The sequence below is a fragment of the Pseudonaja textilis genome, chromosome 1 (genome assembly GCF_049901715.1).
Source record: "Pseudonaja textilis isolate UNSWEBS1 chromosome 1, rPseTex1.2, whole genome shotgun sequence".
Taxonomy (NCBI): Eukaryota; Metazoa; Chordata; class Lepidosauria; order Squamata; family Elapidae; genus Pseudonaja; species Pseudonaja textilis.
The window spans coordinates 225,616,910-225,761,088 of NC_141990.1; the positions used below are offsets into that span (position 1 = coordinate 225,616,910).

The following is a 144,179-nucleotide window of genomic DNA, read 5'->3' on the forward strand; positions in this document are numbered from 1 at the left end:
ACACAAGGCTTTGGTCACTGCATAGCTAAGCCCCGAGGAGGTGGCCTCAGAACCACAGGCAACCACATCTGGCCACATTGATTCATTGTTCTCCAAACCAGTGGTGCATACGGAGGTTCTCCCCTCCACACTGATTTAGTGAAGGAACAGTGCACTCTGCAGGTGCAGGGCCTTGCCTGTCTGCTCATGACAGATGGTTCAATAACATGGGCCTGTCCCTGGCCAATGCCCTGCTAGTGCTTTTGGTGGATGCTCCAGTGGTGCATCATTTTCTTCCTTGGGCACTCCCACCGAACCAGAGGATGTGCTCAAGGCAGAGGACAAACGATTTGAGCAGACCCTCAAGCGCACTTACCAAGCAGCGACTTGGCAATTAGAGCATCAACAGCAGCCTCGTTTTTTACAAGATCTTCACTGCGCTGGCTTCACCAGCTTCAGGAGAGGCTCCCGGCCACCAAATTCAGAGCACACTAAGATCTCAATAAGATAATTACGGCGGCAGAGTTTATAGCAGATGCCATTCTGAACTCGGCCAAGTTCGCTTCCGGGACCATGGCTTCTTCAGTGGCGGCCAGGCGGCTACTTTAGCTGCACAACTGGCAATCCGACTCCCATCATAAATGGAAGTTGGCATCAGCTCTGTGCACGGGCAATAAGCTATTTGGCGACATCCTTGAACCATACTTGACAGAGACCAAGGACAAGAGGAAGATCCTCTCTTCAGCGGGGAAGAGGTCTGAGTATCGCCCCGGGCCATATTTTTGCCCCTCATCTCTCAGACCCAAACCAACTCTCAGTTCTTTAGAGGTCAGAGGTCCTTTCCTGCTTGCCAAGAACAGTGTCCTGAAGCTTCCGGCAGACAGCAACAGGCCCCTGGTAAATGGCCCTTTCGAGGGGGAGGAGGTCATTCATTCAGATGCTTGAAATGAATGCCCCATCTCCCCCCCCCCATCGGAGACCATTTGGCTTTCTTTGCCTCCAGATGGGAGGAGTCTACATCAGACGCCTGGGTTTTTGAGAAAGTGAGGTCAGGCCTCCAACTAGACTTTCTCTCCCCACCTCCACAATGGTTTGTTCGCTGCCCCACTTCCAGGGACCACTCTAAACGGGCCCTTCTGGAATTGGCAATCCAACATCTTGTCAACATACAAGCCATTCAACTGGTTCCTGAGGATCAATGAGGGCAAGGCTTCTATTCTTGCCTCTTTGTGATCCCAAAGGCCTCTGGGTGGTGGCGAGCCATCTTGGACCTTAAATCTTAACCTTGAATGGATTTACAGGCGTTTTAAGATGCAGACCTTGCATTCTATCCTTGAGAGTGTTCGAGAGGGCAACCTCCTCTCCTCCATAGACCTCCTGGAGGCTTACCTCCATATTCCTATCTGGCCTCATCATTGCCAGTTTCTCCGTTTTTGTTATCAGAATGACCCATTTGCAGTACCGGGCACTACCCCTCGGTCCCTTGTCGGCCCCAAGGGTCTTCACAAAAGTCTTGGCAGCTTTGGCAGCTTCGCTTCACACCATTCCAATGAGGGTCCAGTGCTACCTGGACGACATACTCATCTAGTCGCAGTTGATCCACTCAGCTCATCGCAACCTTCACATCACATTGCAGAGCCTACGAGACCACGGGTTCTTGATCAACCTAAGGAAAAGTCACCTTGTCCCGACGACCAGGTTGCTTCACCTCAGGGCGATTATAGATATGTCACTCTTGCAAGATGTTTCTCTCCCTGGATCGAGGGGAGAGTCTTCACAGTTGCACCCTTCAGATTCAGAGTCAGATTACTGTCCCATTGTCTCTACTGTCCCAGATTCTGGGAAAGATGATCTCCTGCATTGGAATCGTCCCGTGGGCCCGTCTTCATGCCTGGGAACTCCAATGGTTCTTGCTCCCCTTTCAATGGGCAGGAACCAGCCATTCTACCGTAAGGGTACAGGTTCCTTCTCAGGTCCTTTGGTCCTTCACATGGTGACAGTCCCAGGCCCTAGAGAGGGGTCTTCCATTCAAGGAGCCAGACAGGATCCAGCTCACCACAGATGCCAGTCTCTATGATTGGGGAGCCCATCTGGAGGGAGAAATAGCCCAGAGGTGTTGGTCACAGGCAGAAAGCACATGCCCCATAAATTGGCTGGAGCTTAGGGCTATTTCTGGAACAGGGTGGCTGGTCATCATGTGTTAGTCATGACATACAATGTAGCTGCAAAGGCCCATGTCAACAGACAAGGGGGGACCAGGTCCAGAGCCTTGATGAGAGAGGCAGAGCACCTAGGAAGGTGGGTGGAGAGACACCTCCTTTCCATCAGGGTGGGCCATATATCGGGGGTTGACAATGTCTAGGCCGACTGGATGAGTCAGTCCACAGTAGACCAGGCAGAGTGGAGTCTCCACCTCTCTGTTTCAGGACTTGTCATGCCGATTCAGTCCTCTGACTGTAGACCTCTTTGCCACCACTCAGAATGCCCAGGTGGGCAGGTTCTTCACCAGGTTTCTGACCCAGGGAGCGGAGGAGACCAATGTGCTTCAGAACACCTAGCCTCCGGGTCTCCTCTACGCCTTTCCTCCTCTTCCCATTATTGCAGCTGTAATTCGGAAGTTGTTGGTGGAAACGGTGGAGCTAATTCTCCTGGCACCCCATTGGCCCAGGAGACCCTGGTTCGCAGATCTTGTGAACCTGTCTGTGGCCCAGCCATGGAAGATCCCGGCTTCCAGGATCTCCCTGAATCAGGGAGCATTACTTCATCTGAAGTAATGGTTCAGCTGAACCAGTGGTTCAGCTTAACTGTTTGGTGCTTGAGTGGCAATCTATGAGAGCTTCCAACTTTCCTGATAGGGTGATTGACACCATACAAGCTTCCTGAAAGCCATCTACCATGCACATCTACGATGCGACTTGGAGGGCCTTCTGCTCCTGGTACATTCCTTTGGCCAGAGACCCTTCTTCTGCTTCTGTGGCAGAGATGGTAATATTCCTACAAGATGGCTTAGACAAGGGACTGGCCCCAACCATGCTTCGCTGCCAGGTAGCAACTCTCTCCTCTGTTCTATCCTGGGAGGGATATGCTTCTCTGTCCCATCACCCTTCGGTGCACAGGTTCCTAAGGGTGTGTGTGTGTATCTAACATTCGACCTCCTGTTGTACATAGGTTTCCCACTTGGGATTTACCTAAAGTTTTACAAGCTCTAATGAGGCCCCCTTTTGAGCCCCTCAGATCTGTATCTCTACAAATGCTGTCCCTCGAGGTATTTTTAGTGGCCATTACCTTGGCTAGGAGAGTGTTCAAATTAGCGGCACTTTTGGTATGACAGGACCTGTGTCTTTTCCATCAGAACAGGGTAGTTCTTAGGTTAGACTCCACGTTATTCCCTAAGATAAACACTTGGTTTCACCGGGCGCAAGATATTGTGTTACCAGACTTTTGCCCCAGACCACAACACGAATTGGAACACAGGTGGCATACACTGGATGTGAGTCAGGCCCACTGAATTTACATCAAACGGACGGCGGCCTTTCGAAAATCTGAAGCCATGTTTGTGTCGTTTCATCACTTTACCCTGGGAAACAAGGTGACTTCATTGACAATTGGTAGATGGATTAGAGCTTGTATATCCAAGGCGTACCAAACTTTGTCCATGCCAGTCCCCAGACACATCATGGCCTACTCCACTAGGAGTGCAGCTACTTCGGCTGCCTGGTCTACTCAAGCGTTGCTGGAGGAGATCTGCAGAGCAGCTACCTGGGCTTCGGCTTTGGCGTTTATACGGCATTATCGCCTGGATTCATTTGCCTCAGCTCAGGCACTCTACATTAAATTTTTCAACCAATGCCTCAAAGTTTAATGTCCATTGCATTTTTAGAGCTCCCAGTAGCATACATTCTTTTGTAGTTGTGTATTTGTACTTCTTCCCTTATGCAAACACTGTCTTTTATTATTTGTGAGAGAAGTAGAGTGGAACTAAAGTAAGATCGCAGTTAGTGACTTACAAATTTTCTAGTATTCTAGCCAAAATGCTAAGTGAAGGGGCAGTGAGTTAGATTACTGAGCCACAACTTTACTGTCTAGAGGGGTCATGTGGATTTTTTTGATGGGTTCTCTAATAGTTTCAAAGTTACCCATGCTACTTATCTAACTGTAATTTCCTAACTTTGATCTTATATTTCATATTTACAACTTATGATTGCCTTAGTCTATCACGGCATGTAATCAATAAAGTTTTGGATTCCTCAAGCTGTTGCATTGTTTCCATTTCTGTTTCTTGCAACTTAATATTCATAAGAAACTTTAAACCAGGAAACCAATGAGACAGTATTGTGCGTATTGTAATTTGCTGCAAATTCCAGCTGGTGGCAACAGGATCTATCAAAACATAGTTTGGGCAAGCATTTGGGTTTAGAAAAATCAGAGACAAGACAAATTAATACCATTGAATGCAATTATTCCTATATAAAATTAGAACAGCGAGTAATATAAATCTTGAATTAATGATGCAAAAAGCTTTCAAGAATTGGTGCTCAGGGAAAAGCAATACAGTAAAAATTCCTGAAGTACTAAATCTCTATCAAGAATGTCCTGTCTTTGATGGGTACATGTGAATTCTTGGCAACTCTTGTTACCCTCAGGAAGACTTTGTCATAGGATATTATCCTAGCTCAAACACTGGCTTTTTCTTACATGTTAGAGAATTTCTATACTGGTGTTTTTACCCTTCTCTCACCCCTGTTTTCTGCTCTAAAAAGAAGTACTTGAAAATAAAAAAAATTGTTAAACGCGTGAGACTAACTGCCTGAAATTGGCATGGTTAATGTTTTATAAAGCAGCAGTCCCCAAGTTTTGTGGCTTGGCAGCCTGGCTGGGGGGTGGGGTGGTAGCGGAACCAGGCAGCTGGATTTACACAAGCAGCAGGCCTGCGCGCATGCACATGTGCACATGGGTCAACTTGCACAAGTTGAGCTGCATATGCATGTGCAAGCGTGCCAGCTCGCTGCTTGTGTAAGTGCAGCTGCACCCATGCACGCCAGCCCACCAGTTGCATGGCCCAATTCCAAATAGTCCATAGCCTGGTAGCGGGTTATGGATAAGCTGCAGGTTGTGGACCCCTGCTTTACAGGGGTCACCAACCTTTTGGACCTCAGGGACCAACAAACTCATAATTTTAAATCCCGCGGACCACTAATATGAATTTTGACTGACGGTGGCTTGCTGACATTGGTGGGAAAGTTAGTCCCATATTCCAGAGCTGCAGTAGACATAAGAGTGGCCCTTTGGTCATCCCAGAGCCTCCAGTCCATGGCACCCAGGTGGAGGAGCAGCTGCTCCGAGATGACCAAAGGGCCAGTCCAGTGTCTACTGCAGCTCTGGAACATGGGACCGACTTTCCCACCAAAGTCAGCAAGCTACCCTGGGGCGGATTTCCCTCCCCCGCCATTGGTCTTACCTTCCAGTTCCAGCTCACATGGCTCTACTCAAGGTAAGATTTGCGCTCGGCTAAAGGGGGTGGGCAGCGGGTGGGCAGCTCAGCCTTGGGTTCCCACACAGCCTGGATTAATTGCTTTGGGGGGGGGGGGGCATTTCTCTGTAGACCACCATAATTTCTCATGGACTACCAGTGGTCCCCAGCCCATTGGTTGGCGACCCCTACTTTAAAGGGTCTACCCTCCCTGTTACCTCCATTCAAAAGTACAGGGGATCCATGGAAGTGTAGCGTTCAAGGAAGTCAAACTGATGATCGTGAATTTGCAATCGGCACCCTTCCGGATAGGGCAGGACTCTTATTGCGCAATCATAGTTGCTTTCTTGACTTTTGGACCCACCCTTGCAGGTGCACTTACATCTTGCCAAAAACTGAAGCAGCTTCATATACTATTTACATTTCTCCATTAATCCCATTACTTTAGAAAGCTAAAAGGTACAGAAAACTCTCTTTCCCATGATTGTCCAAATTACTGCCACCGAGAAGTATATACCCCTGTTAAAGTCTGCAGTTGGTTCTTTCAAAATGAATCTTTGTTCTTGAATCAGATCAAATCAAGACGAATCACTCGTCCTGCACTAGAATATCCAATTGAAATTGCATCAGGCCCTCTTGGAATTTCAAAATGCCCATTGGAAATGGATCCAAGATGGTTTGCACAGACGGAAAACTTCTGCATATGTTTATACTGTCACACTAACATGTTTTTCTGTGAAAAGAAAAAAATTAGAATCTCTAATATTTAAAAAGATGTATAAAGGATGGAAATAGATTTCTATATGAATATCATTCCATGGGAGAATAAACATCTTAGTCTGAAAAGAATATTAAGTTGATTAACAAGCTAATTAGCTCTTAACTATAGCACTGCTAATAGTAGCGAAAGCACAAAGTAAATCTGCAGAACCCTGTGGTAAGCATGCCTTAAAAATGAGAAACATTGCTGCAGCTCCCTTTCTGGGATCTGCCAGCCAGGTACCAGTGAATCATCCCAATAAGCCTCCCTCCACCCACTAAATCAATCTGGCAAGGAGCAGAATATCATCACAAATGGTACTGAGAGAGCTGGGGAATCGATGCAGGAGCATTCCTCTCATCCTTCTCCTAGCTAAATCATTTATCAGAGTGACTATTGTAAAGCAGTTTCAGCCTCAAAATTGCTGGGAAGTACATTACAATAGCTTGGCATCTCTCCCTGAGAAAATGAGAACTATTGCTAATAAATGGAGACGGATTAGCTACTGTAAAGGCTGGGGAGGCATCTGCCTTAGGATCTACATCAAAGCTCTTCAGACTTGGCAAGTATAAGACTTGTGGACTTCAATTCCCAGAATTCCTGAGCTAACATGACTGGAGGACGAATTCTGGGAGTTGAAGTCCAGAAGCTGCCAAGTTTGAAGACCCCCTGATCTACATCCACGTGGGGCCTCCCGCACCTTGACCAAACATGATGGCTTGGGCTATATGGTCTGGACTGGAAAAATCTTGGTGACCTCTAAGAGCAGCAACCAATTTCTCTAACTCTGCTGCCATGTTGAGAATTACAGGTTCCCGACAAGAACCATAGTGAAAGAGCAGCATGGATGAAAGCAGGTTCCAGAAGTAATCCATGGTGAATTTTCTGTTGATTGTTGCCCGCTAGCTGCTTCCTTTCTTTTCTTTCCTTGCCTTGGGAGAGAATAAATCCGCCAGATCAATCTCTTGACCTGTTCTTTTGTCTGTTCTTCCTGCAATCTTGTGGTGGGCCGGATTTTTACAGCCCAAATCTGATAGGCCTGGAAAGATAAGACTTTCAGGCAGCCAAGGAGTGAGTGGCTGGGGGTCTTCTAAGTCCAAAAATGCCCATGTTTGGCTATATTCGAAATGGGGAGAAGAGCCCCTCCCTGACTAATGGTGGAAGGGAAGAAAAGAATTTTTGAAAAAAACAAAACAAAACCCAACACTGTTGCAGCCTGAGAAGGCTTGGTGCTAACCTTTTTTAAAACATGGGTGGGGTGAGGGGGCCTTTTGAAAGGTTTGCCTTGGGGAACAAAGAACCCTGCTCCCTTCAGCCTTACCCATGCTTCTATATCCCTTGATTTCTCCGTTGGCTGGAAGCTGAATTAGAAGACCATCTCCCTGATGCTAGAGTAGGGCTTCCCAATCGTGGCAACTTTAAGAGGTGTGGACTTCAACTCACCCACGCTGCCTGGGGAATTCTGGAAGTTGAAACCCACATGTCTTAAGATTGCCAAGATCGGGAACCCCTGTGCTAAAACTCTCATTTTGGGTGTGGAGGGAGGGTAGACAAAATGCCATTGCCTTGTGTTGAGATAGGATAGGTTACTGATAGAAACATCAGGAAGTACTGCATGTGTAGTAAAATTAGTTTTATAACCCCAAAAGGCTTCTGCTTCTACCCCATACTGTTGGAAATAACTCAAAGTCAACAACAACAAAAACTTGGATCGTTGAAAACAAAGAGGATTTATTGAAAAGAAATAACAAGACGGTTTGCAAAGCGCCGGTGGTCTTTAGAACCTCAACAAACGGGTTCAAATCAAAAGGCACACCTTTAGAACCTCAAAACATACTTTTATATACAGTTTCATCTCGTCACCCAAGTTCCCTCCTTCTTGAGACTCATTCCCTTCCAACTCCAAACTCACTGGATTTGCCCTCAGGTGTTGCAAGCTAATCCCAGGATGTCTCCAGGGAGAACTGTCTCCCGTTATGTTCTCATCCGTACCCCTCCGTACCTCTTACTTTGGCTGCCCACGTGGCATTGTTAAGGAACGTAGCATCCCTTCATCAGGGCCTCTTTCTAAGCTCATCATATACTACCATTTTTCCAAAGAGATTATAACAACCCCCCGAACATAATAATAATATAAAAGGCATATACATAAGATAAAAATATCAAAAGGCTTAGCAATGGAGCGTGTCAAACGTAAAAAGCAAAGCATGTGTATGCAGGGAAACATATTTCATTTGATAACAGATTAACAGAATTGGAAGAGACTCTGCAAGGTCATCCAGTCCAACCCCCATTTGTGAAACCTTTAAGCATCTTATGTACCATTTTATTTTTGAATTTACTTATTTCTAATAATGCCCAGTCATTAAGTCCTATAAACTATATTTCTGGGGTTGCACAGATTATAGATTTTCAGATTTGCAGAAGTGCAGCTTTGTTCAATCTTTCTCCTTAGATTTTTCCTTTTTAAAGCGTGCTTCCTCTAAAATGTTTGTACATGTCATATTACTGTTTAGAGCCTGGTACCTATGTTTTATTGCCAAACCAATGTTTTTTATCTTATCTGAGAAAAAGTTGACAGAATCGTATAAAAGGAAGTAAACATGCTCAGCAAAATTTTCTACCACAGCGAACCCTCTGCTTCATACCTAATATGGCAGGTAAGCAATCCTGTTCCTTATTATGCTTCTGAAAATGTTGGCATTAAAAAAAATGATATGTAAACTGTCATATTAAAACTCCCTACTACTTTCTGAAATTACTAATGATGTGCCTGGATTTTTTTCTAAAAAAAAAAAAATCACACATTTAAGCATCAGGCCTCAGCAGCAACTTGTGGTGTTCATCTTCTTACATTAGTAGCAGTTCTTTGCTTTGCTTTGCATTTCAGGACTAGCTATTATTTGAATTAACAACTTCTCTACCATGCTTCTGCTAATCTTACCAGGAGTCTATCTTGACATCTTTGTTTTTTCATAGCACCATCTCTGAAGATGCCCTTCTTACTTCTCTTCATGAAAGCAAATTGCAGGATGTGTTTTTTATTGATGGTGTGTATCATTAAAGGCTGTGTTTTGAAGACCCCAACATGCAATTATAGAATGGTAGGGAATAATATGGTTATCTGGTTAAGGCACCAGGCTAGAAATCAGGAGACCATGACTGTGCTGTCCCAGCCATTCTATGGGAATTGGATAGTTACTTAGGAATTATGAGCTGTCCCCTTAAGGGGATATCTGTAAGACATCTATAATCCTGTTTGGTCACTAAATTGACCCTCAAAGGGTGGGGGAGGTTTTCCTCATTCTTTGTCTGAACTCTCTAACTCATGGCAGCTTCTTTCTATCGCTACGAGATGGGTTAGGAGATAACCATCTTTTACTGCAAGACAGATATACAAAGGATTGGTCATTAAAGAACTTCATCACAAACGTGACTTATGAGGATACCTGATGAATCAACAAATGTAATTTGTTATGGGCGTCTCGTTGAGTTATCTATCTGCATCCATACAGCTTCAAATCCACCTCTGTGCAGAAGGCAGAAAAGTGAGTTTTAGTCTTGCCTTAGTCATAAAAGCCAGATGGGTGACTTTGGGCTAGTCACACTCTCTCAGCCCAACTCACCTCACAGGTTGATGTTGTGGGGAAAATAGGAGGAGGAAGGAGGACAGATAGTCCTAGCCGTATAACCATAATTGGGCACCAGATTTTCTGTTGCTAAGCAAGGTGGTTGTTAAATGAATCATGCTCAGTTTTACAGCCTTTTTGCCGTGATTTTTAAATTAATTGAATCAGGTAGCCATTAAGCAAACCTGGTTTTCTCCATTGACTTTGCTTATTGGAAGCTGGCTGGGAGGGCTGCAAATGGCAATCACACCACAATGCCACAGTTATCACAAATACATGCCAACTGCCAAGTGCCTGAATTTTGATCATGTGATTGTGAAGATGCTGAGAAGGTCATAAATTCAAGGAATGATTGTAAGTCATTTTTTTTCAGTGTTATTGTAACTTTGGGTGGTTGTCTAATGAATGGTTTAAGTCGAGGACTATCTGCAGTAAGATTGTTCGCCACCTTGAATTATTTATAAAAATAAGGCAGAGTAAAAAAACTAAAATAAAAAAAAACAATGCTCCCAATTTTCAATAAGAGCCAGGGAAAGCTCTGGTGGCTAGAGAAAGAAAGGTGAGGGATGTGGGTGGCCCTGCGACTAAAAGCTCTCAATCCCTACTGTAAACCATACAACCAAATGAAGGTGCAGCAGCATATTATATCACAAGAACATCCTTATATCTAACAATAGTATGTCATGCTTCACTGGGTACATTTATCCACCCAGGGGCAACATACTGATTTTGAAAAATATTTAAGACTGTAGATACCCCTCTTCTCTCTGCTAGCTCCTGAGCGATCCTAAGGAAGGCTTCTTCTTCCCCATTGTGACAATAAAATCCCAGGACAGAAATTTCTCACCAAACCTGGTCTTTATAAAAACTGCATGTTACAATCAAACACCAATATTCCTTCCATGCTTTAAGCAAAACAGAACAGAGAATAATGCTGACCATCCCTTTCCAATTAAGTTAAGTATGTCCAGAAAAAAAACCCAAAGAGGCCATAGAGCAGTGAAAACACAGGCAAAACAGATCCTCCGATGGTATCATTTCTACTGCAACATATCTAATATTAGATGCATGATGCAAGAGTCTCACTGAACGTGCGTCTAAGATCTGTATCATCTGGGTATATCTTAAACATAGCTGTTTAATGAAATCAAATTCCCCAGCTTGTAGCCCTATTTTTACGTCCTAATTTTTTACATGTGGCTTGGGGGAATATCTGATGATGAGAACATTTTTGGAAGCTGTAATGAATCAAGGATAACCATTTTAAGCCCAGATACTTCAAAGTATATTGCCATCACCTTCATATAAAATACACCACAGGAAGATCACTCCTAAATGATGTTTTGGATTAATGACATGGCTGAGGCTGTTGATCTACAGTCAAAGGTTCTATTTATCAAACCATTATGGGTTGATCAACATGAAATGGGATGTCTGGAACCAGGGAAATTGGAGCAGTCATGAAACCAACTTCATCAGTCAATCTTTGTAGAGAAATGGACAATTTTTGTGTGTGTGGGTAGAATCTCTTTTTTCTGCTTCTATGGGTCACAGTAAGGATGGCCACTGAACATAGAACATCTCATGAATAAGAACAGATGAACTTTGGGTTCCTTTATCCATTTTGGGAGAGAATATTTTTTTAAAAACACAGGATAGCTTTAAAACATGGGACTTATAGGTATTTTCAAATCTATTTTTTTAAAAAGAAAACTTAAAACAATGCTACAAAAAATAGCTATTTTGCTCCTAAATATCAATGGCATGAAACTGAGGTTAGATGCAATTTGTGACCTAGGAGCTGCCAATTGGTGGTTTACTGAAGGATTCTGAGAGTCCAATTCTGATTTGAAAGAGAAAGGAACATAAGAAGGAGCACTGCTTGGGAGTGTTGAAGGAGCCCAAACATTTACAGTTCAGACCAGCCAGTTGAATAATATACAACACTGCCCACAATCCTATTGCAAAGAACTGTGGCAAACTTATATATCAATAAAAATGTCTAAATATGCATTTATACATATACTTTTAATTGGTGACAAATTTCCCATTTTGTTCATATGTACATGGATGCTCTTATAGGCTCTACTCTGAAAAGGCCCTTTGTAGCATTTGGATGATACCAATTATTGCTTCTTTGGTACGCAGTGTAAGTTTAACTTCTGTGCCAACAAGTTGGTGTCAACTCTCAGTGACCACATAGATTTTCTCCAGGGTGATCAGTGTCCAACCTGGTCCTTCAGATCTTTCAACAGTGTACCTGTTGCTACTGTAATTGAGTCCATCTACCTTGCTCCTGGCCAATGTTTCCTTCTCTTTCTTTTCACCTTCCTCCAGATAACTAAACCTTTACATAATGCAGTATAATAGTTACAGCCTGGTCATTTGTGCCTCAAGTAAAAACTCTAATTTCCTGGGAAGTCTGAGTCCCTGGCTGCTTGCACTTGTTACCGTTAGTTTTATCTACTACATATTTAATCTTAATCCTTTTTTTGCTGTGTTCCTTGACTTGTATTAGTAGAGCTAGCAGATCATTTGTATTTTCAACTATCAAAGTAGTCTCATCAGCAGAGTGCAGGTTATTAATGTTTCTTCCTCCAATTTAAAACCCTATACTCATCTTGCTCTAATCCAGTTTCCATAAATGTATATTTAGCATGGGCTGAACGAATAAGGAGAAAGTACACAGCCGTGTCTAATTTCTTTGCTGATCAGTAGCCAGTCTATTTCATCTTGTGCTGTGGCTTCCCAATCTGTAAGTTTGGCATGAGGGCAAAGAGACATTCTGGAGGTCCCATACTCCTAAGCACATTCTCCAATTTAAGTTCAGATATGCATAAAATTTATAGTCGTATGTCTTCAATGTTTGACATGAAACAAAAAAGAATACTTTGGAATAAATAGTAAATAGTTCAGAATTGAAAGTCATTTCGATGTAGCAATTAAAGCACCAGAACAGAAACCACGGTAGCATAAGTCTCCCACTTTCTCCCTCTCCTGGAGAGAAAAACAATGGGAAACCACTTCTCAAAATCTTGACAAGAAAACTTGTCTAGGCTGGTTCAAGGATGCCTAATAATAATAATAATAATAGTAATAGTAATAATAATAATAATCATGTGATCATGTGATCAATTGATTATTATTATTATTGATCACATACCGAGCTGTTGCAAGACAATAGCTCAGACTGACTACAAACAACGTCACAACACAGTTGCTCAGATGGTCCACTGGAACTTGTGTCACAACTACCATCTGCCTGTAGCAAAGAACTGGTGGGATCATAAGCGTGAAAAAGTGGTCAAAAATGAGCATGCAAAACTACTGTGGGACTTCCGAATACAGACTGACAAAGTTCTGGAACACAATACCCCGGATATCACAATTGTGGAGAAGAAAAAAGTATGGATCATCGACATTGCCATACCTGGTGATAGCAGAATCGATGAGAAACAACTTGAAAAAGTCACCAAATATTAGGACTTGAGAATCGAACTGCAGAGACTCTGGCATAAACCAGTGCAGGTGGTTCCAGTGGTACTCAGCACGCTGGGTGCTGTGCCTAAAGACCTAGGCAAGCACTAAAAAACAATTGGTGCTGACAAGATCAGTTGGTCAGCTGCAGAAGGCCACCTTACTGGGATCTGCTTGCATAATCCGCCGATACATCACGCAGTCCTAAACACTTGGGAAGTGTTCGACTAGTGATTTGTGATACGAAATCCAGCACGGTTATCTCATCTGCCGTGTATACTGTCATTTTTGTGTACAACAACAACAACATCAGAAAGAATATCACCCTCCCATCCCAGGTAGAATTCGATAGACAAAAATGCCAAAATGCCACTTTCAACAACTAGTTGACTCCATCACCAACTATAATAATAATAAAGACCCTGAAAGTACAGTAGCTGTTGAAAATAATTCTAACTTGGAAATGTTATCATCTTTGAAGGATGCAGTGCCAGGAGTTTACAAAAAGTTTGTACACACTGCCTTTTTCGAAGCAGCACAATGGTGCACAAAAATGCACTACATTTAAAATCCAACAAACGTTTATGCCTGTCATAAGGCCAAGGCGGCCGCTGGAAATAATTGATCCCTGTCACCAATTTTGGCCCCAGCTGTGACGGGGCGACTGCGACTCTCATATCCATTTGCCTCCCACCCTCACCCCGCCCCCAGCCCCCCATGTGTCGCTTCTGCCAGCGCTGAAGGCTGCGCTCCGTCAACGCGTGAAAAGCAATGGCCAGGCTGATCCCAATAAGGAGGCGGGCTTCTTTTGGCCAGCGGTGTGGCAATCTCCTCGTCCCACCTCGCGGTGTGGCAATCGATCGGGCACCCCCGCCTTGGGGATGTGGTGGTCCAGTGCCGCCCGCACCAGCTGTTGGCTTTATCCGCGTCAGCAGAGGGCGCTCGAGGCTGAGCAGAGGGGAGGGTTTAGGGGCGGAGGGCCGAGGATGAGGTAATGGTGGGAGGAGCGAAAGGAAGGGAGAGCAAAGACGTCGCGGTTCTTGGGGCTCCTGGTGCTGCGGCTCCTCTTCCCACAATCCTTGCAAAGGCAGGGAAGTTGTAACGGCGGCGGGCCAGGTTGCGAGAAGCAGGGAGCCTGGCGTTGCGCTGCAACGGGTTATTGTTTCCCGGCTGAGGACAAGGGGCAATGCGCGGGGGGAGATTTGCGTTCCTCCCGCTGTGTCGAGAAAGCCCCACTCACCCCGGGATCGGTATATAGAAAGAAGAGGGCATAAAAGCAACAGGGAGGTGGAGCCGGAACGATTGCTGCATCTGCTCCCCAGGGAAGCGGGAGGGGGTCGGGGGGAGACCCCAGACATCGGAGCATGAAATTCCTGGCAGGGTTTGTCCGAAAGAACCCCTCCCTCGCGCAAACGCAGAGAAGGGGAGGGAAAAGCAGAGTAGGAGAAGATGCAACTGGTGTAACTTTGAGTCGCCTTCTGCCGTACCAGTAGACACATTTTCTCTTCCGAGACACTTTGCGGAGCAGATGAACGGAACCTGTTTTTCCAGCTTGCTTAACTGGAAGGGTTTTCTTGGTAATTTTTTTTTTTTTAATGCAACGCATTTCCCAGGTGATGAAGCAAGACTGCTGAATTTGCTTGGGAATAGGAAAGCTTTGCAAGGCTTTTAAAGTCTTCTTTCCATGAAACAGGACCCCAAAGACTCGAGTCTCTCTCTTATTCTTTTTTATTTTTAACCCGACAAGCTCCAAAATACTAAGCCGAACAAAAGCGGCGGAGAAAAAAAAGAAACAAGTCAAAAAAGAAAAAGACAAATTGGAACTGGTCCAAGGAGCGAGCAGCCAGTCCGCCCGTAGGCGTGACGTTGCAGAGTTTAAAGGCGCGGGGAGGTGGGGGGGGGGGCAGATGAGATCTACCGGACGAGGAGGCTGCCGGAGGTGGTGCCTGGGTTTCGGAGACTCTCCGGGAAGAGACCGACCGCTAAAGAGCGAAGGCAAAGGAATCATGCTGCTGGCTTCCGCCGTGGTGGTTTGGGAATGGCTGAACGAGCACGGTCGATGGAGACCCTACAGTCCGGCCGTGAGCCACCACATCGAAGCAGTGATCAGAGCCGGGCCGAGAGTTGGGGGCAGCGTCGTTCTGGGCCAGGTGGACAATAGGCTGTCGCCGTATATCATCGACCTCCAGTCTATGCACCAGTTCCGCCAAGACACGGGTGAGTTTCACCCCGCATCTTCCCCGGCGCCACCTCGATCCCCTCGCTGCGATTTTGTCCTTTCCTATCCGGAGCCACCTCTCCCTTGCCGGGTCCCTTCTGATCGGCGACCAAAGGAGGGGCGTATTTTCATTTGGAGATTTTTTAGTGTGTGTGTGTGTGTGTTTGTTTTAAACGAGACGTATAAGAAGTCCGCTGGGATTAAGTTTCATTGCGATTACAAAGCCCCATTATATTAAAGGTTGGCATCTGGGATAACTCTTGTTAGGCAGGGGGGGGGGGGGGGAACGAGATGTGACAGGACAGAGGGAGATTTATGGGAATATTAAAATTTGCCAATTCTAGGAAAGGATTTGGAGGTGGAATAAGGTGCAGCCGATATACTGTACTACAAGCCTCCAAATCCTCCTGCCATTTCCAAAAAAGAGAGGGGGCTTAATTAGATGGGCTTCATTGGGAGGAAAAGACAGCTTTTCTGAATTTGCCTTTTCAATTAGGCAAACCCTGCCTCTGCTTAATAGTGGTAGCCTGCATAAGTTAAGGAAACCCTGTTCTGCAGTGAAAATGCTGGGTGTTCTCTAATGGCTTGTGAAGGTGTGTGAGCAACCATATACTCATTACTTCATTTGCAAAGAGCAAAACACACAAATATGAAACGTCAAAGGCTGGTGTGGAAAGAAGAGTGGCTGCAACCAATGCTTCTTTGGAACTTACTACTGAATAAATCTGGATAGAATTGGGCTGTGTGTGGGTCTCTTGTGCCTTGAGACAAAATACAGCTGCGTGTTTACTACATATGCCAGGAGGGGAGCTTGGAAAAAAAACACTTCATAAATAACAGGAAGCATTATGTAATGTGTGATTTTGTAAAAATTCAAGCAGCCAGTCAAACTTGGTCACATTTGGAGAAATGTTGCATAAATGCGAATGAAAAGGTTTGTGATTCCTTTTTAATTAGCTGATCTGGAGTAAATTTTACAGACACCTACTGCTGAAACTAATCCTCTGGTTGAGAGGCAGGAGCAACAAATAGTTTACCTAGAGAGGTTAACAATAAAAGATGATTAAACACTGCTTCTAGAAGAACAGATCCAGATGATACTATCCTGAATGCGTATCATTTGAAGGTCCTAATCTTACTTCTCCCTTTGGAGAAACTTTGGAGAAACTGGAAGGGGAGGGGACTTGTTTCTGTGGGTTAGTTTGAGTTACAGGTAGTCCGTCCCCCCCAATTATTGTTGATTCATAACTAGACCCGTGTCCCGATGTTGAGGACTCTGCATGGGAAACCATCAAGTAGAAGAAAAATGGGCTGTCAGCTGGGAAACCCAAAACAAAATACCAGGAACAACTATTTGTGTGATATTGTGAAAACCATTGCAGGAGCTGTAGCTGAAGGTCTGGAGAGTGATGGAGGTATGGGTGGTGCTTCTTCCCCCCCCCGCTCCTCCCCTGTCTTTTAGTGTCTGGACTAAGCTGTTTGCCAAGACCTGAATGCCTCTCGGCAACTTGCTCCTGAGATCCTGTCAGTGAAGCAGTTGCAATCTGACAGGTAGAGGAACCAGGCGTAGGTGTGCAGCTGTCTTTGCTGACAGCGAGGAAACACCCTGGGAAAACCATCAGCCTCTTTGGCTGGGAATCCCGCTTGCTCCTGCTAGTGAGCACATGTGAAGAAGGGAAGTAGCTATTGGATCAGGAGAGAAGCTGGGAGGAAATGGCAGGTGGAATCACACCATCCCTGTGCATTAGAAGAAGCCTCCTGCTACAGTATATGGTGCAGCCGGCTGCATGTGGAAGAGGCTGGCCCTGAGCGAGCGCATGAAAGAGAAGAGCTGCAGGAAAGCTTAGCATGCAAACAGGAGGACAGAAAGGGAGGAGACAGAAACCTGATAAGAATCAGACAAAGCTGATGAAAGGAAAAATGGGAAGGAAATGTTCATGGAGCTAAGATTTTGGGGAGTCAAAGTGCACCAAAAATATTTTTGATGCACATTTCTGTGCAAAAGCTGGAAATAATAATTAGTGCTTTATGAGATAGCATTAAAAGGAATAAATAAAATGTAAATAATAGTTTCTCAGAGGTTTGGTCTGGACACAACATCTCTCAGTCTGGCCCTTAAAACTGGAGTGCACCATTTGATCAGTCCCTGAGAAGTATGAGTACATTTTGTAGTGCCTTTTATTTTACAGTAAATGATTCTTTTAAATGTCACCAAGAGCAGATTTTGTTTCCATATAATGGGAGTCAAAGATGTGTGTGAGAGTGTGCATGTGTATGGATTTATTCATATTCAGGCTGGCTGGGAATGATGGGAATTGAAAGCCCTGGGTTGCAGAATACATCTTTAAAGACTGTCAGATTGATTGCAGCCTAAGTCCTTATCAACCAGGGCTTACTTCATTCCATTATTTGCACCTTACATTTTGGCAACAGTAAAGCGAGACGCTGGTACTGGGTCAAATGCTATTACAATCATTATAACCTTTATGAAACACAGCAATGTGGCTATTAACTCCAGCTAGTGGAAAAACAAGTGGGAAAGGCATTTTGCCTGTACTTGGAGGATAAGCAAGATTTGTGCTATGTCTACAGCTAGATTCAAATAGGCTGTGAAATCAAGTTCTGATCGGATAACTTTTTCCAACTGCTCTGAACATTTGTGATCAGTCCTGGCATCATTGATTAGTTGAATACAGAAAACTGACTGGTTGCATAATAGTCTCTCCCGCCCTTTGATTATTAGGACAAGATTCTAAATTAAATAACTTCTTTTTCTCTCACTTATACTGCCATGGGAGGGAGTTAGCTCTTATCAGTTCCATTCATTCACAATATTGTAAAATTGTTTGTTGTGAGATGTATTCTTCCTAGTGTCCAGTCCAGTCCTTTAGCCAAACAAGCCAGATTTCCTTTTCTGAAGATGATATATTTCTCCATATATTTCTTCTCTACCTCATATGATTAGACTATGAGTTGGAACAATCTCTAGCAGTTGCCCTGAGATTTTTTGCACTTGGATATAAGAACCAGGCTACAGACTGAATCTTCAACTGCTGTAAAGATAGGTTGGAAGACCCCAATTCCAGTTCAGTTACAGCTGTATGTGACAGCTTCACACGCTCAAGGAAAGTTGCGTGTGAGATATCTGGAGATTCTCAGTCATCCAGGTCATAGTTGTCTCAAAGGTGCTTTTTGAAAAGGCAGCTGTTTTCTTCTTGAGGAAGATGTTTCACTTCTCATCTAAGAAGCTACATCAATTCTGACAGCATGGTGGATGGAAGAATTAGTTCTGGCAGGATGGAAGTGAATGGAAGGATCATATTTCTTTGCAGTCATCTGGTCCTTAATACTCTTTCTGAGAGCCATTGAGCCTCTTGGGGTTTTATCTGTGCCTTCAGGCTCACCTGAATCAGAGTGCAAATGGGGGTGGAATGTCCTTGGAACTGCTGAAAGGACTGGGTCAACTATTTATTTATTTATTTGTCAGAAGCTTACAATATAACAAACAAGAATAAACATAAGTTTATTTACAAGAAATAGGAACTAATAATTGGGGACAATAGGACAGGGATGGTAGGCACGTTTGTGCACTTATGCACTAGTTGCTATACATTAGGGGTCTCCAATCTTGGCAACTTAAAGCCTGGAGGACTTCAACTCTTTGGGGAATCCGCCAGGCTTAAAGTTGCCAAGATTCGAGACCCCTGTCATAAATGGTCCCTTTTATCCCTCTTTCAGATTTTTCCACTATATGTCCTGGTAGCTTGATAGATTGTCCCAAAATTGGTGCTTATATTCCTGTTAGTCACATATCTCCCAGTCTAATACACTCCATGCCTGGAATGTTGTAACAAAGGTGAATTAATATAAATTCTGAAAGTGATTCATTATCATCTCTACAAGTGCAGCTCTTGTGCTCAGTCACATTGTGAGAGACTAACAACCTCCTTGCTGCCTTTCAAAAGTTCATTTTGACTAAGCTCATGTCTTGGCAAATTTAGTTGGAGGCAGTGAAGTGGGGAATGCAAAAATAAATTGGTTCAAGGACCAAGGAACAATTAGGGTGAGCCACAGAAGTCTTTTAAGCAACTAATGATACAAATAGATCTCTAGATGAGTTAAAGTTAATGGTGCATTAAAGAAATACAGTAAAATTGCACAGCCTTGAATAAATTCCTTGCATCCATCTGTAGTGCAGAAGAGGTAGGACCAATGCCATTATCTAAGATTATAGAATATTACCAAAGGATTAAATCAAAGAACTAAAAGCATCCATGCTGATCAGCCAAAGATGTTCTAGGCTAGCTACCTGCAGTCCTGAAGCCGGAACACTAAATATCCTGCTTTCCTGTTCAGTTTGCCTCCAAATGTGAAATATTGTTGGAGACCTATTACCTTTGAGTGCTGTTGCATTTTGGGCTGAGGGGCTAATAATGCCTTACAAAATTAAGTCCTGGTCCATTGAAGCCAAAGATAAGTTGTTTTTCTCTAACTAATAATTTTCTACCATCACATCATGGTTGGTACAAAAGCTGTAGAAAGAGATTCTGGGTTTAGAATTGATTTGTGGAATTGGGTGTGAGCATATCTATAGATTGATTTAGAACAGGGGTCTTCAAACTTGACAGCTTTAAGACTTGTGGACTTCAACTCCCAGAATTCTTCCTCCAGTTATGTTAGCTGAGGAATTCTGGGAGTTGAAGTCCACAAGCCTTAAACTTGCCAAGTTTGAAGACCCTTGACTTAGAAAGTCTTCTTGATTTTGGAAAAGAAATACTCAACTGATCCTTCAGGATCTTTTGTAGTGTAAAAAAAGATATTGAATAGTAAAAGCCAGGACGCTAACAAAATAAAAAGGTTTTGTTTCCCCCTCCCCCCAAAAATAAAACAAAAGAGATCGACAAAAAAACCATGAAAAATATTAATAAAGTAATATTATTTTATTATAAAATTAATGCAGTAAGACAATTGTATACATTTAATACAAAAATATTTACGATAAATACATTAGATATGGATGATCAATATTGAAGTTAAAGAAGGAGATTGTAGAAGAGCCAAATGAATTATTTATTAGTGGCTTTGCTCAAAAAAATCATATAGTATTTGGATATTTTAAGCAGATGGACCTAACCACAGGTATATTTTTAATTTATTATAATTCTCTACTACAGCTTCAATAAAACCAACACAAAGGGCAGTATGACTCCACCCAATATTGATTAGTTGGTTTAAACAACATATATCAGTCCTGAGGAGAAAACGTACTCTAAAAGGAAATGCTTTTTGCAGTCTTTCTAAACACAAGTAAGGCTCTGATCTTACAAAACCCTTCTATTGAAACAAGGCGTGCCAGTGGTCCTGAAGGTTTTAATCTCCATTTATTTGCCGCAAATCCTGCTGTCATTCAGGGACAGGTCTCTCTGCCTGAACATAGTGGACTTGAGGAGGTGCATTCCCACCTAAACAGCTTCTTTCTGTACTGTCACTTCTAGCATAGGAATCACTGGCAGAGGGAAAAATAAACATTTCCTGGATTCTTGGATTCCAGCTTCTTTGTCAAGTTGTCTTCACTTTGTTCCTTTAATTCCACCCCTTCTATTGTCAAGAAGGCTTTTATTTTTCATGATTCCCTTGCTACCCCAAATTTTGGGAGCAGCTTGCACAACCACTCGTGTAATGACACATTTTAGTTGTTTTTACACAAAAGTCATGTTTGGTATGCAGTTAAAGTATAAACATATGATCTTTTAGGCATAGGCAGTTTCACAGTGAAGGCACTTGAGTGGACAAGAGTGAATTTGGGGGTGGAATTTTGCACACCAGTGTCAGTCCTGGACTGTGTTTTGAAAAAAAGAAAAGAAAAACCAGTCTACTGCAAATAATTTTACTGTTGAATTTCAGTAGTCCCACCCTGGGTGTGAGGGTTCGAGAGGCTGTAGAAATGAGCATGGGGAGAACTTTCGTAGGCTCTGGTTGCCACCCTTGAGTTAAAGCATTATACACGCCCAGCAGACTTAGCAGCTGTTGGTGTGTTTGGTAAGTTTTGTGGCGCCATTGCTGTCTGGAATATAAATGTTTACATATTCCCCACTCAGATTCTGACTCTGGTGTTGCAGTGGTATAATGGGGTTAATGAAGGGTTTGTTCTCTGGTTGATTAAGAAATTGGGTGGCTATTACTGATTTAGAACTCAGCAGAAATGGAATAGTTTTAGACACTTCTCTTTCTGCCCACCAAAGACCATCTAGATTAACGTTCAGACAAAATTCTTTCCCAAAGAGAAGAGGATCGCTATCTTCTGTGCCATTTTTATGGGAAACATTTAGCATCTATCAACCCATTTATTTCTTTTATAATTTTAGGCGGTTTTTTTTTTTCTTAATTTGCTTTGGTGTCTTTAGTGCTCCTTGATCAAGGGTCTTCAAACTTGTCAAGTTTAAGGCTTGTGGACTTCAACTCCCAGAATTCCTAAGCTAACATGACTGGAGGAGAAACTTTGGGAGTTGAAGTACACAAGTCTTAAAGCTGTCAAGTTTGAAGACCCCTGTCCTTGATGGTATCAGTTGTGGAAATGTTAATCTGAATTAATTTTGAAGTCCTTATATAGGTAGTTATCAACTTATGATCACAACTGAACCCAATTTTTCTGTGGCTAAGTGGCACATTTGTTCAGTGAGTTTTGCCCCATTTTACAACCGTGTTGTTGAGTGAATCACTGCAGTTGTTAAGTCAGTAACAAGGTTGTAAGCAAATCTGGCTTCTCCATTGACTTTGCTTATCAGAAGGTCACAAAAGGCGGTCACATGATCCCAGGACATTGCAACCGTCATAAATATGAACCAGCTGCCAAATGTCTGAATTTTGATCATATGACTATGGGGGATGCTGCAACGGTCATAAATGTGAGAAACAATAAGTCACTTTTCAGTGCTATTGTAACTTTGAATAGTCACTAAACAAACTGTTGTAAGTTGAAGACTACCTGTAATGTAAATTTAAGTATATTGTACCTTAGTCTGCTTTCCTCATACTAGGGGGTAGGACGCTGGTCTACTTTTTTAAAAAAAGAAAGATTAATAAGAAAATTCATATGAACAATTCTGAAGGCATTATACAAGAGCTTCATTAGTACTACTGTATACTTATAGCAGTGGTGGCTAACCTTTTTGGGCTGCTGTGCCAAAAATTGCATGTGTGTTAGCGTGCGCGCACGTGCGTACTAGCACCCAGAATGCAATGCGCCCCCCACGCCCCCTGCACATGTGCGTGCAACCCTCCTGCCACCCCCTTACCTGCACTGCGCCTCACAGCTGATTTTTCGGCTGGCTTGAGGCCTTTTTCAGTTTCCCAGAGGTTTGGAAAAAGCCTCTACAAGGCTTTTCAGGATGAATAATACGTCCATTTCGTCACTTCCGGTATTACAGAAAGTGACTAAATGGGCCTATTCATCCTGAAAAGCCTTGCAGAGGCTTTTTCCAAGCCTCTGGGAGACCGAAAAAGGCCTCAATCCAGCTGAAAAATCAGCTGTGAGGCGTGCGCATGCGCAGTGAAGTAAGTCGGTAAGTTTGCTGTGGCTCACATGCCAGTACAAATAGATCTGTGTGCCACTTGCGGTATGCATGCCGTAGGTTCACCATCACGGACCTATAGGGTAAGACATTTACAAGTAGTCATTTCTTTTTCCTGGTACGTATTATTTTGTTCTTAATATGATCTTAATATGAAGTCAGGTAAGACTTTTTTTAAAAAAAAAAACTTAACTAACTTACCTACTTTTTAAAAGCTATTAGATGCTTGAGGCCATCCAAGTCTTGTGGTTACTCTGTGCATTTGAAATATTTTGGGGTTTTGGGTAGTGCTACTGCTGATCTGTTTAATTGGATCATATTATATAAGTTTCAGGGGAGTGGCTTGGGGAGGGATTGGGTAAAAAGGCATATAAACCTAATTGCTATTTTCTTAGCAGAAATAAGTTTTGTGACACTACCCTGCTCTTCTTTTGCTCTCTCTGTTGAAGAGAGAATTTAATGGTCCACAATTACAAACATAAATAGTTCATCCTTTGTCCAGACTTTGGTTGTTGATAGCTGCATTTTTAATAGATGTATGTTACACACACCAGCTAGCATTCCAAATATTCCTCATTTCATGGTAGGAAGACTTTTGCTGGATTCCTAAAAAACTCTAAAGAATGCACTGAGCAGGGGGGCTTTTCTTCCCCTGACAAAATAATTAGAATGGACATTGAATCCTTGTCTGTGTGATGATACTATAGGTCTACTTGATGTAGACCCCTTTCTTAAACCCATTTCCCGTGTACAAGCTTTGTCCATATATTCTGTTCTTATCCAGTGGTTGCCACAGTGATCAGCAATGGGTCCATCTTCTCGGCTGAATTTGCTGAGACCAAATCAAACTTATTTTGAAGTCTGATATTGTCCCATCTTGGCAATAGAGCCACTGGGTCAAAAAAGAAAGTGGGACTGGCTGCAGCTCTGTCTATTAAACCCTTTGTCAGCTCGGAGGCAGGCAGAGATTAATGTTTGTTTTGCTCTTGCAAAATAAAAGGCTGAAAAGAATACCAACACCAACATGTTGCCATCAAGCTTAGGGGTCCCCAGAGTTAGGAGGGCCATTTATTTGCTTGGAGAAATGAAAGAGGAAAGAATTTTCATCTGTTGGGTGTAGAGTTTTACCTACTGCCCCAAAGCTTTCTCAAAGTGCTCTATAGTTTGTGCTCACAACAGTGGTGAACTTATTATTATCATTATTATCTCTTTTGTTCATTAAACGTGAAACTCAGTCAACTGAACATTTAAAAATGTATCACAAATACAATTGACTGACACTAATGGTTGATACAGGTTGCTGCCTGTGTCCTAGGTATCAACCAAGTATCTTCTTAAAATATACAATGTTCCGAGTAGTGCGGTTTTTTGCAGTTCCGCTGGTGTTACTACAGGAAGCTGCAGTTTCTTGATGTGTTTTGTAAAATTCCTGGACATGGTACCAAGTGGGTATCACAATGGGTATCACTGTTACATGTTTCACCCATAACCGTGTAGTTTCGATGGCCAGGTCGTGATATTTCGTGATTTTTTTCCCCCAGTTCTTTTTCTTCAACTCTGGCGTCTCCTGGTACAACGATATCAATAAGCAATATCAATGCTTCGGCCCTCGACAACTGTAATATTTGACATGTTGTGTTCCAAATGGCGATCTGTCTATATTTGAAAATCCCACAAGATCTTCACCATCTCATTTTGGACAAATTATTATTATTATTATTATTATTATTATTATTATTATTATTATTATTATTATTATTATTATTATTGTTATTGTTATTGTTGTTGTTGTTGTTGTTGTTACTATTACTATTACTACTACTACCACTACTGCTGCTATTTTCAAAAACAGATCTAAGAGGCCAGTGAACTATTAAATCACGTTTTGTTTTTTGTGAACGTTCCTGCACAGACCCACTTGATTGTGCAACTTTCTGAGCCTTGTAAGCAATGTTGATGGATGAATTAACTTGAGCCAAATTTTCTCTACGAATTCATGCATTTTAATGGCTCCAACTGTACTGGATAGACTGGATGTGTCATACATGCATACCGAATCCAAACAGTTTCTTACATACTGTATATGACAAGTATATTTCCTCACCTTCCTCTCCAGAATTTAAGTCAGCACTAAGGAGGTTAATCTGTTTTGTTCTCATATTAAGCTTATGCATTTAGTCCAAGATTGATCAGTCTAAGAAAGCTAGTCTGTTTCAGGACCGAGTTGGACTTTCAATCAAAATGTATGTGTTTCAGTGTAATACTCATTAATGCATTATAGTCCAGCGGTTATGGACTGTAAGATAAGATCATGATGGACTTTTTGTTTGGTTTTTTGGGGGGTTGATATAAAACTTAAAGCTGGTTTATTTAAAATTTCAAGCTAGACAATTTGATTAATATTTAATACTCTGCAGTAAAGAATATATCTAGTTCTCTGTAACATCTTTGCTTGCTTTCCAGATCTGGAATTAAAAACACAAAATGGAATTCCGCCCTCAGATACAAAAATATGGTCATGGAATAGTTGGCCATGATAAAGGATGCAATAAGAGGCTTTGTCCATATATTCTGTTCTTATCCAGTGGTTGCCACAGTGATCAGCAATGGGTCCATCTTCTCGGCTGAATTTGCTGAGACCAAATCAAACTTATTTTGAAGTCTAAATAAAACCATTAAAACAATTGCACATGTGGGTCTTGTGGTGCATATATATTCCATAAAGGCCTTCCAGTTTATTTTTTTTCCCAGTAAGAATTGACTTTTACATCAGTAGGTATCAAGCGGAGACTACTAGAAACAATCTTCTGTGCATACTTTCCAATCCAGCTGTGATGTAATGCTGCTCTTCTTTTTCCTTCTTCTTCATATGCAATATCTCTACATCGGTGGTAGCTTCTCATAAAAGAACAAGCTGTCACACAGAAGTTGTAACCAATCCTATTACATCTGATTCTTTTCAGAGCTGTAACTTAGCTTTATGAACCCAGTCTTACTTCCTCCATTTTTGCTCTTTCGAGAAAATACTGAAATATCCAAAGGAGAAGGGAACAACTGATTCATGTTAAATGAGAAAAATGCAAGTCATAAAAATAAACATACTTTTTTAAAAATAGGAAACTGATAGAGAAACGAGAGACACTAAAGAAAGCAGTCAAAAAATGAACAAAATCAAATTTAAAGAGAACCATGACCTTGTTTAGAGATAGACAAAGCTAATGTATTACTCTAAAATAGTTGTGGTCTTTTAGTCAACTATCCAAATCAATCCTTTTATTCTACATCTTAGATCTATCTTATCAACTTCATATGCTGAAAAGGTCCAGAAATGCATGATTTCCTGTAATTTGTGCTTACAGGATAGATACTGAGTGAAAAAACAAAACTTCTACATATTACTGACTCATATGAATACAGCATGCAGAGACAACCTTCTCCCTTCTCCTTCACCCCATTCCCTTCTATGAAGCTTTGTTTCTTGCCTTGATAAACTCAAGGCAGTCTGATGACATTTGCCTAAACTAAATTCTGTGAGAAATGTACCCTTAATTGAAGTTTTCCCCCTCCTTCCTTAAACCCCTTTCAGTGATAACAGGCATGAAACAGTAGGTTTTCCCATTGGAATGCCTACATAATTCACATACATAATTACTCCACTTCTAATGGGTGTATGTGAATATAGCATAGGCTAGATCCTAATCGGGATGAAGTTCAGTTCCTGAGGATATCAGCAAATCTTAACAGAAAGGATCTCCTGGGGCCTTTTAAAGCTAGAATGCTGTGGGGAAGATGGGCTGAAGACTCCTTACATCCAAGTTGCCTTGTTGAATGAACTATTGTTCTGGGCAACTTCCCTCTTCTCTCTCCCCAGTTGCTATGAATGTTGTTGTTTGGGGTCATTAAGGAGTTCTGATGGTAAAGAGGCCGTGACCCTGGCAGGGTCTCAATAGCTATTGTCCCTTTTCTTTTTCCTTCTTGAATGGTTGATGGCCTGTCTCAGAGTTAGGCAGGGAGGGAGGATTTTCCCACAGCTGATGGATGAAGCCGGACGGGGGAGATGCAGAGAGTCCTACGCCCTTTTCTTCCAACCCCAATTCTGCTGGTTTCATCCTTGTGATGGATTATAATCAATTATAGGGTCTGTATAGTGGCTTGGCTTGCAGAAGGTTTTCCCATTGTAATGCCTGATTCTTAAAAATCAGCCTTCCTACCTAATTTCCCAGGAACATTTTTGATGGGATTTTATTTAGTTAAACCTAATGAAAGAAAGTTTTTTCCCCCAGAGATTAGAAATGGGGTAGAGTTAGAAATATCCAAGTGTTAATTAGTAGAAAACTGATTGCCTACATTGAGAGCCAATTTGCAGTAATAGTTAAGGAGCTAGACAGAAATGGGAGCCCTGGAGTTCTGTTGATCTTTGGTCACAGAAGCTGGCTGGGTGACTTCGGGCCAGTCATTCTCTTCAGCCCAACTTACCTCTTAAGTGTTGTTATGAAGAAATGTTGGATTGGACAAAATTAAATCTATAGATCCATATATTACTTTGTATTCAGCCTTCTTAACAGTATATTTTTCAAGATTTTTTTTCATAGAATAAGGACTAATCACAAGAGCCTTGTTCTTTTGAGTTGTATTTTGCACATTGCTATGATATAAAACATTTCATGTAATTCAGATCTAAATAAATAAATTAGATTTCCAGATTTAACCTTTCCCTATTTTTTGATCACTGCTAATTCATGCTCTTCAGTTATCTGCAACAGGCAATTGTTCCTGGTTTTAGTGGGGTTCCATTAATCTTAGCACCAATGTAATTTCTGAAACCTATCTTTCTGTTTTTAACAAAATAGGATTAACATTGATCAACAGATCTACTTTTCTGTGAAGTTACACCTCTGATAATCATTTAGTATTTGTGTTGCTTATGGCTAAGTTTGGAAATGTCAAATGTTGATATTGCTTGACATTTTAATTAAATTCTTCTCATTGTAAGAATTGGTTTTAAATGTGTTTTGCTGTGAAATTCATTCTGTATCCTTTTTAGCCTCATATTAATATCATCTTGGAAGGCAGGTAATTTAAGACTGGGGATGTCAGTCCCCTTCCCACCAACCTTTAAACAGCTAGATACTGGCTGCTTGAGAAGTCAAGAGGCATTCATGTCTGATCAAAGCTTTGGATCTGAGTAATTTAATAAGCTGAAGTCATGAACAGCTGTCTAAATCACCCTGCCTTGAGATATGCACACACATATTAGCTCAGAGAAAATGTACATGAATGCACAAAGCTGCAAAATAATCAGGGTAAACTAAGATGTCTTTTGTGGCTGGTTAAATTGCATCCAATTTAGAACACAAGTTGCTAGGCACAGTGTTTTCCACTTACAAACTGCGTACGGTACTTCCTAATATTACAATATAGGTGGATTTGTAGCTTTAAGGCTACAAATCTTTGTCACAATTTCCCAGCTATATAGCAAGAATCACTTAAATAAGAGACACCTTTCTTTCAATTTAGAAACCCAGTTTTCTAGATTGCCCAGTACATGATGATTTTACAGGTCGGATCATTTTCTCTCTATTGCTAGTCCACTAGGAGTATTTAGGACATCAATTCCTTGCTTCATTGCAGAGATTACAAGTATATGACATTGTGTTTCTAAGTCTGATGAAGCAGGCACATCTGCTGGTTAGCATAGTCTGACACTGCCCTACTCCACACTTTTAATGCTGTCAACCTGGTTTTAGCTAAAGTGACCTTCGCATATACTGTACTTAAATGGACAAAGGCAGTTATCATTTTTGCTTGTATGTGTACTTGAAGCTATGGAGGTACAGTCTTTTACGTAAGGGGAACCCGGGGTGTTGGTTTTGCAGGAACAGGTTCTGCAGGAACAAGAAAGAAGAAGGGAGTGTGTTGTTGCAATAGTGTCCTTGTTATCCAGCTCATCAGTGTAGTTGTTGGCTTGAAGCATGAAACCTGTGGATCAGTCTTCATGGAATATTTGTGAGTATGTGTGTGAATCTTTTTGCAGTGAAAATCAATACTACTTTAACAACCAAGAAGGGGGAAAATATAATTTAGGCATAACATTTTTCAATGCTAAGTAGTCAGCGGTTAAATGTTTTACAGCAGAGATGTTGACCTTTTAATTGATTTATTTCCCCCTCTTCTTGGTTCCAGTTAAGGCATTGGTAAATATAGGTCATAATGTACACAAGCCAATTATTTCCTGGTGCTCTTCTCTGAATAACTCTTTTCTGGGGAATTTGCCAACTTACTGTTCATTCTAACTATATAAGCAAGAATCGCCTATCATATTTTCTAGTGAAAATGTGCTTCAGTAAATAGTCATTCTCTGTTTAGAATATTTCTTTTGCAGAGAATGCCCCTGATCAGAATATTTATTTTTGTGGAACTGCAGTTATAAACAAAGTTAACTGAATTGAATATACATCTAAAAGATGCCAATAGTTTGCATTCTTCACATAATCTCAGTTATCAACAGCTGTCAGTTACATATGTCTTGTATCAAAGTTAATGAGACTTCTGCACAATCTCCTGTGTCCTTGGTCAGTACCACAGTTTTAACTACACTTAAATTATGAAGACCAGAAATTAAAAGTCAAGATTCATAAACTGTCTTCACCTCATCACACCCCTGAAATTACATTTCAGTTTTGTCTCTTGCTGCCCTTTACACATGCAAGTACATATTGTCTGGAAATTTTACATTTAATTTTGTTTGCCCAAATAAGGGAATGCCTTATTTCTTGAGAAACTCTGAGTATACATCATTTGTACTTCCACATACATCAGTGGTGGCTAACCTTTTTCATCTCCCGTGCCGAAAATCGCGCACCAGTACCCAGAAGGCAATGCGCCTCCCCCCCCCACACACCACGTGCTGCGCATCTCTGTGCAAGCAATACCCTGTGCACCTCTGTGCATGCCTGTGTGACCCCCCCCATGTGCCACACGCATCTCTGTGCATGCGCATGTGTCTTTTGTGAAAAGCCCCCGCCTCCTGCATATGCACAACTGATACCCAACAATCAGCTGGCGGGCGGGCAGCACATGCACAGTGGGGCTCTTCTGCTCATGTGCCAGCAGAAGTGGCTCTGTGTGCCACTTCCGGCACGCGTGCCATAGGTTTGCCATCACGGGCAGTCTTCAAAATATTGAAGAATATTTTGGGACATTGAGGGGTGATGGTCAAATAGTCAGGTTTAGCATCTGTTGAACCTTGCAGAAAGAGAATGTGAGATACCTATATCTGTGTTCACTGTGATGAGAAGTAGAGTGCAGGAGGAGGTTATTAAATTTATGTTGAAGGAGGGGCTGGTGTCAAACACAAAACAGTTTTTGTAATTGCACCGTGGAACATCACTCCCACTCCCCCTTTCCAATTTCCCATATCCAGGCAGTCCTTTCCAGCTTGACTTTGGTGCTAGAAAAAGAGCTGGATGAGAAAGAAAGTATCTAGTCTGATGGGCATTTGGTGAAGCAAGACTTAACATTTAATTAATGTCTTAACATTGCCACCAGAATACATCACTTATATTGGTGGAGCTCCACAATCCCTTGTTTTGTCATGTAAATAAACCATCTTTTTAACTACAGGTTTAAAAACCTTCCAGAAACCTGATCTCTTAGGAATAAGGTGGATTATACTCTTTATAAAGTAAATCATTATACGGTATAAACATGAGACCATTAGAATCTCTCCTTCTGCCTGTTTGCTTTTCTTCAGAGATCTTAGAACATTGAAACTGAGTGAACTGAGGCAAAGGAAGCACTGTTACAACAACAAAGAGATCAGTTGCAATAATTGCATATAATTGAGGACTTATGGTGATCTTAAAACTTCCCCTGACAAAGAAGAAGCCATCTTTAATGAACAAGTAATTCTATGTGGGGAAGAAAAAGGAAAGCGGGGAAAGAGAATGGAGAATTTAAGACTTAAAAAAACAATCAAAGAAAAGAAAAATATTTTGAAAAATAAGTATAATACCGGAAAGCAACAGAAAAGGGGAATGCAGAAGAGAGAAATAGAGGTAGAGAGACAAGTGGGTAAAAAGGGGAGAAAGAAGAAGAGAGGGAAGAAGGAAAGGAAAAGAAGTTACAAAGGACCGGAGCAAGATATAGAGAAACAGGACCTATTTAGAGATAATGGGTGAAAATCTAACTGAAAAGGGATTCTGTAAAGGTACATAAGATTGTATTGTTATATCAGTAATAGAAATAACTTTAGAAAATTGGAAACAACGTATGATTAAAATGAGGGATAAAATAGTGTAATTTAGTGAAACGTTTGTGAATAAAATAAGTGAAATAAAATAAATGAGAAAATTGAATTAGGAAGGAACGGGAACATTTTAATTAGTTAATGTTTTATAAAATATAAGTGAAGAGGGGGGGAATTAACTATGGAAAGCTTATAATTGTTCCCATAGAAGTATGATATTTAATTGAAAAGTAATGTTAAAGATGTTAAGACTTTAATGAATATTAATATTAATGATAGAATTGAATTGGAATGGAATGTTGTTTTAATTATATACATTTATAATTTTTTTCCTTTTTTTAAGAATACAGTGTGTATTTTAAGAATGTACCAAGCAGAATCCGAATGGAAGTTATGCATTATATTGAATGTTACAACTTTAGGGAAAAGATATAAAGGTGTCATACTCCAATCAGTAACTACAGGAGAAATTTTGTTTAATGAGAAAAGATAATAGATAATTGAAACAGGCAGACAAAAAATATAAATGCAATGATTTGAATTGAGATGAGATAATTAAAATAAAATTGAGAAAATTAAAAGAGGGGAGAAGCTATGCAGAAAATGTAAAATAGTAATAAGATATGGAATAGAATATAAAAATGAGCACGAACCTGAATTTGTGTCTGTACGAAGAAATGTAACCCAGGATTATGCTGCTTTCAAAAAAGGTGTTTTATTTGTATTTTTTTTTCTCTTCGTGAAAACTCAAATAAAATTTACAAAAAACAAAACAAAACCCTTCCGCTGCTCTGCTTGGTTTATTTAAGACATTGAAGAAATGCCTCTTCTGTGGCATTTCTTAGCACCTCATGAAGGTAAAACTAGCTTCAGGAAGAATTTTGTTTAACCTTGCTCTTTTGCTCTTGTTCTTTGCAGCAAGACCCTCTCATGTTTGTTATTTTGGCAAGAAATGTACTATACTCCAAAGAGTTACCCCAATAGACTATCCCAGGTTAAACGGTTGTCAAAATAAGCAATATCTTGGCAGCTGTTAGCTACATCACTGTTGGCTTAGTTTTTCTTCCTTGGATCGGGATTGAGAAGATGAGACAGCAAAACAGCTGCCAATCAAACGGGGGTTGTCAAAATATTTCCAGTCCCATGATGAGAGCAAGGAGAGCCAGTTTTTGCTTCTCAGGGTAAATGTGGAAACAACTGATGTGTTATTCTAATAAATGTGTGTTCCTAACCTGTGTTTGTTTAAATTACATAGAGCAGCCCAATTTGGAAGATGAATTTATGGATGAGATGAAAGACTGATGAACCAATTCATCACTTGCTGATTCTCCCTCATAAATCACATCCCTTCTAGTTTCTGTTCTACCCAAGCTGCACTCTTGGGGAAATTGTAGTCTAGCTTGGGGAGGTTTTTAATTTATATGTGTATGCATATATTATTTTATATTCTACCCCTCTTCCCTGTTGGAATTCCACCCAGGAGACATGCTTAATTTCAGAAGGAACTTCAGATACTACAATACCATGGGGTTAGATGCAGCAGAGAATTGACAGAGAAGGAAATGGTGTTAGGAAGTTTCTACATACTTTGGTAAAGATAGCCTGCAGTAGAAAATAGGAGCTCCATTTCAGCTTTGGTCTTTTAATCCATCTTCTTTGTACTATTATTGCATGCAAAATTGTCCAAGTAATCCCCAAGGAAGCTCTATGTCAACTCCAACCGTCCTGTTTAAGGGAAGGATAAATTATACAGTACGTTATAGTATATTTATAAGCAACCACGATTTATACACAGTACTTATTTTCTTGATGTTGAATTTAAAAGAAATAGACTAAACCTTGACTGATTGGAATAGTCTGTAATGCCAGGATTCAAGTTTGTCATGCTGTATTGATGTTGCCAAATAAAATCATGTCAATTTGTGTAGAATAGCCATTGAGGGACATAGAAGAAAAGTCCATAGTGCCCTCAAATTTAGGAGGAAAAGCATGTCACGGGAGCTGGAGATTACTTCACTGGATGCACCGAATAGCTAAAGTGATTAGAATTTAAATTGGGGTGAAATAGGGGAGGGGGAGGGAAAGACAGGGCAGTTATGCAGGAACAAATTACACGTGAGATAGATTTACAAGTGCCTTATTCCCTAACAATTGTAGTTTGTTAAAAGCTTGTTGTGTTTGTTGAATTCTTCTGAGATAGCCTGAAACACTGTATTGTATGTGACTTGAATAGTCTCTTGCTCAATGGTACTGCTAAAGTTTCTTTCCCCCCCACCCCCTAAAAATGATTGCAGGTAGTCCTCAACTTAAAACAGTTCATTTAGTGACTACAAAGTTACAACGGCACTGAAAAAAGTGACTTATGACCATTTTTCACACTTATGACCATTGCCACATCTCTATGGTCATGTGAGTTACATTTGGATGCTTGACAACTGACTCATATTTATGATGATTACAGCATCCTGGAGTCATGTGATCCCATTTTGCACCCTTCTGACAACCAAAGTCGGTGTGGAAACCAGATTCGCTTAACAAACGTGTTACAAATTTAAGAACTGCAGGTATTCACTTAACAAATGTAACAAGAAAAGTCATAAAATGGAACAAACTCACTTAGCAAATTTCTCACTTAACAACATCAATTTTGGGCTCAGTTGTGGTTGTAAGTTGAGGACTACCTGTATTAGCTTTGTGCTAAGGAATTTTCTTCCTCCTCTTTTCAACCCAGGAAGGAAAAATAAAAAGCAGATCCCTTGTTTTCTTTTTTGTCTCTGACACTTCATTGATGATTCCCCAAATATAGATAGACAATCTCCAAAATTACAACTTTGTTTTCTTTTGATTTGCTAAATTCCTCAGTGACTGGGTTAAAAAATCCTTGATAATTCTGGAATTAGAGGGGTAACAAGAATTCCTGCCAAGCAGGGGGAACATTAAGCAATTTGGCTTTCTCTTCCTCCCCTTCTTTCTTCAACACAAACCACACCAGCTTCCATCACACCAGTCAGCAGTTGATAGCAGATTCTGGTATATTTATACATTAATTGGTCCATGATTCAAATCTTTCCTCTGAACCCAACCTGCGAATTCTTCTGAAGTTTTGCATCTACCGGTTTTCTCCAGTGCCACTTGAAGAGCGATTTCCATTTCTGTGTTTAGATCGAGCCTGTTCTCCCCCTCCCCTCTTTCCAACATTTTTAGGCAGACTCTTATAAATATCAAGATTATCATTCATTTTCTTCACTGAATTTTGCTGCAGTGTTGTTCTTAATGCTCACCTAATGCTTAAAGATTCTAATTCTGTTTAGTAACATTCTCTTGTATATGTGCAATTCCAGTATCATTGATGAATTTATTTGGGTTCTTCTGTAATTCAAACAAACAAACCCTACCACTTTCAGATCTGTGACTGTTGCCTTTTGGGTGGCAAATTTTTATTACGTATTCATGGTTCAATGTCACAAGATCCTGCATATGTAGCTGTGTAAGATAGGTGGATAGATCTGAAAGGGGAGGAGGGATAGGTAGGTTGGTGGATAGAGATAGGTAGGTAGGTAGGCAGACAGGCAGGCACATAGACAGATCTGAGGCAGAGAGAGAGAGATGGGTAATTCTTGTTTAGTGACCACAGTTGGGATTGTCAACTTGGTTACTAAGCAAAACAGCCACTAAGGGAAACCTAACCTCTCACATATAAGGGCTGTGGATTATGATTTCAGAACCATAATAATCAGATTATCCTTAAACCTATTAACTTACTCTACAGGCATAGATAAAATACTAGAATTCTCATTAGCTAGTTTTCTGGATGAAATAGGTTAGCATTTTCAGAAGGCTGCCTCTGTCTTATCTGGGGACTACAGGGTATAATTATTGAAATATAAAATGAATTTGCAACCTCCTGAGATATATCTGTTACTATAATAGTCAGGGATTTCATTGCTACTATTTATGGTAATTAATCTATCGCAGTTCTCTACTCTTCTGAGCCAACCTTTAGGGAGAGAGGAATGGCAAGCTAGAGTTTTTGAAATAAAGCTTTAAAAAACCATTACAGTTGTCTGGAAGACATCAAGGGTGCACATTTTCTACAAGCAACCAATTTTCTGCCAGTCTTTGCTACTGGCAAAATAATTTTGGGAGACCAAGGGTTAATTCCAGCCTGGAACTTCAGTGCAGAGGTTATCCCCTATGGCTTGTATAAATATTTGCCACTGGGTGTGATCTCTATATTATCCTGGCTCTGATCATCTGATGGGGCCCTTGGTTATATAAACACCACCGCCCAGGGTTGATGCTGAGATTGTGAGTAGTTCGCATTAACAGTATAATGCTTTTTATCTAATAATAGTTATTTACTTGGCACTCCAGGTGATTTTTATCCAAGAGGAATAAACTGTATTTAGCAAAAGGTTCATAGGTGGAACAGGAGATAAATTTCCTTATTTTTCTGCCAATGTTTATTTTTTTTCTCCTCCTCCAGTGCTTTGTTATTATTTCAGCAGTTCCTAAGGGGAGGGGGTCAGATTATTCATTTGAAAGACTGAAACACTGAGAACTGAACATGGATCACCCCTCTTTAACTTTCAAAGGGTCCCGAGTGCTCTGTAGCATGAGCAGTCATTGAGAGCAGACACAGAGGACATGAGGATTGAGAGGCAGAGGGTCGCAGGGGCAAGGGCCAGCAAAACAGCAAATAATAAGTGACAGGAAGATGAAAACCATCTGTTTAGTTCCTCCTAAAAATGTGGTGCAGAGAAGAGAGGGAGCAATTACCACTCAGAGAGACTTGTGTATGACACATATAAGGGGGAAGTAAAAGTGTGGAGACAGCATGCATTCACTCTGGGTTCTATGACCCCAATAGAGGCATTCTCTTACATTCTGGTGAGAGAGAAGTTCCCTGAGGTTGGGCTCCAGCACGAGTCCGAAAGCTCCGAAGACTAAACCTCTGTTCCTGGTGACCGACTCAGATTGGATCCTGCAACATCCCCTCACTTCTCTAGGAAGGATTTCAGGGAGGGAGGGAGGGAGGGAGAGAGGGAGAGCGAGAGACCTTTCGTCAAATCTCTCTTTCCTTCCACACCTCAATCTTAGCATTAATACCACATGTTCTGTGGGGAAGAGCCAAATAATAATAAGTGGTAACTTATATTCTTAACTAACTTGCATACAGATAGCCTGTGTTTTCAGTATTATGGGAGCCACACAATTTCAAACGTTTCAATCATAGTCATGTGGTCTTATGGTCAGCCAGATCATGGAGGTCAAAGGAAGGGAGGAGAAAAAAGGCTATCCCTTTGCATAGCCAAAGAGTGCACAGAAAGGAAATTGAGTCAGTAAACTAGTTCAGTTTTGTTGATATTTGTCCTCAAAACTCATTTGTCAGGAAATTCTGTTGTTCCCTTCCCTGTTTATGCATGGATCTTCGGCATAACTCCACATCTATGATGAACTTGTAAACTTGGAAATAATAGCATTTGGGCGGTCATGTGAGAAGCAGATTAAACAGAGCTTAAACATTGCATTTGGTTTAGTTGCCTCTTTAGGGGATAAATGTGAAAGCACATGATGTTTATTACTGTGCCACATTTTTTTCCTCTTAGTTGGCTAAAACTCTGAGGTGCTTCTTTCCTATGCGTGATTTTCTAGGATGCTTGAAGTAATGTTGCCTTTTTTTTTAACATTACTTTCCCATTTGTTCCTTTGCAGGGACCATCCGCCCAGTGCGGCGGAGCTATTATGACCCCTCCTCAGCCCCAGGCAAGGGTGTGGTATGGGAGTGGGAGAACGACAACGGCACCTGGACCCCTTACGACATGGAGGTGGGCATTACCATCCAACATGCCTATGAGAAGCAGCACCCCTGGATTGATCTCACTTCCATTGGCTTCTGCTACATCATTGACTTCAGCACGATGGGGCAGATCAACCGCCAGACCCAGCGCAAGCGCCGGGTCCGTCGCCGCCTTGACATGGTCTACCCGCTGGTCACAGGCACCTTGCCCAAATCTCAGTCGTGGCCAGCAAGCCCCGGTGCAGCCAATGTGCCTCCTGCTCCTGCTTGTACTTGTCCACAATGCCTTCTTGTCATGAGCATAAAGGCAACAGTGGCAGCTGGGAGCAATGGAGGAATGGGAGCGGCAGCTAGCCAGCAGCCTCAGCCTCCACTGCCATGTAAAGCGGTCTCCCTTTCTGGCAGCGCCAAAATCCCCACGCCGGCATCGGTTCACAAACCACAAGATGGAACAGCCACCATGCGTAGCTCTCTGAAGACCCTCACGTCCCAAGTGAGCCGAAGGCAGGCAGTTAGCACACCTGCCCTCACCACAAGCAACTCCCCTGCCAGTCCTCCTAATGCCAACGGCAAAGTGACACACACCAGCCTTAATACATTGAACCGAACCAATCTGCAGCGCCTGGCCATCGCACAGTCCCGTGTGCTCATCGCCTCAGGGTAAGCGCTCGTTTTTGTTATTACTTAGGCCTTCAAGTCAGTGTTGATTCCTGGCAACAGCCCAGACTAGTCTCTGCAGTTTTCTTAGCAAGACTTTTGCAAGTGGTTTGCCACTGTCTGCTTCCTAGGGCTGAGAAAGAACGACTAGCCCAAGATCACTCAGTTAGCTTCGTGCCTAAGGCACGATTAGAACTCACAGACTCGTGCTCCAGCTGGTGTCTTAACCATCACACCAAACTGCCTTTAAGTCAGTGGTGGTAGTGGCGATGGCAGCAGAGACCGAACCATTTCTCTCCAATGTTCTGCTGTTGGGCCGGGCTCCCATACTAATCTTTAGGTCCTGCTTTTGAAGCGCAGCTGCTTTGCGTGGCAAGCAGAAGCGACAGGGAGAGTGCACAACTGCTTTAAGTGCTCGTTTACCACTCCTAATACTACATGTTGACATCCCTCTTCCTACTCACAATATTGTTTTTCTATTATCCATATTTAGACCATGGATAGGTCACTTCTGTTCCTGGAATATTGCAGATGGACCTTTCCCAATTCAATGCTCCCTTGATTTAATAGATTAGAGTGGCTATAGAAGTATGCAGGTAATACCATGTTTCTCACAAAATAAGTCCAGGCCTTACTTTTTTTTGACCCCTGAAAAAACGGGTAAGCCGTCTTTTCGGGGGTGACTTAATTTCCTCCCCCACCTAGAGCGGCCCATACGCACGTACCTCGCCGCGAGGCTGCTTCTATCGGCTGACAAAACCTCCCCAAAGGCAGAGTCCACAGCTGCTTCAGGGCGTGGCGTGGCTGCCCGTGTCCCCTCGCCTTTAGGCGTCTCTTTCGGGCGATGGAAGCTCCCCAAATGCAGTCACCAGCCACTTTGATCGGCCAGTAGAAGCGGCCTCGGGGTGAGCGCACACACACACACACACACACTCCCCTTGCCACAAGGCCACTTCTATCGGCAGACAAAAGCTCCCTTGAAGGCAGAGTCCCCAGCCACTTTGGGGCGAGGCGTGGCACACACACACTCCCCTCGCTGCGAGGCCGCTTCTACCGGCCAATTGAAGTAGCTGGTGACTGCATTTGGGGAGCTTCCATCACCTGAAAGAGACTGCCCTAAAGGCGAGGGGACACGGGTAGCCACGCCACGCCCTGAAGCGGCTGGGGACTCTGCCTTCAGGGAGCTTCTATCGGCTATCGGGGTATTCTAGCCTAGGCTACCTGCAGGGCACTCCTAAAGGCAAGTTTTCTCCCCATCCCCCCCGTCCTTCCCCCACCCATTTCTCTTCACCTCGTGTAGTTCTAACAAACGATGTGAGAAATGGCAGGGAAAAGCATGGTTTGAATAGGCCTAAATTTTGGGGGCGGGGCTTAATTTCACCTCATGCCTAGAAATCGTGCTGGGGCTTCCTATTGGTGGAGGCCGTATTGTTGGAGAAACACGGTATGTAATGCAATAAATTTGGAGAGAGTGTTGAGGGAGGTAATGCAGACAGATTCTGAGTCAAGTTAAATATCTGAACATAGGAAACGTACTGCGTAGATTATAAAGTGTGGTTCAGTTTTGTCAAGGTTTATGAAGAGGAGCCCATGGAGGGATTCTGCTTGAAGACTACATTGCAGAATTTTGAAGAATGATATGTCAGGTGCTTTGGGAATAGAAACAAAAGTGGCTTCTGATATTTGCTTACTGAAGAAACCCTAGCTGTATGTTGTGTGAGACACAACTTATTAGAAAAGTAGGATATACTGAGAAGCTCTGAAGAAACAACAAACTCTTGACGGTCAAATAGAAGTCAGCTGTTTGTAAATATATCTCAGCCCAAATACCAGCAGGATAGAAAATTCCTAAGGAAAACCTGGGACTGACATTGACTGACGCCCCCCCATCAGTGCCCCTTCCTCTGTTCATCAAATCCCACAGACCCTTTGAACCATAAAACAGAGAAGCCTAAAAGCCCCTTTTGAATGTTAATGAGGAAGTGAAACATTCTTCTTCTTCTTTACTCTTCAGCTCTGGAGTGGGCTCCTATCAAAAGGCCCATACAATTTTTTTTTCAGGCTGCTGCCCAATCTGGAAGTTACCCCATCCTCAGCATCCTCCTCCTGCTAGGCCTCCCTTGACCAAAACACTCTTTCTTGGACATCTAATTAGCGTGTTCCTTCTCTTTTGTATGATTTTGCCATCAGCCGTCTGTTGCTGGTTGCTCCCCCCTCTGCCCATGACCCTTTCAAAGACTTTCCCATGGAAGAGAGGAAGGGAGAAGGGGCCAAGGCGATGCTTCCCCAGAACAAAAGGCCCTGTGAATAACTGGGAGACACAACCAAGGTTTCAAGAGCTGAATGAGGAGAAGGCAGGCGAATGGGGAGGGCGGGACATGCCTCTCTCTTCAGATTAGAGGATTCTCTGTCTCCAGCTAGCTCCTTGATCTGTAACTACAGCAACCATTGTCCAGTTTAAAAGGTGCCCCACTTTGTCTATATCTCAGCCCTTTCTGTCTCATATATCTCCCATCTATGCCTATTCCAGAGGCCTTGATAATTGCTGCACTTCTGTCTCAGGAGTAAATTCAAGATTGTTCACTTTTGAAAGCAGGAACTTGTGTCTGGAATGTGACACTTTCTTGTGTTCCAAAGCTGATGTCAAGTTTTGTCAGAGGAACCTTGGAGCAATCCAGTGTCATGCAGGCTTCTATGGATTGGGTTGGTTTCTGCTGGTCTTGCAAAGCCGGCAGACTTAGTCCAGATTATTGATGCACATAATTTATAGTTAAATTGAGGATGTGCCATGAGAGTAAAGTTTGATTTTGCAGGAACGTTTATGTGGTGCTGTGAGCAAACAGGATCCCCAAAGGTTGTGGACACGATCTAAGAATGTTTTTTTCCCAAAACACATTGACCAAATTGTAGAAGTTTGTAGAAATTTATCTGCATGATACAAAGCGAAGAAACCTTTTCTAAAGGTTTTGTGGATCTATGATATTAAAACCACAATTGAGCCTAACATTCCTGTTGTTAAGTAAGACATTTGTTAAGTGAGCTGTGCCCCGTTTTACAACCTTTCTCGCCACAGTTGTTAAGGGAACCACTGCAGTTGATAAGTTAGTAACATGGAGGTTAAGTGAATCTGGCTTCCCCATTGACTTTGCTTGTCAGAAGGTCACAAAAGAGGATCCCGTGACTCCTGGGATACAGCAGCAGTCATAAATATGAACCAGTTGCCAAGCATCTGAATTTGATCAGATGAACATGGGGCTGCTACAAAGGTTGTGTGAAAAAATGGCCGTAAGTGCTGTTGTAACTTTGAACGGTGAATAAATGAACAGTTGTAAGTCAAGGACTACCTGTATTTTTCATAATGTGGTCCTATTTTATGTTACAGAATTTTTCTCCACCTTGAGTGGACAAGGAATCTTGTTCATGTTCAAAACACAAAACTTTTTTTGAAAGCCATTCTATGCATACTTCCATCTGTATCCATTTCTACATGTCAACATGGTTGTCCGCTACTCCTCGCATTCTCAGAGTATATTCAGCATTAGGTAAAAATCTTGGTGGATCAGCTCAAGCATTTTGAGTCCAACACTGACCAACAATTTTGATTCAGGAAACTAACAAGAATGAATAGGAGAGCAACAGCTTTCCTGTCATTCTCTAGAAGCCGAGGTTTGATGTATGCCATTTGTGGTTCAGATTGCCATCACAGTGAATTGCAGTTGAGAGCTCAGTCTTTCATGCATTTGTCTAGTTCCCTTTTAAAACCATCAGATTTGGTGGCCATGTTCGTGCCTGATGACAGCCAATTCCACTGTTCACAGATTCGATCAATGCCAATCTGATTATCAGTGCATGGGCAGAATTTGGGCATTGGAGAGTCGCACCAGAGTAGTGAATGAGTCTATGAAATGCATGAAAAAGCTCTTCATGGGCAAATTGGTATAAATTTCTGAGTGGGCACCTGGATGTCTTAGTAACATAATATCATCCTAACTTCAGGCAGAAGTTATAGATCTTAGAGAAATTCAGCTCTGAGATTAAGAATAGGAGGAAGAAAATATCCTGAAATTATTTTATTTAAAAAAAAATGTTTCCTATTGTTCCCATGGCCAGACAGTCCCTAAAACTCATCCTGTAATTCCTTTGGGTAGACTGATGATCATGACTGGAATAAGGTGATCACTATACATCTAACCATCTTTAAGGAGTAATGTGCTTATCACTGATTTTCCTATTGCCTATTAACAGGCTATTGACTGTTACCTACCCTTCTTTCAAGATCCATTTGCTTGCTTGCCTTTCTCAGACTGGGTCTCCTAGCTCAACTAGGCTCTAGGGACAATGTTTGTGCCTTAGGCTGCTAGCAACCAAAGGCAGAGATGTAACCTGCCAGGCTAGACTGTCTAGGCCTGGTACCTTTTAGGATATTAAAGAAAACATCCAGGGATCAATGAATAGGTGGAAACTTCTCTCCACCCTCTGTGTAGCGTGTACAGAAGGTACAGTGGATTCCTCTTTGTTCTCATAGTGTTCCACCTCCATCCTTCAGAGAATCCAAGGTTTGCTTTGACACCTGTTCACAGTTTCTTTCCATGTGTGCTTAATTCTCAGAGTCTCCAGCTTTTACAGAAATGCAGATTCATTTTCCAGCCATCTCTAATAACTTGTGTTTTATTCTCTCATAGAGTCCCTACAGTTCCTGTTAAAAACCTCAATGGCTCAAGCCCAGTCAATCCTGCCCTAGCAGGTAAGGGGACCAAAAACCCTATGGAACCAGAGCTACCATTAAGAATAGAACAGAACAGAACAGAACAGAACAGAACAGAACAGAACAGAACAGAATAGAATAGAATAGAATAGAATAGAATAGAATAGAATAGAATAGAATAGAATAGAATAGAATTCTTTCTTGGCCAGGTGTAATTGGACTCACAAGGAATTTGTCTTTGGTGCATATGCTCTCAGTGTACATGTAGAAAAAATAAAATACATATAGCTCTTGATTGACCTAACCAAGGGATCCTTAAGTGGGAAGATATTTTGAAACCCTGACCTCTGCAGGGTTTTTCCAAGACACACTGATGGAAGTGGGGAAAGGAACCAATTCTTTCTATTCCTTCAAGAAGTGGAAGAGGAATATGGAGCAAGTGCATGAATGAAGATGCGAGTTGTGGTGAGGAACAAAAAAAGGAAGGTGATGGTGATGATCTACAAGATGGGATGTTCAATGCCCTTGTTGCTTGGGGATAGATAGAGACATACAGTGCAGCACATCTAAAAGGTCGAAGTTTTGGGAAAACTAGTGTACACCTGCCATAGGGAGGGAGTGCAACTTTAAAAGAGAAAAAAATACTCATTTTAACTATGTGCTTAGGCTCAAACGTATTATTGTTGTGAATGTTAATAAATATTGATAATGGTTTATGCGTGTTTTAGAAGTTTGGATTTTAAAAAACCTCAAAGTTAATGCCTTCCAAATAAGTTAGCTTCCCAAACCCTGAGGCCAGCATGGCATTTTAGTCAACGTTTGAGGAGGATATGACATTGTCATGAGATTGTTTAATCTTCTGGTTTCCTTTAGTTTAAAGCATTATAAAAATTGGAACTGGCAAAGAGCCACCCTGCGATAAATGGGTAAAAATGGGTTTCATGGATGAAACAAGATTCTAGCTAGCCCATAAGTGTAAGACAGAAATAAAGCAAAGGAAGAGGCTGTTTACAAATGCTTGGACCCTCCTTTCTCCTGCCAGGAATCACGGGGATACTTATGAGTGCTGCAGGGCTCCCTGTCTGCCTAACTCGACCTCCAAAACTGGTTCTGCACCCGCCTCCAGTCAGCAAGAGTGACATTAAATCCATCCCTGGCATCTCCAATACCTGCCGTAAGACTACCAAAAAGCAGACCAAGAAAGGTAAGAACCTGAGCTTCTCCCTTTCTTCCTATTGCCCCACCTCATTAGAATAACTGGAAGGGGCAGGTGTCCAAAATATACAAACTCATAAAGAGAAAGAATGTGCATTGTAACTTATTCAGACATCATACCAAACCAGATTTTGTGCTGACTGAAGTTAGAAGCTGAAAGATACAGTAGTTTGAGGCGCCAGCTTTACCTTGGGGGGAAAAAGAACAACAACAACAAAACAGGTTAAGCTTGCTGGGTCAACACCTGCATCTTCCTTTTCTGCCCCAGTGTGTGTCCCTGGCTGCTTATGGCTTTTGGCTGAGGGTGATCAGGTGTTCTGATTCTCTATTGTTTTGGGCTGGCTGCTTCTGGAGGGTGATGGTATATTCCTGTCTTTGGAGGGCTCAGTCTGTGGATCTTTCTTCTTTCTCTTCTCTTCTGGTTTCTTGTAACTATCACTCAGGCATTGTTCAAACACGTTTTGTTCTCCTGCGCTGCCCCCCTCTCCGCTTCCATTTTGCGATCCCATCCACATGGGTTTCTGTATCCGGTGAGGGTTGGACAGTGGCAGATATCCAACCAGTGTTCTTCCAAAATGCTCTTCTGCATTACCTAACACAGCAGATGATTTGTACTCCTCTGGCTCATACTTTCCCAGCCAGCCGTAGTGAGCATGATGTATTGCACACTCTCTCTGGTATGCGGCTTTTCCTTTTTAAATTGACCTTTCTTCAAGGTGCTCCACATCTGCTTGACAAATAGTAAGCCTTACTTCCAGGTGACAATGGAGTAAAAGAGGTGTTAGAAGCCTCTGGTCCCTTGTGTGTGTCTGTGTATAGAACACAGAATCACTGTCATTAGAGTGAGCGCACAAGTTTGCCGACCAGCCTTGTTAAAAGGCCACAAGGGCAGATGCACTCACCGTGCTCCTTTCATGATAAAGAGCTAACGCTTAAGTTGTGCACTGCAATCTGCTGTCAGTGGAGCAAGCGCCTTCCTTATCCACCCTGCGCAATGACATAGCCAGACCTTCTTCAGGACAATCTGTAGCCATCTTGGCCCTTCAGGTCTTCCGACACTGCACCCACCGCTGCTGTAACTGATTCTCACCACTTTGCTGCTGGTCATTCTGTTCTTTGCTTTCCTTCCACCTTTCTCAAAGGGAGCACATACAGAGTACGGTTGTCTCCTCAAGTATCTAGAGAATTGCGAACATCAGGGATAAGGGTCATTAGAGGTGGGTAATGTGTAGATACTGTGCAACCTCAAGTTCCATCTTTGATCACAGATCACATTTGATGGCAAAATAATGAAGCCAATGATACAGTGTCTCACCTTTTAGACGGGTAATGTTGTACAATTAATATAGTAAAGCTAGGGTGAGGGCAACCTTTCAGTAGCTGGTGTCCATATAATACTTGGTAGGAGAAGAGCTTAGGATGGGGGGAGGGGTAGACTGATATAAAGCAAGTGGAGAGATGTGGCACATATAGTTGAAACCACATTTTTCTGGTCCTTTTCCCAAATTTTGGGGTTTTTCTTTGGTTTTTAACTGCTAAGGCTATTTTGGGCTTCTGCTTCATTCCGTGGACATTATTTTTGCCTCAAATAGCAGAGCAGTTTTCAGCTGCTGTGGTTGGAGAGTGCTTTGAAGGCCAGAGAGAGGTTTGAGGCAACTCTTGAAACTTTTAAGTTGTTCACTCCTGCAAAATAACCTCGGTTGGGTTAGAATTCTTCACAGATGCTAGAGAATAATGTAAAAAGTGAGAAATTGTGCCTTGAACTAATTAAGTGATGCAGTTCCATCTGTGAGTTGCCCCTCATATCCAGGGGGGAAAAAATCAAAAAGTGAGCAAAAACATAACATGTCCCTGTTCTACAAGATTCCATTGTCTGTTCTCTGCCCTAAGATATTTCCTGTTCTTAAGACAGGATAAGGTTTAGGTTTTTTTGTCAGATTAATCTGTTGTCTTTGTTTATCTATTGAAGACAAAGGCGCGTTTTCCCCAGGGCACCGAGTAGAGATTCTTCTTTAAGTTTTGCTATCTCCTCAGTGCAGAGTTTAGTCACTCATCCGTGCAGCTGCACACAAAGGTTATGGGTATCATACGTTCTTTCATAGAATTATACTCCTGAAAACAGCAGGGAGGCTAGAAGGATGAGGGCCATCGTGTAAAGGAGTCAGGATTGAAACTGCTTAGCCTGACTTTGGTTTGCAGCCACCTTTCATCTGGAGGCACATTCAAGAATATTGCAACATCAGAAGGAGAGACAAACTGGCTATCCCATACATGGGTGGGGTGTAATTTTTGACTCACTGTGGAGTTTGAGCAAGTTGATATGATGATTTAACCTCCGTCCTTCTTCTTGTTTCTTAATTTTTTAGAGGTGTAGACCTGATTGTTAGCCTATTTAAGATTAAAACAAGCACATTCTTTCTGTACCCTGCCACTATGGCTGTTAATAGCAAAAAGCAGAGCTGTAGCTAGGTTAGAATACTGGGAAGCTTAAGGTTAAGAAGCCCACAGCAAAAGTTTTATCACTGTTTTTATTTTCTTTCTACTTAGCCTGCCTCTTTGAATCATGCAGGTTTACATAGGGACGCAGCTTCAGTTAACATACATTGATGAGGACATTGCATAGTATAGGAGCATGGAGGCTCACAAGGTTAGGAAACTGGGTTGACAATCAGCAGGCTTATGTTCAAGACCCCTTGCAGGGCAGGATGAGTTCCCATCACATGCTCCCATCCAAGGAGTTTCAGCTCCAGCTGAAAGTGGGTGACCACAAGTAGATAAATGGGTGCTCCTTCAGCAAGCAACTTCATGGGACACGAAAGGATCCTCCAAATGGGTGTAGTGCACCGAGGTGCTTTTGACATGGAAGAACAGAGTACAACATGTGTACTGTTATACTCTGAAAATAAAGGTAATAAGAAGAAGATTGCCTGGTATCATAGTTAGAATAAGGTGGTGTGCAATATACAGTACTTCAACATACTGCTGTGTAGCTTATCTCTTTGGTGGATGTTTCCCCAGAATACCAAAGTGGCTAAATTTATATTGCGCTAAGCTTAAGTGCAATGAATTTGGTCTTTGTTTAGTATGTGATATGAACCCACCATTAACTGTGTTCACACACAACACTGCCATAGCTTCTGATTTTGGTTTGCCACTCAGAAATACTAGCTGATTGAATGTCTAGGCAGACTGGGGCCATGTTTCACAAACTATCTGACTTAGTAAGATCTGAATTGATGCAGTACAGATAGTCTTCAACTTACAATCATTCATTTAGTGACCGTTCGAAGTGACAACGGCACTGAAAAAAATGACTTGTGATCATGTTTCACACTTATGACTGTTGCAGCATCCACATGATCATGTGATCAAAATTTGGTCGCTTGGGAACTGGCTCGTATTTACGACTGCTGCAGGGTCCCAGGGTCATGTGATTATCTTCTGCCACTTTCTGAGAAGCAAAGTCATCGGGGAAGCCAAAACCGCTTAACGACCATATTATTAACTTAACTGCAGTGATTCAGTTAACAACTGTGGCAAGGGAAGTCATAAAATGGGTCAAAAATCACTTAACTCGTTTAAAGAGCAGAAATTTTGGATTAATGTGATCGTAAGTCAAGGCCTACCTGTATGTAAAACCAAAGGCTTTGGGGAGAAAACCAAGCTCCACAAAGCTGCGGAATGGCACTTGCTCCCTCCCTCCTTCTCTCTCTCTCTCTCTCTCCCTCTCTCTCTCCCCACCCCCTCTCTCTCTCTTGTAATTCTTTTAAAACTTGTAACAAAGCACTAGGAAGCTGTTGTTCCCTTCCTCCCTGTTTTCCATTTCCTGCCCTGTCTTCCGTTTTTTTGATGGCTATCAGGAAAGAGATAAGTCAGTTTGCTCCTCTTGTTTTGATGTCTAGGTAAAACTACAGAGGAAGTTTTGAAAAAATACCTGCAGAAGGTACGCCATCCTCCAGATGAGGTATGTCTGGTTCTGTCTATATAGGGCATCTATTTCTGCAAGTGTAGGGAAGCCAAGTGTAGCAAAATAGTTATTGATGCAGAGCAATATGCTTAGTATGCAGATTTCAGGGGGGGAAATTAAACTGTAACTATTAGTGGTGCAGTATGCTGGTTAACTATATATTGCTGTGTAGCTTATCTCTTTGGTGGATGTTTCCCCAGAATACCAAAGTGGCTAAACTTATATTGCACTAATGAATTTGGTCTTTGTTTAGTAGGCGATGTGAACCCATCATTAACGGTGTTCACACATAACACTGCCATTAAGTTTGGTTAACAAAATACAGCACGCACACACACACCCTTCCCGTTTTGCCCTTGGTTTACAGTGAAGATGCAGGGAAGGCCAAAGTGTCTTGAGGAATTTTGCTGAGACTGAGAGGAGTAGAACCACTGCAGATGAGGCAGATAATGCTGACTTAGATGGTCAATTCAATATCCTCACTTCCACATGTAGCTTCCTCTCATTTTAATGTTGGGGATGGCAGTGGCAGATGAACTTCTTTTAGATGTATTGTGATGACTCGGGGCGTGACATAAAAATAACCAAGTCACAAAAATAGAAGAAAGTCCCTTTAATGCCTCCAACTTGGTCTCAGTGTCCAATTATCCTCTGCTGGATATCAAACTCTTAAAGAATACAGTTTACAGAGGGAGTAAATGCAGTCCGCACCCAAAGTAAAGTTAATTTGAAATAAAAAACCCAACACATCACTCTAAAGGAATTGCTACGGCAGGCAAGGATGATTAACTGCAGACTTCTACCAGATAATGCAGAAACCACAGTTCGGAGGAAGCCAAAACACCGATAAGCTCCGATAAGAATGCGCGCTTTGCTTCCAGCAACTTTGCCATGCGCAGTTTGTCCTTTTAACCAGTCCTCCCAGCTGCAGCCCATGAAGGGGATCAGGGCCCCTTCCTCCCCTATAGACCACGCCACTCACGGTTCTCCCTTATCTGCTCCTCCCTGCATGCCCTTGGATGAAGAGGGGATGGGCCTGGGTCTTCCTCTGAATGCCCATGCAGCCTGTGCTCTTCCTCAGTTTCCTCCACAACAACCGGAGCCACATTCCCACTCCCTATCAGCTGTTCCATGTCTCCCTCCGAGTCAGACTCCAACAGTGGCATGACATGTATCTAGTTCCAAGGAGATCAATAAGACAGCAACAACTCACACCTGTGTAACTTAATCTAAACTTAATCCAGTATTTCCCAACCTTGGTAGCTTGAAGATGAGTGGAGAATTCTGGGAGTTGCATAGTCCACACATTCTTCAAGTTATCGAGATTGAGAAACACAGCTGCAGACCAAGTATTCTGATGCTTTCTCACCTAACAATTTCCTGCTTCTCTTTAGGACTGTACCATCTGCATGGAACGCCTCTCTGTTCCCTCAGGCTATAAAGGACCTCAGCCAGTCGTCAAGCCAGAATTGGTGGGCAAACTGTCCAAATGTGGCCACATGTATCATCTCCACTGCCTTGTGGCCATGTATAACAATGGCAATAAGGTATGTTCCTGGGATAGGAAGGCAGAGTTGTGGTGTATTGCTGTTCTTTGGGAAAAGACTGGGAAAACCAAGAAACTTATTCAAGGCTGAATAGCTAGCAGTCTTCATATTTAAAAAAATAAAGGCCTCTGGAGGATACTGTGACTCCATGCCAATCGTGATGTTTTGTTCTGCATTTAAAGTGGAGGAAGACACAAGGGACAAGTTGGAGCTTCAACAAATCCAAATTTGTTAAATTCATAAGCTGTAGGGGTAATACATACCATAGTTTATTTGGCTTCCTCTAAGAAATGTTGCACATGCTGTAGGAAAAGTCTTTGTGCTGCTCATCTTTAATTGTGTTGTTGATTCTTACTGTATTGTAATCCTGGAAAACAACAAGTGTAATAAGAATTGGTCCTCTGAATTGGGATCACACAAGTGGCAGTATTTCCCCGTGCTTCACAATCCCGTGGATGATTTCTAATGATCACCATCTAATAAACAGTTTTTTGATTTGCCAGTTATTGAGTTATGATTCTGTGATGGTACATCAGTCTAAAAATCTCATTATTAATGCATTGTTTGAGAGAACAAGATTCTCAGTCTCGGTTATATGCCAGTGTTTAGGCAGGATGTCTCTTAGCAGTTGAAGACTGCCTGACTTACCATTTGAAAAAAAAGCCACCATTTTAACTGCATTCTGTCATGGAAAAAAGTGATCCGTGGAAAAATGAACCAAAGCAGTAGAAATTGATTTTTTAAAAATTAAAATACTCCAAAACATTGACCACTGTGTCCCAGCCAATCAGACCAAGACACCAAATACAGATTTGCAAAGGACTGTATAGAAAAATATACATTATCAGACACAATTACTTACAGTTGTCTAGAGAGGACCCCCCCCCCCCTCCAACTCTATTTTAACAATAAAATAATCACATAAATCTAAATCTTAAGGCTTGTGCCTTAAGCTTCCACCCTTGATCTACATTCCTTCTCTCCGATAAAGTACTAAATACTCCATTTACAAGCCTGGCATTTTTATGCCCTGTTATCCTGGGGGGTGAGGGTTATGCCCATTGAACTACATTGCCAAATCTTTCTTGATTATTTAATATAATTGTACAGGAATATGATTTTGAACAGACAAAATCAACTTTTAACTAAGAAAACAAAACAAACAACCCCCACATTAACAGATGTGCTTTCAATCAATTTTCGAGCACATGTACACGGAAGTTGGATCACATATCACACTAAACTTATTTTGTTTTGGCTGTAGTTTAATGTATCCTGCAAACCATAGACTTGGGCTTATTTTATTCTTGATTTAAAAATTAAAATTAAAACTGCATTTTATTTTTGATAAATATATATGTATGTGCATGTATGTATGTGTGGGTGTGTGTATATATATATGTATGTATGTATGTATGTATGTATGTATAGATGATAGATAGATAGATAGATAGATGATAGATGGATGGATATAGAGCATATATATATGTATGTGCATGTAAGGGTGAGTGTGTATATGTATTGTGTATGTATGTGTATGTTTGTGTATGTATTTCTTTTGAGAGTGGGCATGAGAGTTTCATTTTCTTAATGTGCGCTAGTATGTTCACACAAAAAAGGGACAATAAAGGTTATCTTATTTTAAGAGGAACAAACTAGAAAAAGAATCCAATTATGGCTTTTGCTTGTTTGCTGCTGAGATCTATTGTAGTGAGTCTAGTCAATAATTTACTCAAATCAAAGGCAAATTCTGATAATTTACCGTAATTGAAGAATCTGGTTTTTCCTGACTCAGAATTAAATTGAAACTTCAGAATTCACCAGCTCCCATTTGGGATCCATGGACAGAAAGACACTCATCTCTGAGTCTCCATTTAATAGTATTTTCAAAACTTTATAGAAGCTTCACTACTGTTCCCTGGGCTAAGAAAGAGGCTTTTTCTTGTCAGCTGAGTTCAAAACATTTTTGGACCTGTGAGGGTGGATTTAATTATTGAAGGAACATATTTTCTCTCCTTTTTAAAAATTCAGTTCTCATGCTGCTTATTAAAACAAGGACTAATAATATTCTCATATTACATTTTAAAAGATAACTTGGCTCTATGCTTAAAACTGCAAACTATGATTGGAAGAATTTAACATATGTAGTTTGAATAAAATGCCTGGAGGGTCTAAATATGCAAATAGAGATAGAAGAGACCTTGTCTTCAATCTTCCTTAATCTACTTTTAGGTGGGTTTTTTTTTAATTTGAGGATGTATGAAGTTATGAAGCATTCTGGACAGTGAGAGCTTATCTTTCCACTATTCCTTTACCACTTGTTATTTTACGGTGTTGGTAGTATAATTACTTAGTGTCATTTTGATGTTTTTTTTAAATTCTGTGCTGGTGTTATTATTTATGTTCTTTGCTTTTAGGATGGGAGCTTGCAGTGTCCAACCTGCAAAACCATATATGGGGTGAAGACTGGCACCCAGCCTCCTGGAAAAATGGAATATCACCTCATCCCCCATTCACTGCCAGGACACCTTGACTGTAAAACTATCCGAATAATCTACAACATTCCACCAGGAATACAGGTGAGTTTCGAGGCAGGGGTCTTAAAAGGATTGCAATTGCAACTAAGACCATAGTGGGCAACGTGGTATTTAGATTTTAACTGTATTTTTTTTATCCTGCTCCGGTAAACCTTCTGTAAAAAGGTTTCAAACTATTCCTGGTGGCTTCATGGTCATATCTTTCAGTTTTTCCGGGAAACAAAATAGAAACCTTTAGCCACCAGCTTCTTTCAAGATGTCTCCAGTCCATGTAGTCCAAGCCAACTTAGTTCTCAGCCCTTACACTCTCAATGAGGTAATACCATCTGCTGAAGCTGAATTACTTGAGGCATATCCAAAAAAGAGGTTTTAGTTAATTTGTGTGATAGTTGACTCTGTTGGATGTGCGCTGTCTTTTACCTAGAAAAAAATAATTATTTCCTGTTCTTTCTAGGGACCAGAACATCCAAGTCCTGGGAAGAGTTTCACTGCCCGGGGTTTCCCTCGACATTGCTACCTCCCAGACAGTGAAAGAGGCAGAAAGGTAGGAGACATCTTAATACTATAATAAATATAAAAATGTGTCTCTGGAACAAAGGTCTAGTTACCAAAAACAGTGCATTCTGTCTAGGGCACGAATGTGTCGTTGACTGACATTAGAGAGTTTCTTCTGAACAACTTACACAATAGTAGCTTATGTTGCTTTGGATTCTATGAAGGAAATAGAGGCCTAGAAGGGAAAGAAGGACTGTGTTGTATTTGTTCCTAACCAACGGAGTAGTTGAGGGTGATGGAACACATATATGCACACATATATCCCCCTCCCACCCACAATTGTGAGTAATTATATCTTAGCATTGGAGAAGAGGATCCAATTTGCTAGGGAGAGTTTGCTTGTAGTTGAGTAAATAATTCAAAGCCAGTCAGTAAATGTCATGGTCTTCTCAATCTTAATCCAACATCTTCCCTATTGAATGCTCCTTCCAATGTGCTTGATGTAACCAGGAGTATTCCCCTTTGGGAAGAGGGAAACACTGCAAGAAAGTTTGAAGCAGGGAAGGCTTTGGAGCCTCTATTAGTGCTTGTAATGTTATTTCAGTTGTACAGATGTGCTCGTGGAATTTATCCATATCCATTGGGTAGATTCGCACCAGAATCCAGTTGTTTGCAAGAATATCAGTAGAAAAAAAATTGAGAGTGATTTTGCTTGGGTGATGTAAGCCCCTTCTCATTTGGATACCCTTCTAATATTCTTCCATTTCCTCCGGCAGGTGCTGAAACTGCTGTTGGTGGCCTGGGATCGGAGGTTGATCTTTGCCATAGGCACTTCAAGCACCACTGGGGAATCGGATACAGTCATCTGGAATGAGATTCACCACAAGACGGAATTTGGGTCCAATCTCACAGGCCACGGCTACCCTGATCCCAACTATCTAGACAATGTACTTACTGAGCTGACAGCTCAGGGAATAACAGAGGAGAGTGTGATGCAGGAGAAGGACTGAAAGTGTAAGAGGAAAGGGGAAGGACTTTGTCCAAGGGAGGAGTGACAAGTATAGCAGCGTGTGCATGGAACAAGCTCCCCCCTCTTCCATTGTGCCTGCTCTGTCCTCTCACCCTCCTACCGTAGGCCTCTTAAAAGGCTCAGCTGTGGTTAGGCAGCTGTGGGCTTGCTTAAATGAGGAACTCCCAGCCGGTTTTCATATGTGGCCCACAGCACCTGATGTATAAAAAGCAAACAAACCTGGGAAGGTTTGTGTGTTCCTCTTCAGCATGAGGAGGAGTGTCCTGTTGAGGCCTGAGGTTATATTAACCTCAGTACCCATAGCTACTTTAGCTTTGTATCTCAAAAACTGGGCTTGGGCCCTCTCTGGGATGCAGTCCCATCTTCTGTCCATGAACAATAAGGGATGGCTTTGGGCAACGGGCAGCTTGGAATGGCAGAATCATGTGCAAGTCAAAAAATACGGCTTTGTTTCAGAGGTACAGAAGATGGAAACCAGCCCCCTCGTTGTCGTTCCCTCCCCCCTTTCTTTCTTATCCAGCTAGGTGCCTGGTTCCATGTTGTCATGTCCCTGCTGCTTTTGTGTCATGGGCTCAATGTGAGTCATGATATACGCTGTCTGCCGGTCTGGTACTTCACTCCCTGCCAGCTTCCTTTTTTTGAGAGGCTGCATCTGTAGTTCCCACCCAAGGTAGTTGAGCAGGAGGCCTGCGTATTGCTCCTTAGGGAACTAGATTGGAAATTTGTTCTCTTGAATGCATTCCAAACTGGGTCAAGGCATGCCAAATCTCTGCGGCCCACTTAGGGTGGATGAGAGCAGAATGAATTAATTGCGGCTCGTATTTGATCTGAATGTGAAATAGGGGCAATAAATCTCTTTGGACCTGCCTGTCTCCAAAGCCAAGCCTTGTTTTTGCTCTTGTAGCTGGGGGTGTGCCGGATCAAGTTGGGCTTTGGTTGAAGTGCAGACTAGCCCTCTGGGTCAGATCACATCAACTGACTTCCCAGATCAATGCTGAGCTGTGTGTCCCAGTTTTGTTTATGAATTGCATCATTGGGGAGGCTGCTCTACGTCTAATCTGTTTCTGTTGGGGGTTAGAATCAACAGGGATCAGGGGGCTGGTGAGGGAAAGACACTTCCCTCACTTTTCCCCACAGTTCATGGTGGGTTCTTTGAACTTTCTGTATGGGGGAGTCCCCGGAAACCGATTTGAATTTATTTACCTCTTGTTTGGGGGATTTGTCACATATATTGTGTGTGGGTGTACGTATGTATGTATTTGTAATGAATGAGAAAGAGACTTTGAGGGTAGAATGTGTAACACAATGGTACTTAAAGTTAGACCTGGAGGCTAAGAACTGTCATTGATTGCCGTGGTATTAAAATAAGATTTCCCCACACACATACACACACAAACACACACCATTTTGAAAGGGCTAGGCCAGGATTAAAACCATGAGTCTGGTGATTGGGGCAGACAGGATATGAATACAATTATCAATAGATCTATGTTGTACACCTACGTATATTTGATTTGCATATTCCTCACTCATCACTTGAGACTTTCAAGAAGAGATTGGACTGCCATTTGTCAGAAATGGTGTAGGGTCTCCTGCTTAGGTGGGGGGGTGTGTGGACTAGATGACGTACAAGGTCCCTTCCAACTCTAATTATCTGTTATCTGTTATCCTCACCTCTTTCATTTCCATTAGTCTTGAGGCACTATAAAGATCTCAACAAGTGAAGTAGGTTCAAGTGAGAGTATAAAAGAAATGAGCATTTTGGTGGAGCTGACCATATGCTTATCCACATGGGTAACAGTAGATACACACACACACACACACACACACACACACACACACACATAAGAGGAAGAGCACAGAGGTCGCACAAGGCTAAGACTGCAGCGTGTAACTATTCAGGAGCTCCCAAAGTTCTCATTTTTATTGGTATTTCTTTCCAAGAAGATGGAAACATGCTCATAGGCTTGATTTCTTTAGAAAAGTTAAACTATGTATCAGTCTCCTCTTTTTGGATACCCTGATATAGAAGTTAAAACAATATCCTGCTAGCTCTTTTCCTAGTTCTCTTCTCCTAACATTAAATTCTTAAATCTTCACCATAGTAATAGTAAAAAAGGGCTATCAATGGTTCTGAAGTGTCCATCATAAAACTGAAATCCCTTTTGCAGTGAATAAATCAATAGAGCATTTCCCAGCTGGGTTTGCGGTTTCAAGCATCTTGTCTTAGTAGACGAGAATAACAAATTTCCCTTTCAAGGTTTCTTAATACCACCTCTCCCTTGTACCATATTTCCTCTATAACCATGGCATTCCCTCATATGCAACTTAATCTCCAAGATAAGGGAAAGGGCTGGGAAGATCACTTTCTTGCCATCAGCATCTCCCAATGGAAGGGGGTCAATTTGCTTTTTTCTTTTGTATTGTTTGGGCGGATTGGTTTCTTCTTTCAACTCTCCAGATTTTCTTTAAATTGCATTGTAGAGTATAAGCAACTTGATGAACGAGTCTTATCAGGAATGATAAGTTTTTGGTTTCCGAATTTTGGGTCCCAAAGCAGATTGTGTGGGCGCTGGTAGTGGGATAGGGAGCGGGAGGGTGGGATATGGGAGCCATATTGTATATTGTTTGTTGTTTGTGAACGGTGCGTTTTGCCCGTCTCTTAGTTCGTTGCCTTGCTTGAGGATGGCACCCTTGGGGTGTAACAATAAAAGGAAAATTCCACTGCCAGTTTGAATCATGTGTTGTGTTTGTCTTTTCTAAGTCTGTGCTTCTGTCTGTTGCTTATATCTTTTTGTTTCAAAAGTGATCATGTACAGTTTACTTACCTGGAGAGCCGGTAAGGGGAGAGGGCTGAGGGGAGTATTTTTTCAATCACAATAAATGTTGGAGAATCAGTTCAACAGAAATGAACAGAATTTGTTCACTACAATGGAGTAGTCCTAAATTATGTAGTAGTATATAATCATTTAGAGACAAATCGAAGTGTCCCTCTACCATGTAAGAAAATGATGTGAATGCAGAAAAACAAAAACCAACTGAGTTATAAATAAACTTGGAACATATTTATAGAGAGGCTAATTGTCAAGGACTGTATAAGGCTTTCCTGAGGGTTTCCGTGACTGCACAATTAGCAGAAATCAAAGCGTCTCTTTCTCCTCAAGCTAAAGTCGTAATGCTGGAAAAATCTGGGCTTGCAGTGTGTTGCCTCTTGTGCAGTGATTACAGAATCAAATGTTGGTCAGAACTGGGTCAGATAGAAACAAAATCCAACTCAGGCACCAGATTGAAAGAGTTTTGATTTTTTTGTTTCTTTTTTGCTTTTTGAATAACTTTTAAGGCCTTTCATACAACTTGGAATTATATTCTGTTCTATTTGTTTCCTTGATGAGAACACAATATGCCAGGCAGCCACACAGTTGCTGTTCTTACTACATTAGCTGTAATTATCACATTTCAAAATATGGCACTTGTTTTCTGAATCCAAAGATATTCTTATGCAAAAGCACTAGATATTATTTTAGCTGTCAAAATGTTTTCTCACTGAATTTCTACCTTTGCATGTTTTAGTTTTTTTATATATTACTTGAGTGCAACCTTTTTGCATCTTCAGTCTCCTTTAAGAGGGATTCCTTACATTAAGCTATAACCAGGACAATGAAATAAAATAGAAACAAGCTTTCAGAAGGTTGATGTGGTTCTTTGACTGCTCCCTAAGGCTCCTTTATACAAAATGCTGTTTCCTAAAGTGTATTTCTGTTAAATTTGTGTTTTTACAAAGAGCACAATTTATATATTTTTGCAATTTAGACTATATTTTAATGCATTACTATTCTTGCAGATTTGTTGGATCAAATAAACCAAATACATGTGATTTTCTAAGTGGCCTGCTGTGATTTTCAGGAAAATAAGGGGGACAATTCATATAACAGGTGGACAAGCACTGTGATTTAAGGGGAAAAAGAATCAAGCATGAAAGTACCTCAAGTGCAGGTAAAAATAGGTTATTGTGTAGAAGCCCAGCAAGGGCACCACAAAAGCGCATGTCCAAAGGCTGGACTTTCCTTCCAGGAGTAGGGGGAGCGACTCACTGAAACATTGTGGAAGATTTCCTTTTTCTAACACCCTTCCCACGAGGATATGCATTCATGTAAAGAAGAACTGAGCACAGAGGTCCTATTCTCAAGGGAATAAATGGTGCTAATGCACCAGACTTGTATTTTACTTGTGGGGTGAGCTCATGGGAAGGAGGAGGAAAAGAGAAAGAAACCTGTCTTGTTGGAAGATAAAAGCCCTCTCTCCTGTTCTTCATCCACACTTTGTATCACTGAATAAGATCTAACATGTGAAGTTGCTTTGAATTCTGTTCTTGTGTCTTCTCCCCATTTCCTTCTTCCGTCCATCCATCCATCCATCGAACAATATTTCAGAATGTCCCTGTTCACCAAAAAGAAGAGAAATGCCAACCCTGCCTGACATTCTAGGCAAACTATACCTATCTCTTGAAAAGAGAAATTGCCACTTACCTTTATTATTACCTAACTTGGCTCTACAGCACTGCTTGTAAAAGTCTAGAGTATAATTTTGTTAAATCCTCATATTATCCATTTTAAGTTTACAATTAGGGGATGGGGAAAATATAGCAAGTATATTTTAGCTAAGTCGCACTATCCAGGTACTTTTAAACTACAAGAGAGCATGGCAGTCTACTTTTCCAATGTTCTCATGTTGCCAGAACTAAACGCATGAGAAAAGGACAAGAAAATCAGCAGAAATTGTTCCAAAGTCTAGAATTGCTAAGCATAGAGAAATGTGGGTTACAACAAGTGGATTTTAGTCAGTGGTGGGATGCAAGAAGAAAGAAGATGATTGTGTAAGGTAAAGATCTTTACCATCGGTAATAATGATGTGATCAACCCAACTAAGATCTTGTTAACCTTGTCTCAACTTAAAAAACAAAACAAGATCTGGCTTGAGAAATATTGGGATGGGAGACTATTAAGAAATCCCAGGGGTAAATGCTAGTCTAGAGATTGTAAAAGGCACCTTAGTAGAAAACAGTGACAAACCTTCCCAGCATTATTACCAAAAGAAAGAAGTATGTTACAAAGTCATGCAGAGCTGAGTTCAACCTAGACATTCATCAATCATCTGTGAGTAGCCATTGGATTCTAGAAACAGTTACTTCCTATAAATTGCTGTAGAGCTCTTTCCCCACTTGACTAATAATCTAAAGGCAAAGTAAAAATGTAGGTTGTCACTAAATCTGAAAGTAAGACTAAATAACAGTTTGGCTTGAGTGTGTTGCATCTTACTAATGCCAAACGTTGCTGTTTTCAAAATGGCTCACTAACCACTAATTATTAAGGAGCCATGGTGGTGCAGTGGTTAGAATGCAGAATTACAGACTAACTATGCCTACTGCCAGGAGTTGGATCCTGACCAGCTCAAGCTTGACTCAACCTTCTATCCTCTGAGATCAGTAAAACGAGGACCCAGATTATTGGAGGCAATATTCTGACTCTGCTTAGAGAGTGCTGAAAAGCACAATGAAGTGGTATACAAGTCTAAATGTTATTAAGGACTTTAAACACAGGCTAAACAATAGCTTCCCCATGTTCTTTTGAAGACAGGAGGGATACTCCTCTTGATTTAAAATGGAAGGTTTTCCACAGTTTTTGCAATCGGCTATAGTGAGATAATAGATCTTGTCACACCTGAAGGCTAAAACAGATTTGCATAAGCTTTCCACATTTATATCTCATAGGCCATGTTCTACAGCAGTTTCCCTAAATTGTGAAGCTCTCCAAACGGGACTTCAGCTCCTAGAATTCTCAGCAATGACCATGCAAGGTGAAACATTCTGGGAGATGAACTCTGCATATCTAGAGGGCATCCTGGTTGAAGAAGGTTGTCCCACAGGTGATAAACCCAAAAGAGCAGATGCTGGGAGATAGCAAAAGCTTACATCTGTCAGGCAGTGCTTGCCCGTCCACATTTCTGATTGCAGTGACTTCCTGAAGAAGTGCACCTTGGATGCCATTGCAACTTCTGTGCTTTTTAATGAGCTGTCACAAGAAAGAAGGTCAATCCACATACCATGCCAGCAGGATCATTTCTGATTTATTCTTACATTACTGATTTGGGCATGGTGTGGCAGTATAAGACACAAAAGGCACAGAACAAAAAATATGACACGAATGCTTATTTACAAGTCTTATTTATAGCGTCTTCATGTTGCCAACCTGAGATTTGCACATATTCTCAAAGGTTGTCAAAATAGCTTTAACCAAATACATTTATCAAACTTTCAGCGTGAATTAGATTGCTCATAGTGATGTTACAATCTTTCTCCAGCTTTTTAAACAGCATTCAATGACAACAATTTTCTTCCGTGTGCCCAAAGTAATCCCCCTAATCCACACATTTTTTAACTTGTAACATCCAAGCTAACTAAATGCAACAGTAGGACACATGTGGAATTATTTTGGGTGATGGGTGCCCTTGAGCCAATCTGCATGGGACCATCGCTCTTAAACTCCAGACCTGCTGTTGCCACTTGATGTCAAAGCAGCCATTCAGAGAGACCAGTGATCTGGCTCAGGGTAGGGCAACTGCCAATATTCCTAATCAAATGGAAAGCACATATTTTTTTTGTCCCTGATTTTGCATCTAACTCCTGAGTAGAGAGAAAGACAGTAGAAATTTCTTTAGGGTTATAAATTGCTTGTAATAAAGAGATGAGTCAAAGCCCACAGCAAAGCTTGTTGGGATACAATAATCTCAAACCTTGGATCCAGTCAGTATGACTAATGGCCATACCAGAATTTTAGAACTTATAGGTAAAAGGCATGAAGTTAATAAGCCACTAAACTGGTTGTTTTTCCTGCTCTGGCTGGAGTGTATCCTCCTCCTCCATTTCAGGCAGGAGGCCATAAACAGGATTATTCGACATCAGACATGTCTTCTCTCCCTCTGTCTTGCTAAACTCCCTTTTCTTGTACCTCTTACATACACGGACAACTAGTCCGATTAAAGCGGCCAAGCCAGCAGTGGCTGCAATGGCGATCCCTGCTGCTTCTCCCTTTGACAGACCCCTACCAGCATCCCCACCACTCTTCAGGTAGTGGAGCACCTCCTCCAACTTCCATTGCTGAGTCTGTGGATCCTTGACCCAGGTCTGATCCCCATTGCTGCTTGTAACAAGGATGAAATCGGTAGCAAGGAAGCTGATGGCTGGCTTGCGAGTGAAGGGGGGCAGCCGGGCTTGAGGTAAAGGCTTATCTGTAAAACGGCCAGCTTGGACACAATATTCCACTTGACACCCATCGCTGATCAGAGCCAGGTGCTGGCTGAATCCTGCCGGACACCTTTTGAGATATGAGTCATTTTCTGTCCCATTAAGCAATCCGGACAGTGGGTTTCCAATTTGGCAACTAAAGAACCCCCCAAATGGCACCGAATGTCGCCTTCCCCTCTCATCACTACTCACACAAACTTTGAGCTGGTCAAAAAGCTTCAGTGGGTAGTACCTGGATGGACAGGACTGAGCATTAGTGACAGGATTGGTACTCTTGGCACTGAAGAGTCCTCCAAAGAGAAATGTGGAGGTTTCAGAGACCGGGCCTCTCACTGCACACCAGTGGGAGCTAAACTGCACTTTGGAGAGAGTGAAAATGTCGTTGCAAATCCACTTGCAGAAAAGTTTCCAAAGAAAGCAGTCTCGACGGCAATCTAAGTGGCTGAATCCTTCCTCATGTTGTTGAGATCGCAGTTTGATGGAGGTGTAACCCACAGGGCAGGAGAAGTCTCCCGTGAGGGGGTTCTTCTGCTCAAGGGCTTGGCAGAGCACATCAGCATCAGGGCCTTCTAATTGAGCACACACTTGGTAGACTCCTCCAAAGGTAAAATTGGTTGCCGTCCCTTCACAGGTGCCATCATCCACATTGGCATAGAAGTTGAAGTTGGGTGAAGCTGGATTTATGCAGCCGGGATAAGTGTTGAATGTATAATAGCGGTCAATGGCAGATTCTATGGTCTTGGACAATTTCTTCAGAATAGGGCTGGGAAGTCCTGGCAAATTATCCGGGGTGATGAAGAATGGTAAAGGCAAGCCTGAACGGTCAAGAGCCACCAGCTGATTGGTGATGCTTTCTTGCCAGGTTTTCAGGGTAATCCCAGGGTAAAAAGGCAAACCCCCAAAGCTCTCCACTCTAGAGCTAGTACGATTGCCTTGGTATTGTTTGGTTAAATTGTCTTCTGTGCCCACTGAAACACCCACATTAAAGTTGATGATGTTGTGGAAAGAGATACCAGCTGCAGCAGTGATAGCACTTCTCATGGATTGACCATCTTTCACAAAGGTAGCTTTGATATAGTCCTCCTGAACAAGGCTGGCTCCAACATCTACTCCAGTGAGAACATGAGTGCCATAGTTCAACACTAAGATTTCTGCCAAGTAGTTAGCCATTTGAGTCTTGTTTTTCTCCAGCTGGTTAGCAATGGTGACAAGCTGTTGATGGAAGCCTTCATCTAACTTTGTGGTCAGGTCCATTTTTACAGAGTACATCAAATTCCTGATCTGAACTTTTGTGGACACAGACTTATCTCTCACTTGGTGCGTTTTCGCCCTGCGGAAATCACTGGAGAACCTGCCATTGATGTGGGAAAAAGACAGCCCTGCATTGATGGAAACAGCAGTGGTACATTGATAATCCATCCAAGACTCCGTGATCTCCGAGTTCATCTCCAGCAAGCTTTGTTTAAGAGCAATGGTGAAGAAGTCATTGGGGATGATGTAAGCCCCATCTTTTGTAATTTTACACAAAGAGTAATTGAGGTTCATCACTCTTCCCATATCCAAGTTCCTCAGGTTATCCCAGCCACCTCCAGGAAGAACTCCCAACATAGGACGGTTCAAGGCTTCTTGGCACTTCTGAAATCCAGTACCAGGAGGATGCCACTCTGGTGGTTCTCGTGCACAGCATGTCCATGTTATGAACACCAAGGAGAGAGAGATTGCCGTAGAAAGACTCATGGGTGCAGCAGTGCAGAGGACTAACCATTTGAATGGTTGAATCTGCCTTTTCGGCTGTGGCTACCCTAGCAGGGACTTACTTCTTATGCTAAGATTAGGAATTGAAACATGAAACAGATGATGCCTCTTTGGAATTGATTCCCTCTACCCAGCTCACAGGCAGCTGTTAATACCTTCACTTCCCTAATGAAAAAAAAAGGCAGCAAATGGAAGTTTAGGTATCCTTGTCAAATCGTTAGATAAACTATTACTAACATAGATATTAAAAAAACACAAGCGAATTCTATTTGATCCCAGGTAGCCTCAATACCTCTAAAACTTAATATTTTACATTTCCTGAAGCTTTCTGAACAAGAGTTCTTTTAACAGATTTCCAATGCAAGCTGTTTTGTTTCTCATTTCTTGGCCCTATATCCCATATGCTAAGTAACTTATTTTCACAACCTCTAACCACATGAGAACTGAAATCCAAATTCATGGCCATTCCATTATTTCTATTCCCAGCACATGGCAATACTAACAGCAGGATTTGAAATCCAGGATAGAAGAAGTCATAGTAATGAAAGAACATAGGATTGTGGGGAATTGAGAATGAGACCATTTTTTCCCACCTACTTCCCTCCACCACAAAAGGATGCATAGTTGCCATTTCTTATTGTCATAAAGGCATGATAATACAAACTGTTAATACAACAATCAAAAGGCCATGGGATAGAGAAAACTAATTACTTCACATCTGAATTAAACTCTTGCATTGTGCCTTTTACCAAAGCACAATTATATTTCTGTTTTTACTAGTCAGGATTTAACAGTGCAATTCTCCAGTCCTACAAGCACGCTAGTGAAAATAGCATATAAAAATGCTACATAGATTAAATTGATTGCAAAAATATAGGCATAGATTTGCATACATTTCTTGGTGCACAATACTTTTTTAAAAAATCACAAATTATGATAAGAAATTAACTGACTATTGAAAAAAATTAGAAACTAAGCAGATAGATTTTTCAAAGGAACTATGAAGTCAGTAAGGATAGATTGTGGACAAGATTCTATTGTATATGACTTCCACCTTGTGTCACAAAGTAACTCAGATCACTCATTAAGTGAGTGAATAATTTGTTCTTCTGGCATAAATATATTTTTGAGAACTTGAGTGATAACCAGGGGTGGGATACGACAGGGTTAACTACCGGTTTGGGATTTATGAGCTTCCCTGCACGCTGGGAGCTGCACGCCTGTAAATCATCATCAGCACGCTGGGTGCAGAGAAGCAGCCTTTGAAACAGCCCTCTTTTCCTGCTTTTTTAACTGCAGCTGTGCCTTGTTCGGCAGCTGAAGTTGAAAAATCAGGAAATAAAGATCAGGTAAGAGCCCGGGTGTGCGGGTGGGCAAAAACATTAGCAGACATAGAACCGGTTCTGTGTCTGCTGCTCTTCAGAGCTACCGGTTCTACAGAGGTGGACACAACCGGTAGAAATCCACCCCTGGTGGTAACTGCTGGTTTCCTCTTCATAAAGAATGGTGTGTTGTTAATCTTTACAGACTGTTCAACTCCAAAAGTTAGGAAAATCAAGGAAATATCATGGAATTTGGAAAAGATGCCATAACAAGAAACTTTAGTTTGGCATCTTAGCTTCACTTACATCCTGCCAAATTTAAATATTTGAAACAAGAGCTGGAGATGTCTTAATCTAGATCAAGATGGCTGATTACTCCCACTCTCTACCACAATGATCAGTAAGGCTATAAGTACTATAAGTACTAGGATATTTGTCCTGTATTAGTAAGCTGGTGATATACATCTACAACAGGTGTGTCAAATTGGATTTCTTTGAGGGCCAGATCAGCATTGTAGTTCTCCTCTGTAGGCCAGTGGAGGGTTGGCATGGTGGCAGGACAGATGCCTCCTACAGCACTCTGCCAGCCAAAATGGCCCCCCCTGCACCTTGTTTTTGCCCTCCATGGCCTCCTAAAACGCCTTGTGGTCCATTTTCGAGCCATTTTTGGGACGCTTTTTCATCCTATTTTTGGCCTGTATTCTGCCTGTTTGGGGCCCGTTTTTCAGCCTGATTTTGGCCCGGTTGTTGTCCTGGTTTCGGCCAGCACAGTGCTGCAGGAGGCCATGGTGGGTGAAAACAAGGCCCTGAGGCCCTGCACGCAGCCTGTTTTAGCTGCCAGAGGCACTGCGGGCTGGTCCCTTGATATTTCCAGCTTGGCCCCATGGGCCGGATTTAAGCACCCCATGGTCTGGATCCAGCCCACGGGCCTTGAGTTTGACACCCCTGATCTAGAAGAAGAGGTAAGACACACACGGATGCTAGCCCAAATGTTTGCTTCGCTTTGATTGCTTGCAAACTATTGGCAGTCCCAGCATGAAAGAACTTTCTATTCCACTCCCTATTCAGTTAGAGAAAATGCTATTCTGATAGATGTAAACTCAGATAGAAGAGAAAATCCACAATCAGCTGGAAACGAACACATCTCAGGTCATCAGGCTCTTGGATCATAAACAACATCTATCTGAGCATCTTCCTCCGGATGTGTGCTGGCAGCAAAATGGGATGGAATGAGGGAGGAGAATTATGTGCTTTGAGTGAGATGGAGAGAATCCTGTGCACAAGGGAAACTTGAATTAAATGGCTTGGCAAACAATGAATTGTAACATAATGAGATTGCCAGATCCTGTTTTGATTTTTTTTTAAAAGGCATCTCCTCCCCTGAACTTTTGGTGATTTCTATCTCTGCATTAACAAGAATTTTGAGAGGCTGAATGTTCTTCTTCCTTACCACATAGATTTTCAAGGGCCAGAGTTGCTTTGCATAATGGCCCAATTTTTAATACAGTCTTAAATTGATGGCGCTTTGAGCCCATAGATTTAAGGGTATTGACATCAACCCTTTGTTTCTATATTATCCTTGTGTGATGTAATCTGTGCTTGCAGCAAACAGATTCACAGGCATATACAGTGCAGCAAAGGTTCTTAACCTCTTTGTGCCATAGACCCAGAGGTGGTATTCAGTAGGTTCTGACCAGTTCTGGAGAACCGGTAGTGGAAATTTTGAATAGTTTGGAAAACTGGCAAATACCACCTCTGACTGGAGATTTTAAGGCATCCTTCCCCTGCCATGCCCACCAAGCTATGCCCACAGAACCAGTAGTAAAAATTTTTTGAATTCCACCACTGCATAAACCCCTTCTCAGAAGCATGCCTTTAAATGCACAGCATGCCTTTAAATGCACACATATATATATATAGAGAGAGAATACAGAAGCCTGATGATGGCAGATGAGATTCTGCCGAAACATTGCTACAACTTTAAAAGCACAACCACAATGACGTGGGAAAATACCCGAACAAAGCTGAATACCATACATGTAAGTACCATGAAAACTTAAGAATATATATATATATATATATATATATATATATATATATATATATATATATATATATATATATATATATATATGGATCTTTGGTTGTTCGGGTTTTCTATCGCCAAAACCGAACACTTCAGCAGCAGAATAATCAGAGAAGCCATAAAGATAGAAAAACGCCCACACAGCATGAACAAACGAGATGACACCTCCCGCCTTCCAGCCATTTGGAAACCCGCCCTCATGAACAGACGAGTACCTAACATGAAGAAGGACACCGGACCCACACCCATGAGAGCCACACAAGATGCCACCACCACACTTCCATGTAGAAAACAGACTCCCACCCATTCAGAAAATGAGAAACGACCATGGACCAGAAGCTGCACTGCAGCTGCATCACTACCCACTTCAAACCCCTCTGAGCCATACATGAAGCAAACCGACACCCACTATGAAGATGCAGCAGGACCAACCAAAGATCCACATATAAATACCCGCGAGAACCTCAGAAAACATATATATATATATATATATATATATATATATATATATATATATATATATATATGTGGATCTTTGGTTGTTCGGGTTTTCTCCCGCGTAAGATTCAAGTATCTAGGCAACGTTTCGATGAAGTCTCATTCATCATCTTCAGGCTTCTGTCTCCGGCTCTGTGCTTCTCAGAGTAATGTGAGATTGCAGCTGCTTCCTCCTTTTAACTGCCAGTGGGGGTGGGACTTGATTGGGTGTGGGCTTGGCTGTGTTCTGATTGGGTGGGGGTGTGTTCTCATTGGTAGGGGGTTTGGCTGTGTTCTGATTGGTTGGGGGGTTAGCCGTGTTCTGATTGGTTGGAGGCGTGTTCTGTTCAGGTGGGGGCTTGGTTGTGCTCAGGTTAGTCTTAGTTGCTGGGGGATTTGAGCTGGTGAGTTGTGATCTTGCTGTTTGAGACACGACCATGGACCAGAAGCTGCACGGCAGCTGCATCACTACCCACTTCAAACCCCTCCGAGCCATACATGAAGCAAACCGACACCCACTATGAAGATGCAGAAGGACCACGAACTCAAGCCAAACAGCAAGATCACAACTCACCAGCTCAAATCCCCCAGCAACTAAGACTAACCTGAGCACAACCAAGCCCCCACCTGAACAGAACACGCCTCCAACCAATCAGAACACGGCTAACCCCCAACCAATCAGAACACAGCCAAACCCCCTACCAATGAGAACACACCCCCACCCAATCAGAACACAGCCAAGCCCCCACCCAATCAAGTCCCACCCCACTGGCAGTTAAAAGGAGGAAGCAGCTGCAATCTCACATTACTCTGAGAAGCACAGAGCGGAGACAGAAGCCTGAAGATGATGAATGAGACTTCATCGAACGTTGCCTAGATACTTGATCTTACGCGGAGAAAACCCAACAACCAAAGATCCACACATATATATATATATATATATATATATATATATATATATATATATAGATTTGGTTGTTCGGGTTTTCTCCCGCGTAAGATTTAAAGTATCTAGGCAACGTTTCGATGAAGTCTCATTCATCATCATCAGGCCTCTGTCTTCGGTTCTTGCTTTTCAGAGTGATGTATATATATATATGTATGTGTATATATATATATATATATATATATATATATATATATATATATATATATATATATATATATATATTTTTCATACATTAAAAAGCAGCAAATCTGCGCTATACCTATTGATCATATTGAAACTTTGCTCTAATTATAGGGAGACATTTGGTAGCTCTTCTAAAAGTAGTTCTTTGAAAAACCATTAAATCAGTTAGTGAAATTCACAAAAAAAAGTTAGTGAAGATAAAGTAATTTTATTTTAATCCAAGTTTGCAATGGCTCTGAATTTGTGGGTCTCCAATAGTAGGTCCTAGGTTAGATTCCTGCATTAGAACAATCAATGTGAGAAACATGGCTATGCGGTCACTTACGGACTGACTCTTTCCATGACCTGAAGTCTGAGGCAATGGGAGGCCTAACAAAGCCCATTTTGTTTTCCATTTAGAATAAAGTGCTACTCACAGCTTTATATAGTGTCCTATAGTCACTAATATTTTTAATATTTTAATATTAATGTTTTTAATATTTAATATTAATGTTTTTAATATTTAATATTAATGTTTTTAATATTAAGACTTAAAAAAGAGAAGGAAAAAAGAGCAAATGCTATTCCCTTCTAGCACTGATGATGTTACCTAATTTGGTAATGAAATGTCTGCAAGAAAACCACCGAGCTCAAAGAGCACCAAGGACCCCACAGATTTTAATAATCCTTCTGTAGTCACCTGCTTTCCACGCACAAAATATATCAAGTCACTTATGAGAGAGTGAAAAATACTTTGGCTTAATGTCATAAATTATCTCCAGATTTCAGTTCTCTGTCTGTGTTTGCACATGATCCGAGTGCACAGAGGAAGCTGTGTACAAAGGTGGAAGTGAAGGCAGAAATGAAATTACAAGCATCCTGGCTAAGTGAATTTCAGTTCATAGCCGAAATATGTACAGTGGATGGAGTGTTCAGTGGGAGGAAATAGGTGCGGTGGGAGAATGAACTGTTCCATAAATGGTCTTTGTGTTGCCACTTAATCCCTAATTCAATTGGATGGGGCATTTAGGGTGTGGGTGGGATGGTTAAACATGACATCTGCTCAGATTCTTAGAAAAGAAAAAGTTGTCACGGGCTTTCAGCATTACTCACTGAACTTGTCACATTAATTTCACAAAGAACAATGCTTTTGTTTTTCTCAGGTGTCTTTGGTGACTTCCTTGTTCCTAACTTCTTTTTTTCAGAACAGATTCAGCTGAGAAAGATTCTAAAAGGAAATTCTGAGTGGCAGGTCAGTCCTCACAGCTGGCGACTTAAAGAGTTAGAAACACAGGTCAAGCATAATTAACACAGACACACAAGACAAATAGCAAAATTTGGATTTTGTGAAATAGAATCTAGGAACCTTGGGGAAGCATATAAACCCATTTACCTTGCCAAACTAAGCAGGGAAGTTTTATGAACTTTAGTGGAGATGCAGAGGGTTTGCCAGACACAATAAAAGTCTTCTGATAACAGAACAGAGCACCATCCTCATTTAACTTTTGATCTGCATTCCTAACTTTTTAAGCAACTGGAAATAACATGACTCAGATTTTCCTGACATAGCAGCCTGATGTGTAGAACATCCCAATCAGCAATAAATGCTCGGTCGCTGGGAGTGCAGCCTAGTCCATTTGCGCCCTTTGAATTGGAGAAGGCTAATCTAGGTCAGTCTGCTGTATATGTCCTTTAAACAGCAGCAGCTCTTGCTTTTTAAAAGATATTCTTCAAATGAAAGTTAAATTCTGATGTGTCCTGATAAACATCATTTGTATTTAACATCCCCTTTGTTTCTTTAGTTCATTAATGAGAAAAATAACATTGTTATTTCAGTTCATTTATCAAAGGGAATTCTCAAACAAAACAAAATGTTCTGTTCCTTAGTAGAACTTCTATGTTTTTATGGTAATGACATCTCCTGGAGAAGCAAATGTTTATTTTTGTCCTGAAGGAGGTCTAGTCTTGCGCTTATTTTCATAAATCTCCATTACAATTTTTAATAGAAATGAATCGTTAGGTGGAAAATTCCAGTATATACTGGAAATGTCTATTCGGTTGGCAACAAGAGTATACATAGGAATTTATTTTTTTGAAAGTAGATGTTTTTATTTATTTGGTAATTTATATCCCATCTTTATTATTTTTACAAATAACTCAAGTCACATATCAACACACACTCTTCCTCCTATTTTCCCCACAACAACAACTCTTTGATGTGAGTCGAATTCCTGGCCCAAAGTCACCCAGCTGGCTTTCATGGCTAAGGCAGGACTTGAACTCGTGGTTTCTTGCTTTCTAGCCTGGTGCCTGAACCACTACGTCAAATGGCCCTATTTTATTACTGCTGTCACCAAGAGTGATGGAACATGACTACTTATTCCAAGAAATGTATTGCCTATGTCTGTGTCAATTCATTTGAATCTCTTCCCAAGTGATGGGCGACAAAATGTATAGATTTTACACAGTATGCTGTCTTTGAATGATATTCAAATAAAGAAGGAAAACACCAATACAGCTAAGTTTTAAGTTAATTTAACTTAAACCGCATTCATGTGTTGGGAACAGATAGAAGTAACAGGATCACAGCAGAACAATATTTTGTCAGGGCTTGTTTCTGCCACAATTAGTTACGAGTGGAAAAAGTCCCTAAATTTTGGTTCCTGTAATCTAAGGTAACTCTTTGATTTCTTTTCATGACATCTATGGGATTGTTTGTTCACTTTGATCCTGTATATTAATAATGTATCTTAATATGGAATCTGAAGTTTGAGTACATACTTTTTTTGAAGACTCAGAAAGTCCCCGTCCTGTCCAGAAGGCTGGTCTTTCATGCGATGTGTTTAAATCAAAGCAAAATCATAGCAAAAGCAGTGAAATGGGATTTAAAACCAACAGATTCTCTGTCACTATTTAAGTTTTATTTTAAATTCCTGTAAGGGAGAGTGGAAGCAAATAAGAAAAAAATGTGTCACCCGCTAAAATCTTGGTTGGGTTTTTTTTTCCCATATCCTTCCACAAAATATTAGGTATACTGAACTAAAGAAGACTGTATAATTTTTTTTTCTAACAGTGCATTTACATTTCAGATGAGGAAACACTTTGAAAGCATAAGCATTACTTCCAGATTAAATTTTATAGATTTTATATAGATTTTATAGATATAAATTTATTTGTTGTCTGCATGTATGTGTGTATAAAATCATTTATGTATATTTATGTATATCATATATGACTTATGATATATTTATGTATTGATTTTTATTTATATATATTTATTTATACATGAACAGTTTTAATTACATGTATATTTTTTTTATTAAATATTGGTTTAAAGGGAAGATAAAAACTAATACAAATTAATATAAAGTAGGAAAAAGAAGCCACAGCGAAAACTAAAAGTGTAAGAAAGAAAGAAAAAGAAAATAGAAAAGAAAGAAAAACATGTAGGTTTCATTAAAATCAGTAGAACAAGTTAGTCATGACATCACCAGTATCAACGAGTCTTTCTCCCCCTCTTTTTGGCACCTTCTAATCACTGTTGACTTCTGGTGGCTGCTTGGACTAGGTCCTCCAGAATCCTCCCATATATGGACTCTAATAATCTGTAATGCGTATTATGGATAGCTAATTTACAGCACCTGTCCATCATAATTTTCTAACCACAAACTCTTAGTACTTTAACAGATCTTGGAATAGTGCACTTGTGATCTAATAACGCCTGGATTTGACAATTGCTAGAAACAAAGAGTAGTTATGATATTTGATAACTCAAATACAGCAACATGGCAGGAATGGCCTCTTGTCTGCATCTGTCTCTTTGGAGACAAATACACACCAGTCTTGTGTGATTAAATAAGCCCTGACTAACAATCCTGAGATGTTTTTGGAGAGGAAAGACCAGGTCTCCTGAGTGGAAGAGGGCATTGCTCTGTATGAATCAGTAAATTCTTGGGTTCAAGAGATGCTTAGCTTCAACAGACAATTCTTCCCAATTTGTTGTCTAACAGAGAGATGGTGGATTTATTTGTGTGTATTTTGTGCCTTCAAATCAATTTTGACTCCTGATGCGTCTCTTTAGATGCTACAGTTTTCTTGGCAAGGTTTCAGAAGTGGTTTGCCTTCTCCCTAGCGCTGAGAGAGCGGGGGACTGACTGCTCCAACATCATATAGCTAGTTTTTTTTGGCAAAGGTGAGACTCAATTTCCCAGTCTCCTGGCCTTAATTTCTACACCAAATTACTTTTCTAATAGAGGGTGTAGTAATCTTGTAGAATCTAATGGTGATTTGTGATCTCCACTTCTGACCCTCATTTTTGTGTACTGCAAATATTTGAGAACAAAAATAACTTGATCTACCTGTCTTGCTGCACGTCCTACAGTAACACAAATTCCCCCACCCTATCCTCCCTCAAAAAAGGAGGAAAATTGCCTTTCCCATCTGCTAAAAGAGATGTTGAAAAGATGGAGGAAACTGACAAAACCTAGTTAATTTCACCCCCTCCCTGTTATTTTTTTCTGAAGGAGAAGTAAGAAATATTCACAGTAGCCTCTCCCTGACCTGTTCTGGGGATCCAGGAAGTCTGAGGTAACAGTTTCCCATGTTGAGGAATGGAAGTGCAGAATCCTTTGAAAAATCCATTTCAATCTTCGTTTTAGTATACTTTTTAACCTATCACAGTTGACTCAATTTAGTTCTCCAACTCTGCAGAAGGTTGGGGTGACACTGAAGTCCAGTGGTGTCTTTAAACAATTTGCATGGAAGGATTCTCAGGATCAACATTTAAAACAATCCATTGTAGTATAGGCTTTTGTAGGCTTTTTGTAGTCCAATGTTTTGATTCAATTTTAAAGTGTCATGCAATGTCTTATTTTTGCTGCGGTAGACTTCACCCAAATCCCTTTCAGGAAGTTGTGTTGAGTTTGTATTCCACTTCCAGTTTTGAGTTTCAGCCATGAGACTTTATGTAGGTAATTTACTAAGTTAAACAAAAACTATTTGGTCTTGGTCTGGTCAAGTGTATTTTCTCTATTATTTTGGAATTTTAAAACTATTTTATTGTCTCCAGTAGAACCACATGCAAACATCTACATTTAAGAGTATCAACAATGATATAATATTAAAAGGTAATGAAAGAAAAAAAAATTGTCTTAAACAAACTGACCAAATTGCTCAAAAGTCCCTTTGAGCACAGTCTTGTTGAACACAGATTGAAATATTGACAAATAGCATATATCAACAAGTCAGTGTTAAAATGAATATCTTGCTGATTGATCAATACATTCTCTCACCCAAGTACAGACACAGATATTGAACCAAGCTGATCAATGAAAAAGAAGAAAATGGATGAGGGATGAAAAAAGTAAGCCACTGTTGTAATGAAGTCTGCAATTTATAGTTTGTTTCCTATAGTTCCCAAGATAAAAACAGGCACCAGGTAAGTTCTAATTAGCAACTGGAAATTAAAAGAGTAACACCTTTATATTGGAAGCAAGGCAGAAAATAGAATATTCTTTATTAAATATGATTTAATCCTCTTACGAAGCTTCAAAGGGAACTTAAAAGATTAAGACCTCTCTAACTTCCATAGCAGCGTGAAAGAGTATGTGCATGCCACAGATGTTATATTTACAAAAATGGTTGGAAATCTGATAAAATATTCTTATTGCTTTTCATGAGCCACATTTTCCACTTTAGGAAAGGCTTATTCATATTTCTGCACCTTCTTAATGCAGCCTGAAAAAACCCACTTATTTCCTCCTCCCCAGAAGTTACAACTAGGCAAGAGATTCTGTTCTCAGTTACACCCAATCTAGCACTTAGATCAGTGTTTCTCAACCAGAATTCCCCAGTCAACCCTGATGGCTAGGGAATCCTCGGGGTTGAAGTCCACCCATCTTAAAGTAGCCAAGGTTGAGAAACACTGACTTAAATTATTTTAAAACTCTCGTGTTCTCTAGCGTTTCCTTAGGATTAGAGGTCATGCTGTTGTTCTAAACATCTGACACAACAATTACTTGGAGGGGGCAGGACTGGCTAAACCTCTTTGGGCATCATCCAAAGAACCCATCCCTTAGTTATGCAGGCTTGAAATTCTGGGACTTTTCATTTGAGTCTAATCTGGAAGTTTTCAAGTTGAGGAAAACAATGAATCACACATATGAACCAGTTAAACTCTATCTTCCATTGCTCTCTCACTGGCCCTGTGTTGTGACCTCAAGAGTTACTAGAAAATTGCATATAACTCTTGGCTGATTGGCATGTTTTCTAACACTGAATTCCTAGTGGTTGAATTTGGGACACCAGAGCCTGAATGAGAGTCTTTTGTCTTTAGATTTCCTTAGCCTCATCCTTAGTCAGCTTTCTCATATGGGGAAAGGCCATGTTTATAAACAAGCTTTTTATAAATGTATAAACCTAAATAAATCTGTATCGGCATTGCTGCCATTCTATGGTAGCAGTGATATTGCCAGCTTCCCAAATAGACCAGGTAGGAAACACAAAATGAACTAATTCTAACTTATTGTAAAGCTACATTAGCAGAATTTGGACAGCACATGCAAAAATTTCTTAATGGGCCATTACTGTGGCCTAGGCCAGCCTATTTTACATAACAAAGATCTCCAGGTAGAGCTATAGGAATTGCCCAAAGCCCTTTCATTACATCATCATCCAGCAAGACTCAACCAAGCCTGGGACTCAGGACAGCCTACAAAGTTGTCCCTGCATGGCTGACAATCAATCAGAATACAAGCTCAAATTCAAATCCCAACAGAGGGCATAAAACCAAGGGACTCTCAGCATTCCTTCCCTTTTTCTTCACCCAAGAGCTCAAAGGCATGTAATCCTGTCTATCAATAAACCATCTTTCCAAGCAACCTCCATGAATCCAGTGTCTTTTTCTCCACTTGGAACTGAACCCAGAAGGATATTTCTTCCAACAAAGCAACACCCTATTTTTCACCCTGTGTACAACTTAGAAATGAATTTGAACTTAGTCCTAAAGACCAGTTTCTAAAGAAAGGACCACCCCACCCAAGCTGGAGTTTGGAAATCCCTTTTAGGCCATCATCTAATTGGCAGAAGGTTTGGTAATTGGTGGTGGGAACAGCCTTGGGAGATAGGAGTGAGAGCCACAGTCCAGACAGCAGTCTGATAAAAAAGATCTGAATCCAAAGGAGAGATGGGATGGACAAAGCATCGTAGAAAGGATGTCTATGGAGATTCTCAATCATTCAAATCTTGGTTGTTCCAAAAGTGCTTTTCCAAAAGGCAGCTGGACTTTCTTGGGTTTTTTTTTTTTTGTCTTTTTACTTCTCAGTCCAGTTTTTCAGTTTTTCCAGAACTGAAGAAGCTTCTTGGATGAGAAGCAAAACATTTTCAAGGGAAAAACAAAAAAGTCCAGTTGCCTTTTGAAAAGCAAAGTTGGGATTTTAGAAAGGTACCATCCCTGGTTTTCTGAAGAGGAAGATGAAGGAAGGAGAGGAAGGATTTCAGACTTGCAAAGATTCTGTAATCTTACAATGATGGTGGTGTTAGCGCTTACAGTTTCTGGTTCTTGCCTGGACTATCTTGAAGGGGTGACAGGTTTAACGTGCTTCCTGCATGGACCTAAAGCTACTTCTGGCGAGCTCTCTGGTGACTTTTTCTCTAAGCAAACTATCTCTGATGCATTTGATGCTGGACAGTTTCTAAAACAGAGAGGAAAACAAGAACATCCATTTCCCCTGCAAAATATCATCCTCTGCCCAGGAGGACTACAGCTGCTTGAGTCGTTACCCCAAGCCATTCTGTAGTAGAGAGAGGATCCTTCAGCTACAGGAAACAGGTGTTGGGCTTGTGAAAAGAAACAGCTGAGGACTTTAAAGGTTTAGAGAAGTGGCGGCTAATGGGGGTTACCTCCTGACCTGCCACAAAAAGGGGAATCACAATAAGGATATAGCTACAGATGAGTTCTGCTACCTTGCCATGGACTTCCAGGCATTGTTCCCATGTCATTCAGGTGGTAGCATTGTTTGGTTGCAACGCTCCCTCTTCCCTCTTCTGTCTCTGGTCCTCCCACCCCTCAGTTTCTAACTGAGCAAATTCCTGTCTGGAAGTGACAGTGTGTTTCAACTGAAAACAATCCCTTTTCCAATTTGGTAATTCAAAGAAAAGAAGTTTTGATCCTCAAGTTAGCTTTTCCCAACTGTTTTCTTCAGAATTATCAGGCCACTTTCTTTAGTGCCCAGATGACATTGGCCGTTCTCAGAATTATAGGATTTAGAGATTATGGGACTTGAAGTCCATTGTGTCTGGAGGACAGGACCTTGGCTATTGCAGATGTGGTACATTGATCTTAAAAACTAGAGCGAGAGATCTCTGTTCACCTCTGACATTGATCCAATTATTCCTTTTCCAGCATCAGTGCTTGAATATATCTGTGGCCCATGTTCAAGGTTCAAACTTAACTCTGATCAGAGCTGGTTTAATTTGGTGCCTGTGATTCAAGACAAAAATCTGAAAACTGGCCTGCTTGGACTGCTTCGGTTCCTTCAAAAATATTTAAGAAACGCTATTGGTTCATCACAGTGATTTCCTCAATGAATGGCCATCCCACTTGTTTACCATATTCCACGGGAAGAAATGTCATCCTTAATGTGTACCGTGACTTCTTAGTTTTGATCTATCCTCCCATGTTCAGTTTTACGGGTTGACCCCAGATTTTAGCTACTAGTATTAGCTGCTATTGTTAGAATCATCAGAAAAGAGGATAAAATATAGTACTAAATTGCATGGATTAAATTATATTTCATTACTGCAACTTTTCTATATACATCTCACCATGCCTAATTTGGGGCAACACCTAGCAAATCTTGAGATTAGCAGATCTCAAAAACTATCCAGAGTCAGACCTGGCTAATATTTGGATGGGACACTGCAAGGAAACAAATGGGACGTTAAAACCATTCTATTTAGTCTTCAGAAAAACAACCAAGCTCAGAAAACACCCAGAATGCAACCAGTTAAGAATTGCTGTGTGAGGAAAACAAAGTTCTTGAAAAAAGACTTCACCTTAGAGTGCGGAATGCCTTACCTGAGATTTAGAAAGATCAGCCATTTAAAACCTATAGTCAATTATTTCTTCTATCTTACAGAAAATATGTTAATATGCATAAATGTGGAACAAATTAAATGAATAAGTTATTTCAGAAAGCATCTCAGAAAGGGACCTCTGGTCATTAGGATCAGAACTAATTTATAGCTCTAAAACCAGCCATTTCATCAGGAACAGTAAGAAATGTTTCTAAATAGTGTACATAACACTAAAGATGGATTACTAAGTGATTATTTCTTAAAATATTGCCTGGATAAGTTAAAAGGCCATTCATACAAAGTGGAGGCAAGAGGAAAAGTCAGCCAAAAAAACCCCAACACTTCCAGTTGTTGGGTGTACATGGGTATGCACGCACAATTTTTAAAATACACTGCAGTGACCTTTAGATTTTCTCAATAAACGTGGTTATTTTGGGAGAAGGCAATCATCAGTTCAAGAAATCAGTGAGTTTGGGTTTTCTCTGAGAATGCAACAGTGAATAAATCACACTCAGTTTCCATAGCTTAACTAAGTCTTTTTCTCTGAGGGCCCTAAGGGGGAAAATGTTTTTTGCTTATCCACTTCTGCGTCTCTGTTCCATGATGTGATGGCTAACTTCGTGGCTCTTTTTCTTCCATCTTATAATTCTTCATTTTCAAATGCACTTCGATCTGATGGCCCTTCAAAAACTGAATTCTTCTCTACAGAATAAGCTATCTGTAGCCAAAGCCAAATTGTTCTGCTGCAACGATATTTTCAGGGGTGAGCTATTTTGTAGCTCAGACCTGATGCGCCACCTGGTGTTGCACAGCATACCATGATTACTAACGCAATAGCTCGTGTGTGTGTGTGTGTGTGCGCGTGTGTGTGTGTGTGTGCGTGTGTGTGTGTGTGTGTGTGTGTGTGTGTTCCCTATCCTTCAGACAACAAAACAGGCTTACTCTGTTGGTTCCTCTGCAAAGTGTGTTGTAAACTACCCAGGTGTATCTGTTTAGGAGATAATCCTTAGGTTCTGGGCATGTGTAAATAGGATATAGCTTGCAGTTATACGTAGTAACTAGCCTATGGGCTCTTCCTTACAGCCACATGAATGTGCTTTTCTCTGATTCATGAGCCAAGAGGAATATATTTAAATAGAAAGAGCGCTGCCCCATGGCCTACTTTTACTGCACCTTATTAAAAAGGTTGGTCAGGATTGCTAATAATTGTATAGTTTAGTGCAGGATAGTTTCAGAGCAGTGAAAGGAGAGGGTTTCCCCCTCTCCTTCCCTTGCTCAACAAACATGCCCGCCTCCCCCACTCCCCCACTCCCTGCATCGCTTCATGAAAAGGAAGCTGAAAACCAATTACTATCCTGATTGTATCAAGGGAGGGATGGGGCAGGGCAGGAGTAGTAGTATCTCCAGGAATCTTTTCCCCCTGCAAGAGATTGTAGGGAAATAGGGCAAATATGAAGAATGTTCATCATAAAGAACTATAAGGTTAAAGAAGAGTTCTTGAATTGTTTAGATCAGGGGTGTCCAACCTTGGCAACTTTAAAACCTGTGGATTTCAACTCCCAGAATTCTGCTGAGAGGGAAATGCTGAATTCATGATGACTGGGGAATTCTTGGAACTGAAGTCCACCAATCAATTTGGCAAAGCTGGACACCCTTGGTCCATATCATAAATGGCAGCTGGGTTGAAATTTGGATAAAAGTCCAGGAAATACTGATTCAAAACATTTAAAGAAACTCCACCTTAGTTAATTCTGTGAAACATGAGCTGGGGGTTCTTGCAGTTGCCAAGATTCTGACCTTTGCTCCTAAAAATCTTTGTTGACCTCTGCATGATCCTTACCCTCTTAATTATGCTGGATGCCATGGAGCTTGGCAGTGCACCTCTGAGGGCCAGTCTCCTTGTGCTCAAGCCAAACAGGCGCAGTATTTTACAATTTTGTTTTGTTTTCTCTTCTGGCAGCTCAGGGTCAATATTATTATTTTTTATTTATGTATTGCCCTGGGAATATTGATCTCCTGGAAGATGGAGAGATCAATATTCCCTTAACAAAAATAACCTGTACTTTTTAGTTCTCACATTGAAGCCTCCAAGAAATAGCTTTGGGGCTTTACTGCTCCTTCTTATGCCTGATTTGGCGCCAACCTACCTGTCTCCATGGATACCTGGTCAGCTTGCCTTACTGGCTTAACCCCACCCATCCATTCAGCTTGCAGTTGCTACCAACCTGGGAACCTCCTAGCAGCAGGTCTTCATCGAACAGGCCAATCCACCTACCTTTTCACACCTTCTGCTGCTTCTTTTAGAAAACTTTAGAATCTAGGCAGCATGGGGCATTTGGCCCCCAAACTGAAGCATTTCTGATCCTGCTCTCAGAGAGGAAAAACATGACATGGATTTTCAGTGTTCTAGCTCTAAGAGGCACTCTTTTGGTTGGAGTATTTTTTTTAAAGAAACATGCTGCAATTTTCAGCTCTGGAAGAAGAGATGAGCAGATAACAGATAACAGATAATCAGAGTTAGAAGGGACCTTGTAGGTCATCTAGTTGAACCCACCACCCAAGCGGGAGACCCTACACCATTTCTGACCAATGGCAGTCCAATCTCTTCTTGAAAGTCTCAAGTGATGGCGCTCCCACAACTTCCAAGGGCATGAAAATAATGAAAGCCAGCTTTTCAGTACAATGGGGGAGGAAGGCTACCCCATAAGTCATGTGAAACATTTATTTTTGACAGCCATTGGTAATACTGATCTCCCAAAACACATACATTGCTGTTGTGACTCCGAGACTTGCACCTGATCAGTCAGCAGATGTGAATTCGAGCAAGGAAGACGATCTGGCACTGAGATTTGAGCCTGCCTTATTAAGTGACTTGGAGGGGAGTCAGGTAGTGGGAGAGGAGCTGGATTTGAGATATGAGCCTGATTCAGAGGCCACTCTCTCCCCTGAAACTACTTCCCTAATTAAACCTCAGGTGTTAACTGTTGATCAGGAAAGTGTATCAGAGGATTCAAGCTGTGATGAAACTGCCGGATGCTGGCTGGATGCCAGAACTAGGAGAAGATTGAGACGTCAATCTCAATTAGAAAAGAGACATCCAGCAAAGGATTAATTAATGAGACTGACACGCCCTTTCTTAGAGGATATAAGGAGCGCACGACTTTGAAATATTTGCTGGAAACAAAGTGAATCTTGCCTTGGAAAAACTTGCGTCTGATTTACTGCATTGTGAGTTACGAACTTTACAGAATTGCCAGACAGATTCTAGGAGGATTGCCAAAGGACTGTGATAACAGAGCAAATGAATCTTCTGCCTCTGGTTTTGTTTACGTAAAGTATTTGAACTATATAACTTGAAGTTTCATCTGTGGATACAGGTGGGAGAGAACACATTGCCATGCTCAAACCATAAAAAACAGGAAAGTTGCATCAGTCAGGCCATCTGGGAATTGCAATGCCATCAGCCAGACTGGTAGCGCCAACTATCAGCCTAGAAAAGTGGTCCTGGAAGACCTACCAGGAATGCATTTGTTGGCAACATTAGGAAGTATCTAGATATACTCCAGCTTGCTGGGAAGCCATAAAAATATGATTGAAAGTGTTTTGCAATGGAATGTTTTGTCCATATGGCAGGCAACATCTTATTCCCAAGTAATTAATTGCTGTAGAGAAGAGAGAATTTCACCAGATACTCCTTTACTCATTTTTTCAGGGACCCCTTTATGGAAGGGGAAAAAATGCAAATTCTAGTAGCAAATTCACACAGGAGTCCTGCAAGCGTTCTGTAGCTCACGGTAACTTCCTCCAAACACAATCATGTGGCACGATTTCCATGTTCCTCTGACTAGTTTGAAAGAGATTTGCATAGCCAGGATTCTTTCAGAAAACTACACATCTGCATTTTGTTGAGCTGTCAGTTAATGTTACAACGGAAGTGAAAATCTCCATTCTGCAAAAAAAAAAGGGGGGGGACATTGTGGAACATCCGTGTAATGTGTTCCTTCTGTGGTAATGATACGTTCATTTATTTGTTAGGTTCATGTTTTGTTACAAGAAAAATGACTTTTGACACTTTAGATAATACTAAAATATTGTGACTTTCAATATGTGACCTTCTGTCAAGAGACAAGACTGGTGTCAACAGTGATGGACAATGGCACTGCCATTTTGCTTCAGCTTCTTCTATTCCATCCAGACCCAGAGTTCCACAAACAAAGCCAATAATCACCAGATCCAAACTGCAAAGGCAGAGAAGAAATCCAAAAACAAGGTGCAAGTCCACACAGCAAGGTCTGTCAGTAAGTCATGTACAAGTTTCCAGGTCCACAGAGTAAGGTCAAGAGTCTAAAAGCAAGGGTCAAAATCCACAGGCAGAAACACAATAACAAGGCAGAGTTTTTCCAAGGCCAGGGAAGTGCACGCCAAAGCAAAACAATTGTTCCCAACAAAGACAACCTTCCTTGGCCTTTGCTTAAGTCAACCTAGCCAGGTGTTCCTCATGAGGAGGGGCAGGGCAACCTTCTCCCAAGCAGCCTTGTAGACCTCCTTTGAGCTTGCCTCCACTCTTACTCTCTGTGCCCTGGGATCGAATGGGGGAGGCAGCTGTTCCTCATCAGAGGGGATCTGCTGTCTCTCAGCATCACTGCCTGTCTGCAGCCAATCCTCCCCTGTGTTTGTGAGGGCAGGCAGTTCCCCATCAGGTCGATCCCCCTTCCCCCAATGCCCGAGGGGCCTGGGACAGCATTGTCCTCAGCCCCTGGCCTCTCCAAACATTCCAGGAGAGGTGTGTCATCTCTGTGAGATGGTTCCAACTCTAACTCCTCCTCCAGGATCTGATGGAGCCATGACAGATTTACATGCCTATACTATAGTTCCATTAAAAATCAGGAAGAGCGTCTGAGTTCCTTTCTCACGGCAGTTGATCTGTGGCTGGTGACTAATGTCTTTTTATATAAAGTTCTAAGATTATTGATTTGTGCAGACTACCTTTTAACTCTCCTTGCCTTTGAAGTTACTCTGAAGTTCAATTACTTATTTATTCCCAATCATTCATTTTTCCGTGCTTTGGGAGAATAAGAACCATAAAGGACCTTGGGTTTTCTTCTCCATAATTGTGAAGCTGATTTGTTCTTGGAGGCTAAGGTTGGAGACAAGATTTCTCAAAACTAGAAACCCTTAAAATGAGCTGTGCAGGAGAACTATCAGAAAAGCCCTGCAGCTCTCAGTGAGAGGACTCCAAAGTAAGAGATTTAGATATGTCTATGTAGCATAAATTTTCTTTTTGATCATTTGGCTTTAATACAGATTCCTCCACCTCTGCTGCAAAACATTATTTTCCAACTAACACATAAATAGCATTCGTAAGGTTGCACCCGAGAATTCTTGCCTAGCACGTCAATAACATCAGAAAATCAAATCTTACATGTACAGTAACCCTCAATTTAACAGGCTAATGAGGGAAAGGCATCAATTACTATGAATCTCTGTTAAATCCAGATGGAATTTTCCACAATGCATTTTGCAAATGTTATGCATGTTTAAGAGAATGGGAATTTATCCTTGCATAAAGTGACTAATAGTTTTTGTCTACTGCATCCAAAAGCTTTCAGATCTTTTTAATGCAAATATTCTTCAGAATCCAGAAAGACAACAAATTTGCATTTGCTTTTTAAAAAGCAAGGCAAAGGGAAAAGCAAATTAGAACAAATTTAATTAAAGGAAAAGTCCAGCGAAGGAAGGTTTTGCCTGATTTCAGACTGTTTTTTAATGGGAGCATCTGCAAATGAAGTGGGAGGCGGGGCTTCCAAAAATCAAAATGGTAGATGTGATTGTGTAATTGAAGCCATGAAATGTGCATTTAAAAGTTTGTGGGTTGGGATTCCACTTGATGGCAACAGCAGAGAAGGGCATCTTTGATTAATGTCTTTAGTAATTAGGAAGTTTTCTGATTAATATTACTAGACTACCGTAATACATCTTTGAAGTAACAAAGCAAGCTCTTCATGAGGAATGTAGAGTTTGATAAAAGTTGACTCAACATGTTGAATTGTCAAGGATGTTGATTTGAACTTTAGTTTCTTGCAAACTCTTTATACCTCATTATGAAACATACCTCCTGAATATATGAACGAACATTAACAAGATAATGCTAAGAATATTGTGGGATGCTGTTACATTACTTGCTACATATTAGAGTTGGTATGCATGTGTGCTGTGTCAGAGATGTGTCAAACAGCATTAACTATGAAAGAACTCATCCCAGACCCAATACATTTGAATTGTATATAAAATGATGCCTTGCCTTTCTAGATTTCTCCTCTTCTCTGGGTGAGATACCTCTCCTTACTTCTGTACGCCAATAAATAAATTTTAATCTGGAGACTCAAGAGAGGGTGGAGAACAAGGAAAGGGAGGGAAAGTCCTAAGTCAAGTTATCTTGATAGGAATGCTTATTAGACGCCTGTAGAAAAATAAAATTAAAAAATCTTTTTTGGCTAATTTTTTGTCAAAGCATCACAGAGAACTATGGAGAGACTGACAGTGGCATGTGCATCATGATTTTTATCTATGTATTTATTTAATTTATATGCTGGCGTCTCACTATTCAAAGCAACTCTGAGCGTTCAAAGAGCTTTCTTGTGTCAGACAGCAAGAGGCAATTGGAATTTGTTTTATGACATCCCAGTGTGAGCATGTCGTTCTGACATGATTTCTTTTTGCTGTATGACCTTATCAAAAGTTTTCTAGAACTTAGCAAAAACTGAAAAATAATAAATCAAAGCAATTGGTTTACCTTTTCCATGTAACAAAACACAAGTCACCTTCATCATAATCTCAACTCTAGGAAAAGCACTGGGAAATAAGAATTATTTCAGACAATTATCTGAGAAGCAGGCATAGCCACCAGCAGAACCACTTCAGTAGCAGCATTTCAAGGAAAGGGCTCTTATGAAACTAGAACTGGGGTTTTTTTCCCCCCCTTCACAATTCCATACCAATTTATCTGAAACGAAATACTGTAAAGCTTTTTTCCCCCCTTTTCAATGCTGCAGCTCTGAAGAGCTTGTGGCTAGTTCATTCTCACAGTACAGTAGTGGAATGAATAGTTCGCTGTCATAATAGTAGAAACATTTATTTTTACTTGCCTCCTGGCTCTTGAGTTTTGCTCTTTCAAAGGAAAATATGAGGTTGTGGATTTGCAGTTCCCTATAAGCAACCATATTTTATTTAGTTATGACAAATGGTAGACAGACCCATCTAACAAGAAGTAAGGAAATGGAGGGAGGTTTTGAAACAATTATTTTTTCTCCTTTTTGTGGTGGGTGGAATGACTGATTCCCGCCCCCCCTTTTTTAGAACCTGTGGCAATTTGTGGTTCTAAAAGATTGTTTGATGTTCTTTATTCATTGTTCCCAGTCTTTTGAAACTAGCAGGAGTAAAAATAATTGTAGTTCTTCTCAAAACTGCTTTGCTTTTGAAGGAAGGAAGAAGGATGGAAGAGTTCATGCTGTAATGTTGTCATACTCATAGAGTTGATAAATTACATGTGTGCAGCATGTTATGCATATGCTTACGTATGTAAGTTCATTTGTCAGGATCTGAATGGAGTTCCAGCAATAAGGTGGTAACCAAGACATCAGAGAGTACAAACTTGGGTATTGATTGGTATTCAATAGACTTCAAGGTCTATTTCACATAATCACATTTTAATTGTTAACATGCCACTTTGAAATTTTATCCTTTCTTGTTTGAATGCAGTATTGTGGGCTAACTCTGCCCACAACCCAGGGTTTGATTCTGGCTGGCTCAGCCTTCCATCCTTCTGAGGTCAGTAAAATGAGGACCCAGGTAGTTGGGGGCAATATGCTGACTCTGTAAACCTCTTAGAGAAGGCTGTAAAGCACTGTGAAGCAGTATATAAGTCTAAGTGCTATTGCTATTTACATTGGCATCTCTGTTATGGTGTTTTCAAAGCCAGATCCTAACAGATGGTTCTGACTCTTTTCTAGCATGGCTGCTTTCGGTATCAGGAAAGAATACTCCTAAGGGCAAACAGTCCTATGCGCCTTTTTGTCTCAACTTGCTTCAAATTTTGGGGAGGGCAGAGCTGGCATCACGGAGGTACAGCATGCGATCTTTAAGCTCTAAGATCGCTGCTGATATCTCTATTACAGGACGGTCCCAACAGACCTAAACCATCCCGTAGAGACGGTGACTGAGGAAGGCGCATCCTGTCGATCCCAGGGACATCGCAAAGTCCCTGGCAGATCCAGGAGAAGCCCTTTTTTCCGGCGATGGAGAGGCAGCCATTAAAGCTGCTGAAGCTGGGACAGCTCCGGAATGGAAGAAAGCTGGAAAGAAAGTGTGTCAGTTTGGTGAGATAATTTTCTATTTATTTTGTTTCTGGAGAGGACACCCTAAAAGACTAAATATTAAATGTAAAAGTGAAGATAAATGTGCTCAAGTGGCGAGATTAAGCACAAATTAAACCTGAAAGTTTTTTTTCTTTTTATTGGAACTTTGGCTTTTTGTAAAAACCTTTCAATTTTTAAACTGGACTGGTCTTTCCTTTTTAATTTTAATTTTTTCCTTTCAAAATAACTCTTTGGAAAAGTTTTTTTTCCTCTTGTTTCTTCTCTTTAATAATTTTAGACTCTTTTTATTTTTTTATTCCTGGTTTTAATATTAGAGGGGAAGGGAAAGGAAAGGGAAATAAGCAGTGCTGCCACCCGGAGGCTTGGATACATTGTTTTCCTTTCTTTCTTTCTTATTGATACATTTGGTGTTACATTCAAGGACTCTCTGCTTTTCATTGAAAAGATAGTGGGAAGAGCACGTAGATTGTTTATGCAGCTGCTCTTCGGTGGAACTACTTGATAGCTGGAGTCTGGATTTGAAACTGAAGAAAGAAGATTGAAGTGACCTTGAAAAGAGAACTGGAAATTTTGTTTTTTGATTTAGTAAAGAGCCTCGAACATTTAGTGGCAGTGCTTTGCCTACTGACAGAATTGCATTTTCTCTTTCCCTTTTTTTCTACTCCCCGCCCCACCGGTTGCATTTTTATATTTGGACTTGAGTCCTTTGATGTAGGAATAAGACTACTTTTTTTTCCCTCCCTCCTCCCTTTGTTCTACCTTTTTAGCAAGGGGAATATACAGATCTCTGTCTTTTTAATTTTTTCCTATTTTTTTTATTTTTTTCATCCTTTTTCCATTTTTTCTTTTTTTCTACATAATTGGAACCAATTGGATTAAGGTATTCAAGTGCCTGAAGATTTTTTCCCTTCCCTTTTTTATTTTTATTTTTTGCTTTTATTTATGTTTTATTGGAGTGGCAGTTGGCTACTCTTGCTTTTTCTTCTCAATTTTCCTATTAAGCATTCTAAGATGAGCAGAAAGATACCAGCCTCAGCTTCTTCAGTCCCAACTTCTTCCTCCTCACCATCTGGAGGACAACGATCAATACAGGTGATGATACAACAAGAGAAGGAGAAAGTAGTGACACTGCAGATGATTATGCAAGGAATTCAAAAGATACAAGTAAAAACAGATAATGTTGAAAAGAGAATGGAGAATATTTAGCAAAGAACTGAAAAGACAGATGTGAAAATTGAAAATATTCAACAGATGATGATGCAATAGGAGGATAGAATCAAGAAAATTGAAGAACAAGATGTACCAAGAGATAAGAAGATTGGAGATATGGATACCTGACTGAATGAAGTGGAAAGAGACAAGGGCAGATCTCTGCAATCATTGGGATGGGAAATTGATAGATGAGAATTCTATCTTAGATTTCAAAATATAGAAGAAGAAAAGGGTGTCTATACAAGATATGCAATGAGAAATAAACTGCCAAGAGAAGTTCATATCAGATTTACTAAGAAAATACTTAAATCACAAATACTGCAGGCGGCAAGAGAAAAAACACTAAAGTACAAAGATAAAGAAATAGTGGTACTGAAACAGGTATTGAGAAGAGTGAGAGAGATAAGAAGAGAATATTTATTCTTGAAAAAAGAGTTACTTAAGAGAGGAATAAATTACAGATGGCTGATACTCGAAGGTCTCATGTTTACCTGGCAGAAACAAAGACACAGAATTGATACAGTTGAAAAAGCTGAGTTATTCTATCTGGAATATTTTAGAGGAAGGGAGGAAGATACAAGAAAAGAAGAGTTGTTAATTGAATTTCAAGAGGAATGTATAGCAGTAATTGAAAAAGAAGAAGGAGCCATAGGTGGTGTACCCAGAGAGCAATGAGAACCAAGATCTACTAGAGTAACAAATCCTTCTTATAAAGTCTAAAATGGATGAGAGAAAACTGATTACAATTAATATAAATGGACTTAATTTAGCTACTAAAAGAAGAAAAAAATCCATAAGTTAGAGAAATTAAAATTTGATATAATCTGCCTACAAGAAGTACATATTAAAAAACAACATGATTACATATTGAAACAACAAAAATTAGGGAAATTATTTACAGCGTTGACACAGTGTAAAAAGAGAGGAGTGGTGTTATACATTAGAGATACAGTCCCTACGGAACAAATATATACAGATGATGACGGAAGGGGTTTTGATGGTGGAGATAATGGACAATAATCCAAAGATACTTTTAATAGCAATTTATGCTCCAAATGATAACCAAGAAGATTTTTACAGGAAATTACATAAGAAAATAATTGAACTTGTCTATGCTAATATCTGTCTGATGGGAGATTTTAATGTAATAATAAATGACAAATTGGACTATAAAACACAAAAAACAGCAAAGAAAGCTAGAAAGACATTGCCAAAATCCTTCTTTCAAATGGTAGATGAGATAAACTTAAAAGATGCATGGAGAGAGAGAAATGAGGAAAATAAACAATATACCTTTTATTCAAATAGACATGCATCATGGTCTAGAATAGATATGATATGGATGTCAACAGAATTGCTTTCTAACATACAAGACATTGAAATAGAAGCAAGTACCTGGGCAGATCACAATCCAATGACACTTGTATGGAAATGACAAAAAAGGAGATCTAGATGGACTTTAAATAATACGCTATTAAAGTCTAGATGGACTTTAAATAATACTATATTTAAACAGAAAATTGAGAGAGAATTGACTTTTTTCTTTAAAGAAAACACAAAAGAGGATACATCATTACAGAACCTCTGGGACAAGATGAAGGTTTATACAAGAGGCTTGATAATGGACTATACAAGGAAAAGAAATATAAAACAGAAAAACTTTAAAATATTGGAAGATGACTACAAGAAGTTGGAAAAAGAACTACAGAAATTTCCACAAAAAAGGACATTAATATTAAAATAGACATAACTAAACATAAAATGGGGCTAATGGAAAAAGAAGAAATAGCACAAAAAATTAAAAATGCTAAGTAGAACTATTTTGAAGATGCAAACAAACCAGGCAGATGGCTAGCATATAAATTGAGAAAGGAAAGAGAATCGAGAAGGATAAATCAATTGATAAATGAACAAGGACATGTATGCTATGGAAATGCGGAGAAGAAAAAAATTATTCAAGATTATTATGGAAAACTACCATCAAGAGAATGTTCAGGAAGAAAGAATTCAACAATACTTACAGGAAGCAAATTTGCCTCAGATACCCAAAGATATTGAAATAATGTTAGAAATTAACATAACAATGATGGAATTAACAGAAGCTTTAAAAAAGCAGAACTATTTTTCCACCATCTGGACCTGGTGGAAAGCACCACGTCCAGATGGCTTGCCAGTGGAATTTTATAAGACATTCCAGGAAACATTGAATCTTCATTTATTATAAGTTATGAATGAAGTTATGACAAAGAAGAGAATACCCAAAACATGGTCAGAAGCATATATCACACTTGTACCAAAGGAGGACACAGACCCACAGCAAGTTAAAAACTACAGACCAATATCACTATTAAATTCAGATTATAATTTTTTTGCTTCAATTCTGGCAGAAAGACTGAAAAGACAAACAATTTTATTCACCCTGATCAAAATGGATTTCTGCCAAAGAGACAGATTAAAGATAATATGAGAATAATTTTAGATACACTGGAATACTATGAGGCACATCCCGAAAAACAAATGGCTCTGATGTTTTTAAATGCACAAAAAGCTTTTGATAATGTGAATTGGCATTTTATGCTGTTACAATTGGACCAAATGGGCTTTGGTAAAAAAATTACTCGCCATAGAAACAATATATCATAAACAAACTGCAAAGCTTATGATAAATGAAGAGTTAACAGACTTTATAGATATAAGAAAAAGGACGAGACAAGGCTGCCCACTGTCACCTCTGTTGTTTGTGTTAACACTGGAAGTGCTGAATAGGAACATCAGAGAAGAAAAAGAAATAAAAGGAATGAAAATTTAAAAAGAAGAGTATAAATTACAAGCTTTGGCAGATAACCTGGTATTTATATTAGAGGATCCATTAGAGCAGGGGTCCCCAACCACCGGACTGCGGACCGGTACCGGTCCGTGGATCATTTGGTACCGGGCCACAAAGAAAATAAAAATAAAATAAAAATGGCGGCTTTCTTCACCTTCGGTGAATGCTGCTGGGATCAGGGATCAAGGACACAAATGAAAGAAGGGGAGGGAGGAAGCAACCAAGGCCTGTCCTGCTCTCCGGCTCAGCGGCTTCGGTTTCCTCCCACCTCGTTCCTCTCTCAGTCGCTCTCTCGCTCCTCCACCAGCCCAGGAAGAAACTGCTTCAAAGAAGCCAGTAGGGTGGCTTTTCCTGTCGGCGCAGTTCCTCCGAAGCACCCGTTCACCCCCACCCCGCCGCCTACGGTTCAATCCAGTGCTCCGTTTTGCCTGACTGCCTGCCTTCGTTTCTGGTTGTTTCGGAGTAGCTTTGGCTGAGAATAATAACTATTCGCCTCTTTTACTCAGCCGAAGCTGCTCTGAAACAATCAGAAACGAAGGCAGGCAGGCAGGCAGGCAGGCAGAATGGAGCACTGGATTGAACCGCGGGTGGCGGGGTGGGGGTGAACGGGCGCTTCGGAGGAGCTGCGCCGACAGGAAAAGCCACCCTACTGGCTTCTTTGAAGCAGTTTCTTCCTGGGCTGGTGGAGGAGCGAGAGAGCGACTGAGAGAGGAACGAGTCAGACACCTGAGGGATAAGGCTGAGGGAGGGAGGGAGACACCTGAGGGATGAGGCTGAGAGAGGCAGGGCTGAGAGGCGGGGCTTCTCAGCCATCCTGCAGGGACTTGTCCTGAGCCTCCCTGAACTTGGTGGTTTGCTGGCAGACATATTATTACCCGACTAGGTAACAACATCAGATGTTATCTAGTCAGGTAATGAAACATCTGCAAGCAAACCACCAAACTCGGACTCCTCCCCTCCCCCTCCTTGAAAAGTGTCTCCCCCGTCCTTGAAAAAGTGTTTCTGCGTGAAACTGGTCCCTGGTACAAAAAAGGTTGGGGACCACTGCATTAGAGTCTGCACCTAAACTGATAGAAAAGATAGAAGAGTATGGGAAAGTAGCAGGTTTGAAAATAAATAAAGATTTAAAAAAAGATTTTAGCAAAGAACGTTAGTAAGACGAAAGAAAGAATTGGAGGAAGTTTGGGGGATCCAGGTCACAAACAAAGTTAAGTATTTAGGGATACACATAACACCAAGATGTAGCACATTTAAGGAGGATAATTATCTTAAACTTAAACAACAGCTTGCGACAGACTTGATAAAATGGGAAAATTTACAATTATCACTGATTGGGAGAATATCTACAATTAAGATGAATGTATTGTCTAGAATCTTATACTTATTCCAGACAATTCCAATCAGATTAGGGAAAGAATTTTTTTGAAGATTTAAACAAAATAGTGCTAAAATACATTTGGCAGGGGAAGAAAGCGAGAATAAAACTTAAATTGCTAAAAGATGCAAGAATAAGAGGAGGATTTGCTTTGCCCAATTGGGAATTATACTACCAAGCGACGAGTTTGATGTGGGTAAAGGAGTGGATAACACTAAGGAATACTAGACTTTTGAATTTAGAAGGACATGACTTGCTGTTAGGGTGGCATGCCTTCCTCTGGTATAAGGAAACTAAACCGCAGGGGTATTTTAGAAGACATTATATTCGAGAAGCATTGTTTCTAAACTGGGAGAAAGTAATATTATTTAAAAATTCCACTATGGTTATCTACTATTGAAGCTTTTTCTTATCCAATACTATATAAAAAGGAACAAACAGTTAGATATGGTGAGATATTGAATGAAAAGGGTGAACTTAAATCTATACAAGCGTTGGAAGAACAAGGTGTAAAAATGAATTGGTTTTCATATTTGCAAATACAATCAAATACAATTGATAAAGATGTTAAAACAGAAGGTATCTATGATAAGTTGACTGATTTAGATAAAATTTCGACAGGTACTGATGAACAAGTAATCAAAAACTTTATGGACATTTGCGGGCACTTCCGGCTTGTGGTGCTTCGGTGCAGGCAGGATTCCGTGACTCTGCACGGGTTCTGCCTGTGTTCACTGCCTGAGTGCCTCGAGCCACTTGGCTTCGGGGCTAAGCCACCTTTGTAGAAGGTGGTGAAGACTGGGGGGTTCTGGCAGGGACGAGAGACATCGCATCTCTCTTTCCTAGCCGGCTAAATCTCCCTCTCCGACGGCAACTGAACGGCGATCTTTTATGGCCGCCATTTAGAAGAGCCCAGCCGGGGAAAGAAATGTGCTGGAGGGGTTTGTGAAGAAATGAAACTGATTTTGCTGACCGGGACAAAGGAACAGTGAAAGTATCCTGGTATTTAACACCTATTAAAGACACATTGTTCCCAGACTGAGTAAGCAGCAAATGGATATCAAAGGGAAAACTTTTTTTCTTTTCACTCTCCTTCCAAACGGAACAGCTTTGAGAGAAATCGGAAACCCGCATTGAAGGTATGCTAAATGCTAAAGACTGTGCTAATGCCAAAGGGATATGGATTTCTAAATATTTAAAGAAAATTTTTTCTTCTGCTGTGAGTGGGAAGGGAGAGGAAAAAAAATTGAATTTGAGAATAAGGAGCAGACTGCCTAGAAATTTAAAGAACCATTTGAACATTAATAAGACTTCAAAAGACATATTATAATTGGAATTTTGTGATCTAATAGCAACCCCAGAAAAAGAAATGGAAGAAGGGAAAAAGTGCTAAATGAAATAGTTTATCTGGATTGTTTGGTGACTTTGCATCTTTTGGGAAACTTTTTTTTTCTTTGTTTAAAAACACTCAGGTGGCTGTTTTGGGAAAAAGTTTTCCTCTTCATAATGGCACCACTTTTGGATGAATTTAAAACTGAATATCTAAAATATAAAAAGGAAGAACAAGACTGGAAAGATACCTTGGACATTCTTTTTCAATCTCTAGAAATGGCGGTACATTCCTATGGAGAATTGATTGCGCAGCAGGATAATTGGGACAAAGAAGGAACCATTTTTGATGAACATGTGACCCTACTGGGGGAGAAGAAGGAGGAAGAGGAAAAGGAAAAAGGGATTTTAAAACTTAAAAAAACAACCAAAAAAGATAAAAATGAGTTGAAGGGTGGATATAAGATAAGGAAACAACAGGAAGGGGGAAAGCACAAGAAGGAAAGGGAGGTGGAAAGACAAAGGGGTGAACAGGGTAAGGAAAAGAAGAAGCAAGGGAGAAAGGAGGGGGTGAGAAGTCTCAATGATGGGAAGCAAGATTTGAAGAAACAAAATTTATTTATAGACAATGGGTAAATTTAATTGAAAAAGGGATTCTGTAAGGTACATAAGATTGTGTTATTATAGGCATTTATAGAATAAAATGTTCAAGATATAAATATATAAATAAGTATTAATAGGTACGATTAAAAAAATTTTTTTTCTCTTTATATAATATATTGTGTGACTTTAGGATGTGCTAAACAGAATCCCAATACAAGTTATGTGTGATATTAAGTATTATCAGGTTAGGGGAAAGAGTTAAAGGCGTCATACTCTAATTAGTGTACAGGAGAGGTTTTGTTTAAAGAGAAAAAATGAATGGATAGTTGAGAACAGACAAAGAATGTTAAGTATTATGACTTGAACTGAGATGAGTAGAATAAAATTAAGAGAGTTAAAAAAAAGGAAGAAGCTATATAGAAAATGGAAAACGGTAATAAGATATGGAATGATATATAAAAGGAACTTGATTTTTGAAGAGGTGTCTGTATGATGAGTTTTAACCCGGGATCAAGCAACTTTCAGAAAAGATGTTTATGTTTTTATGTTTTATGTCTTGTTTGTTTTTGTTTTTTTATTGGAAGAGAATAATGAAAATGTATAAGACAGATGGATATAAAAAATGTATACAATCTAAAGTTAAAGAGATATAATTTGAATAAATAGAAGGAAAAGAAGTAATAAAGAGAAGTTTGGGATAAGATATGAAGATGAACAGATAAGGTAAATATATATATCAAATTGTGCTTGTTTGGAAATGTGATAACTTGGAATAATTCTGTCTTTAAATAAGTTGTTGTATTGGCTTTTTAAGAAAAAAAAATTCCTATGTCATTATATTTTATGTTTTGTTTGTCTGTGTATTGTTTTGGAAAATCAATAAAATTTGTTCAAAAAAAAAAACTTTATGGACATTTGCTAGAGTTTAAATTAGAGGAAGAACAAGTAAAAGAAACAATGATTGCATGGGGGAAAAGTTTTGATATGGGATTGACTTAGATAAATGGCAAAAATTGTGATCTCAAAATTATAAAATGACAATGTCAACTGCATATAAAGAAAAGTTGTATAAGATGTTTTACAGGTGGCACTTATCCCCAATGAGAATTGTGAGGATGTTCAAGAATAAATCGGATAAATGTTGGAAATGTCATCAGATACCTGGTTCGTATTACCATATGTGGTGGACATGCTTGGATGCAAAAAGATATTGGACTATAATCCACACATGGTTGGAAAATATGACAAAACACATAGACTTTAAACCTGAGATATTTTTATTGGGAATTATATCGGAAATATATTGTAAAGAATTGAAATATTTGATTGTAAATGTTTTAACAGTGGCTAGAATTGTATTTGCTAAGAATTGGAAAAATGAAAAAATACTTATGCAGGAGGAAATTATTAAGAAAATCATGGACTGTGCCGAAATGAGTAAATTGACATTTGAAATTAGAGAACAAGAGGATAAACAATTTTATATGATATGGGATTTATTTTATCAATGGTTAGACAAAAAGACATGGTAAAGAAATAGATTAGTAAGCCTTACAATAAAAGTTAATAGATTGATATAGAATACAATATAAAATATATAACCATTGGATGAATGTATAAGATTAAATCATAATGAAAATTAGAATATCTCATATAAAATGATGGAAAAATAGTTTAGTCAAATGAATGTTTAATAATGGATATTACATAAGCACAAGCTAGATTGATAAGGTGAGAATTTATATAACTTGTAATGGTTAAAAAAAAAGGATAGCACAAAAGATTGTAACCAACTGATACACTGTATGTATATAATTGAAAGAAGGTTTTATGTTTTTATGTTTTATTTGTATGTTTGTTGTAAAAAACAAAAACTTTGTTTAAACATTCTTCCAATGTTATTGGGGTGGGGGAATGATTACCGTATTATTTTATTACTTCTTGTTTGCATCACATTTACAATCAAATATTTCAATTCTTTACAATATATTTCCGGTATAATTCCCAATAAAAATGTCTCAGGTTTAAAGTCTATGTGTTGTTTTGTCATATTTTCCAACCATGTGTGGAAATCATTTTTTTTATTGCCAGACTGCAATAAACTTGCTCGTTTTCCCTGCAAAGGGTTGGACAGCAGGCATAGTTAATGAGTGGGAATTAAACCCTGAGGATTTTCTCATAATTAATATGCACCATGATTTATGAGTCATAATGCACTCTAAATTTGAACTGATTCTAACAATTCTAATATGTAGGTAGCACATTTTAATCCTAGCCTGAAGTTGCAACAATTTTCCTTGTACATTTATCTTGCAACACAGACAGGCAAACCAAGTGCCGTACTGCCAGACACAAGTCTATATCCCACAGCTCTTTGGAAATGAGATGTGAGGCTCTGAGCAACCGCTGCCCAGGGACATTCTCACTACGTTCCTCTAAGCCATTTTGCCAGAAATCTTTTCCAGTTTCATTTCTTACTTGGCTTAAGAATCCAAATGCTTCATGTTCCAAGATTTTGCTTTTGACTTGACTTCATGTACTGCCTTCTGAGTTGCTTCAGAGAAGAGATGGAAGTCTCCCTTTACTCTTGAGAAGGTATCCATGAGAACTTCTATTATCTGGCCAATTTACCAACAAGATCAGCTTTTTTAAAAAAAAGCCAAATACTTGAAAATATATACCATGAGTACCCAACTTTTTTGCTTGTGTGGGCCACATTGAGTAGAATTATCTTGGTCGCTTATAAAATGTAATTAATATACATTAATGTATATTAATGTATATAAGTAACAAACTTCCTTTTTTATATTTTTATTATAATCTTGTGGGGCTGCTGTCTAGGGCCATATGTGGCCTGCAGGCCATGGGTTGGAAATGCCTGATGTAGTTCATTGAATCAGCCCTGATTCTTGTTGACTGTAGGGGCAAGTCCCTTCTTGGCAGTACTTTTTCAGAACTGGCTTGTCAATACCTTCCTCTTACGACTGACAGACAGTAACTGGCCCCAAATCACCAGCTTACTTCATGCCTAAGGCAGGATTAGAATTCAGCAACCCCACCTCCACCCTGTTTCTAAACCAGTGCCTTTACCACCACACCAAATACTGTATTACTTGAGAGATAAAATTCGGCAATCATGAAAACAAAACAAACAGCACAGTATTTGAAACTGGAAAAGTATTTTGAAAGTGATATTTTAGCTCATAGGCTGTTCTGTAGAATGGTTACTTGTGTGATTTCACTATGTTTCAGAATTAAGTGAAAGCTGCTTGATCACCATAATTAAGCAAAAATGATGCATTTCATTCAAACAGGCGACAATGCCACTCTTTGATTTGATTTGATTCGTTAAGAGATTGAAAATGAATATGGACAATATCCAGGGATTTTATGACAGAGGGCAAGCAATTAGCATGCTTCAGCTATATTCAGAAGAACCAGCTTATGGTTTCTTTATTAAACTGTGTTTATGAAAATGAGTATGGCATTGACGCAAAACACACTTTCCTAAAAGAAGAAGCCTGAATCCAATTTGACAGTAATTCAGAGGTCATATGGCCTCACACATAATACTTGTGGGTCAGTCAGAAAATCCCTGCAGAGGAATCAGCATAGGACCTTTGAGGCAGAAAGAGCTCAAATGAAAATTCATTGAGCATGGCAGATTTATTTTGGAAATCAATTTATGATTTGCCCTGCAGTTGCCCTTGTAGGGGATTCCAAAAGATTTGCAGAACAAGGAAAATCTCCAGATGGTTAATCCAGAGAATATGATACGATACATGGCAAGAGCTGGCAAAGCGATCTAGTTTGCTGCAAGAGAGCAGGGGAAATTCCCACCAATAGAAAGATGTTGCTTTATCTTTTCCTGTTTTCACTTTTTTAAGACTGTTCATGACTTTACCACTAAGTTAATCTTTTTAAATTATCAGTAGAACTCCTTATACTTGGTTTGTCAAAGCATTTTTGCTCACAAAAGGTTCTGAGGTTAATTTGTAGTAATTTTCACTTCATTTGGCTTCGGGCATCAAGGACATGCAGAGTTTGTCATAAGCCTATTATTATTCCCTGCAGTTGATCAATAGGGACTGTAAAATATCCCATCCATGCTGCTTTGAGTGGAAGCATTGCCAAAAAAAAAGGGAGGGGCTGTTGATGCTGATGTTTTGTGATGGCTCTGCCACAGAATTCTCATGTTCAAGTATCCTGAATTATTTTTAATATTATTTTCAAGTTAAGAATTTCATGGGCATATCTTTTTAGAAATTCTGTGTCAAATCCCCTCCCTAAAAGTCTCTGAACTTAACAATTCTGCTCTGTTCTCCTTACTTTGTTTTGATCTTAATGTTCCTCTTAAGAGGCAGGCAAAGTATCTTGTGCTTATCTTACAATCTCTTGCTTTCTTTTATGTAGCTTTTCCAACCTGGCACCCTCTGGCTTTCTTCAGCTACAGTTCCAGCGTCTTTAGCCAGCTTTAAGTTTCAAGTGTCATTCAATACATTTGTGGAGTGCCAGATAGGAAAAATTTTATGCCGTAAGCAAATGATTTCCTATAGCTGAGCCTGATAGCAATAATAACTACCCTTGTCTTGAAAGAGATTAAAAATAAAGGATTTATTTTCCTATATATCATCAAATCCTAGTCTTTCTTCAATTATATACGAAGCAGAGTAATATCTTCTTTCTGATCATGGAAAATGGAAAGAGGTTGTCTATTTTTGTTTAAGAATGGGAGGGCTAAAGCAAACAAGGAGAAAGAAACAAGAGATAAGAGGAAAACCAGGAGTTTCCCAACTAACACATTTTATTAAAAGGCATAACCTTTTGTGAGCTGTGGCTCATTTCACCCATTGCATAAAGTGGACAGGCTGATGTGGGATTTAAATTGGAATGAGGCAGGGAGGAGGAAGGGAGGGGAAATCTGAAGACAAGGTTTTCTTAAATAGTTTTTTATTAATTTATAATAGAACATACAAAGAAAATACAAAAGTAAATATTAGGGAAATCAGGGAAGGAAAAAGGGAAGTGGATAGTGGGGGAAAGCAAGGGAAAAAGAAAACAAAGGCATTGATTTCAAACTCCTTTGGTGCAATAAAATAAGGCATTAACATCTACCTTCAACTTCTTACTTTTTCATAATAATAGAAACTAGCCATTTCTATAACAACAAATCTATCTAATCGATAAAACCCAAAATCAAAGTTTAATTTTTTTCCACATCAAGCACAAGGTTTAGAAGTGGTTTCCAAGTAGAAATAAAAGTATTTGTGCGTTTTTTTTTCTTTAATCAAAACAGTCAGTTTAGCCATCTCTGCTAACTCCATCAGTTTTTGAAGCCATCCATTGTGGGGATCGAGGTAACCTTCCATTTCTGTGCGTAGAGTATGTATGTTGCTGCCATCAACATACATAATATCAGATTTCCAAATCTTTTTTCCAAGCCTTTTTCCATTAAAATCAAAAGTCACTGTTTTTCTTTCTATATTCACTTTAAGAATTTTCTGTATTAAGATATGAAATCTAATCCACTATTTCTTTGCTTTATCACAACATCCACCAAACATTTACATTTCCAACATTCAATTTGAAGTATCTTTGTACATTCTTGACAATTTATCTTGAGTTAAATACAAACGATACATCATCTTATAGAAATTTTCTTTTAAATTATAATTTAATGTAAACTTTAAACCTTTATATTCTCCCACTGTTCAAACATTACATTATATCCAAAATTCCAAATGTGGGTCTTTCTTACTTTCCAGTGTAGGAAGTTAGCACCTACCCTTCTCCTAGAAAAATGAAATATTTTAGGAGATATTAAAAAGGCAGAATATTTCCCCTAAAAAGAGTAGAAACTCAAGAGCAGAAACTCACCTCAGAAGCAGAAACTCACCCCCACCTTTGTTAATGGGTGGGCCATTAAGGCCTGGGCCAGAATACTTTAAATAACAAAGATCTCCAGGTAAAGCTATAGCAATTGCCAAAAGTCCTTTTCAGTGCATCATCATCCAGCAAGGCTCAAACAAGCCTGGGTCACAGACAAAACCTACAAAGTTAGCTAAGACCCCAGTCCGACAACCAATGGGATACATTTCTTACACAGGAACAGGAAACACTAAGGTGGGGCCCAACAAAGGTTATAAAACCCAGGCAGTATCAGCACCTCATTCCTTCTTGACCTTCTCTTCTCACTTTGAAGCATGTGATCATCCTTCCTTTTCACTCTGAAGCTCCAGGCCATGTGGTCCTGTCCACCACTCAACCTTCCAAACAGCCTTCATGTTTCCAGTGTCAGTTCCAGTGTTCTCCACTTGGAACTGAACCCAGAAAGATATTTCTTCCAACACCAGATTAAACATTTATAAAAAATAATCCACATCAGGTGGGTGTCAGGATTCCAGGTAGTAAATCCACTGCAAGCAAAACTCACTGTCCCTAATCTATAATGATATCACTGTATTGAATTTGTGTAGATTTTTTTTAATTCAGACTTTTAGAATTAGAAGGTCGTGATCTGAAGTTTGAATGACATGAATATTTATGGTATGGTAAAGCTAAAATTAAAATGGAATTTAAAAGTCACTTTATTAGATGTGCCATAGTGAGAGTATGGAATATATATAAACCCATGTTGTGCCCAAAAACACCTTTATGGATCTTAGCTCAAAAGCATATCAATGAAGAGAAACAGCAGGCAAGGACAAATGATTGATGTAACAGGAATTATTGAAAAATCATCAAACATATTTTAAAATGAAATCAAGAGAACAATTAATATTAGAAGGATTTACAGTTGTCCATGGTTTTTCCATTTACAAAGATCAGAAATATTCAGAATGGTCATATTAAATACTTTGGTTTAGAGCAAAGTAAGACAGAATTTGAAGCATAATTCTTCACTGAAGGTGAACAAGTAATTGCTAAAATTGATAAACTTTTGTTAATGTTTAAAACAAAGGAAAAACGGGTTAAAGAATGCATGATAGAGTGGGCCAAGAATTTTGGTTATAATATGAACCAATGGGAAAACATGTGATTGAAAGAGTTGAGATTTATATTGTTTTAAGATCTGAAGAACCTGAGAATTTTGATAAAATTATGTTGTGATAGTTTACAATGCCAATTTCTTATATGAGAAATTCTCTAGAATGTATCAAGGCACTTCAAATATAAGTTGGAAATGTGAACAACATGAAGGGACATTTTATTATGCTTGGTAGACATGTCAAAAAGCTAAAAACAATGGTTTGAAATATGAATCAATATTTAATTGAAGCCAAAACTTTTCCTTTTAGGACTAATGGATGAACAGTTAGAAAAAAGCCATGGAAGATTATTTCAGGTTATGATTACTACAGCATTATATGCCCAGAGGTGAAAAGATTCAACACAAGCCACTATAGAGAAGTGGTGAAATGACAGATCTTGCTGAGATGTATAGATTAACTTCTTTGATTAAAAGAAGATACCATCTACCTTTATTGGTGAATGGAAACCTCCTATGGACTTGTGGGTAAAAATAAAGAAAGGAACTTCTGATGTATGGCTTTGATGATTGGATAGGATGGATTATAGAAAGAAGAAAATTATGATATAACTTTTAGAGAGAGAAACGAAATTATAATTTTACTTATAACCGCTGTGAAGAATATCAGAAGTTAATTTTATATATATATAAATATATATATGTGTGTGTTTTCTTAAGTTTTCGCGGGTACTTACATGTATGCTATTCAGCTTTGTTCGGGTATTTTCCCACATCATTTTAGTTGTGCAACTTTAAAAGCACAACTATAATGATGTGGGAAAATACCCGAACAAAGCTGAATAACACACACACACATATATATATATATATTCTTTTATTTCTGTTTGTCTTCAACTTTAGAGATGACTTTGCTGGGCAGTATTGTGTGTTCAGATTTCTTTTTAAAATAAGGAAGAAAGATCTTCAGCCAAGATACTGTGTACACATGCCCAACTTATGCAATTTAGGAAAATTAATTGTGCAACATTACTATTTACACAACGTTTTTCTCTCATAAATACAAGGGGGAACTTCAAGCTCTTCAGCCTCTTTCCTGTTGATCTGACTGTTAGCTTGAGCTGCTTCTACTCAATGAGAATGTGGTCCTGGTTATTTATCTGCACCTTTCTGGGAATCACTTCCATGCATGGTGAGTTTACACTAGTTCAAAGGAGAAAAGAGAAAAGTGGGAACTGGGAACTTCTACTAAATTAACTGTCAGATATCCATATTAGTAATAGTAGTAATGATAGTAGCAGTAGTAGCATTCAGCAGACAGCAAGGGAAAAATAGAAGCAACAAAGGATAAAAATAGGAAATAGAAAGTGAGCTGATATCTATGTTGCAGATTATTTTTATGTATTCCTATCCAGAGGTATGGGCCACAAGATTCAGGCACTGGTCTGACTTTGGGGGAAGAATGCCTGGGATTGCAGTCTTTAAGAGTGTATGGTATCTCCTCGACAATATCAATGCCTCCTTTTAATTATAACAAAACCCCAAAGTCCATAATGTGTACATGCTTACAGGTAGTGATGGCATGATCTTGGGATACAGCAATGGTCATAAATGTGAACCGATTGCCAAGCATTTGAATTTTGATCACATAATCATGGGGATGCTACAAAGGTCGGGTGAAAAATGGTCATAAGTAATCTTTTTCTGTGCCATTGTAACTTTGAACAGCCACAAACTGTTGTAAGCTGAGGATTGGATTGCTCTACTCCTTTGTAGATAAAGGCTGCAGGATTAAATAGCAATTCTTGATTGGTTGGATATAATATATTCCATGGAGGATTTCTAAGAAAGAATAAACTGGATTGTTTTTAATTATATCATAAGGCCCCGGGACTGACACTGAGTAGGAGATAACAGAGTAAAAGGGCATAGAAATACATCATTTCTGTAACGGCCCCTTCACATACCTTCTCTTCCCCCAGATTACTGGTAGATCGATTCCATTTGGATTATATAAGTGGGGATAAATGAAATGAGCTGAAATATGTAGTGACCAAATCTTTGTTTTTACTTCTCTTTGGATCAGATGTCTCTGCCCAGACCTGTCTTTGTGGCCAGGGTTTGTGTGCAGATGGCTGGGTGCAGTATAAGTCTGCCTGCTACAAGGCTGTGAGGCAGCTATACACCTGGACTGAAGCTGAGGTAAGTGATGGGGATACAGTGGTAGAACAGACTGCGGGGGCAAGAACATTTGCGACCAAACCTATGAGAGGTTCCCCCCCCACACCCCTACATATGAATTGCTTATTGTAATTAATTGTAAGAGAACATCCATAGCCAGCTGAAGTTAACCTGAGTGACAACAGGGAGAAGACGCAGACAGGAGTTTCTCTTGCGGCCAGGAAACCAAATTTAATGTTTTAATGCATTTAGTTTTATAGTTTTAATAGGATTTTATGTGCTGTTTTAACTTGATGGGGAGCTACCCAGAGTTGGTTAGAAGATAAGTGGCTACATAAACATTTTGAATGAATGAATGAAAGAAAGAAAGAAAGAAAGAAAGAAAGAAAGAAAGAAAGAAAGAAAGAAAGAAAGAAAGAAAGGTTTCTACTCATTTACCTTGTCTCAGAGCTATTATGCTGACCTAGTAGTTAGGGATAATACAATAATAATAAGGTCAACCAGATGGGGTTTTTTTAATCCAATGTCACATGGTAATTTCCACTGTATTTGCCTTTTTCCTTGTCTTGCCTTTGATTTATTGATTTAAAAAAATATCTGGCTTCCCTTTTTAAGCAACTCTGGGTAGTTCACAAGATTGCAATTTGGAGCACAACGTGCCTTGGAATATAGGGGCCAAAGGTCTGTAAGCTTCGATTCTGCCTTTGCTCCCAGCTGCTTAGCCAAGTATCAAAGCTTTGCTGGGGCTCCTCCAGTATATACTGCGCTGTATTATTTTTGGCATATTAATAAAATTGTGTTGTGTCCTCAAAGTGATTTAATTGCTTTAAGTGAACTAGATTTTGACCATGACTTAAAACCACAGACATGCATCTAACTCTCTTTACATACCTTGCCAACAATAGTTAAATGCTTTTCCTACAGTAATGCAATTTAGGTAACCTACCATCTATGTCCCCATCTTCTCAAAGATGCAAAGTAGCACAATGCCACAGTTTAGTTAGTCTTACCTAGATATGCACAAGCCAAAATATTTGCAGGTCACATTTTGTTTGAGGTCATTTCTTCCTAGTTTCTAGTCTTATGCTAGCTACAAATATTGCTTTTGGGAATAAATAGAGGCACCCTATAGCAGCAGTCACCAACTGCTGGGCCACGGGCCACTGCTTGGCCGCGAGAAAATTTTGGTGGGCCTCAGAGAAATCTCACCCCAAGAGCAACCCACCCCCCAAAGCAATTAATCCAGGCTGCGCAGAAACACAAGGCTGCGCCATCCACATGGCCCACGGGAACCATTCCCATCCACTCACTCCTTACCCAGCAAACTTGCCTGCTAAATTGCTATTTTTTCTTTTTCCGACCATCATCTGTTCTCTGTGCCGGGAGATTTAGATTAGCTAGGAAGCAGAAAATGGTTGGATTTCTTGCTTTCTAGCTAGTCTTTAGATCTTTGGCTCTGCTTTTAAGCACAGCCGAACCTCCCTTAGGACTGAAGGTTCTATTATTCAGTGCAGACTCACAGCAAGCAAATTTTATGTGGCAGACTGAGCTAGCCGATGACAGATAGATCACTAAATGATTCTGTGACATCTCAATCTGCCTGCCTGCTTTGCCTGATTTTGGGTAAAAGTTGCTATTTTTTAAATAAAAGATTCAATATTTATATAAATACTTATAATATTTACATACAAGCCATGCCCAGCCAGTCATATGACCATAAGCCACACCCACAAATTAGGCCATGCCCACAGAACCGGTTAATGGTCCCTGGGATTAAAAATTATGAGTTTGGTGGTCCCTGAGGTCCAAAAGGTTGACGAACCCATGCCCTATAGAACACTTTAGATTTAGTGAGCTTACAGCAACCTGTTCTTTTCTCCTCAACATGACAGCAGATGATATTTGCTTTAAGAGATATCAAGCCAACAAACCAACCGGTCTGATAATTGAATTTGGTGGTGCCTCCTGCTTATTCTAGTTCTGTGATGGTGAACCCTGGGCAGACGTGCCACCAGTGGCATGCAGAGCCCGCTCTATGGCCACATGTGCCGCTGCCCAAGCTCAGCTCTCTGTGGCATTTCTTTCGTGAGCTTCTGTTTCCCTGCAAACAATGAAAAATAAGCTCATGAAAGAAAAAGATCTCACCTCTGGCAGAGCTCCAGTGTTGGGATGCCTTGCCTCCCACCGGACAGCTGGTCTTTGGGTCTCTGCTTGCACATGCACGCACACGCAGTTTGGACACTCGGTGCTAAAAGGTTACTATCACTGCAATAGTCAGTGGACCTTCGCCTGAAAGCACAGCACAGGCACTTAGGATTCTAAATAATCTGCTAAATGGATCTACTGAGAAATTTGCTTTTGAATCAAAAACAATGATTAAAATTAGACCTGCCTGCAGAACTCTGAGCAATCATTAGCAAAGAGTTAAGATTTTTTTGTAGCTTTTTGCTGTCCTTCAGTTTTTGCAGTCTGGATATGGTAGTTTTATTGAAAGATGATTTTTTTTCAACCTGCCCCACTTTATGAATGCAGAATGGGTTTCAAGCAGTTATCTTGACCTTGTAACACAATTTTTGAGTTTTCTAATGGCACACAAACTTCTGAAAAGCTCAGTTCAAATATTTCAAAAACACTTAATTACATTGATTTGGAAAGCTCGAGTGAAATATTTGATGAGGACGTTTGCATAAGCTTCTTCTGAAACTGATATTCTGGGATTGATAAAAAGTGGGTGTGCTCTTCGCTGTGATTTCTTCTTAGATATCTTGTCAGAGTTACACTCCGAACTCCCACTTGGCCTCCGTCCATAGCATTGAAGAAAATGATTTCATTTTTCATCTGATGGGCAGACCAGTGGACTACAACAAAGGAGAGGCCTACTGGATTGGTGCACATGACACCTTCAAGGTAATATTTTTATATCTTAAAAAAGGCAACATCAATGCTTAATCACTGATCTGGAAAGGCACTGTGATGACCCGGGGCGTGGCACAAAAATAACAAAATCACCAAAGTAGATAAATTCCCTTTAATGCCTTCAACTTGGCCCACAAAGTCCAATAATCCTCGGCGGGAGATCAAACTCATCCAAAAACAGTCTACAAAGGGAAGAAATGCAGTCCGAACCCAAAATACAGATAAAGTAAAAGTAAAAAAACCAACACAAACCACGCTGAAGTAATTAACACGACAGACCAGGATAATAACTTGCAGACTTCCAAAAGATAACAAGGCACATATAGACCTAGATAAGCCTCGACAAAGATAATGCATGCTTTGCTTCCAGCAACTTTGCCATGTGCAGTTTGCCCTTTTAAACAGTCTTCCCAGCTGCAGCCCATGAAGGGGATCAGGGCCCTTTCCTCCCCCATAAACCACATTGCTCCCTTATCCGTTCCTCCCTGCGTACCCTAGGATGAAGAGGGGGTGGGCCTTGGTCTTCCTCTGAATGCCCAGCCGGCCTGTGCCCTTCCCCAGTTTCCTCCACATTCACTGGAGCCACATTCCCACTCCCTATCAGCTGTTCCACCTCTCCCTCAGAATCAGATTCCAACTGGGGCATGACGGGCACCAGGTTTTACCCTCTCCCTCCCCCTTTATTCCTGCCTCAGGATAGACAACTCTCAACATGGCAAAGTGTGATTGTTTATGCTTTGCACATCCTTCTCCCAACTCACTTTTCCCATGTATTGTCTTCAACCAATGGCCCCTCTGATTATGGGAAATAATGTCTAGCATATTTGGATGGTACACGATTAAAGAAGGTTGGCTCTGCACAAAACAAAACATGTTGGTGTTGTTTGAGGAACATCGTAATCTTTTATTCCAGTACATTTATTTTAACAAACTCTGTAAACTTCCTCAGGAGGGAACCTTTGTGTGGACTGATGGTTCAAGATTTGATTTCAATTCATTTCCTTCTGAACAACCTGATGGATTGTCAGGAGAACACTATCTTGGCTCCTGGTTCATACGCAATGGTAACTTTCACATATTTATTACCCAGTATATAATGAGAGGTATATTTAGGAAGGGATTGGCTTATGCATAGCTTTTAGGAGGGCAGAATTTTGCAACATGACTAAGAATGAGAATCCATGGGTGATACATTATTGGTAACTGCTTAGATGCAACCCTTGCTTGTGTGAAGGGCATTGTACTCATCTGAAAGCAAGACAGTTCTGAATTTTAGATACCCCGCCTTCTTTTACCTATGATCATACTCTCAGCGACTGTAAGGCATCCATTCTATTTTAAAGGTGAATTACTTGGTGGAAAATTCCCACCATTTCAAGTTAATAGCAATAGCATTTAGACTTATATACCGCTTCACAGTACTTTACAGCCCTCTCTAAGCAGTTTACAGGAGCAGCCAATAATCTGGGTCCTCATTTTACCCACCTCAGAAGGATAGAAGGATGAATCAACCTGGTGAGATTCAAACTGCCAAATTGCAGGCGGCTGACAAGTCAGCAGAAATAGCCTCAGTACTGCACTCTAACCACTGTGCCAACGTGGCTATAGTGCAATAGGAAAGTCTCATCTGACATTGTGGCTCACTCTTAGATCACCCTGAGTTTCTATGGATCATACCGTGGGTTTTTGCTAGAGACCATGATACAGTTATATGCAGGTAGTCCTTGTCTTATGGCCAGGCTTTCTATTGCTAAGCACGGCAGTTAAGTGGTCGCACATGATTTTATGACTTTTTTTTTTTGCCATGGTTGTGAATCCTAGGATTGTTAAGCAAATCCATTCCCTCATTGCGTTTGCTTATTGGAAGCTGGCTGAGAATGGTTGCAAATGCATATTCCATGACTTTGGGACATTACAACCACTGTAAATACATGCCAGTGGCCAAGCATCCAAATTTTGATCAAATAATTGTGGGGATGATGCAGTGGTTGCAAGTGTAAAGACCTGTCATAAGACACTTTTTCAATGTCTTATAACTTTACATGGTCATTAAACAGATGGTTCTAAGTAGAGGACCATCTATAATAAGGTTGTGCATTTGGAAGGCCAGGATGCATTGGTACAAAATACTTGAAGCTGTTGTGACTCAGTATGGCTGCTTTGAGGGTGTACCGAGGTAGTTCTGCATACACTGGCTTGCACTGCTGCTTCACTATACTGGCAGTCCCACCAGAAGTGCTGCATATCTATTCCTAAATGAACTACAAAAGCTTTCAAAGCAAGCAGGCATTACAGAAGATGGTAACTACTTCAAGAATGCTTCACTCATGCCAATAAGCTTTACAAAACAGCTGGCAACTCGAGAGTTTTAAACTTTTAAACATTGCACACAGCCTCCCTAACTACTGTAAGCATCTTTCTTTGGCCTCCAGTGGGGAGGTCTAAAATGTTGGCTTAAACCAAGGGCAGAGAACATGGTGTCTCACCAGGCATCTTGCTACACTTACATTTTAAAAAATACTTGTTGAAGTACAAAACTAACAGGTTGACAAATACAGTCTTTAGCAGGAAATCTTTAGGCCTTATTAAAATTGCACTTGGAATACAAAGTGCTTTGTGGGGGCTAGCTTTTATTCTAGATACTTGTGTTTCCCCCAAAATAAGACCCAGTCTTATATTGGGGGGGGCTCCAAAATAAGCAATAGGGCTTATTTTGGGGGGCTGTCTTTTTTTTTCATTTGTGGGAGAGCCACTTCTGCTTTCTCATGGCCACAAGGGGGCAGGAGGTTGTGTGGTGCACCAGTGCCATTGCATGGTAAAAAAAAATCAGGCTAGGTCTTATTTTCGGGCTAGGTTTTATTTTAGGGGAACATAGAGAATGGCCTTACTGATTATGGCATCCCTTTTGTGAATAGGCAGATCTCAACAATAGTCTTTTTGTGTGTTATGATCCTCATATGCTCTCAAAATTTCAAAGGTACCTATCTCTTGCTTAAATTATGTCCATATTACTCCTCCCACAGTTATGTTGTACCACAATCTCAAAAACAGAAATTGTAAAGCTATTTACTGAACTTTAGAAAGCAATTTCTGTGTAGTTTAACCAGTGATTTTGTTCTTTCTCCTTTAGGAAAGGTTTCCTGGAATGATTATGGCAATTATTGGAAACTCTTATCTGTTTGTAAATATTATCTAGCAAATAGGTAAGAGCTGAAATTATTTTTTTAAAAGCTGGCTCTAACTCTTCTATTGTGCAACACATCAACGGGAGCTGACAGCTTCCGGATGCAATTGCCAGACAGCATTTATTTGTTAAAAGAAAAAAGAACTTTCACATCTTGCAACATACTATGGGTGATTTCCTGACAATTTATTTCCAGAAATTATTATGACAGTGAAAAATAGATGGTGAAATGTTTATTTTATTTTTCTATGTTGCTTCAATTTTTTAAACATGATATAAAATTTCACACCAGTAAAATTTCCATCCCAAAGCTTTATACCCATTTCATATGCTCAGATTCCCATTCCTAAATGCATTGGGTTAAATTTGCCAAAAGCCTTTCCTTTCAGTGGCAGATCCTCATTTTTACATAAGAAGCTCTCTCAGTGGAATCAAATATATGCAGGCATAAACCCAGACTTAATAATTTGAGAAACTATCTGCATCCCATTGCACACATAATTTCTTTGCATGGAAAGAAAATCAGGTGTGCAATGGGATGCAGATAGTTTCTCAAATTCTTAAGACTGGGTTTATACATTACTCTGAGCCACAGTTTAGAAACACAGTGCCTGTGTTCACACAGCATGCTAGACCAACATTATGACTCAACAATGCAGGAACTGGCTTGCAAGATACGTATTATTTTGAAATCCAATCTTTATTACTTCATAAGTAGCTCAAGGTGCCATAACACAACTTTCCCTTCCTATCTTCCCCACAAGAAAAGGTGGGTTGGGTTGAGAGTGACTCGCCTGAAGTCACCTCGCCTAAGGTAGGACTAGAACTCAAGACTCTCCTGGTTTCTAGCCTGAAGCCTTCACTAGACCAGAGAGCTCATTTTATGATCACACATTATGGTCATCTCCCTTCTTTTCCTGCCCTTCTCTCAAGCCAGCCGGTTATTCTCATTGGGGTTTAATTTAGAATAATGTGATAAGCCAGCTCCATATTTGTCCTCAGAGCAGCCAGTCTCCATAACTTAGCATAAATCCCATCTCTTTTTTCTGCTGCAATAGTTTTGCACTTGAGAATCACACTGCACACTGGGGGATGTTAATCTAGGAGTCATTTGCTCAAGTACAGGGAGGGTTATTTCTAAGGACATAATTTGCATAGCAATATATTGCACAAAGCTGGTGTAACATATGTGTTTGTGGTTTGACTGTCAGCTTTTTTCTTTCCTAAACAGAGGATGCACTTCTTGTTAGGAGATATGAGAGACACACATTCCCAAGCTGCAGAAGGCTTATTTCTACCCTGGAAGATTATTCTGTAAAGCTTTGCTTTTCCTCAGCAACTTTCTCGAGAAACTTGTTTCAGTGCAGATCACACTATTTGCCTTATTCTGTAGGAGCAACTGGATTTTACCACTATAAAATCTTTTTAAAATCATTTTTATTGAGATTCAAATAAAAATTGCTGGTTTTATGTTGCTCATGTTATTATTTGATTCAGGAACTTACAACTTTATACTGTGGACTACTGATAATTCTGCTGAAGATTAAGGTATAAAATTACCCAAGGATTTAATAGCAGTAAACCTGAAATAGCCATACATATTAATTTCATCCTATTTAATAAGTAGTATCAAGTCCCAGATTGCTTGAATTCCAGTGAACGCACTGAAAGTACTTCTATGGCAATTTATATAAACTAATAATTAAGTATCTAAATGAACAAATGAACAATTGTTCTATTTATTCCATAATCCATTCCATTATTCCTGAAATCCTTGATGGATGACAAATACCTTTCTTTCATGTGTAAAAAGTTCAGGTAGCTTTTTGTGTGAGTAGGCAACAGTAGAATCAAGAAAATTCTGAAGAAAATGATTAGTACGCTGTTACATTGCAAAGGATGAATAGAATAGAATATAGAATAGAATTCTTTATTGGCCAAGTGTGATTGGACATACAAGGAATTTGTCTTGGTGCAAATAACTCAGTATACTTAAAAGAAAAGGTACACCTTTTAGATTAAGCTTGATTCACAGCACTTCATCCACTAGTACCCAGGATTCAGCATTACTTTTGAGAATTTCTGTGCATTATTCTGTTCCTGCTAAGTTGCCATCACAGGGATAACAACCTAATATATTGTACCACCCACAAAATCCTACAAGGGGGAGAGAGAGAGGGAGGGAGACGGGGAGAGAGAGAGAGAGAGAGAGAGACAGATGGGGGGGGAGGGGAGGGAGGGAGGAAAGAGAGAGGGAAGGAGGGAGAGTGAGAGACAGGGAGGGAGAGGGAAAGAGAGAGGGGGGGGCGAGGGAGAGGGGAGGGGAGGGAAGGAGAGACAGGGGAAGGGAGATGGGGAGAGAGATTTCGAATTGCCGGAAATTGAATATTGTGATAAACCAAGCTACTCAGATAATGCCCAAAACACTGCTCCAAGCGTCGTCATGAATGAAATAGATTCGAATGAAATCTAACGCCTTCAAAACACCCAGTCGGCCCCAGCGGCTCCTCACTGCTTTAGTGCAGATCTTCGGCGTTAAAAGAGGAGGGGGAAAAAAAAGGCCACTCACTACCAGAAGTGGGGTTCGAACCCACGCAGACTCACGTCTATTGGAACTTAAGTCCAACGCCTTAACCACTCGGCCATTCTGGTAACTTAGGAAAAGTAATTCGGAAAGCTTGGGAACACTCTGACATTGAAGTAACATTTCCCGCCGAGCCGACCGAGCCGCAGGAACCGCAACTCCCTCTTCCCAAAGTTCGGCTTCATAAACCCCTCCGACGCGCGCGACCTCCGCTCCCCGACTTCGCTTTTAAGGCGAAGACCTCACCTGCTGGCAAATTGGCCCCGCCTAAAATGAGGAGCAGAGGAGCCAATCCCGTCGCACCTGGAAGCGTCAGCGGGAAAGAAAGGGGAGACTCGCGGGGCGGCGTGTCTCAGTTGCGCCGAGTTTAGAGGGTGGGGAGCTGCATCAGTGGGGATTCCTCTCCTGAGGCAACCGGGGTCCTCCAGCTCCTTTCCCCTCCCTCCCTGCCGGACTAGGGGCATCCTGCCTTGCCCCGCAAGTCCAGACAAAGCATTTCATTCCTGTCTTTTCGCATTAAGCAATAAGGGTGGACTGGACATTAACATTTGAACCACTGTGAGTCCATGTATTTGTCATACGCTAAATAAATAAAAACCAATACGCTCCTGGGCCCCCTAGACCGGATCCTTCCTCCCTCGTATCCATTCTGACAGCAGAGCGTGTTGCGTGTGGGCTAAGGAGAAGTTGCCAGAGGGATCTCGAGGTGGTTGAGGTCAAGCCCAGTTGCTGAAGGTGGTCGCGGTAGTTCTGGCAGGGAAGAACCTGGCACCCTGCTTGCACCCCGTGATCGGCCCCGTCCGGTCGCTCAGTAGGGAATAAGGAGCACGGCCTCAGATTTAAAGTTACCGGACTGGTTGCATGATTTTGGTTTCCGATAAACGCTAAACATTGATTTAGGGTTAAAAACAAAAAAACCAAGAACTTTCATAATCTCATTCTTAACTTTATTTCGGGATTTTATTTATTTTGCTGACGACGGCTTCATTCCAGATGTAACTGCAGTTCTAAGATCCAAGTAACTTGTTTCCTTTTTACATTCCAGTAAAGATGTAGGAAGTTATACGTTTAAGAGACAAAGAACAGAACGAAATTGCAGGGCTTTCTGGCAGAGATTTCTGAAGAACCCCCAGATTTGCAAGTAATAAGTTTGAGTTTCACCAGAGGCTCCCCCCAATGACAAGCATGTAATTAATTTCAGTTATAATTAATAACCCTAAGCACAGATTGCTTTGGAAATAATCTTTCCAGTTTTTTGTTTTTTAAATTTTGGTATAAAAGTGTTCTTTTTTTGATGCTCAGTGATTGGCCTGAAGTTCCACACATGCGGTCTAAGTTCCAGAAGGGTCCCTGTGGTCATTCCATATTTTGCTCCTGACTTAGACTGTGTTGCTATCTTTCATCAAAAGATTCAAAGAGAATTTATAGCCCTGTCATATAAATGAGCCCAAAGCTGTTTTAGGTTCTAATAAGCAGACTTAGTGCTGCAACATTAACTCTCGAGTTCATTTTTGTTAAATAAGGTTATGGAAATAAGATGGCCAAAAGTTTTGTCTGGATTACTAAACATCTTGCCAGTTTATATAGGGCCATAGAAGTCACTTTTATTACCACTGCACTAAAACAAAATAGAAAAAAAAATCTGTTTTGGCTTTTTCAGAATTGTCACAAGTAAAATATTGTAATACATGAACTCTACCGTACTTTTGTTCTTCAGCAATATATAATTTGCAATTATTCTTGGAATTCCATTATTAAAATCACAATTTTCTTGATGAATCTTTTCAGTGAAATAGGTATAGGAGAGCTCCATTTTCTGGCTCTAATATTAACATTTCTTCATACTGTACATTCTGTGAATATGCAGAATCCTAATGGTATTGTGCTATTGCCAGCATTTTCCAGCTTTGTCAGAGGTCAAATTCAGTAATCTCAAATCTTTTAACAAAAGTATCAGAGCTGGAAAAGTTTTGAAACTGGATGAGGCAGCCTCTCCAACCTGTACCAAATTTTGGATAAATGACAAAAAGGCCTACCAACTGTTGTTTTTTTTAAAAAAAACCATTTTCAAAGAAAGGTTAAAAATGGAAATTATTGCCTCTGAAGCAGTTGACTTGGGGTTCTTGATTTTCTAAATGTTTAGTGTAAAGTGGTCAGAAATGTGCTTTATGTTCAGAATTGAAGAAAATTATGTTCAAGTTGCAGAAACTTAGTAGTATTTCCTAATGCAGTATTGCTTAACATTACAAGTTTGATCAGTCTGTATGCAGAATTGAGTATTTCAGAATTGTCCACCCTCATAAATACAATTGTCTGTAAAGGAGTCTCAGCTTTTATGTAGAATCCTGAGATTTTACTAATGGTCTTGTTTGTATTTCTCCTGAAACGTGAGGAAACCGGGTTTTCTTTTAAATTGTAAATGCAGTCTAATGCTTTTGTATGTAAAATGTGTGCTGTTGCTCTAAAATCTATTCTACAAATGCCTTCAAGTTATGTATCTAAAAATTGTGCTTACCAGTTCCATGGATAAAGCAGATACATTCCCAGATTACAGTGAAGTACCATATATTTAAAGAAGTGTGTGCTACAGAGTCTTGAAAAGGTTTATTTTTTCTGAAAACAAATGTTCATTTACATGGAACCTTTCATCTTTCTGGGAAAATGTTACTAGACTGCCCTACAAATAGGCAGTTACTGGTGTAATGGGGTCATTGATTTTGAACTTCAGCCAACAGAGGCAACCAGTGCTCAAAAAATAGAAGCATATGCATGACACTTAAACCATATCCAGACAGAACTGACATCTTGTTTTCTTTCTAGGTGTCAAATCTCCAACTGCCTATATCACTTTATTGATCAGCCTTGATCTGCAACATTGGTTTGAAATGGATGAACTTCTAGCAGATTCTGAAAACAAACTACTCAAGGCCCTAGAAGCAAGTTCAACTCAAGATATTTTATCACCTGAAGCAAAGAACATGGTGTCCAGTACTTGCTGTTTAAGGGCAAATCCCAGAGGAATCAAGTTACTGCAGAAGACTCAGGGATGGGTGTGAGGTGTTATTGAAGGCAAGAAGAAAAATGCAGCAACCAGGCAACACTTCAACCACACCCATGCCATTTAAAGCATCCCACAAATAAATACAGCAGCAGTGAGGAAAGGCACCTGAGGTACTAGGGGGTGTTTTTTTTGAAACAAGGAAGACTTAACATCTTTCATGGTACAGACTGGAATGAGGGAAAACTTTAGAAAGGCTTCTTTCACAGTGCCAGGGTTTCAGCTCAGAAAACTCCTTGCCAGTGCTAAGTTGATTTTTTTTTTAGAGAGAAGATACAACTCATGTGAAAAGTAAGTAGTGGGCCCTCTGAGTTCTATGGTTTTACATATCAGAACATTTAAAAAAATCACCTGGTCCTTAGCAGTTCCTAAAATTAAGAAAATACCTCAGATGAACAACACCCTCTTTTGAGTTTTATGGTTTTATGTATCAGGACATAGTAAAAATAATCAACTGGTTCTTAGCAGTTCTTAAAAGTATGTAAATACAACCTCAGATGAACAACACATAACATATAACACCATGTCATCATTTATTTTACAAAAAACCAAAACGGAGAAGCCACATGTGAAAAACTAAGTATACCTTATGATTCAATAGCTTGTAGAACCACCATTCCACCAGCAGTAACACTAAGCAGTTGTTTTCTGTAGGACTATCAGTCTCTCACATTATTGTGAAGGAATTTTGATCCACTCTTCATTACAACATTGCCTCGGTTCATTTGTCTATGCACAGTTCCCTTGAGGTCCTGGCACAGCATTTCAATTGGGTTGAGGTCTGGACTTTGGGCCAGTGAAACACCTTAAATTGTTCTGTTGCATGACCCAATATCAGCCAAGCTTTAGCTGTCAGAAAGATGGCCTCACAATTTGACTCTAAAATACTTTGGTATACACAATATTCATGATTGAGTCAATGATTGCAAGGTGCCCAGGTCCTGTGGCTGCAAAACAAGCCCAAATCATCACACCTCCACAGCCATGCTTGATGGTCAGTATAAGATGCTTGTGCCAATATGCTGCTTGGTTTTTGCCAAATGTGGCACTGTGCATTGTGGCCAAATATGTCCATCTTGGTCTCATCTGCCCAAAGGACAGTGTTCCAGAAGCCTTATGATTTGTTCAGATGCAATTTGGCAAACCTAAGTCATGCTGCCATGTCCTTTTTACAGAGAAGAGGCTTTCTCCTGGCAATCCTTCCAAACCAACCATATCTGTTCAGTCTTTTAAGTTGTACTATCATGAACCTGCTGAAGCCTGTAGAGTCAAAGATGTAACTCTTGGGATTTTTTGCAATTTATCTGAACATTGCACTGTCTGACCTTGGGATGAGTTTGCTGGGACACCTACTCCTGGGAAGATTGGCAACCATCTTGAATGTTTTCCACTTATGAATAATCTTCCTCCCTGTAGAATGATGGACTTTAAATTGTTTGAAAATTGTCTTATAACCCTCCCCAGAACAATGGCAGCAACAATTCCTTCTCTAAGATCATTGCTGATGTATTTCTTCTTTGGCATTCTATTGACACATACCTCAATACTGAAGTCCAGCAAACCCCTAACACTCCAACTTTTATAAAGGTAGCCACACTTGCTGGTGATCATTTGATCTAAGGGCACTCAATTAACAGCACCTGGCTGTTACTTAGCCCTTCACGCCTATTTGGAAGCATTATAAAGGTGTATTTAGCTTTTCCACACATGGCTTCTTCATTTTGTTTTTGTCTTTTTGGTAAAATAGATGACATGGTGTTTAATTTAGTTTACTTTATTGTCATTGCACCTCGTACAACGAAATCAAACACCATCTTCAGTGCACATCATGACCATGAAAATAAACACAACAAACACACATCCTTCACACTCCACACATTGAACCGAAAACCCGCAACAGTGTACTATACAGCAAAATTCAAAAGAGCTACTGCCCTGGGATAGAAGCTGTCTTTCAGTCTATTTGTGCTTGTTTTTAATATTCTGATACCGTCTGCCAGATGGTAATAGTTCAAAAAAAGGGTGCCCAAGATGAGATGGATTTTATGTTTGTTATATGTCATGTGTTATTGATCATATGAGTTGTATTTACATACTTTTAAGAACTGCTAAGGACCAGTTGATGATTTTTATTATGTCCTGATACATAAAACCCCAGAACTCAAAGAGGATATACAGGCAACATTTCTTCTTACTCGCACAAAACAAGTGAATGAAACCACTCCGCCTGCCTGTATAACTGATTTCAAACAGGCCTAATCACCCAATTGTTTTCAGGGTAAACTCCCAATTCTTCTTAACCTTGGATAATATATTTATCTAATTAGTTCCACTGAATCTTGATGAAAAGCAACACCTACAGTAGAGGTATCATTGGAGAGAGTTAGAGAAACTAGGTTCTTTAGGTTTTACCAAATGTTTTTCCCCACCAGGTGTTGAGTAATAAAAGTTCACAGAATCTGTCTATGTATATTTATCTGCCATGAGTAAAGATCTTTCAGATGTGAGATACCTATAAGCAGGAAAAAAAGGAACAAGAATCGATATACATGTATGATAATCTCTCATTAAGAATACTTCAAAATAGGTAAACACTATATTGCTACATTTATAAAAATGGCTTATTAGTAGCTTTGGCAAAACATTAACCTTTCTTTTCTTCTGCTCTTCCCTTCCATTGTTCATTGGTTGGACATAGTCAATAGCAGAAAGTATTCACTGTCCAAATTTCAAGGGGCCACCTTGCCAGCCATTTTAAGATTCATGACCCAAATGCAAAAGGAAGCCCTAATTATACCAAATTCCATTTTTTTTTCAGTCTCAAGAACTAATGTAAAGTGGAAAAATTAGGAAGGGCAAAGTAAACTTCAGTTAGTGTATGTTATTTTTAACACAAAACTCACCTGAAAAAATTTAAAGTGTTAGGTGTGAGGCTGAAGCACCTCAAGTTTTGATACTTAAGAGAAAGGCACAGATGAACCTTTGTGGATATTTCAGGTTTTATTATTTAATTTAGGGTTTTTTTGAAAAAAAAAAAAAAAGACAATATCCCCCTCCCCTCAAAACAAACCCAACCACAATAGAATTGCAAAGATAATCTCTCTCCCGCTTTTTTTTTTTTTTTTAAATTAAAAAAGCCCACCATTATCCCACTAAGGGAGGCCCTGGCCTCCACCTGCTGCAGAAGAAAAGGCTTCCAATAAGGACCAAGCCACAGGGTACACACTGCACCCCAAGACCCAATTTACTTCTGCTGAGCAGCACAGTGTTGTGCTGCCTCATTTCTCCCAACCAGCAAGCACCACTGTTGCCTCTTCTTCCTTACAGGCTAAAGTTGAAAGGTAGGGGGGTAAAATAAAAACAAAACAAGGAGCAAAAACACAAAAGGAAGGCACCTCAAAGTGTGATCCTTAGCCAAGGGCAGCGGCTGTCTTTGCCCCCACCCCAGCCCCACCCACATGTACACCTCGCCTGGGCAGGTTCTTTACGCTTTGCCACTTCTGCATAGCGGCAACAGCTTTTCACTCTCAGGATCTGGTTATGGCAGCTGTGACCAAACGGCCCAGACCAGTTTGGGCTGTTCCCAGTCTCCTCATTTTACAAAAGAATCAATGAACTCCTGGTTTGAGCTGGCACAGAGTGAGGAGCTTTAGGAGTAACACCACTAAACTCCAACTCTGCCTATGTTGAATTATTCGTTATTTTAAAGGCAAGACAATCTGTTTTTAGGTAATGGTTCCTGTACGGTATTTTCATGGATCTGGGGCCCGGTGGAAGAAAGCAGCAGTGGCTAGTGTTACCAAATAGGGGTCTAAAGAATAAAAGGAACAAAAATCAGAACAAAAATTAGATCTCTCTCTACATATATATAATATACATATAAACAGATGTGCATTAAGCCAGAAGTTGCTTTAGAACAGGGAGGCTTCTATCTTGCATCATTGCCCATCCAAGTGCACAATTTGGGAGAAGGTGCTAGGGCTTGCTGTGAAGAATAGACCTGAAAAGGGAAAACTGCATCTACACCAAGTGATCAGCTGGTGATCCTCAAAGAAAAGTTGAACTCTTTGAAGAGACAGCTAATCGCTTTCCTATCTATGTGAACTGAGAGATCCAACAGCTTTGGTTTCCATTTTTTCCCTCTATTCAATACGGTTAGGAAGTCTTCCTTGCCCTAAGGATGCTATACAGGGTTAGGGCAGGAAAGAAAAACAAGAAAGTAACCCCTCTGGTCAAAATGATAGGTCTTCCTGTTCCTTTTCAACCACCTCTGGGCAAACAGAGTGCCTTGGTCTTGCTGCTTGCCATTGCCTCATGAAAGTTGAAAAGGGGGTATAATTGATACAGCACCAGAAAGCTGGAAAAGAGGGCAGGTGTCAATCCACATATTCTCTTCTTTCTCCCCAAACTACTGTATAGTGGTGTGAGCAGGGAAGTGGAAGATGCAGTCCTCCTCTATGCCTATTTTTCCCTAACCATCCAAGGAATCCAGACACCAACTTCAGCTTCATTCAGCTAAGGCAATCCAGCCAATCACCACTGCTGGATTCTGGTTTGGGTGATTGAGTCAAAACAATTGATTAAGACAGACAAGTCAGTGAGAAAAGCACGAGCCAAGAAGTCACATGATCAGCTGCTTCCCTCCACTCTTCGTCCACTACCTCTTCCTGGGAAGAGTCCTGCTGCTTCCAGCTCAGAAGATATCAGGGCACATGTTCCAGTCCTGTTTCTCTTTGCTTTCCCAGTAGCCACCCCTGTATACATGGGACACCTCCTTGGTGTCAGGATCCTTCCTCCGCTCAAACCACAATGCCTTGTAGGGATCGTACGGGGTTCCTGCGCAAGGGAGGCAGCAGAAGAGAAGGGTGAGAATTTTCAGACTGATGAAGAAAGGTGTTAGACAGGCTATTTCTCCTGGGAATGAGACACTAAAACTTCCTTCCTAGGGAATGGCCACAGTTTAAAGGTAATCATACCTCCATACAAATAGCATCTTAGCTAGTGGTACTAGAAAAGACTTTGGCCCAATATGTGAAGAAAGCACCACTAATGGGGAGCACAGAATAGTAGATCAGGTGGACCATTGCCCAGATGTAAATATAAGGTAGCTTCTTAAATTCTTAAAGACTTCCTAAATGGAAGATGGGACACTTCTTACCATCCTCTGTCGCCCTCATAGCTTCAGCTTCACGTTTTTTACGGGAAAGGCGCTGCTTCTCCTCTAAGCGCTGCTTCTCTGCATTGGCCTCATCCCAGCGCCCGTTCTCCATGAGTCTTTGGTCAGGCCGGAGTCTGCTGTCAGTGGGAGCAGTACCACTTTCTGGGGCATTGAGTGTCAAAGCCAACTCTGAGAAATAATACATGTTCTCTGCATTCTTCCTGTACGCAAAAAAAGGATAACAATAATAGAAGTGGCAGCAAAGATCATGGGTAAGGCAGTGGCATATATTCATTTTCTCTCTCCCACCCTTTTCTCCCTCACAGGAGAGCTGTTTTAATTGTGTATTATTGTCACTCTCCACAGAAGTAACAATTCTTGATCCTGGGAAACTAGATGCATCAGTGGCCTATTGCTACTAACAGAAGGGAAACAGCGATCAGTTGTTCACCGATCAACTGAGCAATGAGAAAAGTTCCCCCCAAAGCACCTCAGTTTTAATTGCTTAATGTTTAATGAATCAGTCCATTTTTACCTGGATTTCAAGATCTGTAAGCATGCCTATTCATTGCGTTTGAAATGCTATTTCCATTTATTTTAATGATTTCTTTTGAGTGTTATTTGTTGAATATAGAAAAGAGTAATTACACTGACTATATGGTGGTGTGATTTAAATGCTATCACTATTTCTCCCCACTTCAACCAAAATCAACTGAATCCATAGATCGTCCTCTTCTGTCAGAAGAGAAAGTGTCTTTGCTTCTTCCACAGCTCCCTGCAGGAACCAAGCTCCTTCCATTACTTACGGGAGTGGGTTCCTCTTCCATAACACCACCCTGCTGTCCTCTGTTTCATGTGTTCTTAGACGGCTGTCACCACCATTCTCCAAGCTAGGATTCACCTTGAAGCAGTCAATCTTCTCATCCCAGGTGCCCAACAACATAAAATGCACTTTTCCTGATGGATCCAATACCTCTCCAGTGACCTGTTATCAGGAAAATTGGGCAGAGTTCTACTTTTGCTACTACCTTTTCAATAAAGGTAAACAGAAATCTACATACAGGATAGAATGTGGTTGAACAGTTTCCAGACCACACATAAAGTGAAAAGCGTTCATCCCGACTGCTCTCCAGAATACTGAGCAGCTTTTACATACAAGAAGGATGAGTTAGCCTGGCTGCAGGAGGAGCCCATTACTTCTGGAATAAAGCCCCTCTTGCTATCATAGAGGCTCATCCTTGCCACCCCACTTGACAATAAATAAAGCATAGTATTTCTTACCTTTCTGGCCACATCTCTGGAGAAGTAACTATAAGGAACAAATTTGAGAATACATCTCTCATTCGTTTTATGGTTCAGAATCTCAATTTCACCAGACTGGAAAGCAAAAAAAAAGGGGTGTGTGGGGTGGTGGAAAAGAAAGAGAGAAAATCAAACAGGCTCCATGCTACCTATGAATTTTTTTAAAAACTGTTACATAATTGCTATAGTGGTCCTCAAAAGATGGAGGAACCAGTCTCTAGGCTTTGGCTTCTAGCATTATTCTCCAAACATGCATTTGACAGCAACATCATCTTTTCATTTAAATGTTGCCTTACTGCAACTCACCTGATCTATCCATAATTTGCCCACAATGATGTTGTGTACTGTGGTGGTGACTTTTTTCCATGTATAATGATTGCCAGTTGCATGGAAGATACAATGGATGGTACCTGGAGGTAGGAAGATGATACACTTAAGATAGTTCCACAATGTTGAAGACTTCTTGTTAAGGTTTGATGGGAAATTTGTCATATTCAGTGGATGTAACCATTGCATATGGACATGGAAGACTTTAATTCTTATCCTTTCTTGCTACCTGCTATTCTTTCCATGCATGCATTTAATGGGCCTTTAAAGTCTGTACATATTCTAAATATGTCCAATAAATATATAGCAGATTACTGATCCCTGAATGCTACACTTAATGACCAAAATTCAGTATAGAGGCTTGCCATCTTTCTCACACAGCCGATGTTTAATTAGGAAAAAGCTGGAAACACCAGACCTAGTACTAGTTGGGGAGCAAACATGATAAAATAGCTTTATTAATTGGCTATGCCCTCCTAAAATAGCAGGCCACAAAAGGGATAGTCAGTGACCAGGACTCACCAAGTGGCATGATTGAGAGGTATTTGCCACGGAACTTGCTGGTGATTTTAATCTCCTGCCGAAGGGTCCAACCATGTCTGGAATCAGCATGATGAGCAGCAGCTGGAGGATGGTGGCTCACCTAGCAGATATGACAAATAAGACGAAAAAGGCATATTCAATCCTGGAATGAAGGGTTTAGGGATATGCATCAGAAGAAGAAATGAAAACAGATTCCAGCGATGTATTTACTAAGTCTCAAGGCACTTCATATAAAAGTAAACTCCACTGGTGATATAGATAAGACAGTCAGGCAGACATAATTTACCATATTTATAAGTCACTCCGATCAACTATAATGCTGGGCAATGAATAACTCAGCTGGCATACACAGTTAAATTAAGGCAAAGTTTGTCCAAATTAAAATAAACTATATAAGAGCCCTCAGGACAGAGTAGGGTCCATGTATCTGCTGGAATAACATGGCTTTAACTTGCCTCCCAAATACAAACAGGGAGAAGGCCATCCACATATCCATGGGAAAGGTCAACCAAAGAGTAGGAATCACCACTGAGAAGGCCTATCATCCCCATACTATAAACACTGTAAGTGCCAGAATTGTCCTGGGATCAAGGAACAGAAAAGGAACATGCTCTGCTTTTTACCTGTTCGCAGATGGAACGATAGCCATTTTCTTCTAATCGGTCTAGCTCAAACGTTTCCCCTAAGAGAGGGTTGAATGGCTTGCTAGTGCGGAAGACAGTCGTGGAGTAGGACGATACAGTAAAAGCTGCCACGTAACAGAGCTGCTCCAAGGAATTTTCACATTTGGCAGCCCGGTCCAACAAGTCATGGTATTCCAAGTCTTCTGTGAGACGCTGCAGCATGGATAATGGCTCGTTGAAATTAACCTGGAGGCAGAAGAAACAAGTGCTAGGCAGAAAATCCTTTCTAGGATTTGATATTAAGCATGCCCCAATTTGTGCCAAGATCAAAATCAAACTGTCTATTGCAGAATGAACTTTGAACAATAATGCTTCTTGGGACTACTTGGCTTTCTACCCTTTTCCACACAGCATGGGGTTTTACTCACAAACCAGATTAAAGCCACTCACCGGCATGGGGATCTTGGAGAGCTCCTTGCCAATGCAATTCTTCATGATGCTCCATAGGTTCAGGCTGTAATTTGGTTTGTGTGGAATCCGAGTTCTCTTCTCCTTCTTAGTATCCTCTCCCTGATGTTTGTACTTCGGGAAAAAAAGAAGACAATTGTAGATATAGTCTTATGGGGAAGGGATAACATGCATATTAATTCCTGAGCAAACTCCCTAAGACTATAATTTCCATTTCACTTTGCTAGAAAGCTTAGAAGTAAAGTTACTCTAATATCAAACACTCACATCTAATATATAAAAATGAAGACAACTATCCCAATAATGCTGCCTCTGGAGCAGTAAAATCTGCATTACAAATCACAAAAATATGGGATGGGTTAAGTTGTGGTAAGATTACTCATTTTTTTTTAATCTTCAATAAGCTATATCTCAAGTTATGGTTTAAATTCTTTCAATCTTATATTCGAATGAGTAACCTAGATCAGAGACAGGCAATATGATGCCTCATGATACTTTGGATTACAATTCCTGTAATTATTGCCACTAATCATTATAACTTAAACTGATGGGATTTGAGAGTCAAGACACTTGGAAGCTGTTAAAGGTCCTTAGCCCTAATCTAGACCTTCAACCACAGTTAAATCTTGATCATCCAAAAGAATCTAATAAAAAGTCACATCCCATTTCCTCCTCTCAAATCAAAAAAGCAAACTACCTGCTCATCAAGACTGATGTCACTGCTGGCACCACTTATGTTGCTGCCTGTTCGTCTAAAGGAGTTAGAAAGACACACCATAAGGAACAAGGAATTAGGATGCTCCAGCTGAGAAGTTCTCCTGGCCAAAACAAACTGTTCAAAAGGCAATGCAACAAAACATTGGCAGAGCTACATTATGCTACTTATTTTGCCAGAGTAGGAAATCATTAAGAACACGGTCAAATAGGAAACATTTATGATACTTGTTGGCAACTAGGGCTAAAAAAATTTAAAGTCAGAAGGGAATATATAAGCACTGTACAATTCCAAATAACTATTTTGATATAGCACTATTATTTAGGAATTCGTTAAATCTTCCAAGTTTTACTTCCCTCACTTATTTATCATCTAAAATGTTTTATCAGCATAACAAAAATGGAGAAACAGTAGTAAAAACAACTGAACGTAATTCAAAAATGTGTATCAGCTAATACAAAGTGAATCAGCAAAAGTCACAAACACCTAAAACATTAACATTAGCATCCAAACATTTAATTCTTGCTGCAGACAGAATTGAAACATGACATCATTTAAGCTAATAAGGGCCTGGGAGAATTTAAATTTAGCTAGAGCAAAAACATAGCAAGCTTCTTGGAGAAAAAAGAACATTCCACGACTGGGTGGCCTCATCCGAGATGACTCTCTCTTGCAGAGCTACATCCTGAGCTTCTGACTGAAGGAAGACTCAAAAAGAGGCCTCTGACGGACATAATACACTAAACACTAGTTATCTAATCCAAGGAATGTTGCAGGTCAGTTACAGGCCTGAACAACTGAGTGGTGATGATGTAAACACTACTGATCATAACTTGTCTGGATGGAGAAACCATCTACTATTGCTGCTTATGAATTGAGTTTCAATTTATTATCTTGCTATCATTAGTGATTGGTTCCCATACCCAATATGCATCTTCCCATCTCTGGATTATCTGTTCTGTTATTTCACATAGATAGTGATCTACATCAGCGGTCGGCAACTGGTGGGCCGTGAGAAAATTTTGGTGGGCCACAGAGAAATCTCACCCCCAGAGCACCCCCCCCCAAAAGCAATTAATCCAGGCTGCGCAGAAACACAAGGCTGTGCCGCCCAGATGGCCTGCGGGAACCCTCCCCGCCCACTCACTCCTTACTGGGTAAACTTGCCTGCTAAATTGCTATTTTTCCTTTTTCTGACCATCATCTCTTCTGCTGTGCTGGGAGATTTAGACTAGATTAGATTAGATTAGATTAGATTAGGAAGCAGGAAATGGTTGGATTTCTCGCTTTCTCGCTAGTCTTTAGATCTTCAGCTCAGCACAGCTGAACCTCCCTTAGGACTGAAGGTTTGCTTGCAAGCAAATTCAGTGCAGACTCACAACAAGCAAATTTGAGAGACTGAGCTAGCCAATGGCAGATAGATAGATCACTGAATGATTCTATGAGCAACTCAATCTGCCTGCTTTGCCTGATTTTGGGTAAAAGTTGCTCTTTTTTATAAAAATATTCAATATTTATATAAATATTTATATTTACATACAAGCCATGCCCAGCCAGTCACATGACCACCAAGCCACACCCACAAATTAGGCCATGCCCACAGAACCGGTTAGTGGTCCCTGAGATCTAAAATTATGAGTTTGGTGGTCCCTGAGGTCCAAAAGGTTGGCGACCCTTGATCTACATGACAAGTAAAGCAGAATTCTATGGGGCATCACAGAGCTGAGACAGCCCCATCGTTTTATAGTCACCAGGGAAATGTGGGGTCACGGCAATAGCAATAGCACTTAGACTTATATGCTGCTTCACAGCCCTCTCTAAGCGGTTTACAGAGTCAGCATATTGTCCCCAACAATCTGGGTCCTCATTTTACCCACCTCGGAAGGACGGAAGGCTGAGTCAACCTTGAGCCTGGTGGGATTCAATCTGCCAAATTGCAGTAGAACTAACTTGCAGTACTGCACTCTAACCACTGCGCCACCAAGGCTCTATATAATGAAATGCTATATAGATAGTTCTCACTTGATGACCACACTTACAACAGCACTGAAAATGTTACTTATGACCATTTTTCACACTTATGACCACTGCAGCATCCCCATGGTCACATGATTTTCATTTAGATGCTTGACAACCGACTGAGATTTATGACAGTTGCGGAGTCACGTGATTACCTTTTGCAACCTTCTGACAAACAAAATCAATGGGAAAGCCAGATTCACTTAACAACCGTGTTACTAATTTAACAACTGCACTGATTCACTTAACAAATGTGGCAAGAAAAATCGTAAAATGGGGCAAAACTCACTTAACAAGTTTCTCACTTAGCAACATAAATTTTGGGTTCAATTATGATCGTAAGTTGAGGACTACCTGTATTGTCTTTCTCTCTCTCTTACAAAGATATTTGTATGGGGAACCTGTTTTATGCATTGCGTTTTGTTCTCAGTGTTCTGTGGTTGCTCACTTTGATGAGGGTCACGAGATAAGGGAAATGTTTCCATGGATCTGGCATTTAAAATACCAAAGGCTGAAGGGCTGGAGCAGGAGATCACTCACTTGTGCCCCATGCTTTCGGGCATGGTGATAATCTCGGGAGCATCGAAGAACTCATTATCATCATCTTCATCACTCATATCCCCCTTTGACGAGCAACATTGATCTATAAAAAATGACATATCAACGTCACTTTTTATGAATGTAATTATCTGGGATTCTAGAACTTCAGTGGAGGATGTATGACAAGAGACAGGCTGGAAGAACAGTTTGGCTTTTACCTTTCGAGGAATCCATGTTGCCAGGTGCGTTGGCAGGTAGGACTGTCGCTCCACGGAAAGCTCTTTCCAGGTGATTGTGCTGCTTAGCCAGCTGCTCTAGGGTCTCCTCCAACCGGATACGCTGGTCGCGCTCATACTGTAACGACTTCTGCCATTTCTTGCTATGTGTCTGGGCCAGCATTAGGAAGTCTCGACAAGCCTGAATGGAAGAAGATATGGAAAATCATTATGCTGCTTTCAATATCATCCTCCTAAGGTGAAAACTATATGAAATTTTGCATTCTGGCATCAATTCATTTTTTTGCATTAACCTCTAAAGGGTTAATTGTTTTCTCTGCTTCATAATAGAGCTACTACAGGTTAAACTACACTAAAATGCCTGTTATTATTATGCTGCCAACAATGACCCCTTGTGGGGCAACACTAACTATAGAAGAGCTTCCTTCTTTCCATTAGAATTTATTGGATCCAATAGATATTTAATAATTTCCCAATGATTTCAAAAACACTTGAACAGTTACACTCAAATAGGCACAGTTAGAAACATTTGGTTACCAAAATTCCAATCAAAATATTTCATATGGCCCCAAGATCATTAATCACAAGAACATGAAGACTAACATCGACAGGAAGGGACAAAGAAGTAAAAAGGAGAGCCCACCAGATAATATTCTACATACAGAAACTTTAACAGACAATTTTTATCATACAGCTTAGAAAAGTCTTTTAATTTTAGTACTCCTGAATGTGAAATACCTAGATTTAAAATTAAAAAACAAACAAACACTGGAACATTTGTCTATTTAGAAAAAGGATTCTGGATATCTGAGAATGGAGTTGCCAATGTACACAATTTTAAATATCTAGAGTCTATAATAAAGTTGTATACAATAATGCTAGGTATGGAGAAAAAGGATAGAAACAGTATTTTTTGCACACCCATGATACTAAAATTATGTGATCATGCGTAATTCAAGACAGATAAAGGCAGCGCTTCTTCATACAGTATACATTTAAATGATGAAATTCACTACCATAAAAACTATGACGACAACCAAAGTGGGTAGATTTAAAAGAGAATTAGACAAACCCAGAGAACTTGGTTCTTAAAGGTTGATATATGCCGCTACTATATTTATGTCGGGAGCATTGAAGCGCTTCTGGGTTGAAACGACTGAATGGTGACACTACTATGGCCTGGGGGATGCCCAGTTGGGAGCTCCTTTCATGCCCCCCAAGTGTGTTGGACTGGACCCATCTATCCATTTGTGGTTGCCTGTTTTCAAACTGTTGGGTCAAGAGGAACTGGAATGTCTAACTGGAGCTCAACCAGTCCTGCAGCAACAATCATGTCTTGAACGTGACACTGCCAAATATCAGCCCAGCGTCCTAACCTCATGAGCCACCATGCTCCTTTTAGGTTGATGTATGATATGGTAGCTACACATTATCTAGACCAGTTTAATCTAGTGGTTAATGCACTACACTAGAAAGTGGGAGACTGAGTTCTAATCCCACCATAGGAATTAAATTCAGCTGGGTGATTCTGGGACAATCATTCTCTCTCAGCTCAACCCATTTCACAGGGTGGTTGTTATTGTAGGGAAAATAGGAAGGAAGGAAGTATATTAGGCATTTCTGCGTCCCCACCCCCTTGACTTATTTATAAAAACAATAAAGACGAAATATATACAAACAATGAGGCAGTAAGCATCATAATTCCAGGTGGAGTGGAAGGACGGGGGTGGAGAAATGAAGGAAAGGACTACTGAGCTCATATCTTGCTTGTAGGCTTTTCTCACAGAAATCTGACTATTAGAGCAACAGGACTCTGGATGAGTGACCCAGCAACACTCAATCTTAAAAAATCCCAGTTATACAAACATACATGGATGCCTTATTAATTTCTGTGAAAAGATGTAGCTTCCAAGATCAACAGTTCTCACCTTTTTATCTTCACATTTGGAATCCACTTTGAGATTTTTCAGCATATCTGAGGCCAACTACAACATTCCTAAAGGGCTCATTTTCACTGAAGCTATTTTTTTATGCATAAAACCATTTTGAAGTGAAAACACCCATTGTAAGAATATTGTGATGTCATTCTTTCTTCAAAGATCAGAATTCCAGTCCAACACACTTGGTAGCCACAGGCAACAAGGAATTCCATACAGGCCCATCAATGGCCTTGCAGAAGAGATATGTATGCATATCACTCAGTCCATCTGCCTTGAAGATGAGAGTAGGGAATGCCTTTGATCTCCTCAATGAAATCACAGCTGATTACAACTAATTGTGTGCCATCAAGTTGTTGTAAGCTTTTTAACAATTTTCTCCATGATGACCTATCCCTAACCTAGTATTTCAGCATTTCCAATTGTGCGCTCATCACTATTGTAATTATCTTCTTAATCGGAAAAGTAAATAATTATGCAAGCGGGTAAGATTTTTTTTATTTCTGTGCTATGCTTTCAACAACAGGAGGTTAGCCTAGAATATTTAATTATGGCAACTTCTACTGACTAAAAATACCAAAGATTGTACCTATTTGATCAAGAAGAGAACTCAGCTGTTTAAGATTTTTTTAAATCATAGGTTCCTTTATTCAGATATATAAATCAGAATTTGGTTTTATAGGCATATATTCAACCTCCCACTTCTAAATGCATCTCCTTTGCACAAATGTTTTTCTCAAGGTAGTTTTTCAAAGCACTAAGGAGTGCTGAGGTTACTAACTTAGCTGGAATCATAAAACTGCTTTTCAGACATTAATGGGGGTTTGTTTAGCTTAACTTGTTATTTATATTTCCTTTAAGATAAGAGAGATTGCTGCACGATGAACCCAGCACAGAAATGTATCCCAGTGTGTTCAGTGAAGACAAGCTTCTCCAAGATTCTGTTGACTCTGCCATTTCTTAACCTCCCCATCCTCCTTCAATTTTCATGCCTTCATCTGATGGCAACAACCAACAAAGAGTGCAATTGTGCTTTGAACCCTAATGATAAAGGTCACCAGATCTCAACATTGTGATGTAAATCTTATCCTATTTTTTCAGAAGATCCTTTTCCCCATATTAGTTTACTAATCTCTTCTGTTTCTTCCCAGTATCAAAAAACCTGATTTTTTTTCTGATTGGAAATTGATTTTAATGCCATTTTCAATTGGCTATGGGATGGCCCCTCTGAACAGCAAGCTGATGGCTATTACAGGGAAATAGTACTGTGTGTGTACACCAACACTCCATCACCCCACTCCCCAGCTTTTAGCAATCTACCTAAAGCTGAGACAACTAAACCCCCAAAAGTTTAATAAAAAGAAAATGTCACTATGGTGCTCTAACCTGAATATAAGATCATTAACTAGCCGGAGTATTTATTTGAGCATACCTGATTGTTTTTCTCTTTGCTGCCAGGCAAGATGGGGGAGGGGGGGAGAGGAGGAGGAAACACTTACATTAATCATGGCATTGGAAGTGATGCGGAAAAGTGTGGCGCGCTCATTGATTTGCTTGATCTTCTCATTGCTCTCAGCTGGCAGCTTCAGAGTCTCCAGTTCACTGAGTGAGCGCTGCAGAGCTGTTCCATGTTTGGCAATCAGATCATTACATGTGCTGAGATCCTCCACCTTGCTGGAGAGAGTGCGCAAAGTATTCTGTAGTTCTGTCTTGTCCGTTTGGGATACAGATTCTTCATCGCCTGACTCATCTGTGAGGAATAAGCTGAAAATGTAGTACCACAGGAGCCTATTTCTAAACCAGGCACATCTTCATTTCTCTTGTCTTTCCAAGAACTTGTGGAGGTGGCCTCATAACAAAAGGGGACAAACTTTCCAACCAACTCTGTACAGATACTTAATATGATAGGGAAAAATATACCTTACCCACATAAGCAAAATAATGTCTATACCCTCAATAAACAAGCAAAGCAAATAAGAAGCAATGACAGACCAGTAAAACAATAATAACACAAAGGTAGCAACCATAAAGACAAAGGTGTTCAAAAAGCAGAGGACCAAGAAGCTCTACGCTGCAAAGGAGCAACGATCCTTGATTATAGAAACACCTCTGAATATCAAATGCTGGACATAAGTTCTAGATAAAGAATACTACTTCTCTGCTCTAGTTATGACTTCAAGAGCATATGGCCAGAGTCTGTTCAAAGACAGAAGGGTGGATTAGTTGGACCTTTGATTGTTTTTCTTAAGCTCTTTTTTTAAAAAACAAACACACCCCAGATCTCTCTAAAAAAAGTTGCATCACTCTTCTTCATCCTTCTCCACAAAGAGTGAGTCACAAACCAGAATGACAGTGAACTGTGAGCACAAATATTTAAGAGTAAAACACAGACACAGCGTGAAAATCAATAATATAGTACTGTGTTTGGCAAGATTTAAAATACTGTATATTACTCTCAAACCAAGGTAATGGTCGTAAGAATTTGGAAGGTCAAGGAGTTCCAGGACAAACCAACTTGCAATCTACTACATTTTAAAATTAAGTACAATAATCTGTATGATTAATGGTCCTATTATTGCCTTTACCTTAGACCACATGGAAAAATAAATAGTGGACTGAAAATTCAAGAGCTAAAGCAAAGCTAATATTGGCAACCTTCAAGGTGAATTCAAAAGATATTACTGGACAGATGGCATTTTGCTTTGAAAGCACTGAAAATGTTGTTCCAGGAAAATCTGCCAAATACCTTCTTAGTTTCCAGAGCCAAATTCGTAATACTCCATGAAAATGAAAAAAAAGGCCACCATACAGGAGCTAGTGGCACATTTTTCATGTGTTTTCCCTTTCACAAACAGTAAATAAGTACAAAATTACAAAACTAAAGACAAGTCAGCAAAGTATGCACCTAGTGCATACCAAGCAAGGAACAAAAGTATTTTCAGAAATAGCAACATTTATATCAAGCACAGTCATATAAGAAACTGAGGGTCTAAACCACAACTTCTTAATCACAAAGGTTTCTTCTATACTGGAGTAACCATATGATACGGACTTTTGGGTATTTTACCTAATCAGGTATAAAGGACTCGAGGCATTAGATGAGCCAAAGAGTCAATTTGATGGTATCAATAGAAAATAAGTCTAACTGGTCCTGGGAAATCTGATGCTTAAAAATAGAAACCTCAATTTTGAAAAGTATATTATATTCATAATTCAATGTGGCCAATGGCCTCAGTATGCCCTACACACAATTCAGAGGGCATTGAGCAATTTAACTGAATAATAAACATTTGGTGTTTGGCAGAAATTCTTGCTTCAGGGAGCTGGACGTCTGAACAGGACAAACTGGAAGAACATTCATAATTCCCAGCTGAGAATAAAATGAGAGATACTATCTACAAATATTTTCTTAGTCACATATACACACTATATACATGACAGCCATATACAAGATGTACATGATATATCTTTCTATGCATCCATCTACCCATCCTTGAAACCACAGGAGAAATTGGATATTAAAAATAATGGAGTAGGATGAAAAGGATTTGATCAACCTCAGTTACTTTCCATTGGCAAGAGTCATAAATCATGCAAGTTCAGAGCTACTCACTGCCCTGTTTTTCACATTACTTCTCTCAGATGTTTCCTCCACAATAAGCCGTTTAATATTTCTGCCCCTCCTCCACATCCTGCTCTATCTCTGTTGCTCTTATCTTGTCTTTTACCTGATTCTGCCAGCATTTTAACTGCTTTGGCTTTGGCCAGCTCCAGGGCTGTGACCCAGCGCTGCCGCTCAACCTCTGAGCTGGCCTTCAAGTGGTAGGTCTGTGCCCCTCCATTGGAAATAATGAAATTACAGGAGTCCTCCACAGTGATGTTTGCTGTGGCCAAGTTGATGGTTCCACGGCAGGTGTGTCGCATCTCTGCTTTGGATCTGTGGGCAAGGCACATAGAAAGCACAGGACAATGAAGCAGTAAAAGTATCAGCAGTTTAGTCTGAGATTAAAAAAAAGAGAGAGAGGAAAAGCTATCTTGTTTCCTTTACTATTAACAACAAGCTAGAAACACCATTAAGCTGTATTTAACTGATGTCACTCAATTAATGGAAGGCTCTGTGATCTGGCAGATATTTTTGTTGGCAAGAAAGGTGAGGGAGACAATTTTATGCCCATCCATTCTGAAATCACAACACATTATTTCCCATCCTTTTCTGAAAGTCACCAAATCAACAAGACTAACTGGGTAGGATAATGGTGAGAGGCTGCAAGACAAGAAGAGATCATGAAAATTAATCTCCCTCTATACTCAAATTAATGGATGCTCTCATTGAAAAAGCCACTCCATGATACCAACAGAACCCCAGCCATTTCCCTTATATATATAAAATAAGTAGCTAATCTTTCGTGGGGCAGGTCATATTTATCACTGGAATATTTCAGGTCATAGCAAGTGGGCGGTTTCAAAGTAAATGGAACTAGGATCCCTGGCCAGCGAGTTATATATTTTTAAAACTGTGTTGCTTTAGGCTTACATGATAGGTTTTTTAAAAATTCATTTCTATTTCAATTCTGCGATCAATGGGAGGAGGCTCTATGGAATACAGGGGAGGGGGAGATAAGGGGGGGGGGAGATGAGAGGGGAAGGGGAGAGACAGGCTGCCTGATGCCCTGGGGCAGTAAGTAATCTGCTACTGTTCCCCCCACAAGGAAGAAGTCTAGGGATTTCAATGATTATAAATTGCTTAAGAATAACTACCAGATGTGATGTTCACAGAACCAAAGAAATGAGCTACCAATAAAAAAATGGGCTTCTAGTACATAAAGCAATGAGACTAGAAGCAGAATGCTAAAGCAGTTTTGCATATGAACAGACACGGTTTAAATTATATGATTAGAAGAAAAGTGGAATTAATCTGAGCTTCCAATTATTAAGTATGATCATGTTAATACCAGCTATATTTCTTCCCTTCAGTATGTACATCTGGCTCTCTGATTTTCTAAGCATTCCTCCAATTAATTATTTGTACAGCAACTGTTTTGTGGGGTCGATCAGTACTATTCACATTTTTCAAATCCACAGCTGGGAATAAAATCTGGTTTAAGACATTATGAATGTATGGCAGCAACAATTCAAATTTAAAGTAGTGTAGATTCTCTAGCTATCAAGTGAAACGGAGAACAATTCTCTTTTGTTTCATAGTTCTAACAAAGGTATTGACTAGTTACACATTTTAGAATTTTCTCTCTCATGGACAAACATGATTAAATTTGTTTAATACATTCCTGAACAGTAACCCTATAGGCAGTAATTATATGACACTAATATGACCGTACCCACCTAGTTCAAGTATCCCTTACTCAAAAAGAAAAAAACCACTCTTCCACAGATATATTCTGTCCACAGAAAAACAATGAGTCACATCATACCCTGCCAGACAGTGTGAAATGGTACTGCCTAGAAATAATGTGTTAATAGACACTTCATTTCTTTGATCATACTAGCTATATCCCCAAATTTCAGTAGCGTGCTGCTCAGTGCCTCCAAAATTATGCAACCAGAATGAAGCATCTCATCTGTCTAATGCAGGCTTTCTCAAAATGGTGCGTTTCAGAAATGTTGGCATTCTAATTTCCAAAATTTCTGGCCACTCTTTCTGTGGCTATAATCCCTGCCCATTTTGGGAGGTATAATCCCAATTCGCTGGAAGAAAACAGGTTGGGAAAGGCTGGGCTAATTGCACCATAATTACACCTAGTGTAAGAACTCCGGCCAAATAACAGTGAGAATTATGATTTATGTAGGTTCAAATCCAGAATTATTTACAAGCTAGTGTTAAGCTTCCAAGAAAACCAAAGTGGAGGTGCACGCAGTGCAGGAGCATCAATTTTTTTCTACTGACCTGCAACAAGTTTGGTCTATAAATTCAGTACTGAATTTTGTGTGCATACCCAATTTAATACAAATGTATATGTATAGATGTTATTTGTGCTTCCATTTGAGCAGTTATATCACAAGCATCATTTGTCAAAATGTGCAAAACGGTACAGTATTTAGTTAAAACATCTTTGGAGGTCTAGTTATGAATTGACTTCAGGGGAAACAAAGGTGGATTTAAGATGCCTCTGCTTTTTGCAGAGGCAAGGACCATGACAGAACAAGGAGCTTGCAAATAGATTAGGGCCTCAAAATTCTTGCCTGGATAAAAGGGAGAAATTGAAAATGCATACAGATGTTCCTTGAAACCATAAAACAGCGGTTTCCAGAGGGTTTTAGACCTTTGAGAGCTGGGAGAGCCAGCTTTGCACAAGCCTTGGTGCAAAGAGACATTGGATTTGCCCACAGTTGGCCATTTCTGAAAATGGCTTGTTAACCCCCTTTTAGAAAGAAGTTATTTCACAGATTAATTTTTTTCTAGAAAATATATTGGTCGTGTTTCTGTTCTTTAAATTGTATACTAACAGAAAATAACAGGGAGAAAACAAGAATTAAGTACTGCATACTTTATGATAGCAAAAAAATATCGCAAATGTGGGGGGGAATTCTTCATCAAAGTTAGAACAGTCTAAATAACATAGTCTCACTGTGTATTTCAAATAGTATTTTATAGCTGGGAATTTCAACTAGAGATCTAGTTGATTTAGTAGATTTAGAAGATGGGACTGCAAATGCTAGTTTATATACTTAATTTTGGATTTTTATTTTTTTATTATTTTTTTGTTAAATATATGGATTTAAATGATAATAGTGAGAGATGAGTACATATTATAACAATCTTTTTAATAGTGGATAAAAGTATTTTTTTCCTTTTAGCTTTTTTTCTTTTTGCATACAGCATAAAACACTCACAAAAAATGCTCAGGGTCTTTCCTAGCACAGAAAATTGTCCCAAGATTCCCTTAAAGAACAAAAGAAAAACCCAGCAGCCATTACATTCTTCAAATGTTTACTGTGATACACATCAGTCACAAAACCCAGGAATGAGGAAATTTTAAATATTTGGGGGGAGGGGTGGAAAGCAGTGTGAGCAGATGGGAATTCCCAGCTCCAGACTAAAGGAAAAAGGGTATGAGTATTTGTTGTGGCATCCAAGGGTACTGGTGATATCAGGATTAAGCATATGTTATTTACGTGGAATCTCTGGAATGGAAATCAGTAACATATCCTAGTTAGAAATACATTTGTGTGTGCATGTGTGTGTGTGTGTGTGTGTGCAGATATGAAGGGATTACCTAATAATTATTAAAGATGAAATCCAACACAATAAGGAGGGACTAATTTGGGAAAATCTAGTCCAACATATATGATGAGCCTACCTCTATGTGTATATACACACCGTTCCCCCAACCCCTGGGATATCTCCTTTGACAACAAGAGCTAATCAGCATTTCATCAATGAGACCACAATATTTGTAAGAGAGGCTTTGTTTGTCAACCATACCACAATTCCTTCCTTTCTTTCAATTCTCTCAAAACTGGCTGTAGATATTGCTGTGCTCCCAAGGTTTGCAGAAATAACCAACCACACATACCTTTGGACATTCACCCAACTCCTCCCCGCTCCAGCCTAAACAGAGAACAAAGTCCTCTTATATTGATTGACCTGGTACCAGACAGAGACATCTCTTTCCCACTGAGAAGCTGAGGAACGGAGTCTGGAATATTTCTAACCTACTTGGAAGGAAGGACACAGAAACTGCCAACAAGTATCACTACAAATGCCACTGGCTTTCTACCTCCCCATCCCGAGTCTAGGGAAAGTAAAAAGGCAGGCCTCCTTCTCAGCAACTTCAGACCACCAGAGAAATATGACCTCCTGTTGCCAGCTCTTCTTATCCACCTGAGTCTGGTTGCTTTATGAATAATAAAGAGCTTCTGGTTAACAAGCAAGCGATGTTTGATGATGGCACTTTCTAATCATGTTTCTTTTTTCTACAGGGAGTCCTTGACTTACGACCAGTGGCATGGCAACCATTTAAAGTTACGACACTCCCCCCAAAAAAAAACCTAGTGATGACTTGATTTTGAAGTTACAATAACTGTATTCACCCAATGATCAAGGGGTTGCATTTTGCGCTTTTGGCAACAGGCTTACTTTTACAGTTGTTTGCAGTGTCCTGCAGTCCTTTGACTGCGATTTTTGATGATGATGATTAATAATAATATTTTGGTCAGTTCTCTGGGTTTACTTCTAGTTTCTGGCAAAAGAATCCCACCCATTGAGCATAAGGGATTTACTTAAGAGCCATGGCATTCGCTTCATGATCACCACAAAAATGCCAAAAAATTGGGTCTGGTCACATGATGTCTCAACTTATGACCACAATTCTGGGCTCAGTTATGGTTATAAGTTAAGGACTACCTGTACTGAAGCTACACATAATAGGAATTTACATGAGGATACTAAGAGCTTACTGAAAAATAAATCCTGGAAGAAGGTACTCTTATGTTAATTTCATACTGCTGCCAAGCAAGCTACATGACTATTTTCATGAAATCATCAGAAGATACAATCAGACACACCGTGGAGTTCAATGATGAAAAAGTAGAACCACTAGCAAGCCTAAATTTGATTTGGGAACAGAAAGAATCTGCTGAATATCAAAAATACAAGTGTAAAGATGTTTGTATAACCTAGATCCATAATTCCAAATACAGGTTGGCCTCAACTTACAATCATTCATTTAGTGACTATTCAAAGTTACAGCAATACTGAAAAAAGTGACCTATAACCATTTTTCACATGATCATTGCAGCATCGCCATGGTCAAGGGATCAAAATCCAGGCATTTGACGACTGGCATATATTTATGACAGTTACGCTATACTGGCCTAATGGCTGAAGCACCAGGCTAGAAACTAGAAGACTATGAGTTCAAGTCCCACTTTAGCCATGAAAGCCAGCTGGGTGACCCGGGGCCAGTCACTCTCTCAACCCACCCCATCCCACCGGGTTGTCATGGGGAAAAGAGGAGAAGGAAGATGTGTTTGGATATGTTCCCCACCTTGAGTTGTTTGTAAAAATAATAAAGATAGGGTACAAATTAAATAAAAATACATAAACCTGTAATCTTCTCAATTAGCTTCTGACAAGCAAAGTCAATGAGGCAAGCCAGATTTGCTTAACAACTGCATGATCCATTTAACAACTGCAGTGATTCACTTAACAATTGTGGCCAAAAAAAGGTTTTAAAATGGGGCACAACTCAGTTAACTGTCTTGCTTAGCAATGGAAATGTTGGGCTCCATTGTGATAGTAAATCTAGGACAGCCTGTCCTAATCTGCCCTAATGACATATTTAAATTGAGAGATTAGGTTTTCCTTTGATGCCCCTCTTTCCATGCAAGATCACTCATGTGAAATCTTGCTGCACAATTCTATAAGTATCTACTCAGATTTAAATCTCACTTATGTAAGTTTGCAGATTTATGTTGTTTCTCTGCAGATTAATTTAGAAGCAATTCCCACTGTATCATGTGAATTTATTTACAAATAAGATTGTATATAGCCAGGCTTTACAAATTTTCAGGAATGTCCATAACCAGGTTCTTACATTCATGGAAATGTTTCTATTTGAGATGTATAAGGAATAATATCCCTGCCATTTCATTAGTAGTGTCATAAGCATTTATAACTGAAAACTGAACCTGTTGCACAGCTCAGATAGCTGGAGGCACTTTAAACAGTACAGCATTATCTACTGAGCTCAGGAGACACTTGTGTTTTAATTTATCTCCTGGAAAATGGTACCTTAAATATATTTAGAAGGACATTTACAATATGCAGCATGGTTAACATACTCTGTATATAATCTCAAGTATTGATCATAAAGTCATAATTTTGTTTGTTGAAGAGACAAACGAGCTTAAGTTCAAATGCTTACCATATAATTATGGTAAGAATTAACCGACCAGCTTCTATCAAATACAGATTTCCTTTAAACCATGTCATTTTTAAAGAGAAAAAAATGTTCCAAGACCAATAATTTTCTCCTCACAAAAAAACCCTATTATTTTTTTTAATCCCATTTCTATTCTGAATTTCAGTTTTCTCAGATCAATTTTCAGTTGCGTGGCTTAAGACTATCACACATCAACAGCCCAACAACAGAGTGACAACAAATTCAATGTTTATGATAGAATAGATGAGGGGCAGATGATCCCATCCTTTCATTTCAGACTGCCTCTGAAGGTTTTCATCTATACTACAATGCCTGATTTATAAAGTGTTTTTAAAACAGAGTTCTGTGCTTGGCAATGGAGAAAAGAATTGCTAACCACTTGGCAGCTAATAAAATATACTATATTATTATTTACAGATCAGTAATTTTATGAGTCTAGTTAGCAGGCTGATTTATTATTTCAAATGTCTTCATGCATTAAACCCCAAATAAAAGTGATGATGCACAAGACTGGGTTCCAAATGGAACATCACACATAATTCAATGGAAGAGATACTTCAAGTGGTAATTACTCTGCATTTTGAAACAGCAACTAGTAGCAACTTTTCTCTTGTACAGCAATAAAACTGCTAGGTAAACTCAGGACAAAAAGGAAAACTAGTCTCCCTTTCAAAGGAAAACAAATTCTTTAAGCAAACCATAATAACATTTATCAATACACAAATAAATTTTCTAACTTCAGAAATGCTCTTTTGATTTATTGCAATAATCTCCTGTTTGATCATTTAATATAGGAGCAAAGCCAATGTCAAAATGCTCCACCATATCCAATGCCTTTTCCTTGTAGTTCTGTAGGGCACAGAATAAGATGGATGCATTTGAAATTCTCCATCTATTTTCTGGATTGCTTCCCCTCTAATGGCTGGTCTAAATTTTCCTCTGGAGTGAGAGGATCATGTTTCTTTAGATCCTTATCCGGTCCTGCCTTGCCTCCAGATAGACACATTTCCTCTTGGTGCTTCTGAGATCAAAATGACCTTGGAGAGCAGATTCCTTGAAGCAGACAGGAGGGATTCAAAGTCAAATTTAGTATTCTGAAATTAGAGTCCCTCCACCTCTGACCTGAAGGACTTAGGAGAATACTACAGTCTTTCAAATAGCAGATTATACACTTCATTAAACTAAATGGTTTAATTTACAGAGAAATGCACACAAACTTATGATGCAGTGGCCCACAAGATTTGAAAGTGAAAACTTTGTTGCTTAACCTGCAATGACATATTAATATTTATATGAAATATATAGGTGGGTCAGAGAGAGAGGCAACCCAGCACTGTAAGTGCTTAAATATTGCTTAGCAGAAAAAATATTCTGAAGATAAATTAAACACAAATGTACCACAATTTAAAGGAGAAGCATTTCAAATGGGATTGTTTCTAAAAGCAAAATCTAACAGCTTGGAATATTATAATTTTAATCCAGCACTTTTCAAAGAAATTGAGGGCAGTATTCAGCAGCTTTTCCTATCCTCACACCTCAGTGTGTGTGTGTGTGTGTATGTATTTAATTAATTAATTAATTAATTAATTTCTGTACTGCTCTTCTTCTTGGAGGACCTTATAGCAGTTTTGTTTTTTCCAAAACCAAAAATGTTTGTAAGGGGAGAGTCTTAAATAAAATTAACAAAAATAACTCCAACAATGCTCAAAGACAGAAAGTACAAAAATTAAAACAAAGCTAATTTATCAAAAAGACCACCACCATCACCACAACGAAAGAAGTAACAGACCAACTTATAAGACGATTTGGTCCTGAAGTTATTTCATAATGCATGCATGAACAAACATGCCTTAACGGTTTTCTAAAGAAGATATAGTATTGTGGAAACCAGCCGAACTTTCCTTCAGGGGAGAATTTAATTATCTAGGCTGTAGGTAGCGAGAAATCCTCAAATAAACTGGGTTGAAAATGTTTTTGTTTTGTCTGCACAGCCAGCCATTTAACATAGTTAAGCAAGAATGTGAACCTATGCCTTTGTCCAAAGTATGCTATGCCACATCCACAGCCTCAAAAGAGCTGCAATGTGTGACATGGAAAGTTTGTGAATAACGTTTCCAAGCTACCGAAATGAATGCTTCTCCCAACTTTGATAACACCTATCTCAGAAGAGTTAATTATTCCCTCAGCAGTAGCAGACACAGTCGCTTAGATTTCTGGAGTGAGGAGACAACACCTAGTCCAGGGGTCTCTAAACTTGGCAACTTTTAAGACTTGGACTTCAACTCCCAGAATTCTCCAGCCAGCTATGATCTATCTATCTATCTATCTATCTATCTATCTATCTATCTATCTATCTATCTATCTATCTATCTATCTATCTATCTATCTTCTTAGGTTCTCGTGGGTATTTGTATGTGGATCTTTGGTTATTCGGGTTTTCTCCCACATAAAATTGGAAGTATCTAGGCCACGTTTTGATGAAGTCTCATTCATCATCTTCAGCTTTGTGCTTTTCAGAGTAATGTGAGAAGCAGCAGCTGCAAGCTCACCTTACTCTGAGAAGCACAAAGCTGCTGGCTGGAGAATTCTGGGAGTTGAAGTCCACAAGTCTTAAAAGTTGCCAAGTTTGGGGACCCCTAGTCTAGTCCATAGCTGTGTAGAGCTTGCAATTTGCAACTGGCTTATAGTGGCCACTAAATATGAGTTAACTTTTCCTATTCTTTAATGGCTTTAACATCAGCAGCAGTAAATAATATCCAAGGTGCTTAATTTAACTTAAAAACAAGAGGACCGATCTCTCAAAACACTGATGAGCTGAAGGTGCTGTAAATCGGTGGAAGGAACATAGAGGAAAGAGGGGGAATACAAAACCCCACAGCCACCTCTTAACGCGTAGAAAGGGCGGCTCTTCCAAACACTGGCCAGACTGGGTGGGATTTGGGCGTCTGGCTAAACGAAAGAGTGGGACCCCCGTGACTTCCAAGAAGCCACTGGACTCCCAACTACCAGCAGCCCCAACTAGTTAGTGTCGGACAGAGAGAGGTGGTTTGGTGGCAGGTTTTGGCCTCCCACTGGCGGCTGGAAGAGTACAGCTGCCCCCACCCCACCATTCCTGCTCCGCCCCGGACGCTACTCGTGCCGCGGCTGGTCCTGGATACCCTCGTGCCACGTGGCAGGAAAACGCAGGGCGCGGGCGAGCCTGCCGGTGGGGCGGAAGCTGAGGGGAAAGGGGCAGCCCGGCGGAGGCGGCCGAACGGCAAGAGGGGAGCAAGGCTCGGGCGGCCCTTACGAGGGAAGGACAGAACCGGTCCGTGCGGGCGGAAGAGGACTCGGCCTCACCTGTAATAGCTGAGAAGCCCATTGCTCAGCACGAACCATCGCCGCTGATACCCTTTGATGTAATTGGTCCATTTGAAAAGCCAGCCTTCCCGAGCAGCCCCGGAAGTTGAGCTCGTTGACCCGGAAGCGGAAGAAGAGCTCCCCCCTGGAGTGCTCGTCACCCCCCCTGGGGCCGGTCCCCCAGGGCCCAGTGTCCCTCCTCCGGCGTCACCTTTTCCGGCACTTGGCCCCGGCGATGGCAATGGGGTCACGGGGCCAGGTCCGCAGGTTCCTCCTGGGCCGGTGGTTATGGGGCCCACTGGTCCGCCAGGCGTCATCCCTGGGCCGGGTCCTGCTGCTCGCAATTCCGACATCGCACAGCCGCAGAACCGCTGCCTTCGCAAGCCCGAGCTTAAGCGCCGTCTGCTAACGGGAGCCGAGGAAGCGCCGGAGGCCGAGCGCCTCCCTCCTCCCTCCTTTCTTCGCCCTCCACCTCACCGCGCCACCAATGGAATGGCTAGCAGCCCTCACAAGCCCTGCCTATTCTCAGCGTCCTCCACTCCAGGAGCTGGAACCCCGATTGGTACTGCCTCTGGCGACTGCTATTGGTTGCCCAAATCGGAGGGGCGGGACTCCTCGGGAAAGTGATCCGTTCATGCGCTCTCTCAGCTGTCTCGTTGGCTTTATTTATTGCCCCTCTTATTGGTCGCCTCTTCTGTCGTTTTCTCTTAGGAGCCAGTAGGAAGTTCGGAGGAGGGGTCTACCATGATGTAATTGTAGAACTGGAACTCCTGGCTGGAGAGGTATGCGTGGTATTTTGGCTTTCCGCAATAATGGGAGTTTATGGAACAGACGAAGAGAAGCTCCACGTTCAGGGGGCCGCCGATCTGCCTACAACTGGCGAGGCTTACTCCATTCAGGGGAAAGTGCAGTCGCGTCGCAGGCTCCCTTAAAATTCTGGCCACAGCCTTCAAGCGAATCATCCCGATGTTTAACATTTACTTCACATTAAATCCCGGGGTTTTTTTTGTTTGTTTTTTGTTTTGCACTTTATCTGCTTTTCCTTCACGGCTATTGGAGACTATCGGCCAAGCTTCGTACCTTTGCTGAACTGGTGTCAAACGCGGTCGACGGCAAGCGGAGACTTGGATTTCAAAAGGGAAATTTAAAATCAAATAAAAAAAATAATCCGCGGGTCCCTAAATCTCTGCGTTCACGGTGCGCGCCCCCGATCGAAATCGATCTCGCTCGTTTCGGTTACAGCAGGGCAGCTGAGCGCCGCATGTCAATATATATATATATTGAAAGCCTATAAGTATCGCACAGAGGCTTGGATCTAAATATAGAGGCTATTGTGTTTTTTGCTGATGAACGTGGACGTCATCTGTTCTAATCTCCCGGTGTAACACAATTTTTGTGGTGTGGATCTCTCTTCTTTCCAGAGAGAAAAGGAACTGCTATTTGGGCATTTGGAAACTTTGCTTCTAAACTCCCCCAGGCTAAAAAGGCTTTGGGAATAAGAGCTGGACTTGTGTCCAGAAATAAGTCTAGCTGACAAGTCATACAGACAAGGTGGATGGAAAATGGGGCAGCAGGAGGAGATGCCCAGATCCTATCAGGACTGCTCGCTCCCCATCTTTGTCTGGGATTTATCAGCTAGTTGGCAATACTTGGGTTTTCCAAACACTTCTACTGAAAGGCCAACTGCAGAGCTAGGCGGGTCTGTGGGTATTTTTTGGCAAGGTTGCATAAATGTTAGTATTCTAAATATATCCAGTTGCCTTAGTTAAATGACCAAGTAGCCAGTCTCACTGGCTTTCTTCATTGCACAGTGGGAGAAGGCAATTCTGGGAATGGCCACGTTTGTGACATGAAAATGGTAGTATGGTGATGCCAGTGAGGTGATGTGCATTCATTTCACAACATAAAGACATTCTGAACTATTTTACCAAGCAGCCTTACCCCATTTATCATAGGTGGGAAAGATATTAAGTGGACTGGCCTATAATTTTCTGAATCTCCTCAGAGTGTCTGCTAAACAGTGGTGTCCAGTCCTCTGACATTGATCCTGATTAAATGACAAGTTGTAAATTTTTGTGGGGAGGCCAGCACTTTCCTGTTTTAACTTATTAAAGAACTCTTGGGTTGATGCCATTAGAACCCAGTGATTTCTTAGTACAGGCTCTCAAGATGCACTAAGATAAACTTCTCTTGTTGCCTATATAGCATTTGCTTTCATTGCTCTAATTTGCTTCCTGAGAAAGTCAATCTAGGCCAGGTATCTACCCCAGTTTGGTAGTAAAGATACATGGGAAAGATTCAGTTCCTTGCAATGCATGCATGTTCCCTGAGGATATCTTTCACTGCTTTTTTATTTATTGGCCCAGGCAACTCACATTGGTTTTCCGCTTCATTTATTTAGTTTTTTTTATTTCCCACATGTGTAAAACTATAGGAATAATATGCTTTATAATACGTATTATTGTACATATAATTAATATTGCAATTATTTTTGATTTTTTTAAATGACAGAATGCAAAAGAAGGTAAGAATCAGATGGAACAAAGGAATAACTACTGTAACTTTTTAAAAAGTGTAAGAAAACTTTTTAGTAATTCCTGTCTTTCCATTTGTGTTCACAATCACTAAAAAGAGTTTAAATATTATTATTATTATATTCCCTCCATCCCTCCCTGCCTCCCTCCCTTCCTTCCTGAGAGGGGAAATCTCTTAGTTCAAGAGAGGATAAAAATTGTACTTAGGATCTTTCAATGGAGATAAATCAGGGGTGTCAAACTCAAGGCCCGCAGGCCGGATCCAACCCATGGGGTGCTTAAATCTGGCCCATGGGGCCGGACTGGAAGTATCAAAGGACCACCCCATGGTGCCTCTGGTGGCTAAAACGGGCTGTGTGTGCCCCCCCCCATGCCTTGTTTTCACCTTCCATGGTCTCCTGCAGCACCCTGCCAAGAGAAAATGGCCCCAAAAATGGCCTTAAAAGGGCCCAAAAACAAGCCTGAAAATGAGTCAAAAATGGGCTGAAAATGGATTGACAAACAGCCTGAAATCGGCCCAAAAAAACACCCTGAAAATGGCTGAAAATGGGCCAGAAAACGGCCCCAAAACGGCTGGCAGCGTGCTGTAGGAGGCCATGGAGGATAAAAACGAGGTGCAAGGGTGTGTGTGTGTAGACCCCCATTTTGGCCAGCAGGGTCCTGCAAGAGGCATCCATTCCCATCCCCAGAGAACTACAATGCTGATCTGGCCCTCAAATCCAGTTTGACACCCCTGAGATAGATGATTCCCAAATCAACTAGAGTCCTCAACTCCCCATTCTTCTGTGATTTTATCTATATACTACAGTTGATTTAGTTAAGAAATAAATATAATGGCTTCCACAATGTAAAAAGGGGTCAGCAGAGCTTTTTAGTATTGTTCAGGAAGCAATAAAATTTAAGGATACTTCCTTCAGGAAATGGAAAAGCCTGATTGAAAAAGGAAGTAGAGCACAAACATCCAGAAAAAGAAGGAAGGAAGGAAGGAAGGAAGACTATTAAATTTATTAAACAAACTATGCTTCAGTTAATTATGGATTAGTGTATTTTTATTCAATTTATATAACTGCTGAACTCACATTCATATGGTAAAACCTAGCTTAATCTCAGGGAGAGCACATTAAATCAGTCCAGTCTCTGAAAATCTAGCCAGCTGTAATAAGGAGGATATTGAATACATAATCAGGATGGCTTTCCAGGTCTGTATGATTGTCAACAGCTTCCTTCTCTTTTTGAGATATATTGCAGTGTATATGGTAGCCGCACTGAGGGGAAAAGAACGAAAGGCAAACATTAGTAGACTTTTGTCACCTTGCCATTTTTCCCAGTTTCCTTACATAGGATTCCTTAAACAATTCTTATGTAATTCAGAATGTAATCATGGATTCTTAAACTATGAATCACGATCTGATCATCTTAATCCAAAACTCCTTAAAAACTAAGGCTGCAACTATTCAGATAATTACAGAAGGG

General features: G+C 40.3%; 4 protein-coding genes, 3 long non-coding RNA genes and 1 other non-coding gene across 9 annotated transcripts; 3 read left to right on the forward strand and 5 right to left on the reverse strand.

Annotated features, from left to right (window-relative positions):
* Positions 1-14,331: 14,331 nt before the first annotated feature.
* On the forward strand, positions 14,332-56,042 carry DTX4 (deltex E3 ubiquitin ligase 4). Of its 2 annotated transcripts, none has more exons than XM_026719690.2 (9): positions 14,332-15,532; positions 37,068-37,812; positions 42,492-42,553; positions 43,557-43,718; positions 47,632-47,693; positions 49,091-49,243; positions 51,661-51,822; positions 52,235-52,324; positions 53,052-56,042. In XM_026719690.2, exons 1-9 carry the CDS (start codon positions 15,223-15,225, stop codon positions 53,283-53,285), a joined length of 1,980 nt encoding a protein of 659 aa, XP_026575475.2. In that variant the 5' UTR covers positions 14,332-15,222; the 3' UTR covers positions 53,286-56,042. The 2 variants fall into 2 exon arrangements, with proteins under 2 accessions (XP_026575475.2, XP_026575476.1); XM_026719691.2 differs by lacking the exon at positions 14,332-15,532 and adding an exon at positions 35,590-35,660.
* LOC148128055 (uncharacterized) lies at positions 25,657-32,513 on the reverse strand. The gene is made up of 2 exons (XR_015740859.1): positions 32,006-32,513; positions 25,657-26,130 (listed from the first exon to the last, which is right to left on the reverse strand). It is a non-coding gene; the product is annotated as an uncharacterized LOC148128055 (long non-coding RNA).
* Positions 46,299-72,208, reverse strand: LOC148128056 (uncharacterized). The gene is made up of 3 exons (XR_015740860.1): positions 71,917-72,208; positions 49,507-49,610; positions 46,299-46,625 (listed from the first exon to the last, which is right to left on the reverse strand). It is a non-coding gene; the product is annotated as an uncharacterized LOC148128056 (long non-coding RNA).
* On the reverse strand, positions 60,011-62,443 carry MPEG1 (macrophage expressed 1). Its single transcript, XM_026719642.2, has one exon. It carries the CDS (start codon positions 62,340-62,342, stop codon positions 60,174-60,176), a length of 2,169 nt encoding a protein of 722 aa, XP_026575427.1. The 5' UTR covers positions 62,343-62,443; the 3' UTR covers positions 60,011-60,173.
* Positions 72,209-100,174: 27,966 nt separating the features above from the next.
* LOC113448825 (C-type lectin BjL) lies at positions 100,175-108,891 on the forward strand. Its single transcript, XM_026719636.2, has 6 exons — positions 100,175-100,332; positions 101,227-101,342; positions 104,082-104,228; positions 105,187-105,301; positions 107,368-107,440; positions 108,653-108,891. The coding sequence occupies exons 1-6, from the start codon at positions 100,275-100,277 to the stop codon at positions 108,669-108,671; spliced, it is 528 nt and encodes a 175-aa protein (XP_026575421.1). The 5' UTR covers positions 100,175-100,274; the 3' UTR covers positions 108,672-108,891.
* Positions 108,892-109,990: 1,099 nt separating this feature from the next.
* TRNAL-UAA (transfer RNA leucine (anticodon UAA)) lies at positions 109,991-110,073 on the reverse strand. Its single transcript has one exon. It is a non-coding gene; the product is annotated as a tRNA-Leu (tRNA).
* A 4,957-nt stretch (positions 110,074-115,030) lies between these two features.
* Positions 115,031-115,231, forward strand: LOC148128057 (uncharacterized). The gene is made up of 2 exons (XR_015740861.1): positions 115,031-115,114; positions 115,146-115,231. It is a non-coding gene; the product is annotated as an uncharacterized LOC148128057 (long non-coding RNA).
* An 813-nt stretch (positions 115,232-116,044) lies between these two features.
* OSBP (oxysterol binding protein) lies at positions 116,045-140,690 on the reverse strand. Its single transcript, XM_087920764.1, has 14 exons — positions 140,173-140,690; positions 130,660-130,868; positions 128,431-128,681; positions 124,977-125,175; positions 124,759-124,861; positions 122,182-122,236; positions 121,467-121,598; positions 121,017-121,262; positions 120,373-120,493; positions 119,830-119,933; positions 119,503-119,598; positions 119,028-119,206; positions 118,222-118,442; positions 116,045-117,899 (listed from the first exon to the last, which is right to left on the reverse strand). The coding sequence occupies exons 1-14, from the start codon at positions 140,523-140,525 to the stop codon at positions 117,757-117,759; spliced, it is 2,412 nt and encodes an 803-aa protein (XP_087776890.1). The 5' UTR covers positions 140,526-140,690; the 3' UTR covers positions 116,045-117,756.
* Between the last annotated feature and the right edge of the window lie 3,489 nt (positions 140,691-144,179).

Bases quoted from the DNA above. Each gene is read 5' to 3' on its own strand.
- DTX4 (XM_026719690.2), top strand. From the start codon at position 15,223: ATGAGATCTACCGGACGAGGAGGCTGCCGGAGGTGGTGCCTGGGTTTC. The intron at 43,719-47,631 runs GTAAGAACCTGA...TTTGATGTCTAG, and splicing joins CAAAAAGCAGACCAAGAAAG to GTAAAACTACAGAGGAAGTT. The intron at 47,694-49,090 runs GTATGTCTGGTT...GCTTCTCTTTAG, and splicing joins TACGCCATCCTCCAGATGAG to GACTGTACCATCTGCATGGA.
- MPEG1 (XM_026719642.2), bottom strand. From the start codon at position 62,342: ATGAGTCTTTCTACGGCAATCTCTCTCTCCTTGGTGTTCATAACATGG.
- LOC113448825 (XM_026719636.2), top strand. From the start codon at position 100,275: ATGAGAATGTGGTCCTGGTTATTTATCTGCACCTTTCTGGGAATCACT. The intron at 104,229-105,186 runs GTAATATTTTTA...AAACTTCCTCAG, and splicing joins GTGCACATGACACCTTCAAG to GAGGGAACCTTTGTGTGGAC. The intron at 105,302-107,367 runs GTAACTTTCACA...TTTCTCCTTTAG, and splicing joins CTCCTGGTTCATACGCAATG to GAAAGGTTTCCTGGAATGAT.
- OSBP (XM_087920764.1), bottom strand. From the start codon at position 140,525: ATGTCGGAATTGCGAGCAGCAGGACCCGGCCCAGGGATGACGCCTGGC. The intron at 121,599-122,181 runs GTAGTTTGCTTT...TTTTTCCCGAAG, and splicing joins ACATCAGTCTTGATGAGCAG to TACAAACATCAGGGAGAGGA. The intron at 119,934-120,372 runs GTGAGTCCTGGT...TCCTACCTCCAG, and splicing joins CCTCTCAATCATGCCACTTG to GTACCATCCATTGTATCTTC.